Source organism: Centroberyx affinis, unplaced genomic scaffold, assembly GCF_046629955.1.
Source record: "Centroberyx affinis isolate AG114_WGS23_722 - 3 ecotype Tasmania unplaced genomic scaffold, CSIRO-AGI_Caff_v1 ptg004123l_1, whole genome shotgun sequence".
In the NCBI taxonomy this organism is placed as follows: domain Eukaryota; kingdom Metazoa; phylum Chordata; class Actinopteri; order Beryciformes; family Berycidae; genus Centroberyx; species Centroberyx affinis.
Window position 1 is genome coordinate 47,038 of NW_027281897.1, and position 101,157 is coordinate 148,194.

The following is a 101,157-nucleotide window of genomic DNA, read 5'->3' on the forward strand; positions in this document are numbered from 1 at the left end:
CCCCCACTGACTCCTGACACTTTTGCCCTTGTGTTCACTTATTTCTGTTCTATTCTCTAGAATTGCATCAAAAACTCTCTTATTAACTCACATGACGATACTTTTTCAATTAATCAAGCACCAAAGTGGCAATCACAAATAAGATAGTATGCACTGGAAAAAACTCTGAGAAAATAGTAGACAATGGATTTTTTTCCTTTATCTTTGAAAGTGGTGTGTGAAACCCGAATTGGGTCAAATTCTGATTCAAATCCTGCTGCGTAAGCCCACCTTAAGTGAGTTGTTATATATTTATTTATTTATTTATCAAGTTTATTTGAATTTTCATTTGAGTTTTTTGCTTACTACTGTACAATTGTAACTGTTTTTACTTCTTGGTTCAGTACTTGCATCGATCCCTTATGAACAGGGCTGAACAAATATAATCACAGATCAAGTTTGGACTGCCAACTTTCTTTCATCACAAATACATTTAGGAAAATGTAAAACAAATGTTTGGGATTGCAGGAATGCTGACATCAGGGGATGTATATAGTGTATTAATGCTATTTCAGGCATAAAAAAAAATCTTCATATTACCACTGCAAAATAATAAATTTTTTGAAAGCACAAGTATGTCTCTGTAAGTATATTATTTCTCCATATAGAAAATGCTGTATCAGTCTCATAAATCTGTCTTATATTACTGTGCATCTCTAATAGTGTATTTGCTGACATGCTCACATTGCTTTGAACACCTAGAGGTATTTCAGCCTGCAGAACACATCACCACTAGCTTATATGTAAAGCCAACATCTATCAAATATTAACGGCACTAAATTTGCAAGCGTGTTTCTTTTTTTTTGAAACAGTATGAAGTTTGAGAGAGAGAGTACAGAGAAAGGGAAACTCAGGAGAGAAGCCTCTGCTGAGTTTCAACCCCGGTCTATAGTTCCAGTGGTGGGGGTCTTCACCACTCCACCAGCTCAAGACCTCCTCGCTAAGCATCCTTGAAATCAAAGCCCTTAACTTTCACCTCAGGCTGTGGGGGCGTGGGCTAATTATTTTCGTTATCTTGAGGCTGACATAAATCACGACAGTGTTTACCACGCTGCTCGATGGCACTTAGTCCATTTGTCTTGATTGTGTCTATCGAGATGGAAGTACTCTGGAGTATTGCCTGGAGTGAGGAGGGCTATTTTCCAGCCATTACACATCTGAGGATGTCCAGGCCAGATTAGTCATTCTTCAAAGAATAAGATAAAACAGAAATATGATTATGTAACTCGTTGACAGTAAAAATGACCTCTGCTCTGCTTAAAATTAACTTAAGTGGATGATGGGGTGAAGAAGAAACCAGAGGCCATGCTTCATACAGACATAATACAGTATGATGATGGATTCAACTGAAAAAGAAAGCGTTTTGTTACTTTCTCTATCATTAAATTGTGCAAATGGATTAGTTTTATTTTCAGGTCAGTGGCTCTTCCATGGTGGGATGCAGGTTCTTACATCCATAAGACAGATCGAAAAAAAAAAATGCTCTGTTTGGCAAACATGGACAAATGTTATATCTGAATCAGGCTCTTTAGCTCTCCTGAGATGGATGTGATGCATCTAAATAAAGCCACAAAGCCTTAAAAATGACTCAAATGTAAATGTTTACATGACAAATTGGACAATGGTGCAATATCTGGACATCTTTATGTATTTATTTCATCATAAGGAAGATAGCCACCCTAAAGGACTAATCCAGAGCTGATAAAGGAGAAATGGTCAATAAATAATCTTCTAATAAAAATTACAAGATAGAGGAGCATAGAACATGTTAACTGTAACCAGAATGGTCAGTATACATCAACTGGACAAAGCTCAAACAACACAGATGCACAGTGCCACAAACAAAATAGAAATAAACAAAGCCAATGGTGATACCGTTGACTTTCGGTGACTTTTCCCTTGTTAAAATTGGGCCAATTAGGCTGCAATTATGTTAACAGTTGTGTTTATATCTCTCAAGACAAGCCATGTGCGTCTTGGGATATCCAAACACTAAAAATTAAATGTTTGTAAAGTGATGTTTACTTACTTTAAAAGAGGGCTAAAGCAAAAATCTTAGACAGTTCAATCAATATTCCTGAAAATGAACAACTGGCTCAGAGCTACAAGAGAACCAATTTTTTATGTAATCAAGATACAAAACCCACAGCTGCTCCATTTACAGTGATTTGTGAACCATTTTTATTGACTCCTTGAGACTTTCGATCCAAATTAGCTTTATTTCATTGTAGTGCTAACTTTTATGAAGTGCAATCAGTACCTGTATCCATCTAAAATCTGCCGGGGTTGCTATCAAAATGTACACAAAGTCCATCCCATACATCAGCATCACGATTGGTCTCTTGGTGATGTCAAAAGAATACAGATTCATTTGTTTCTATTATTCACTAAACCATCCAAGATCATAAGAATAACGTTTTTTGAATTCTGTTTTATGATTAAACATCCCCTTTACTAGGCTAGGCTGCCTTATTTGTTTAGGAGCTTCCAGCTGAATCAAAGTCAAGCCATTGTCCCGTATAGGTAAAAGTTGCATCCCGACCATAGAAGAAGCTGTGGGTGCAGCGCGTGACTCTGTGGGCTCTGTGTGTCTGCATGTTTGTTTTTCTGCAAAGGGAAACACACTGTGATGCTCTCAGGAGGAGCGCAGCGATCAGATCACACACCCACATTGACCAGATGCTCATCCATAGTCAATGAGCGCAAAAAATTGTTCACTCCTCTAACCCGCAGCCCCATTAGTCTTGTGAGCCAGACGATCTTGTGAATTGAGAGATCATCTGGCGTGTGAGGCTTCGGCCCCATTGCATTTGGCCGCTTGACATACATGCAGTCGTCTGCAAGCAAGCTGCAGCTATGAATAAATTGGTATCCAAGAGCTTATGTCGCTTAAAAACTGTGAAGGGAGGTTGCTCTCCGAGGACTGATGAAGAGATGATCAAACTACTGAAGAAGGTGAAGTGGGAGTTTCCCTCCCTCGCTGGACACCACTTCTTTTCTACACATGCATCCCCAAAATTCAGTTCAGAAACATGGCAGAGTGAAAGGTTTAATGCATCTCTTTTAACTGGGAAAGTATGGGCAATTTAAATGCTAAAACTTCCAAGAGGACATTTTCCAGAGCTGTTTGCAGTACCACATGACATTTTACTGAACTAGAAAATGCCCAAATGGTCAAAAGGTTATATAGAGAATCTACCGGATCTGTTCCTAAATATCCTTTTGATCACCATGAGGGATTGCAGCAGGCATCTTTTCCTTGTGGTGTGTGCTGTGTTGTGCCCAGAGGCTCGCTCTGGGCAGGCTAGGTAAATAGTGCTTAGCGCTACCCTGCAGAATCTCAATTGCTTTTCCTGCGTGTCTTCTCCGTGAGTCACCATGTATCAATTCAAGTGCTCTTTATTCTTGCAGAGAAACACTTTGGATTCATCGACTTGCTGTGTTGTCCTGTGCATTCAGAGTCACAAGAATTAGTTTTGCGGTCTCTATAAAGAGAGCCTTCTTTACTTTAAAAACGGTTATTTTCAAAACCAATTATTTTCACCTTCTACTGGAAAATCTACATATAATCGTGCAATCACAGATGTCTTTCACTACCTACCAATTTTTCACTACATACCAAAAGTGGATTGTATGCATTGTCATCCATGTTATGACCCAAAAGTTATTTTTAAATAAAACCTATTCAGTGTTTTAAATGTTTTGATAAACCTGAGAGATAATTAAAAAGTAATTGCACTGTTTCTGTTTCTCTGAGTGGAAAGCTTTGAGTGGAAAGTTTAATGAATTTAGGCTAATGAGTGCAGTTACAAACTCACTTTTCACATCTCGTTCAGAATGAAAGCACAGAGTTACATAATGTCAGTGCTCTCTGCGGATAACTAAAAACTGTGATTGAAGACTCCAGACCTTAAAAAAAACAAAACATCCATTTTAACAATTAATTTAATCTTCTATTGAGTGATAAAATCTTGATTTTAGTGTGAAAAGAAGTCAAAATATCTGCTAATGGGTTGAGATAAATTCAGCTTTTTTCAACAATGCTGTAGAAACAACTTGCAACTTCTTAAATAAGGCAAATGACCTGAAAGTTTAGATGACACCATAAATTTAATGTTGATAAAGTACTTAAACCCTATAAGAACAGCTTTGATTGGTTGTTGCCCTCACCAGTTGTAGCCCCAACCTAAAGAAGATGTTTCACATAGAGTCCTATAGTAAAAATAGCGTTAATTTTTTCGAATGATCAATATCTAATGAAATGAGCCTCCTCTACAACTATTTTTTTGTACATTTACTGTGCATTGTGGAGCCTGTACGATGCGTTAAGTCTGAAGAAGGTAGAGCGTCTTCTTGTCCAATCCTCAGTACAGTAGGCAGCTCCAGGAAAGGGTTATGTAGTCCCTGTTAATGAAAAGTGATAGTTCCCAGGATGATCCTGATTGGAACCTGTTCAGTGTGAGAGCTAGACATGTGCCAGCCTCATTACCAGCCCTGTCACTCCATTACAGAGCGACAGAATCTTATTACACCGACCCTTTTTTGGCGTCCTAATTGGGTTCTCCCAGCAAGACTTTTTCAAACCCGCGAATTACAATCTTGCCACTGTGAATACAAAATCAGTCACTGCACATTAGCAGATAATGCACCACGGGAATGGATGCCACTCCTCTGAATCAGTAATTGTCTTCACGGGCCTTTCTTTGTTTTAAATGGGACGGATCCTGAATTGTTTAAGACTGTTGGCTGAAGAGTTAGTGAGGCAGGCGGAAGCAAGTGGATCCATCATTTATGGTTTAAGCCAAACTGCTAAGGCATACATGACTGAAAATCTATGAGCATGTTCCTCTGTCTTGTGAAAGGCATGCTTGTGCAATAAATATTTGATTGATTGTTTAATAAGTGAAAAGCACTGCTTGGGGAAGACATTCCCGCCTAAACGTGTGTCTCTATCTTTGTACAAAGAACACTAGACAAAATGGATGACCTGAATATTTTGTTCTACAGGTTAAATGGATCTGGTCCCTGCCCAAGAGCCAGTTTATCACAGGCAACAATGGTGCAAAGACTGAAGAATGCAAGTTTAGGGGTGGAAAATGTTTTAGGGTGGAAAATGTCATGATTTAGCTACACAAAAGACGTATCCTTTGCTTTTTTTCCTCTGCAAAGCTGCAGAAGCAAATTCTTTTCAAGTCCTTACTCATTCAAATAAAACGGCGTTCTGCTCTGTCCTTCTCCCACACACACTCTTTTGCATGGAGTCTTGATTTGGGTGACGCCTTCACTGAGTAACAAAGACATCATTCATGTCTTTGATATGTGGAATAAACAAAAAATGCAACTTCAGCATGTGTCAACCTTGACCAGCTGAAACAGAGTGTGCATCACACCTTTAATCTTCCAAAAGCCTCTGTATCACTCACACAATTCACAGCCTTCATATTAATTCAATCCCCCTCTGGATTACCTGCAAGAAACACCTTCCAAAAACTGTATGGGATCATTTTGTAATCTTCAAAGAGAGACTCAAGAGTGGAGACGTCTTCATGTCCCTGAAACTTTACACATTCAAATTCTGTGTGACTGTAATGTTAGATGGCAGACAAATCTCTTTTCACACAGACGGGCAACATTAATGGACTGAAGTTGATCAAACTGTCTAAAGCAGATGCATCCCTTTGTCAAAGCCAGCTGTCTGCCTTATGTTGGTATCATGCCAGGTCAAGTGTCATCTCTCTGGCACTGACGAAAATATGTTTTTAAAGAAAAGTCTAGTCTAGGCAATTTGTTAGAGTATCAGGCTCCTGACAAGACCTACAGCATGATTTGATTTGGACTTTTCTTGTGATGGGAGGTGTTTTGTCTGGATTACGGCATCAGGGACGCAGCCTACTGGGTTTTTTCAGTCAAAAGGACGAAAGAGGTAATGTTCTTCTGCAGCACAGGGGAAAGTGCCTGAGCTACAAGGCATGCGCACTAAATATCTGCAGAGTGCTCAGAAGTAATTACGAGAAGCACCCACATACTGTAATTAGGTAAGTTCCCTTTAACGCTGTCGGTGGCTTCTAGAAGTTCTGACTCCAACTTCCAATCTCCCCTGACTTTATCAATCCACAGCATGTTGGATCTGAATTCATTTGGCTTTAATCAACGGCAAGTCAATATTTCCAAGCTTTGTTGAGGTGTATCCTATCAAATTAGATTGGTTCCAATACAAGCAGATCTGATTTGCTGTGCAAAGAGACCCATTCTGCCCAGTGTTATGACAGTTGATTGAGCGGTGGCTGTGTCATGCAGGCCAAATTAGATAAATAATTCAAACTTTTATTATACCCAGATGCTTGGAGACAATCCCCAGATGAGCTGACATGAGACAACAGGAGCTGCAGTGAGTCTCAGAAATGAGGAGCCTGCAAGTGCTTCTTCAGCAATGAAGGGAAGTGTGACAAATGGCATGCCTTAGCAGCTCAATTCTGTTTGAGGACAAAACATTTTCATTCAAAATGCATATAACCTACAAAAATGCAAACAATTCAACAAATGTGCGGCACACTTTCTGGTTCATATTTGAAGATATATGAAAATGAAGTGAATTTGTCATTAGGTTAAAAAGCATTGGTTACCGTTAGCTCTGGACGATTGTGAACACAAACTTGTCACGATTGCAAGGGTTTGGCTGCCAAACACTGAACACATTCCCTGTTAGCACAGCAGAATAACGACCAATAAAATGCCAGTCTAGCGCATTCATCAGTTTCAAGAAAAACAGCAGATGAACAAACAAGCTCTCCAATCTGGCAAACACACAAGCGCTGAGTCCACATGTGCTAGACCGGCCACAATGCCAGTCTGCCTGCTTGGAAAGTCATGCGGTGCTAGCCAGATTGTTAGCTGAGCAGAAGCTGCATCTGTCTGAGGTTAATCACTGCGTACTGGGGACAAATTGATAAAGCAGCGCAGTGAGACGTATATCCCGGATACTGACCTCTTTCCTTTCGCTGCAACAGCACCTTTCCTCCTCGATTCTGCTTGCCACCGACAAAGCAGATTGTTGCTGATCACAGAGTAATAGTTGGTTGTGCAACAGAACCAGTGGAAACAAATGGGAGTATAATTGAAACGTGCAAGACTGATGACTGCTGGAATGAGTATGAGTTTCCCTCTATTGTGAGCCCCTCCATATGGGCTTTGTACACTTGATTGTATGTGTGTGTACATGATTGCAAGAGAGTGTGCAGTCTCTCTCTCTCTCTCTCTCTCTCTCTCTCTCTCTCTCTCTCTCTCTCATACACACACACACACACTTCTTTAGCTCATTGCACTGGCTCCAGTACCCTAATCAATTGGGAGTATTTCCAATCAATTAGCTCTGCATTATTTACCCAGCAAGTCTTTGCGGGATTTATTCACAACAGCAATTATCTCTAGTCCATTCCCTAGCAGTCAGGCAGGAAAACTGATTGTGGCTTTATATTATGACATATGCTTCCAGCTGGGTACATGCAATTTATTATCCCTCCTCCTTAATGCTATGTCTGGCCAGTTGAAGGATTTAATTTCAAAACGGTATATATTTATATTTTTTTTCATAAAAAAAGGTACTGAAAAATAAAAGGCCTTTGTTTGCCATTGTAAACATTTTTGAAAATTGTCAAAAATGTTGCCACTGCTCAATATTCCAAAATCCTCAATTTATTATATATTTCAAAAGTTAAACAAATGTTTTAGTTAGCTAATAGCATAATCCAATCAATAGTGAATTTTACCTTTATGACAGCAGTCATTTTATTCATGTAACTCACGGTGTAAAGGTACAATTTGGAATGAAGCTTCCTCCTCATAGCCCTGTACAGATAATCCTCCTGTACACACACTCATATTGACCATCTGTGGTTTAGATTGTCAGCAGAACTGCGAACATGCTAACGCAGTGACAAGACTTGAACTTGTGGGAAAACGATCACTCCCGAGTTAGTGAGGGAGATGGCCATCTGTGATAACAAAGCCAATTTGGACGAGTCCTCAGAAAATCAAGGAACATTTGTGACAAAATGACTTGTGGGCACAATTTCCAGGCACCTTTTCAGCCTTCGGTTTAATTGTGCTTTTTGCGTATTATCTTGATCGCATATTATCTTTACGAAAACAAAAGGGGTGTGAGGTGGATGTTTGGATAATAAATCACATTCTGCCCAGTGACTCTTGACCCGCTTTAATAAAGTTAACTAATGGAGCTATTGGTAAATACGTTCCTTAAAACATTAGCGATCCTCCATCAATCACATAGCCCTGCAGCAAATAGAAACTATAAAATACAGCGATAAAAACAGGCACAGGGTGGGGCAACTACAATGTATGCCCTTCTGTTTTCCAGAGGTCAAGCCAAGTCCATTACAGGAGACTTAATAAACCTTTAAAGGAGTATTAAGAGTGTGTCCTCGGGGAGATTCGGTGACCCTCCTCCACTGTGTCCGCTACCTTGTGGTAGGAAAGCGGGTCAAGTGATCCAGTCCCCACCAGGATCTGATGAAAGTCTTTTTCATTCCCCAGTCTTGTGTCAATGCTATTACAGCACAGCATGTCATGATAATTATCTACTGAAGGGTATATGTGCAGTGCCCTTGAGACAAGAGCTGTGTGTTTGTGCTTCTGCTTGTGTGTGTGTGTGTGTGTGTGTGTGTGTGTGTGCGCATGTGTGCGTGCACGTACATGCAGAGTTTATTAGTTTAAGACAATATGGCAGCTGAGATGTTGTTAGGATAATAAAGGTATTCGTATACGTTTCAGGCTAAATGCTTTTCCAGAGAGAGGTTCATTGCCATCTGTTTCTATTGAACTGTAAGGTCATTGCTGGGGGAAGCCAGGTTTGCATAATTAGGATAAGTAGAAAGTGTTTTGCATAACATAAATTGTGCAAGCCTAACATACAGCACATGTTCCAGGTGCAACGTATAAAGCACAATGTAATTGTATGGACAGCTATGGTTTCTGTAGTTCCATCAGCCTGGTTGTGTGCCAGTAAAAGGAACTTAAACTTAAGCTTACAGAGTCACATAATGCCTTCCTTAAAATATGTTTCATCCGACAGGAGACATCACTGCACTGATTTAGATTGAAATTCCACTTAATGACAGTTTTCAAACATGTTTTGAGTAGTATGCTAATACAGAGTTCCTATTGGCTAGAAAGAATTCTCTCTATGTTGACTTCTGACTGATTTACACATGTTTGCAATTTATTAATTTGTAACTATACAGTCCAGTGTGAGAACATATATGCAGAGTGAGCAAATGTGTATTGCTGGCTATTCAAATTATTTACAGATGAAAATATCATACAGCATGTACAGAAATGTGACCAGAAGGACCAAATGTGCATCTTTATCTATTCTCTATCAAATTTGGATGGAAGATAGAAGTAACATAAGCATAGAAATGGGTCCAGAAATATGTACTGGCTCCTGTGCAGTGATACAAACAGAAATATGTACAGGTTGTGTGCATAAACACAGACCAGATTATGCAAGCAAGGCAGGTGTTACGAGTCATCCTGAGCAGAGTGTAGGAACAGGATTGGTCCAAGTCGTCCGGAGCACTGAATAGCTTCAACACCCTACTCTGCTCTGTAGCTCGGTAGCTGAGTTGAGTCTAGATTTGGTTCTCGTAAATTTAGGTTTGTGAGAAAGTTGTTCATGTTTACAATGGAGCGCCTGTGGCTAGACTGTCAGCAGTAGGAACATGCAACCGCAATTTTTATATGCAAAGGGAGACAGCCATCTGGGATAATAAAGCCAGTTTGAAAGTGTTGTCAGAAGTCAAGGAACATTTTGTGAGGAAACAACGTGTGCAAATTCTCAGAATTCAGTTTAAATTCAGGATTGAGCTGTCAAAGATTGACATATATGATTTCTTTAATTGAGTGATATTAACCTTTAACTGACTCAGCTTCACATTTTGCTACCATACAGCTCCCCCTTGCTCATCAGTATTCACAATGAGTCTTGTGTCCTGAAATGCTCTTGATAAGACTTGCCACGCTCTAATTTACCATAAAGGGGGAACAGGCAGATGAAATTGCTCCTCAGAATATCATTCCCATGACAAATCAATATCCCACTAAAAAGTTGGTCGTTTGATTTTTTTTCCTTGCGTATTGCCAGCAAAGAGCTGTGATGATTAAACCAATTAGATTTAAAGTGTCACACAACTTAATACCAGGAAGAGAGGTCGGCACAGAATGCAGGAAGACAGCATGTGCTAATTAGATCGGCCATAGAGACAGACATCCAGCTTTCATAATCTTTACTTGATATTGAATCTAGGAAACGCTGTGTAACACTATGCAGTGAATAAGAACTGGAGGTCTTATGTTTTAGCATGTGTTCCATGGCCATCTGCTGCCAGTGATTTAACTTAAGTATGAAACTCGCGCTCAAAGGCACCAATTGATCACACAGTATTTGAGGAGGTGGCAATGAAAAATCAAACAGTGTTGAAATGTGACCTACTGGGTTCATTGCATCCTTATTGAAAATCGTTAGCATGATAAACTCTGGTAAAGACCAACTAACAGAACTGTGTTTACATGTTGCTTGAACAGCATCTTGAGCAGGCTAGTAAATTAAAATGTTGCACCACTGAGTGCAGGTTGCATAAGCGGCTGTTTACAGAGGGATACAGGAAGAATAATGCGGTGCTGCAGTTTTGATTGTGAATTTCAAGTGATTTTTCATTAATGTCATTCATTTTTTTGAATTTATTGGCCTGTGTTTTCTCCATGGACTACGTTATGGTTAGGAACATCATTTAACAACTCCATTATTTAACAAGAAAAGTAATGTTTCACTTCATGAAGAATTTAAGAGCTTGAAGTATGTCAGCAATTTCTGTGACAATAGTGCCAGCAGTCTTTTTCTTGTGGTGTCATTAGTGCTACTTGTGATTGGCAAGCGTGACATCACCAATATGACAAATATGTCAGACACTGTCACAAGCCGCTGACACACACACACACACACACACACATACACACGCACACACATCAGATCTCCACTGACCCCTGCTGAATGTGAATTCGCGTCACCTTTTTGGATCGTTCTCATTACAGCGCTTGTCACATCGATGACTTTGATGCCGATGACAGACGTGTCATTGAGTCCGGCTCAGATGTCAAAGCCGTGACGGTGTTTTATTCAGGGAAACTGGGTGGCCTGGTGGTCAGAGAGACCATGCTGGAACTGAAAGGTAACATGTTCTGTCCCAACAACAACTAATGTTTATCATTTACTCAAGGTCAACAGCTACATGACCGTGAGCAAGACACTGAACTGCTGCCGCCTCTCTCATTGTTAGCTGCTCTGGATGAGATTGTCAATGCTACAAAAGAAAAGTGGAAATAAGGGAATATTGACCCTTTTGTGTATGAGTAGTATTATATTGACTGTCTCTCATAGTGACACTTATACATTGCATTCACAGCCAGCTTTGTGTTCGCTTTGAAGTAAACATGCAATTTGTCTAAGTATGCTGCTTTGAATCCTTTCCAGCATGCTCTTGAAACAACAGTGTGCAGAAGCAGGTTGCATTCATTTTCATTAACACTGGACAAATTGTGTTTGGGAAATGCTTAATCAGATTGTGTGTGCTGTGGAGGTCTGTGGTTTCTTATGCAACCTTGTGCTCAATCAACCAGGGGGAATTTTAGATTTGATTACTTTATTGATTTGATTACTCAATGATTTAATCTACAGAGTAACTGCTAAGAAACTGGTAGAGATGCTCAGTAGCCAGAAGAATGCTATTGTTGTGGGCAGCTCAGAGGTGTAAATATGTGGAACTATATGGATAAGAAGCTGGAAAACAACTTGTGCTCAGCAAACCTACTCTGTATAAATAAAGTTGTAAAGCCTGCATATTTGTTGATTTATTTTTAAATATTTTATTTTCAAGTTTTTAAATCTTTACAGCAAGAACACAGCACAACAATCAATAAATCAGTTATATAAAAATAAAGATTGCCAGATAATCTGAAATAAAATTATATTATTATTATTATTATTATTATTATTTAAAGAAAATGACAACATGGATTATCAGTCAAGTCAATTCTTGTATAAATATTTAAGAAAATAGCCCCAGGTCCTCTCACATCTAAATTTACTGGGCTTATTGAATCTTTGCATTTATGACGGATACCATTTCATTTAGCCCATTTTGAAAAGCGAACCCGCATATTTACTTTTTTCTTTTATAATATTCATAATCATTATGCAAATTATTTTATAATTCCTAGTGAGTCATTTGCTAGCCCAGACATTGAGGTTAATATTTGATTATAAGTAAGCATCATTAAATATACATCAGAAGAACTTTAGTAAGATACTCTGACAATGAAATGCCCATGAACACTGAAGAGCAGCAGTGCCTTGAGAACGCACTGATGACCAGGATAATCTGATTGTCGTTGATTTCTTTGTCCTCAAGGGACTTCCTTGTGTCTCACCATAAAAATATGTATGGACATCACACACACACACACACACACACGCACACAGATATTATACTTGTGAGGACATTCCTGTGACTTGCATTGACTCCCTGGCCTCCAACACTGACCCCGACTATTAAATACCTAATCTGAACCATAAACTATAATTCTAACCATTACCTAACCGACCTAGGTGTATGTGTGTGTGTATGCAGCATGTGCTTGGTGTGAGGAAGGTCAGCTCGCTCATTAGTGGTGTGTTTATCGCATAGATAGGTGAACTTACAGATGGTCATATAGCTGGTTCACGACCCTTCCTCTTCAACAGCGTAATAGGTGTGTATGGTAGGTGTAAATAGGCTGAGCATGGAACACGATGGCCACTGTGTATGTTGTATGACAGTAAATAAGTAAACAACTCCACAGAAACGATGCACTGCCCGAAAAGAAGTGACAAACACTCTTATTTCTCTGATGAACCACTTCTTTCTTGAGTGTAAATAAATAAGACTCTGAGGTCAGCCTTGAGTTTGTAATCCATTTCAATTCTGCAACATCATATATTTAATAATATAAAGTGTTTTAACCTGGGTATCCTCCTTTTGTATTTCCATTATGTAAAGACACTGACTTACTTGAGGAGTATCTTCATATTCTGTTCCCTAATTTCCTCAGGTGTCCTTGCGGTATAATTTCAAAAAGAGTCTTTTCCAAATAAAAACAAAACAACATGTAGATTGTCTGGGGAAAAATTCAGAATTTCGCCTGCAGCAAATCGTGCCTAAATTGACCTTCTAGATGTGCTCTCATAGGCATATCTTTGTTATTGTTTCGAGGTAAAATCCCTTGGCTCAGCTAAACGAATGAAAGGTCACGATCCTTCCCCCAAGGCCCAAAGACAGTGTGTGATTTCTGTCCACTATTCATTTCCCAAGCCTTATCCCAATATGTCGCAGCATGCTAATATCCTAATCGTTACACTGGTGAGCACACAGACCTTCTTCTGACATCCTTGAGAAAAACTGCTTGGACAGGACAGGAGGAAGGATGGGCTGAGGAAGACAGAGAGACACTCATGGAGAAAGAGGGAGAGTGATTTTAAAGGACTATATTGACTTTTTTGGGAGTTTGGCCCATCGGTCACCTTACTCAATATGTGACGAGGATTGGCACCGAAAACATCTTGTGAGTCCGGTTGATAGCTCTGTATGTCTAAGGCTGGATGGTTAGTTAATTTTAATGACCCGTCTAAACCTGTCAGGCTTGTTTAGGGGATTGGTAAAATAGGCAAAAAAGAAAGCAGTACTTTGGAACTACTTCCAATGGTAAGACTTCAAGTGTAACTTGTTTTGGTTACAATGGACTTCACTAATGATGAAGACTGAGATTTTGCTCTCAGAAGATATGATTCTACAGGCTATAGAATGAAACCCAATACCAACTTTGGATCACTAAAAGGTCTATCTTTATACTATGTTGTAAATGACCTACAATGTAGTGATTTGAAGTGTTTGAATGTTTCCATGACTTCAGGCAGAGTCACCGGGAACATTGAAAATTAAAGAAGTGGGAAGAGCCTCTAGAATTCTAGATGACTGAGATTGCACAACAGAACAACACACTCAAAACACATGAGCACATTTAACACATGAAAACACACAAACATATTCGGGCACACACGCACACACGCACACACACACACACACACACACACACACACACACACACACACACACACACACACACACACTTTACATAATGCTCCCTCCTCACTTAATTGCCAAGTGTAAACATTGCCCTCCCTCCTTCCCTCCCTTTGGGTCTGAAATTTCGGAGCTGGACTGCAGGACACAGATGAGACCGGAGATATGAAAACACAAATACATTCTGAGACTTGGGCACTCTGTACAAGAGATGCTGTTTAAAAATGCATAAGCCATTAAAGTAAAACATGTTCTTTTTGTACCAGCGGCACCGAGAAGGAAAATGTGTTTTGCTGGGAGGTTACAGCCGGCAGCGTTGCTCTTGCCCTGTATAAGATAACGGAGGATTTCTCAAGCGTATCAAGGGCAACAGCAGAATTTCAGCTGACACTGGTTTTGTCTCTTTCTGTCAAGAAAATCTATTTGGAAACCTTGTCTGCTTTCTGCAAGGTAGCAAAGTGAAACAGAGGATAGATGTGTGAGTGTTGTTGGGCCCACTACCAGCGAGGGGGGTGCAAACCTTTTAAGTGATAATGCAACTGGAATTGAAAAGAGTTGTGTGGATTGGTTGGTCAAGCATGGAACTCGCTTGCAATTGCCATGATTATTTCTCTGCCCATCACATGTACACGCTAACATATACCAAAAATATATATAGGCTAAACATATACTAAAAAACTCTTTGACTGCAGTAAAGTTAAAATGTCGCAGAAATGCTCTGAAAAAAGTCAGAACTTTTAATTAAGTGCTGGAGGGTGACATGCAATTTCCCCTTAGTAATTGTATCAGCAGTGAAGTGGAACTGTTTGGAAGTTAGATGAACTCCATACTGAAGTTACCGCAGGTGATGATGGCTGATGTTCACACTGAGCAGGTGTGTTACGTAACAACCGCTCCGTCTGTTGTGTTATGTCACCTTCCTGCTGTTAAGTGGACACATGATAAGCTGTGGATGCGCACAGGAAGATTTTACTTTTAAAGAATTACTTCTGCTTTGTTAGATGGCATGCAGTGGAGAGTGAGAGGAGAGATGGGAGAGACAGAGAGAGGAGATGACGTACAAGCTGCATTTGAACCCACACATAATGAAGAAATAGTATGTTATCTTAGCTCACTGAGGCTCCAGGATGTCCCACACTGCAGGATGTCAGTTGTGGATACAGACAGCAGCCTGAGGGCATGTTCACACCAAGCATGTTTATTCAAACTCCTGAAGTTCAGTACTCTTTCAAGCGAACTGCAGTGTGGTTCATTAGGAGTGAGAATGTAATCTGAAAACTACAGGAAACAACCTCAAAACGCAAGGTTTCATGAGTAGAGGGAGATGAATGTTGACATCTGATGTCTAGCTGTTATTCATGCTGGGAAAGTGTAGCATAAGAAAATGAATCAAGTGCAAACCGCAGGCTGGACTGATGCTCATATTCATCTATTTCCTCATGTGTTATTAAATGGTATGAACACCAAATAGGGAAATTATGACAAAGAGTGCAGACAAGCCCATCATGCTTAGTTAAAGTTACAGGGACTGGAATAAAATTTGTTCTAATTTCCCCTGCTGCCAACATCTGTAACGCCGCCGTTGGAATGGAAGGATGCCAAAACCCTGTCCAATAAACAAGCTACTAGTGTGAGTCCATGTGACTTTTGCATACAAGCCCTTGTTCACTTGTAATTGGGCCTAAATGGACCTAAATGAACCAAATACAAAAATGCAACAAAGTAAACTTTCCCACTATGGCTCGGACCAAAGAAAACAAAATGTAGATGTGATCGTACCCTGGATGTTAAACAAAGGCCAGAAGGTCTGCAATTTGATTCCAGATGAGAAAATCAGGGCAGCGAGGGTGAAGGAGCAACACTCTCCCCTCCCTCAACAACTACCACTGAAGTGCGCTTGAGCAAGGCACCTAACCTCTCATTACATGAGCGGAGCTGCTCATTAGCGAGCAGTAGAAGAGTGGGAAGATCCCAGGTGTGAATCAGATTGTAAGAATGTAAAGCAGGGAGGTGCTCACAACGAGCACATGAGCTCAGAAAAACCCGTCCCTGGATAAATCAAGGTTGAAAAGAACCCTGAAAGGATTTAGCCCCGATCAGGCCATCCCTCACATATGTGGGTAAATTGGGGTTTAAATGCCATGTCGTAGTTATTCTCAGAAGATTTTTTGCAGCATCCCAACTCGGAGATTTTGTCCCAGATGCCTATTTCAGTGGTTAATTAAACAAAGGAATCAAGGAGTGTTTGTCTACCCTGAAATGTTGGCTGGCCTACTGAATGATCTGAGGGGTTAGCAGTGCTCTTCACAGACCGAGAGCCTTAAGACCACAAGCATACATGTCTGTTCTTATGTACAACCGAGGTAACAACAAGACACGCATTTGCCTCAGGCGTGTTAGTATGCATATCTACACACACACACACACACATACAAGCACACACACACACAACCATGCACAAACCCATGCATCCTGTACACACAAGCCTTCTTCTTAGGGGGCTGTAGCTCTTGTCCACACGTGTTTATTCATGCGCAAATAAAACGTACATTATTTCCCAGAGGCATAGTACATATGGACCAACTGTATCTCCAAACACATGCATGTGCACGTACACATAGACACACATGCACACCTGATCTCATGCTGTAAACTCTGGTCCTATTTGCCTCTGCGATGAATGAAACATGAATGCCACGGCATCTCGGCTTCTAAACCCAGCTCATCGTTCATTTCTCTAAACTAGTGCGGTGCCCTTGCTTTGAGCCCCGCTGCTGCACGGAGCGCTGTTCGCTTGTTTATTCATATTGAACGTGTCGCTTGTCCAATCTGACACTGCACGTCCTTGGGTCCCCAGCAATACACCCGCCAAGTGTGAAGTAGATCGGACGAACGGTTCTCGAGATATGCGAAGGACACACATACAGACAGAGATTCCTTGCTTTATAGTATGGTGATGAAACATTCACAGTTGCTTCTCCTGTTTGTCCTTATTCGGGGGGTGTTGAAATCCCTCTCAATCTGTATCATACATTATTGAGAAACCTGCTAGGTCTGAAAGACAAAGGGATGAGGGTGTGTGTAGGGTGTGTGTGTACGGTGGGTGTAGGGTGGGCTGGGTGGGGGTTGAAGAGTAGGACTCAAGCTGACCTTTGCCCCTGAATTCTTCATCACTGAAGTTTGGAAGAGAAAGGAAGGAAGTGAAGAAGTAGGGAAATGTAAGCGCTTCAACTTCTTCCTTTTACCTTCCTCATACGCTACGCACTCCTGGATGTGTGCACACATATGCACACTGCTCATTAATAATGTAGCAGGTGCGCTGTGTGCCATACATACTGATCACAGCGGAGGACTTAGAAATAACACAGAAGGCATTGTTAATGTGGTACCTGAGGGCCTGAGGGGAACCCCCCCCCCCCCCCCCACACACACACACGTATACATTCTTTCATGTCAGTCAGTAATTCCTACATCTGCACTCGTCACGCCTGTCACAACTGTTTAGAATTATTCTCCCAGGATGTTAAACCCTTAATCCAAGATTCAGTAGTTGTATAATTGTATTTACACCTCACTGCTTATATTCTATATGTTCTTGATGACTTAACTGACAGATTTATAATTCAGTTGTAACTTTACCTGCAGGTGTATGTGGCTCCGAGATTAACAACCAAAAAAAGGAAAGGGAAACTCTTTGAAGTGACTTAAAATACATTTGTAACCCATGTTTAGCTTCCAAATTCTCTCAGTCCATTTGAGATATTTTCCATTAACAGCATGACTTTAAAATGGGCCATCCCTTGGGTTATGTTTGGATTAAGGATTGGGTCAGTAAAGTAGCATTTAAACTCTCTGGAAATTGTGATTTTAAAGTAGCACTTTGATAGTCCAAGTCTTTATTTCTTTTTTCATTCAAAGACACCTTTCCACACAGAGACATGCTCACAACTTATTATTTGACAGTATGTTTGCCATTGAGAAAACACCCGTTCCAAGCAGCTTTGCTGTCTAAACATTATTGTGTCAGTAGATCATAGTACATATGAGACAAACCCTGGTTTTTATTGCTTCATCTTCTGCAGCATGGAGCCTCATGTTACAGGGCCTTTTTTTTAAATTGGTGAAGGACCTTAATAATAAAGAAACACCAATAATAGTAACGTTTTTTTTCTGCAATAGTAGTCCTTCAGGCCTGCAGAGAGTGGCAGGTAATATGCTGTGGGAGGAGAGGGGGAGAAGGGGGGGGGGGTTATTGTTCAGCAGTGAGAGAGCAAAGCAATGTCTTTCCAACACCATTTATTACCCGCGTCAGCACTTTGGCGGCGCTGACCTGGGATCCTCCACCAGGGGAGCTGTTCTGTTGACTCCTAGTACCCACACTGCAATTACCCAGGCCCGGGAAACAGTCACTGTAGTTATTGTTGGCGAGAGGGAGTGCATCCACATAAAAGCATGAGCGTGAACAGATATCAGCTCAAGCAAATGCACTTACAGGGAGGAAATCAAACACACTCACACACAGAGCCAATGTAACTACATGAATGAATAGCCTAATTACGACCTCAAAGCAAGTGACAATAAGAAGAAGCACACAGGCGTGGCATTAACTGCTGCCGCTGCAACCCTCAAAACGCACAGGCAATAATATGGATTTCATACGATGAGATTACGATAGGCATGGGATGAACGCACACATACACACGCAAAGATAATTTTCTCTTACCTCCCCCCCCAACCCCACTCGTCGACACGCAATTAGATAAGTGAACGCTCGGTGAGGCACTTGGCACCCACACACTTCCATTTCAGGGCTGCTTTCATAACTGTACCGACCCACTTTGACCAAATTCTATCAAACTGAACCCCTCATCACATCCCACCCACCTACACCCAACAACACTCATTTCCCCCCGCTCACACACGCTGCCTAACCCTAATGGAAACGGCCCTCCCCTCCCCCCCTCTCGCCATTAAAAACGATTCGCTCACACTCAGCTAAACCACGTTCTGTTAGGGTACAGTAATAAATTGCTTTAAAAATCCAATCCACATTTTTCCTACTATGGGTGTAACAAGTCGATTTCAGTTGAGTAGAGTATACATGCAACACAGTGATGACTTTGATTAAATTCTCATTCCCAAAGGTCAGCACGGGAGACATGCTGTTTGATAATGTTTTGGAAATGAAAATCTATTTAGTTGAGCATTCCAGGAGAATGTTTACAACGAATATTGAATAAATAATGAATAATTGAATATGACAACTTGCTAACTTTGTTTAACTTTCAAACATGCATGTGGATCTTTAAGGAAAATAGATTTTTCGCAAACAGAGAAGGCTGTGTTTGCATTGTAGATTCAAAATTGACACCAACATTGAAGCACCAGCTTGATTTTATTTACCCTTTTGTTAACAGCCCTCTCCTCAACAAATGCACAATACTCTGAAATCATTGGATGCAAATTCAATATATGAAGCATTTTCCTAACTCTAGCAGTAAAAATCCATTCAGAAACAATTGCGGACATGATGAAAATGCCAACAATGTCTTATAACAAATAATTTATATGAATTTTTATAATGACTTGTCTTTGAGCAAAACAGTAAGTCACTCTGGATAAGAGTGTCAGCTTCATGCCTGAATGATTCGGACTTGCATAGCTCAGTGAGTAGAGCATGGCACTAACACCGCCAGCTCTAGGGGTTCGATTCCCATTGAAGCCACTCCTGCTTCACCACATGGAATATATTTACTGTGCTCCCCAGAGGCATCAGGTGCATGTTTGTCCAGCAAGTTCAGCAAGTTCATAGTGCTTGTGGTTTTGATCCTTTGCTGCTGTTGAATGTGCAGAAGGGCACCTTGAGGGTCGGTGGAGGGCTGCGGCCCTCCCAGAGGCTGACAGAGTCATTTGTCAAACAGGAATGGCCATGAATTTACTGCATCCGCTGTCTTATCCGCATGTTTAACCCCCTGCGTTCCTAACACACACGCACACACACACACACACACACACACACACCACCTGCCCCTGCAATGTACGCAAGGAGATGCGGATCTGATGGAATTAAGGAGAGACAGAGAGAGAGAGAGAGAGAGAGGAAGAGAGAGAGAGAGAGAGAGAGAGACAGAAAGGGAGAGAGAGAGAGCGTTTATTTAATTAGGGGGAGACAGGAAGAGATGGAGAACTGAGTGACATCAGTTCAATGTCGCCTCCTCTCCCCCTCAACCATTTCACTGTCAAGAGCTCCATCTGGTAGACACAAGACACACACAAACACACACACGGACACACACATGCAGACCAACACACACACATGCATGCACTCTCACCCAGTCAGTTACTCAGACAAAAATGCGCCTCTCTATTTCACACATCCGAGCGATTAATCAGCTCCTTCATTGCTACCATATGGTGCTGACATGATGCCCACGTCACTGTGCATGTAGGGGTCCATCAACCAGCATCTTCAAGTCAGATGCCATGTGAGCCTGGTGGGCGGCTGGATCAACTTAAAGGAATACACCAAGTTTTTGGGAGACTTATCCGTTGGTCCACTTACCTGTTAAACCTGCAATAAGCAATGTTGGACCTTATAACCAATCCTGAAACTAATGTGTGCTATGTGGAGATGTAATGGGTCTGGAACAAAGCTCCTCCCAGTCCATTCAGAAGCTTTTATTCTTTTTTAAACAAGCTTGGCTCCTCACTTGCTGTTTAAAAGTGGCTCTCATATGTGTATCTTGAAAGCCAAACGGCTTATTGCTCTTTATTGGGACAAAACAAATAGACCAAGTATTAAAGAATGGATTAACGAAATGGCATCATGTATGATTTTAGAAAAGATAACTTACATATTGAGGAATAGACAAAATGTGTTTGAGGAAATCTGGAAACCTTTTATTATGTTCCTTAGAAATGCAAGTGTTAGAGACATAGAGACCTAACATAAGGCAATAATCTTATAATTTCTTAAAATAATATATATAAGTATCACCTTTGAGACAAGAATGGCATTGAGAGTACTACCTAGACTGTTGGCATAATTTTTATGTATTCCTTTTTTAAATTTATTTTTGTTTGTATATTTATTTTGGTACTGCTGTTTTTTTCTGTGTGGGTTTATGCCACCCATTCGTCTTTTGTTAGTGACACGTCATTGTGTAATTTCATAGTGTAATGTTTTGTTGTTTGGAAGGGTCTGGGGAGGTGGGGTGGGGGGAGGGGGAACATTGTTTGTTTGTTCCTGTCATTTGTACTTAAAGTTAAAATTTGTACATAAAGAAAACTAATAAACATTGTTTACAAAAAAAAAAAAAAGTGTCCCTCATCCCCTCCCATTCCTGAAAATTGTCTCATAATGGGTTAGGGTTAGGGTTGATGAAGCGATGAAGCGAGGGAGTACATTTAGTAAACCTTCAGTGGAAGAAAGATCTATGAATATGTTCCATTACAGCAATAGAACCAAATACAGTTCCAAACAGAGTTAATATTTCATTTTAAATGTAGAAATCTACGTCATACAATAAAAAACACTAACCTTTATTTCTAAAAGATCAGTCTTTTACGATAATGCTAGTTGTCGCCTACTGCCACTCAACATAGTGAATGCTAAATGATTTACATTAAGCACCGGAGGTAATGAGCTACCAGGAGACACATGGTGTCTCTTTTCTCATCACTTAAAAACTGTGTATTACTTTAACCGCCCCACCGAGTGTTCAGAGCTACTGTAGTGTACCTGCATGAAGCCCAGTAGCATAAAGAAAACATGCATACATTTTTAAAGAGTATATGTGTGTTTGTGTGTGTCTAAGTCTGTGTGTGTGTAAGTGTGTTATATGTATGTGTGTGAGTGCGAGCAATGTGCATATGTATTTGTGGGTCTACATAAGTCTGTATGTTATGTTTATGTATGTGTATGTATGTGTGTGTGTGTGTGTGTGTGTGTGTGTGTGTGTGTGTGTGTGTGTGTGTGTGTGTGTATGTGTTCATCCCAGCATGGAGGGAATAGTTGGAGCTTCAGTGGAGAACCACGTGGGAGGAGAGGTGTTCAGTGATGCGTATGTGTTATGTGTGTGTTGTGCGTTATTTGTGAGTGTGTGTGTATATGTGTTTGTATGTGTGTGTTATGTGTATGCTCATCCTAGCATGGTGGGGGGGGGGATTGAGCCTCTCATGGCTGGATCAGTGGCTAACTACGGGGGGTGAGGTGTCCATGAGAGCTCTCAGTGAAATCCTGCATGACCGCGTTTTACACATGAACAGGTGACATTTAATCGATCGGCTCTATTTACACAAGCTAAACACATGTCTTTTCACATTTGTCTCAAAGACAGCGCTTGTTAAAGAGAGATATTTTTGTTGTGTAAATAGGCAGAATCTCCCTTTATGCCAGGTTTGATCCACTACTTGTGGATTCAAAGCCAGTTTTCCTGGACAGAGCAAGATTGAATGTTCCTTTGCTAAAATAAATATTTTAGCAAGGGGTCTGTTTGAAGCTAGAAGTTGGAGGACCAGCTAGGACCATATTTCATAAAGCTTACATGTTAAAATGAATGTAGAAACTTTAAACTTTACATTATGTAACTTTTTCATCATAAAATATTGCCAATGTTTAATGTATTGGGGCTCAACAAGAGAAAATCCACCCATCAGCGCTGCATGAGACCTTCAGCCTGGTTAATAAACTTTCAAACTTAAAATAAGCCAAGTTATTGGTTGCAATTGAAGGGGGAAGTTTCACATCCAATCACAGTAAAAAATAAATAAATCAGACAAGGCACCGGCAGGCAATGATGTTACTGCAGTTGTGGCCTCGCCTGGTCTTGAAATAAAATTACGAGTTCTCATCGTCCGAGACCGAGTCAAGACAAAATGCAAAAAATGCAGTCGATTCAGAGACAAGACCAAGACCTTCAAGAGAAGACCTTCTTAAGACCAGTCTCGAGACCAAGACCGATCTCGAGTACTACAAAACTACATCTATTATCTATTGTAAATTGGGCAGTCTGAAGAAAAGAAAACCTAGACACACTTTTATGTGGAGAAGCCTTCATTCCCCTGCTTACCCAACATGTTTCTACAAAGCTGCCCTCATAGTTACTGGAGCATATACTACAGTAGGGCTCTATGTAGTTTTAGAGCTGAAAAGAAGAAAATAATAATGATCAGAAAAAATTACATAAGGTACAGCTTGGGCTTATTGGAAATTGAATAATCAAGGTCTTGTGTAGTTTTATAAAAGGATGGCATGCATACATACATACATAACATTCATAGCCAGTTAACATTCTCCACAACAACTAGCACATCAAAGCTCTTCTTTCAGTGCCCAATTTGTTTTACACAAAGTTTATCTTGCAAAATCATTCATGGTTTAGCTTGGGAGGCAGACTCTTATTCTGCTAACTGTAAACCTTAAGAGTTACACAAAACACCACAAGAGCACTGAACCAGAGAAATATGCAATATATAATAGCATTGCATCATACATTTCTTAAAAAATAGAATGGAGATGTTGTTCTCCCTCAAAATACAACCAATATTCCTGTCTTATGTCAGACCAGAGTGAATCAAGCGCACCTCAGGCAACTAACAAACTCATTTATTCATGGTCTTTACCTGCTTTTTCCTATCCAGGATCATGGGGGGCTGGAGCCTATCCCAACATGCATTGGGCGGATGAGAAAAGTAGGTAGAGGAATATAAATGTTCAAAATTATTAGCTAATTGATACATTACCATTACAGTAGTAGTAGTAGGCATATGTGTGTTCAAATGTGTGTGTGTGTGCGCGTGTGTGTGCATGCAATATAATGTCTGCAAATAATGTACTTTTGCCATTTTCCAATCATCCATCAGAATAACTCCCATTGATCTCAACAAACATACGGATTAGGCCACCTTTCAGCGCATGAAAACGCTGCCATGGCATTTCAGCCTGACCTTGGGGTCATGCTGAGACGGAGCTAGGGACTCGAAACAAATGCACCCACCAGCAGGAGCAGAAACCATCAGGGAGGCTGTAAAACAGCAGGAAAAAGGTTCTGTTCATAACCCCTTGTCAGGGGGTCACAGGACGGATGATTTTACAAACATGTCAAAGCGTACAGGTGCCATTATGGGAAACACACCCACGTTGCTGGTGGGTGGAAATGGAGGGATCATGGTGTTTTTTGCCTGTAATGAACTCCCTTGCTAGCAGATGCTAGTAATGGACTGTGGTGAGGTGAGACGTAAAATGAAATTGCAGCTATAGCTAGCACCTGAGAGAATCCCGTCTGCTCTTGCTGAAATTGAGTTTCTCATGGAATATTGCTGATGCTGAGTCACATTTATTACACCACTATATATATATATAAAGGGACAGAGGATTCTGCCAAAGAAGCAAATTTCCCTGAATGTTTTTAGATATTAGGGAGGTAGGAAATAATGAAAAATCTAAATCTTTTTCTGAACATTTTATCTCTACAGCTTGTAGATAAACAGAGATCTCAGCATTATTAGCACAGATGTGAAAGGCAAGGCGCCGTGCCTACAGATAAACTTGGCTCTTTAACTGAGGGAAATTAAGATTTTCAGTGGGGAAACACAGAAGTTTAGGGAGTGAGGACAAGAGATGGCTCTTTGAAGTTGTGATGTTGTCGGTACCCAAAAAACTATTCATTTTCTTGAGGGAAACTGAATAGATATGTGAAGAAACTTTTTGATGTTTTGAAAATGCGCATGAGTGTCTATGTGTGTATGTGTGCATGTCATGGGTATTTGTGTGTATACTTTGTGTGTGCACACGAGGGAGTGTATGAGCGTTCATGTGCATGCATGTGTACGTGTGCACTGACGCATGCATGCTAGTGGGCATAGTGGGAGCAGCTAATTGAGTCAACTGCTCGAGTTCATTACTTCCTCCTCCTCAGGGCTCAGTAAGGGTTAGTTAGTAAGTTTGCACTGAGAACGGCTAGTGCTTCCATCTGTACCACATGCTGACACAACACATTCATCACCATTACACAATCACCATCATTCTTAATGGCAATAAAATCCTGTCATTCAGAATCACTTTAACTGCGACACAAGCCTGCGATTAAATTGTGATATTTTTCATGTTTATAGCCTGTGACATTGCAAATGCATTTACAAATGGGAAAAGTCTGATAATGGAAACCATTTGAGAAAATTAGGGTGTAGTTTTCAACTCCAAACCAGATTCATCAACCTTGGCAACGAAGTACAACACATCCACCAATCGACAAAAGTCCGGCGTCCTCGAGGGATGATGTCAAAGATCGTATAAATTAACATACAGTAAGAAACCCAATACGCTCTTTGATGCACAATAGCGCTAAGCTGTAAGGTGCAAAGCCAGTATATACATCAATGCCAACATTTCAGAGCCAATTTGTTCCGCAAATCACAAAGAGCCGCAGTGATCTGACACTTGATTGACTTGCTGATTTGCTAACAAACCCCTTTGGTAAATACAGGGGGGATAGCCTGCTAGGAATCAACGCCCCTCCAAGACTGCATTACTCACATTTCTTTTCTCCCACTATTGCTTTAAGGTATATACAGCAGCACCCATGACCTTAAATTGAAGATGCCGGTGTTGGCACACAGGGGGAAAATAGCCTTTCCACTGGTGCTGATTGCTGGGGATTTAAAAAGATGGAGAGGGGGAGCGGGATGGAGGGGAGGGGAAGAATGGAAGCTGACAGATTGGGAGAGAGAGAGAGAGAGAGAGAGAGGAGATTTCAGGAGAAAAAGGTAGACAGGGAGAAGAAATGGAGGGAGAACAAGTAGAGGAAAAATGAGAGTGAGAAAAAGGAAAACAGATAGAGAGAAAAACAGTTTTGAGAATGATACAGGACTGTTGCACTAACTAGAATTACTTCAATACAGCTGCAATCACACGGAAGGCCAACACTACTGAGAGTAGTGTGTATTGATTGATTATATATTTTGAGTTTTTGATTGTGTGTAGTGCATGTATTTGTACGTGTGTGTGTGTGTGTGTACGCATGCATGTGTATGTGAGTGTGAGTGTACACGTGGGCTTGTGTTGTGTGCATGTCCGTGTGTGTGTATGTGTTTGTGTGTGTGTGTGTGCAGTGGGAGTTAGGTGAAAAGGTAAACACAACTATAAAAGCAATTTCACAGGATCTGCCTGGGACAATGAGTTTGCATAAACCCATTGGAGGCACAGATAAAAATAAATCATTTTGAAAACTGTAGTAATAATAACAATATTAAAAAAATATATAACCTCATCAAAATCTGTTGAGGAAACGGCTAATATAGGAAAATATTAAGGGGGTTAGGAGTACAAAATGGTACAGTGTGAAGCAAAGGGTGACACATGATGACTAAAGCCTTTCTCCCAGATGAAACATTGAGAGGAGTCAAAGCACTGAGGAGTCACTGAGTAGCAGCCAAGTGCAGCCACTGAATCCACACACACACACACACACAGACACACACACACAAAACACACGCAGACACACACACACACAAAACACACGCAGACACAGTGACAACTTCATTACATACAACACTCGATATCCTTTTTCTCACTCCAAGTTAGGCCTCTTTTCTCGGGTGAACTGATCCAGGAGTGTCCTTGATGCAACCTAGAGAGGGAATCAACCCCTAATCAAACCTTTCACTGCAGTCCAATTACAGATACAATAGGAAGAGCGCTGGCAAATCATTGGCCATTGGCCGGGGGAGATAGCTGGGGTGCTATTGAGTCTGTCTTAGGGATCTATGAAGTGTAGATTGCCTTTTAGAGAGGGTCGGAGAAATTGTATTTGAAGAGTTTCAATCCAAAATTACCACCATTTGATTTTTGGTATGAAAATAAAAAGTGTTGAATATCAATGAGGTTGGTAGCTGTTCTTTGTTTACAAAGTAATAATATTAGGGGCTGTAATTACATTTTCAAATGACTGAACCATGCACACACATCAAATTTCTTTAATCCAAAATGAATAAATATCATTCTTTGACATTACCCTTGATTGTAAAGTAGTTCAAATGATCCTATGTTATTCATTTCACCGATCATTTGTCACTCATTTCAGTGAACATCCTGAAAAAAAATATAATTACAAGCCTGATACCCCCAGCCGTCGCAGCCCTAAACAGGGTGACTCGCTGAGGGAACTATGAGTCTTGTTTTCTTATGTTGTTTTTGCCCGCCACTATTATGTGCTGCTGTGTTATACTTTATGTATTGTTACTGGTATTGTTGTGTGATGATATGTGGAAGGTGTATTGTTGGTTCTCCTTGTGATGCACAGTTACTGTCTGCTATTGTTGTGTGATGATGTGTGTGAAGTGTATTGTTGGTTGTCCTTGTGATGTACAGTTTTGTGGAAAAGAATTTCTCCCCGGGGACAATAAACTAACTAACTAACTAACTAACTAACTAACTAACTAACAAACTAACTAACTAACATGGCCTTTGCGCATTGAATACATTGAATCCACTGATGTTGGCAACAATGCGTGCAGAGAGATGAAAGATGGACTGAGAGGGAGAGGAGAAAAGAGAATCGAGTGCTGAAGGATGTAAAGAGAAAAAGAAATCAGCAGAGGGTGAGAGACGGGAAAGTGAATGCCAGTAAAAGGAAGGCCAAATGGGAAGAAAATGAAGAGAGTCTATAGAAAAACATATTAAATTGCTGTCATTTTGTCAACCTTGGACATGAAATATCCTCTACGCTTCTACCATAATTTGCTCAAATTTTGTACTCAGTCACTGGAAGAGTGGGTGACACTTTTTTTTAAAATGGTGGATATCTCATTTTGGAGCAAATCTCTTCAAATGAAAAAGCAAGAATGGAGGTGAGATATGTGGAGAGAGGGAGAGAAACTGAGGGAAAATGGGCAGAGGGAGAATGGTGGGAGAAAACCACGGCAGGATGGAGAACTGACCGAGGCCACGGTCTCACTGCCCCCTCACGGAAGTAATTCAGTTTCCTCTGCCACATAGAAGGTCACTCCATATCAAACAGTGGACAAGCCCATTTAGCTGTGCCACAGAACCCGATGGGTTTAGCTGGGATTAGAGAGCGGGCACAAGGAAGCTCGCTGGCTGTAATAACTCCAGACAGACAGAACCGGGGTAGCTGAGGCCCGCCAACTTACAGAAATTATTGTTCAATTTCAAAGCTATCTTTTCTTGCCAAAATCCCTGAGACACATTCTGGGAAATGAAAGACTTCTTTTTCTCTTTTTTATAAAGCAATGATATTATGAGCAAGTTTCAGTCTGGTTTCAGGAATTAGCATTGCACTCTGAATGTCACTAACAACAACACCAAACTGAAGCACTTGACTTCTGATCCTAGTAAAGTTGACGAGGTTGTCAGATAATGGAATCTAAGCGAAGGTTGTTGGATAATGGAGTGACTCAATCCGTTAGTTAAAGTCACACTGAAATGAAAACATGATTTTTCCACCTTTTTAGTAAGTAAGTAGTTTATTTATATAGCACAGCAACTATCATACCATATACCTATTTGCCAATTTATGCAGACTTTTTTTTTTTTTTTTTTACATTAAAAGATGATGATACTATGATGTACAGTATACTATGACTTTACTTCATGAAGATTTATGTCAACCTAAGATGGCAGGTCAGCTGAGTTTAGGTTTATTCTCCACTAAATCCCTACATGATTTCTCTATTCCATCTATAAATGAGGCCCTATTCAAAACACAGATGGCTTTTAAGATTGCTGAAGACAATACTGAGTCATTGTTGTTTTCCAAAACTAAAACCAAACACTCTGCTCTACCCCGCATATCAAATAAATAGAAGACTAGAGGTGGTCTTACAAGTACCTGAGATTTTACGTCAATCAAACCACACTGAACAGCCTCCTAAAATGATTGGCTTTAGAAATGCAACAAGCAAAAAAGCTTTGGATTACATTTGGATTACAGTGATATTTTGTATATGCACATTTTGTATATGTGACCCAGGGTCCAACCCACTGGATATGCTTCACCACGTTTCTCTGAAGTTTGCTATCACATTGATATGGATTCCTTACAAACCGCTGCACTTTGATGTTTAAAAACCTTTCTGCAGTATTTTTTTCTCCCTTGATTTTCTCTCACGATATTGCTCCAAGGACTCAGGAATATTTTGTTAAAATCAGGGCACGCTAGCTTTGCCGCTGACACGCTGACAATTTCTATTATGTGCTTGTAATATTGGTGACCCAGAAATCGTAGCTTATTGTACTCTTGCATTCATTGTAAGTTGCTCTGGATGAGAGTGTCTGCTAAATACCTAAAATGTGCATGTTTCAGCTCACTGGATGGCCATCATTGGCTTTTTGTGTCACTTTGAACACCTCAGTCAATAGAGAGAGCTCTGTGTATTTAACCTAACTATACAGTATAGTGAACTCAATTTCAAGTAGTTTTGGCAGCAGGTTGCAGGTCCATGTTTTGCCCCAAAACTCTTATCACCCTTTGACACACTGAAATAGCAGGACCATGTATAAAAAGTGCTGTAGTTCTGTTGCTCTTCTACTGATGTGGCTGAAAATACCTTCAAATTAAAGCTGGCGGTCTGTACTTTAACCTTATTGTGTCATTTCACATCCAAAGTAATAAGTATATAGGGCTTACACGTCAGATTATGTGTTGCTGCGTGTGTTATTATGGAGCTCACTGTCTTAAGTTCCCAGTCCAAGAGCTGAATGTACCAAGCTTGTATTTAGCTCCACGTTTTTCAGTTATTACTCATAGGATGCCTACTGCTGTGTGCATGTTTCACTCCTCTCATCATTTCAGCGTTTTGATCTGTGTGTTCTTCTGTGCCGTTGTTGCTTATTATGCCATTGCTAATGGCAATTTGGGGTTTTTTAATTTGCACTGCACTGAGACAAATGCCATTCAACTCTGTTAACATTGCATTAAGGATGGAAGCTTAAACCTTCTTGTCTTCTTGGCCAGGGTTCACTTGAGAAACAGACATTCAAAAAGACTGAAGAAATAATGAATGTGTCTAACTAACAAGGCCAGTGACTTATCGTACAACAAAAGGAAGTCGGAACAAAAGAACATTATCATTTATCATTTAGCAGTAATTATCCTCGCAGCAAGGGAGGAAATGTACAACTTACTCCGATTAACAAAGACATAATAGAGGTTAGGACTAAATTAGCATAATGGATATTCATGTGCAGTTATAATTGAGTTTTACGGCAGGTATAAACCTGAAGGATTAACTGCAAGCCTCACAATAACTTTGTGTTGTATTGCGACTTTACTTTCTGCTTATTTTTCAGTTGTAATTGCAACACACAATATTGGAAAACTGAAAGGATCCAAACCCCATTTTCCCACCACATCAACCTAGACATCTCTTTACGGAGCTTAGACAAATCCCTCCATGTTCTGGGATGAAATTTTGGGCTTTTCTTGTCACATACAGGGCAAAGCTTTGAACCCTCCCCGGCTGCTAAATCTTATCAAGCAGTTGAACCGCCACAGGGCTAATAACCTTCAGTCTACAGCAACGTCCACTGACATCACACCGCACAGGAGGAGCTGTTTTACTGCTGCTGGATGTTCACAAAGACAAGGTCAAACAAATGGCACGTTGCGTTAATTCATGCCAAATCAATCTTACAGTCTTCTGCTCTCTCTCAGGTGGCAGAGCCCCGGCCCCGCGTTGCCTAAAATCCCTCAGGGTGACATGATGTGGTCAAGGCTGGCCTAAATGGCTTTCTCTCTCTCTCTCTCCAGCGGATGGAGGGAATAAGTAGGGGATGATAAACAGGCCGAAGCGACAGATGAGAGAGGGAGAAAGGTCTTTCAATCAATCTGTCAGCCTCAGTTCCCCTCTCATCCCCGGGAAAGGGGACTGATGTCATGGTCGATGCAGACAGGCTTTTGTCACTAGGAGGTGTGTGTGTGTGTGTGTGTGTGTGTGTGGAGGGAGGGGAGGGGAGGGGTGTTTATGTATGCAAGTGGTGTACTTGCTTTTGTTAGAGGGTGATGTGGGCATGGTAAAGGTGTGAGCGTGTGTTTGTTTCTCTCTCTCTCTCTGTGTTGGTTGTGGTGAAGTTTGGGTAGCTGAGATGTGTGTCTATGTGTGTGTGAATGTGTGTGTGTGTGTGTGCTTGAATGTGTTGTGTTGTATTTAAATGGGCAAATTGTCACCATCTGTTGCCTGGAAATACTCACTGACATCAGTGATCAGACAATATAAATGTTCACTCTAGCAGTTGGCTCAGTGGAAGTGGCCTCACTAATCCAAAACATGTATCAAATACAAGTGTTGCTTGCTGGTTGTTTTAAATTCAGAGTAATTCATTACCAGATACCCAGACCTGCAGGTTTATAATATTCTATACCACACAATTTAAAGATTTTTCTCCAGAATTTACATCTTGATGCATCAGGATCAATAGATATGAGAGAGAGTCATTCATGTTCACAACTGCTGGACTGTCCTAAACCATGGGAATAAAGGCTTTGCAGTTGTGCCACAAATCTCCTAGCAACCACATCTGGCAGCGTCATGGAGAACTGACTGTGCGCAAATAATGGCTAAATATATAACAACCAGACATAAAAAAGAGAGATAGAGATCTGAAAGAAGATGTTGTGGTGTGGTCAATTCAGTAATGTTATAAGTAACTGAATTGTTGTCTGATAAGCAATCATTATCTTAACACAAAATCGATCAGATCAGTGGCAAAATGATCAGTTCAGTCAACAGAAATTAACCAGGTCTATGCAATTCTGACCAAGTTGTATGTACCTGAAATCTCTCTATAATGTGGGAATTCTCAGATTAAGTGGAATTCACCTTTAAGGTAAACATAATTAGATAGGAGCGTTCTATCAGGCTCGTCATAAACTGCCAGAAAGTAAGCCTAGACAGCTTTATCTATCCCAGATATGAATCATAACAAAGGGAGCCATTAATACTGATTATACTCCAACATTAAAAGTAATATACAGCTAACCCAGAGTACTAATCCTTGCTCTCAAGCAGACTGGAAGCACAATTGTACTTGGCGAGCTAAACTGAGCAGCAGGAATCCTGAGCCAAGTTTGACCAGAGACGCAGCCTGCAAATCTTCTGCCAGAACCCTGCTGGGAGGGAAGCCAGAGAGCAACGCTGATTAGCAACATTATCACCTTTATTCCTACTGATTCTCCTCAGTGCACACACACACACACACACACACACACACACACACACACACACACACACACACACACACACACACACACACACACACACACACACTTCTGCTGATTCTAAATGCACACAGATGTACACAAGCATGTACATACACACACACAGGCATTCAGGCAAATGCAGGTTTGTTTCGGGCCAATTTTGCCTGCTGCAAACTCACAGTGAACAATGAATTTTTCAAGGCCTTGGATTCCCCAGTACACAAAAACAAGAGGGTTTCTTTCTTACTGAGTGAGCCAGGCTGCTGCTTTGTGAATTATGAGAATTTCAGGGACTGACTTGTCCTCCCTAACGGGCTTGTCTCTGCTGCTCCGGCTAATAGACGTCTTATCTTACAGTGAAAGAAGGCTATTAAAAAAAGAAGGGGGAACACATACATTGCAGATGAGAATTGATTGCCTCAGAGAGAGGCAATCAATTCTCTCTCCAGAGAGCATTTGGAAGTAGTTATTAAATGTGTTTCTTTTGTTATCCTGCTGCTGTGTTGATGTTTTCTGCCTCTGATGAGCTCTTCATCACATCTTTTGGATTTAAAGTTAAACATGCATCAAAAAACATTGCTTGGTTGTTTGGCTGTCTTTTTCAAGTTGTGCAATCAACACAAACGAGAGCACCGGGGAAGGTGTCCCCAGTGAATAGGTTGGACTTCTGCAAGCTTTGATAAGTCTGGCAAAGTAGAAGAAATTCTGAGGTAAAATGCAGGCAATAGTTGAAATAGGGTTTTGTCTACCTTGAAGTGATTCAATGAACCGTGAAAATCCCGGGGTAGCTGTTGGTTACAGGCGTGTGTGTGGTGGAGGGGAGGTTTCGTGTCGTGATGGCAACACTCTGTATATTACAACCTCTTTGATTAAGTAATTGTACTGGACACATTGTGTTGGACACATTCTGACTAGTTGCATTCATCAATAGAGAAACTACATGCTGATCAAGTTTGTTTTTCCATTGGCTGTTGCTTCTTGCCACTTCTGTAGAATGGGCATTGGGAATAAATATTGGTTTATAATTGGGTTCAGGTTGGACTTCTTCAGGCTCCTGCTGGGTCAGACTTCATATTTTGGGGCTTGATCAAAGCTGGAGACTCCACACACACACTCATACACACACTTTGCATCCAATTCCATCACCTCAGAGCCAGCGTGTTATTACTCAAGCTAATCTGCCTTGTATTAGCGGCTCCACTGTTCGGCTGCGTGTCGTCGGTGTTGCGGGCCGCTATGACACCTGAGCCAGAAGGCAGAGCGATGCAGGTGATTAATGCTCACAGGACAACGTTGATAATAAATAAAGGAACCAGGCAGCCCAGCCGCTGTTCTAGGAAGCAACGGCTGCCTCCTGCCATCTGTTGTGGAAATGACTTCGCCGCCGCATGTGTGTCGGCATCGTGTGACATGAGGCCTTATCAGTGGGGAAGAAAAGTAAGTGCAGCCTATGTTTGCATGTGTGTGTTAACTGGCTTGAGTGCATCTGTGTGTGTGTGTGTGTGTGTGTGTGTCACAGGATTTGTAGGTATCTATGTTTGTGTTACGGGGATTGGGTGCATCTGTTTACGTGTGTTGCAAGGCTCAAGTGTATGTGTGTGTGTGTTTGTTTGTTGCAGAGTTTGAGTGTGTGTGTGTGAGTCTGTCTGTGTTTGTATTTGTATTAAGGCTTGAGTGCATCTGTGTGTGTTTGGATTATGTGTGTGTATGTATGTGTTACAGGGTTTGAATCTGTCTCTGTGTTTGTATTTGTATCAGGGATTGAGTGTGTGTGTGTGTGTGTGTGTGAGTGTGTTGGTGGCGTTGGTGTTGATGGTAACATTAACATCATTGACCCTGGGTGTGTGATGGACAGATGTGCTGTGTCCCAGCCAAGCAGGTGTTATTTAAAACAGCTATTACAATGCATGAGTTGGGTAGAACATGTTGGATATTCATGAGTGTTTTCACACAATGTTCTAGAAATTTACAAGACCTCCACCCACTTAAAACGGATAAAACAAAAACAAAAACAAAAACATGTTGCTATGCAGCGCCATCATAGGTTGTTGTTTTTTTTTGTGGGTGTTTCTCTTTCTACTCATCACTCATCGATTATGTATGGGCCAAAAGATTGAACAGATTTGAAGGGAAATGCTGTATGAGATATCAAAGTTGGACAGACAATACCCCCTGGTGGTTAAGTATTAATATGACTTTAACACCGTTAACATTCACCTAATGCGGTGGTTTCCAAAGTGGGGTCCAGGGACTACCAAGGGTCCTTGAGAAGGTTCCAGGAGGTCCCCAGCAAAATGAAGAATAGTTTAATTTCATTATTTCTTCACTCACTAGACATTATCACAATAACAGAATGCAGAAGAATGACTATTTTGATCAGAGGTTCCCTTTTCCTCGCTGTTATCACAACTATAATGTAAAAAACAGTTATGTAATTGTTAATAAGCCATATCTAACAACATAAATCAGATAGGGATCCTTGAGACACAATCTTATCAAATGGGGATTTGTGGTTCAGAGTGTATCTAACATGAAAAAGTTTGGGAATCCTTGACCTAACAGAGGGAATGGTCAGAATCAAGGCAAGTCCAGCAATAAAGATGTTAATCAAAGATGGCGTCTCTGTAATGGTATGGGGGTTTGATCCACTCATCTCCTACAGTGCAAAGCCCTGTGTAGGATTTGGGTGTGTCTGCGCTCTCCATCTTTATAATGGCTGTGGTAACACCATGTAAATGCTAATTTGGCACCATGTCCAGTTAATGTATGCAGGGGTTGAAGAAAACAAAAATCACATGACTGAAACAAGCAATCATGTGTTGGTGTTTCCTTATATTAATTTGGATTATTGCAGGATGTATATCATCTGAGCCTTTATTTGTCAAACATCTGGGCAGGAAGACTCGCTACAAGGAAGGTCCTTTGTCCATCTGATTCATCTCATCCTGAAGGGCAAAACAGAACACACACCAATAGGATTTGTCAGATACCTGATGGGAAGGAGATGTTTTACTCCAATGCAGAAGTATGATGTTGTACATGTATTGCATCCACTACCAGCACCCTTTGGTTGTTTGTTGGAGTACTGATCAGAGTAAGTCCCATTTGTGAAGCAGAGGAATGTTATGATTAGAACCAAATGTTTTTTTTACATTTTTGATTTTATTCAAAATGAGGAAATCCTGAGCATTAGCATCTTGTTCCCCCACCACCAACAACGTTTTGACCAATTTTTATGTTGAGAAAGAAAAGCTGGCAGAGTAGCTGTGTCCACATCTATTGCAAACCACATGTATCACAATGTGTTGCGATGCATATTACAACAAATTGTGACTGTTCTGCAAGAACATTTTTGGCAATATTGTGCAGAGAATTTCATAATTCAGACATCACAGGCAGTCATATTGACAATATGTTTTATATTGTAACATACCATTGTCCAAAAGAAGGAGCACAGATTTTGCACTATACATTTGTGCTTTCAACTATGCTTATAAAGGCAGTTCATACTGCAGTCTCTCGCTCTCTCTCTCTCTCACACACACGCTTAACACATATACAGTTGAGTATTTACACAAACATACTGTCACAGATTCACAAAAACACATGTAACACAACAAAGAGGTTAGTTTTGGTCCCAAACAACCAGTTGCCCAGAGAGTTGCCATCACTGGCACACAGGCAGTCATTCATGAGATCCAGGGAGGATTCAGTACCAAACTCATAAGTCAAAACTATAATGGGTAACTAATAAACTAGCTTTTAATGTGACATGCCAATTTTTATGTGTTCTTTTTTATTTGTTCTAGCATATATTACTTGAATTCAAACTGGTTACTCGGACTCAAGTACTGAGGACTTGAGACTCGACTCGGACATGACCATGGTGACTCGTATTTGAACACTGAGGACTTGAGACTCGACTTGGCCTCGAGGTTTGGTGACTCTACAACACTGCAAAGCACTAAGGAGATCACTGGGACTTTGAGCTTTACTTTGCCCTATCTGCCTTTGCACACCAACCAATCAGCACAAAAAAGAAAAGAAAAAAAGTTGCCACTGCAAAACTGAATGAGTTGGTTGCAATTATCAAAGAAAAAGAACTTGCCAAAAGAAAAGTCCTTGGAGAACTGTCAGAGGTCTAGAATTAAGTCTAGAACATGAAGTCTTTCAAATTTGTTTTGCTACATTGACATAATATTGTTTTTTGCTTTTCAGACTCAAAGTGTAGTCACTTCTGAGCTGACTTGTATGAAATGATGGTTAAATCTATCAATAACTCCCCTAAAGTTTTAGTTGATCATTTAAACCACAGGCAATTTTTACATTCTCCCACAAAATTGACAATGTCTGGAGTAAACATACAAGGAAATTCATTTATAGTATATTACATATTTATAATGTGGGGGGTAAATATAATTACTATATTAGGAAAACACCTCGCCACCAAAGGTTAACAATTGCACATAATTGTTGGCTATGATATTTCATTAACACAGGAAAACTTTAAAAATGGCATTGTTAAAAATAACAGATAAACATTTGAACACATGTACATTTGCTTTTTCTTTTTGCTTTACAAGATGAGGACATGATTTTCCTTGGAGTACAAAAATGTAAGAAAAGGTGCCATGAACATAAAAAAACAAAGGTTCTCTTATTTGGTTTGTGTACAAAAAGATGTCTTTTAAAACAGGCCCTTGCTCTTCTTCAGGTTCTTTTGCTTCCAGCTTGGCAGGGCGTTGAACTCCACTCGAGTCATCTCCAGAAGCCTCTGCAACACATTAATATAAGAAGACAGTAAGTGTCACAGGAGGCCCATTATTATGTGCAACATTTTCGGTCCTGGCGGAAAAATTGCTTTTTTCAGGAAAAAAATAAATAAAAGTAACTCCTTTTCACTGACAACCCTTGGGCTTTCGTGAGTCACAGACTGTAATCAATATCTATGGAACTTGGCACTTTTTAAATCTGTGTGTGAGTGTGTGTATATGGTAAGATGCCACTATGTATGCACTATAATCTGTATGTGTGTGCATGACTAATTGACTTGACAATCTTTTTCTATGTAAGGCAGGTTTCTATATCTTCAACAATGATAAAAATGTGATATCAAAAACCTACAGCACCTTGCCAAAGTATTCAGACCCTTGACTTTTTGTTCTGTTGTTTTGTTTTGTTGTGCTATTGAGTTATTTCAAAATGCATTTATTCAGGATTTTAGTCTGAGTTCTTTATGAGAAAGTATAAAATTAAAATATCAGAGAAATCTTGTTTACATAATTCAACCTATTTGCTTTGTTTGGGCTAATCTGCTGCACTAGGAAAAAATTGCTCAATGTTTCTCATTATCTGTTACTCTGATGTCGACATCTATTTAGTGGTTGTGAACAACGTTTTCCTATCAACCTTTCTTTTTTTAAATGTATCTTTCATGCTAACAAAGCTGAACCCTTCACTAGATCTTAATGGGACTGAAGGGATTTTAGGGTGTAGGCTAGACTCTCCATTAGAATACTTAACCACAGTATGGGACACATGGTTCATTCAAGGGTGACATTCAAGTCCAGTTTCTGAGGTTTGAAAATACAGAAAATATAAATTATCCCTTTCCAATCACTATAATTGAAAATACCAAAGGTGCAGCTTCTGTGTTCTGGTTGAATACTACTTGATTTCTCTGTTATTTTAATTGTATAAATTCACATACATTTCTTCAGTTTTGTTTTCTCTTTGATAGAACAGAGTGCTTTGCATAGAACTCAGACTAACAATCCTGGATGAATGCATTTTAAAATAACTTCATAGCACAACAAAATGTGCAAAAAGTCAAGAGGTATGAATACTTCTGCAAGGCACTATATATATTTAATTACACATTTTTGTGTCAAGCGTCATTAAATTTCACTTCATCTTGCTCTATTGTTTCTTCTTAGCTTTTTCCCTCAGTATTTTCTCTGACTATGCATGTGTAACCATTTTGTTTGGATATTAATTTGAACTGTTCTTGCTTTGTGTCATTGTGTTACCTTCCATTGTGCGAAGAAGCTCCCACACACTGCTGCCAGTCTAGTCTAGTCTAGTCTAGTCTAGTCTTGTTTATTTGTGTAGCCCCTTATCACAAGCATGTCTCAAAGGGCTTTAGCATCATATACAGTATATGTCACATACATACTACATCATATATATCTACACACATCATATAGGTTACATACTTAAAATACGTACTACACATCATTTTACTAGATTATATACATTACATACAATACTACACAAACACAGCATGTCTTTGGACTGTGGGAGGAAACCAGAGAACCCGGAGGAAACCCACGCAAACACGGGGAGAACATGCAAACTCTACACAGAAAGAACCGGGGTAGAGATTCAAACCCATGACCTTCTTGCTGTGAGGCAACAGTACTAACCACTGAGCCACCGTGCTGCCAGTTACTTGCAAATAATTTTAATGGGGACAAATACCTTGAAGTCCTGGTCAGAGAGGTAGTCCTCCAGGCGCAGAGGGTCCACTCCCTCTGGCAGCGGCTTCCTGGTCAGCTCCTCGATGGAGTACTGCTCCTTACTGAGCCTAGACAGCGCCTCCTTCACTAATGTCACCTTGTTCTTGGGGCCCTCCACCTGTACACACACACACACACACACAGACAGCTGAGGTCAACAAATGCTAAACCGCACAAAAGCTTGATTCGCATGAACATACATTATACAGTATGTGTGAGCATGAATTGAAAAAACAAAACAAAACATAGAAATAAGCTTAAGTGCAGCAACCAGGCCCAAACATAATTACTATGTAAACATACACAGAAAACACATGCATGTTAAAACTTTCACTGATGATGTCTGAACTACTGTATTTTCTGTTCATCTGTTTCTTTGAGATAAAACTTTCTGTTCCTTTTACTTTATATCTTAATCCATTTAAATATCATGTAAATATGTGCAAATACATTAATGCCTGTAGAGCATATTAAAGTGTGCATGACTCTAGGGAGGCTGACAGGTCACTGGTTCAGCCCCTGACAGTGACTGTGTCCCTCCTTGCTCAAAATGCCCCCAAGCTAGACATTTAACCTGAACTGGTCATTAAAAACCCAGCTCTGCTGCATTGGTGTCTGTCTGTTTCGAGCATGAGAGGTCATAGAAACGACTCGTTATTCTCTCCACTGCTCATGAACATGTGACTCTGCTTGGCACTCAGCACCAAAGTGAGAGATTTGGAGAACGGCACTGTGACAAGCTAACAGCCTTTTCCAGACCTATTCATCAGCCTGCATCATGCCACGCTGAGCCATTATGAGGGTGTTTACATGCATATTATTATTCTGTTTATATTCGGGATATTCAGATATTCTGTTGGCGCATTGAATTGGCGCATGTAAACGCCACATCCTGTTTACAATAACTGGGATAAGCCCATATCCCAAATATGAAAAATATGAATATGCTAGCTGGGACATGCTGACATTCACTGGTATATTCTGGCATGTAAACACCATATCCCCTATATTGTTGGGTTTGGTGAAAAGTGCAAGTGCTGGTTCCCTGGAGTCACACGCGTTTCCATGGAGTCACAAGCAACACAATAAGGTGCCACTAATGAACACAGCAGTAAAACTATAGACTATCTCCATGTATACAGGTATATGAAAAACACTGCCGAAACACTGTCATTCCATGTAAATGCCACATCCCAACTAAGACCACAAACGTATTTGACATATTAATGTGCATATAAAGACACTCTATATTGTCTGCACACTAATATCCCTGAAAAAAATGATCTGTACAGTTATTGTACCTCTCAAAACATTCTGATTCTGATTTTTTCCAAAGGCCACAGTGTAGCCAGCAGTCTCTATCTGTGCTGTGATGCTGCGGCCGCTCTCCCAGAGTCAATACAGTCTTTTATATTAACAATATGGAAAGGTCATAGTGGACAACAGAAAAGTCTCCTACCTGTGCAGTGATGCTGGGGTCTTTCTCCCAGTACGGGAAGATGTTGGTGAAGGTGAGGGGTTCGCAGCCTGCTAGGATCAGGTAGGCCTGAGGGGGGCGGCGAGGGTTCTTCTCTGTAAGTCATACCACAGACCGGGTATGGAGAGGAAACAACAAACAACAAACAACAAAAAACAAATTGGTGTTGATTGAGTTTGGTCCCAAACTGATATATCTACAGTACCATATGAGACCTACACCTACTTTTACAAAATTATGGCAGAAAAATACAACAAATTACAGTCTAGTAAGTGTTTTGTTGGGTGGTATTATGTGATGATTTATGTGTATGCAATGTATGTAATTGTTAGGTGATTTGTTTTGTTTTTACACCCTATTTGTAAAACAGGATATAAAGAACTGAATTGTTGGTCAAGTTCAATGATGGAAAAAAGAATCTTGTCCCCTTGATGTTAAAGTGGAATATTTCTCAACTTAAGAATTCATTATGTTAATATGATGGCTTTGGAAAGCCCAAGAAATATTTCTTTACATGAAAAGCTGCAAAACTCATTATCAAGACACAAAATCTGGAATTTTGAACCACGATACATTTTGAAAAGATGGTAAAGGAGAGCTCCTTAACCTGTCCTCTCCTAAACCACTGCAGAAATATTTATGTATCCTTAAATTGTATAGTGTTAATTTCAAACTGCTCACAGGCTAATTAGCCACTTCTGCTATGGTTGGTTGTGACCTCTGACCTTTACAGTAGTGCAGCACAGTCTCCATGGCACACTTCCTCTGGTTGTCCCAGCGCATCTTCGCCGAGCCGGTGCACTGGGTGTCGTCAGGCTCCTGGCCCTGCCACAGGTACACCTCCATACGGTTATCCAACAGGAACAGAGCTGGTAAAGTAGTGGCAAGGGAATTAACTCAAATAGTAGAGCGCTCACATAACACGCATGTGACCAATGGTGGCCTAATTGTTGGAAAGACCGTCCTGTACCTGGAAGGTGTACCGTTCACTCTCGATAATAGCCAATATATCTATCAATAGACATGTGTCCTGTGAAAGTGTCTTTCAGCACTACCTATTTATACTGTTCATACCAGACATGTATAACATTCCTTGTTTTTTCTCGATTACTGACTTCCATAGCTTCCTGTCAGAGCAATCAGTCAGGTTTCAGAAAACCATGTGCATCCTATACAGAAAATTTCTGTTATTATTTTTTTTTATATACTACTTTCTTTTATGTACCACTCCTAAAAGAGAACTATTCCCTAAATTTCTACTTTATACTAAATTTCTACTAATTTTTTTATACTTTCTACATTTCTTGTGTTATGTTTAATGTGACCTATGTACATGAGCATTTCACCAAGTTGAATTCCTTGGCCAATAAAACGTATTCTGATTCAGGTTGACTCTGAAACCTGACCAGCTCAGATACAGATACATTTAAGTAACAACTGTGATGAATAGTTTGAAATGGGGGCAAGGCTTCAGCAGATGGGATAGTAGCAGTTACAGCAAGTAACTGAGATTTCACCTGACAAGGAGGATGTGATTTCTGGGTGATAAATTAGGTGATAAAGGTTATATTGCTGGTAAAGTTTGGCTGTGGAAAGTAAATTTGTCTACTTTGTCAGGTTCTGCAACTGCCCAACGTTTGGAAGTCCTATTCCTATTCCAATACTGACAGGTAGTTTGACAACAGTAAATACAACTTAGGACATGCTAGCAGCAGTTCTAGTTTCAACTATATCTCAAAAAGGAAAGGGATTCATTTCATAGACAACTTCACACATAAAAGAAAAAAAACATGAAAGCCTTGCGGTTCATCCCAACACAACATTGCGTGCGTAATAAAGAACAGTACAGGTGTCTGTTACCTGGCTGTTGTGCGGAGTAGAGGTTCTCCTGGAGGAAGGGCATCGCCATGACTCCCTCTGTCACCCTGGCCGGACTCAGCTGCTCCTCCCCTTCAAACACCCCAGAGCTGGCACTCAGCCGGAACAGCCGGGGCGTGTAGTTGTACTTCCCTGGGTCTTGAAGCAACACACACATGAACACATCAGCTGACATATAGTAGTAGCCATTAAAAATGCTCTTTCTAACTGATCGCCGATTGTTTGTCAGTCCTGGTCCTGATGGTTTTCTATCCTACCAGGTAGTTAATTGCATTCAAATGGTAGTATCTGTCTACATCAGTCCCTATTAGACGGATACAATGAAAACCAGTAGGGCTCTGGGTCCTGAGGACTGGGATTGAGAACCATTGTCCTATGGGAATGTGAAGCTGTACCTTGAAGCATGCAGTCATAGGCCTTCCTGTCCTGCTGGCCCAGAGCCTTTAAAAACTCTGCAGGCTCTGCCCCTTCCTCCACCTCCTCCACTTTCACACTGCTGGTACTGCTCAGATCCAACTCTGGAGGACACCTGGTAAACACACACACACACACACACACACACACACACACGTATAGATATAACACAATATTGATATTGTGATATGAGACTAGATATTGGCTGTAATATTGTGAAATAACTGAAATATTACAGTAAAGCGATACAATTTTCTGAACGTATTATGAGTAAAATGAACAATGATTGGCTTTACCTGCTCATCATATCCATATTACTTATTATTGATTACACATTACTGATTACTAATGATCGTTGCTCATTTTCAAAATTTTCTTGTGTAAATATCTTCTGAAAGAGAAAAAATACTCATCCCCAAAATATCATCACATCACACCCCCATTACCCAACTACCCATCTATTTATGCCCATGCCTTACCGCTGGGTGAGTTTTTCCACAGCCCTGGTGGCCACCTGCCTGGCACCGACCTGGGCCTTACAGCCATGCCACAGGTAGAGGCAGCCTTTCTGAGCGTTCAGCAGGACCAGGCTGGCCCGGGAGCGCAGGCTGGCACAGCAGCAGTCCACCTCCACCAGGGAGGCCTCAACCATCGCCTCGCCACGCACGCAGAAGAGCCGCCAGTCGCCTGGAGAGGGGATGTAGGCGTGGTTAGAGGCATTTGTGCCAGAATATTACCATATAGATGTAGTTGAAGCAAAAAGAATTAGCCGATTAAGAGAGCAAGATAGATTCTGACTCTCGTCTTGCACCAATTCTTATTTTTTTCACCTGTGTTGTTGGCACTGTCCTCTCTACTGCCCTTGTGGATGACCAGACCTCCCTGGAACAGCTGGAGGAAGCATGGAGGTTCCTTCCCCTGGCTCACCAACACCTGGACAGCAGCAAAACAGACACATGAAGACGGAAAAAACACTTGGATCAACTTCTACCTGGACAGGCAGCCATTAAGGCCTTTTTATGACATTCTAACGTGTTTGTGTTTATATTGAATGAATGACTGAATAAATGGATGAATTAATGTTTTTATCTAGTTGTTTAAGAAACATTACAATGTGATAGCTAAACAGGAATATGCGTCCATTAAAAAGATAATTTTATTGATTAGTAAAAGAAAAATCAAGCAATTTCATTAGTTGCTGTGCTACCCACCTGTGACCCCCTGTGGCTGCCCAGCTCCACCGTCATGAGAGCCGAGGTTCCCTTCTCACTGATGCTGGAGTGGCGGCCCTGCCAGAAGAAACAGGCGCTCCGCTCTCTGCCAGCAGTGCCAACACTCAGCTCCCCGGGCTTCTGCCGCTTCCCCACTGACAGAACAGAACACAAACACACCACACCAAACCCCGTGGATGAAAACAGGGATTCTGCTTCCACTTCTGGACAATTCAAGAATATTTTGATCATGACAGAACTGGAGTAAAATGTAATATAAAAGCCAGATTTTTTGGAACCATATCAATTATAGTCAAATCACCTCTTTCCTTCTTGGTGGTGGTTCCCTTTCCTGCCTGTGCTTTCCTAACTGCTGTTTTGCTAAGCGCAGATGCTGTTTTTCAGCACTGCCCTTGTTCATGTTGATACAATTATATTCCATCACAGCTGGAAACTGCCAAGTACAAAAATAGTCTTTAACTGTTGGCAAATGAGCAGCTCAACTGGAGCTTGCTCAAGGGCACCTGGATGGGAATTGTTGAGGGAGGTGAGACAGGTACTCATTCCCCTTACTAGTTACTTCTCCCTCCCAGGTTTTCCTAGTTGCTCATGGGATTTGAACCTGCAACCAGTCACAAGCCTACTGGTCTAACCTTTAAGCTACTGCTGCACCAACCATATGACTCACCGACAGTGGTGACTGAGTACTTCCAGCGGATGATGTAGGCGTCACCCTCATGTAGTTGGCCCAGGCTCTCCTTAGGCAGTTCTTCTTCACCGTGCTCTTTGATGTGCCAGGCCTCTACAGCCACCGTGGCCAGCTCCGCCTGCCTACCGTCCTCCGTCCGCACCAGGCCGTGGCCCCGCTGGACGTCCACCCCCTCCAGGACGCTCTTCACCGGCTTTGGCTCGTTGTCCAGCAGGGCCCTGGCGTCACATGGCTGGAGCTCCAAGTCAAGCGGGGAGCGTGGGCTGGAGTGGACCGGGCTCTGAGCGGACAAAGAGAAAGAGTGGCTTTTCAGTCGGGGTATCACTTTATTGTCCACTGTTGACTCTCAACAATGTATCAGTAGCTTTTCAACAATGTATCAGCTGACTGGATGCAAGAATTGTTTCAAAAGATTATCAGCTAGTTTGTTTTGGTTGATGCTCAATAACTGTTAAACAAGCTGTAATTTATGTCAACTAACTGTAAGTTAATGGTCATATACACCTTCTCAAATTACTATCAAAAGACTATTGGTAGACTGTCAACAACTTTGGTTAAGGTTAAAGTTAAGGTTAAGGTTTAGGATAAGGCTAAGTTTAGGCACATAAAATAACTTGGTAAAGCTTAGTGTTAGGGTTAGGCAATTGACTCACAAAACAGTTCTGAGAGTAGGAATGATACTCAAGAGATACTCAGTTGATGAAGTCTGTTGATGAGCATTTGAGATTAGCACTTGCCCCTTATAGTCTACTAGCAGCTGGTTGAATACATGATGAGACTTTTCTCTACCTTGATTTCCTCAGCTAGGGCTGCCTCCTCCTTCTTCCTCTCAGCCCAGTCCAAGAACTTCTCTCTGAACAGGGACGTCTCATTGTGCTCCGACAGCCTGCCAAACAGAGCCCAGCTTGGACGGCTCTCCCCCTGCCTGGGTATCACACACACACACACACACACACACACAAACGGAGAGTGTGTTAAAAAAAAAAAAACATAACTTCTGAGCGGCTACTGATGTGATCTGTAATGGCAAGCTACAACCACTAGAGGTCAGCATAATACAAACAATAACCCAGCACACCCTGCTCAATTCATGCCACTTTTAATTGGATTATCAAGTAGAAGTTAACAAATGCACATCTATTCTCTCAGAACTGAGCTAATAAAAGTGTACACTTCAAAAAGATGGGGCCCACACACTAGAAAGATGCTCCCATAATGTTTTAACAATTTTGTTCATGTTTGAGGAAAATGTAGTCGCCTGATATCACTATGGAAGCGTACTAAACTCTATCTTTTTCCACTTTTACAATTGGATTAACCGCTATAAAATGGGTAGGGATTGGCATGTCAGACTCACTGTGGGACATCCTTATTGGTGGCGGAGGAATCTAAGGGGTTGACTCTGCAGTTGCTATAGTCGTAGCTGCCGCTGTAGAGCTGCTTGCCCAATTTGACGGCCACCTTCCGGTCGCCCAAGGGCACGTCTTTCCCGTGCCATACGTACACTTCACCACCAAAGTCAAACACCAAGACCTGTGTGTGTGTGTGTGGGGGGTGGGGGTGGAAACGAAGGTAGTGGCAGGAGGAAGGGGGAGAAGGGATGGAGAAAGTTAGGAAGGAGGGAAATGTGGGAGGGAGAGATAGTGAGTAGATAGGGGTTCAAGGGAGATGGATGAGGAGAGAGAGGCCAAAAGAGAAAGACGGAGAAAGGGAGAAGGAGAGAGAGTGAAGGAAAAATCACCTCCAGGAAGCAGTTCACCAAAAAAGTACTGCATGTAATTCAAGTGAATCATTGTTGGTTAACTGGAATTGGAATTGGAAACAATTGAAATTCCATCCTATTTTCTAGACATCAGTTTCCTGACTGAATTTGTTGGTTTTCATCAGTGTTCAATATAACGTGTATTGATATTATCTGGGCAATATGACTAGGTCTTACTTCTCTATAGCTCAAGAAAGTCCAGATTCTTCACAACAATCATAACAATATACAAAATGACAGTCAACATAAATGTATAGCCAAATGTCTGTCTGGACTGAACAATAATATTTTTTCATACCATGCTTTTCCAGACTTGTTGTGAAATTCCTAAACCAAAAAGGATCAAAAAGGACCTGAAAAGGATCGAATTTGTTTTCCATACTTTTCAAGACTTTTCAGACCTACATAGGAGCCCTTTATCTAGATTCTAGTAGACCTGTTACCTCTTTAGAGTTGAGCAGGGAGACACTAGGGATGGACGCCCAGGCATCCTCGTGAGGCACCAGTTTGTCTCCCTGGAGCCTGTACACCCCGTTGGAGTCCACCACCCCACTCTCGTACAGCTCATCCTCCTCTGGCTCCCCTGCCCCTACACCACACACACACACACACACACACACACACACACATAGAAACACACAGCATAAACAAGGTAAGCATATGTATAGGGTGGCAGGAGGGGCCTAGTAGACCATCCTTCAACTGGAGAACTTGGATTCAAGCCTCTGTCTTGGCAAGCATCTGTCCTACTTAAGAGTCACTGAATAATTATCAATTCCTGGGGAGCTGTTCTATAACTGAACCTGAGCCCAGACCTCCCTGGAGGAGTCAAGCAAAAGTGGAATTTATCTAATTTATCTAATCTATCCATCAAATATGACCCCTGAAAATATGCATTAAAAGGCTAACAGGCTGTTTTACAGTTAGTGAAGAAAAGTAAAAGGCTACAGTTCTCCTTCAGTATATGGTGTGTGTGTGTGTGTGTGTGTGTGTGTGTGTGTACCTCTGTACTGGGTCTTTCCTCCCAGCAGGCTCCAGAACTCCTTGGCCCATCTGCTGTCAGCGTTGACTCCCTCCTCCAGGACAGTCACCTGGGGGGCCTTACAGCCGAGGTCCCGCTTCGCCTGCACGAACGCCGCCATCTCCGATGCCTGACCACACACACAGCATACATGTCAAGACTGGATATAGTTTTCAATTTTATGATGCTGTACCAATACCTCTGTTCTAAGGCTTCAAATTCAAGATGACTCATAAATTTAATACAAACCCATAATAGGCTTTAATTTCATGCCATCAATTATATCGAAAGAGTCGCCGTTAAGTTTTTCAAGTGGTGGAACGAAACTCTTTGTATGTTGAACTGGAATTACAATATTTTTTTATGTGGAATCTGCTGTGCTAAATAGAATCAGACCATACTCGACTGATTTCCTTCATAAACATGCAAACTTGAAAACTTGAGTTGTCGTAGGAATCAAAAACTTTGATACTATTCAATACCTTTTGATGCCTCAAAATCAATATGAAGCATTTGTATCACAATTTGGTATTTGGAGCTTTGCACCATCTACAGAACAATTAACATCTTGGTACCATTTTTCTTGCATCTCTTGTATCAAGTCATTAAATTCAGACACTTACATCTCTAACCCAAGAGTTAGTGAGAGGCATGTCTGATGATCTGTTTTATTCACCATGTTTCAACCAACTCTGATCTTCCTCTGGCATATAGGGGGATACCCACATGCCTGATGAAGATGGCAGATTTAGTCAAAACCTTGATGAAGAAACCGCAAAAGGAGCATCAACTTAGTTCTGCGGGTATCTTTTTTCTTTGAATTGTTGGGTGTGTCATTTCGTTCAGTAAGGTTTGGTACCTTAGCTTTCTCAATGACGTTGGCGAACTCTCCACTCCACATGTAGCAGTGCTTGGGCGTGATGAGAAGGAAGCAGTCGCCACTGTTGAGAGAGCTAGCCGTGGGCTCCACCAGCCGCACCTGGATGTGCCTCCGACCTGCAGACAGCACAGACACAGATACAGACATGCACCTCTGGGAGTAGGTGCTCCCACTGAGGGTGCAGGAACACCCCCCCCCCCCCTCCCGAGAGCAAAGCTGCTTCGAATTTGTTGCATGGAACCAAACTTTAACCATCTTAATAAAGTAAGTCAGAGATATAGACCTGCCAATAAATATTCTTGGGAAATAGAAACACAACAAAAGCTTTTGGGGTGATGCAGACATCTGGGGTTCTCCCAAGAGAGCAATCACTTAAAACTATTTGCTCTTTGGCATATGGACAGCTACAGCTCTTAGTATACAGCACATCTGTGTTTTTTATGACAATTCACAGAGAAGAAACACATGAAACACGCCCTTTGTCTCTCTGACCTTTGATGCGAATAAGCATAAGCTTGTTGAAGGGCAGCGCACTGTTGTTGGTCACAACATCGGTGGACTTCACACTGCGCAGGCTGACCTTGCGGAAGTTCTCCTTGCTGGCGAGGCCCGCCAAGGCCACGTCGGCCAAGTTGGAGTGCTTCGCCACTGGGTGGGACAGAAGACAATGACAAGATGGATGGCTAGTGACATCATTACCAAGTAACAGAGGGTAAATACAGGATTGACACAATTTGTTTGCCATTTTATTTGCCCCTATCTAATACGCTATCTCACTGACTCAGTATAAAAAAATAAAGACTAAGAGTCAGACTATAATATAGATAAGGAGAGACAGGGAAGTGGTTTCCAATTTCTACTTTCATGTGAGCTATACTAGACAGCCATACGTAGCTGTGGTGATCATTTCCTCTTGTGTAACCAATTTGTAAAAAGGTCACTGTGCTCAGACTAGTCAGTGCGGTATCCTTGTGCAGAGCATCCATTTAAAGGAATCAATTATAGAAAATATACAGGGGGGTGGACAACGTAACAGAAATCTAGCAATATATGAATATGAAGTACCTACAGTATATGAAGTACCTAACACGGAGTAGTGGGATATTTGACTATTCCTGAAGAAGGAAAGCCTCTAGTTCATTGAGGGATGGGAGTGGAAATCTACTTCACACTGTGCTTCAGAACTTCCCATAAAGATTTAATAATGTTTAGATCTGGTGGCTTGGGAGGCCATTGAAGGCATTTGACACTCTTGAATTTGTTTAACAGTGTGGATTATCATCTTAAAATATGGGAACATGATGAGGGAACAGTGTTTGCATCATAGGGTGCACCAGGACCTTGACCAACGTGGCATATTCTTTATTCTATTCTATTCTCATATTCTTTGGCCATAATATACCCATGCAGAGTAATCACCAGACCTAATGACTCCCACTAGATGGCTGTCCATACTATTACAGATCCACTACCATGTTGAACAGCTGGTAGACATTGTGTCCTGAGGGAATCCTTTGACAAATGTAAACCCATCCAGATGTAGGAAAAAGGGTGGAAGGGTTTCTGAAAGTCAGTGCTGCCATAAATGAGGCTGTAGTTTTGTGGTTTTTAGACACTATCCTGTTTAGCGTCTGTTTATCCCTGCCGGTGAGCTTTGACTTTGAGCAACCGCTGTTGGTCTTTGTCAATGCAATTTGTCCATGTTTAGCATACGTTATGATTTTTGTGACAGAGTAACACGTTTAGCAGAGCTAGGTGAGTTTGAGCAATCTTACTCCTCTCCACTTGGATCCTCTTGGTCTCCACGGTGGCCACGTTGAGCCTCTGTTCGGTGTAGACCTGCCGGATGTCGTTGCGGGCAGCGAGGGCCCGCAGAGGGTTCCTGGAGCCCTGGTTCCTTCTGACCGGTCGCACGGACCGCTTGTGTTCTGCTACGGCTGAGGTGAGCCTGAATACACACACACACACACACACACACACACACACACACACACACACACACACACACACACACACACAGACCATCAGAACAGTGGCATTTATGACAACCAGCAAACAATGCATGATGTGGTAATGGAGAATCACAGCTTATATCTGCACCATATGCTTAAGTTATAGAACATGTCTATGTATTCAGTACATACGGTAACATTGCATAATATTAATCACTAATAAATAGTGAAATAAACATTACTTTACAGAATGTAATCTATTTAATGGTTAACTAACAACTAATTGATGATTAGTTAATTTCCTATATTGTTTGCTAATTATCATGTACATTATTTAATCACTGATTAATGACAAGTTAATGCATTAACTAATAATTTTTAAGTTGCACTATAACTGGTAATCAATGATTGTTGATTGCCTTAGCTAACAATTTGTTAGTCATTTGTTATTATCCAAGTAAAAATAATTATGTGGGCTGCTATAATTAAGTTGCAACTGATGTTTATAATGGTTAGTAGATGATTCATAGGAAATGGTCAAAGTGCTACACAATACACTTTATATTTAACAACAAGCAACAGGCAAATAAAAAATTTGTCTTGAAGCTCATCAGTGAATGGCCATAAACCTAACTCTAAAAATGCAGAAAAAGCAATTATTACACTAATCTAACCTTATACAACCTATACATTATAAAGCAATTATTATAAACCTACTTGGGTGTATCGGCCTGAAGCTCGCTGAGGTCATCCTCAGTCAGCACCACACTGGAGCTGAGAGTCGAGGGCGAGACAGCTTTGTAGAAGCTGCCGAACGTCTCGTCATCATCCAGGGTCATCACTTCTTTCTCCGTCTCCGCCGTCACCTCGATGGTGGACGTCCTGCTCTTGCCCACGCCTGACCCCGCCGACACAGCAGGAAACAGGAGGCATGGAACAGGAAGTGTTACAAAGAACATCTCTGAGGTCTGTGGACTCAATATGTTTGTTGAACTTGTGAAAATAATAGAGGACAAGGTCAAAGTATGGTGATTTGACAGTATACTCCGGATACTCCACAAAATGTGATGGATATCCTGCCCTGTGATCATTATGTATTATGTTTATGGTATTTTTGCACTTTCTGATGCTTATCTGTTGTGTTTATATTCACTGCTGCACTGAGGTTTGTTAGGCGTTTTTAGAATTTGTACTGAAACCAATTCCACCAGCGTGGCTATGTGGCAATGAGAGGAACCTGAGCTTTAAATGACATTCGAAAAAAAAAATGTGGAAAAACAATATCTCATATATTTGACATAATCTCTAAAAGAAACTTTAAAGCAAAAAAAGGTTAAACAACACATAGGGGGACTGTACCTTTATTGTGGAGCTTGTCTAGGAAGGATTCCAGCTTGTCAAGCCGCTTATCTCCTTCCACCTTGACATCAGTTCTACTGGAGATCTCTGTCCAGCAGAAACAAACAGCAGTCTACTTATTAGTGGGGCTGGGTATCGAAAAACAATACCTTTCAGTGCCATATCGATTTTTGGCATCAATACTTTAAGGTATCAAAAGGTATTGAAAAGTACTAAAAAAAAATCAACCTAGTGTGGTTGGATTCTATTTAGAAAAGCAGATGGCATATATAGATTTTACACAGAAACACAATGAAATGTGCTTGCATTCATCAAAGAAAGGTATCAAAAAAGTATAATTTTAGTACTCATATGGAATTTGAAGTATCAGAACTGGTATCTGCATCCAAAAAGATTTCCAACAATACCCAGTCTAGTTTCAAATTTGACATTTATTTCAATGTCTTTTCCTGGGAAGAGCCTTTATTTCAAGCATAATAGAATAACAGAAATGTAGAAACTGTGAAATTAATAGAAGTAAATGACTGATTGATCGGTTGATTGACTCATTGAATGACTCACTGACTGACTGACTGGGGTTAAAGGGGAATATCTAGTACCTTCATGTGGCTTGACAGGTGTGGCAGAAGACTTCTTGAGGTGGGTGAGAGGAGACTCCTCCCTCCCTGCGTCTGAGACAAGACCTGGTGGAACAGAGCAGCAGGGTCATGAGGTCACATCGTCAAGGGTCCCATATTTACCAACACTGTAGATCTGATGTAACTATTATTATTTAACTAGGGTGAGTGAATGGAGAACCAAATGTGAAATAACAAAATAAATAGATGTGCCTTAATTAGGGCTGCACAAATACTTGCCATTATTGACAATGTCGACAAAAAAAAAAAGATTGATTAGTAGTTGATTAGTTGTACATTTTTTGTCAGATCGTCAAGCCAACTTCTTCTCTCACTTTTCTTTTGTATTTTGAAAATGGTTTAAGCACGCAGACTTTCTGAGTATGATGAGCCTTCAAGCAAGCCATCAAAACAAAGACAATATTACAGAAAAGTGAAGGAAAACTCGAAGGAATGCAATAGCGATGAAGTATCATGCATACTGAGCAAGATCAACTTATTACAGCAGTACAATGAGCTTTGACCTCTGTCAAGCCCGAAAAGAATAAACATAGGACTTAATAAAAAATAAAACCCATATTGACAAACGTATGAGAGAGAGAGAGAAAGAAAGAGAAACCAAGAGAGAGAGGAAGAGTGTTAGGAGATTTACCTCTCTTGGCCATGCGTCCAGCGACAGTGAACTGGCTGGAGTCGTTGGCTGCTCCTTTCCCCCTGCTCTTCCACTGCTCCTCCTTCTCCTGCAGGATCTTCATCCTCTCTGCCAAGGACATCTTGGTCTCCACGTCTGCACTGGACTTCTGTTGGCACATTTATTCAAAAACAATTCAACTTCATGATAATAATAATAATATATTGTCTTAAGGAGTGTAGGTATTCCACTCCACTGTGCATTTGATTTCACTGTAAGACAGTAGGAAGGATGAGTGGGACACAGAGTTGGGAAGACACAGTAGAGAAATCTTGATTAATCTTGGGATCTTAATCCCAGGCCAGAAGGGTTGCATCAGGGCCAGAGAGGCTATGAGAAATGGGGGAGAAAGAGTGGGAGGCAAAGACACAGGAAAAAATTAAACGATTAACGATGAAGATTCCATGACATTCTCATAATTTCTGGAAGAGCGTGGATATACTTCTCGTCCTAAAAAAACTTCCACAGCAGCTTCTACTATGCCATTCAAAACTCATTCTTAAGACCAAAAACATGATCTATGTTCAGTCCCTATAGAAAAACACAAAAAACCCTGAATGTATACTGAGGCCATCCATCAACCACCCTTCTGTAGAGCTTTTCCTTCGTGATTTACTCCAGCTGCTGTTTCTGCACCTGAACGCTGCCATTAAAAATGAATTAACACAGCTTTACTGGGCCCCCAGGTCCCACCGGACCCCAGGAGCTGTTTCATAGTAATTAATGATATTCCACTCCTAAATATCTGTGATGCATTTTATGGCTCTGGCTGGGATTTTTAATGGCTGCCACCCCTTATTCCTTCACTAATAATGAGCAATTCATCTGGTGTAATGTAGCATGAGTGGTGACTTCCTTTCATCAGTGTGTTTCACACAGCTTGGATGCAAAAAAACAAACTCCAAGAAGAAAAACAGCATGAAGCAGACATTTTTCAGTTGATTACTGAACAAAATAAGTCATAGAGAAAATGTGGAAAACTGCAAATGATTGGAAGTGTGTAAAAGATGGAGCGTCACTACAGCCAAGTCAAGTCAAATTTATTTAACTTTAAACAAACAAGTCTGTCACAAAGGGCTCTAAAGGACAGAAAAAAACAAGAAAGGAGCAGCATATAACAAACTCTGAAATATGGGGCCGGTGCTGTGTGTGTGTGTGTGTGTGTTTATACATACTCAGTAAATGCTTGCGTGTGTGGGTGTGCTGGCACATATGAATGGATATAAGAGCAATACCAGGGCAGTCTGCAGGAGATGAAAGTAAATGACAGGCATATGATCATGCTCTCCCCAGAACCGCCTGGCTTGGTATGGAGGATTTTTTCAGGTTTTTTTTCTCCCCAAACTGGATATACTCGGAAAATTAGAATAGATTTGACATAATTGTGTATGAAAAAACAAACTGCTTTACAGCTGAACTTAGTTGCTTGTAATTTTAGTGATCTAGGTTTTTACAACAGAGCTGAAGAAATTAAATTACTGATGACTTGGCTATAACAAAAAAGTTTATAAGTTTGATCTTAACAACAGCCAGCGTTGAAGTGTCCTTGAGCAAGACACTCAACCCCTACCTATCCTAAAGGATACACACATACATATAGCACACATACATACATATACTGTATGTACAGTATGTCTCCAATGCTACAGTCACACAGTACAAGGGAAGAAGCTGGAAATTCCACTGCTGTATGATAACTGGCTTCCTTTGAAGAGCTAAAATGTTAATAACAGGCCTGAGGAATCCAAAGTGCTGCTTGTCCCATATGAACGTAAAAACATGCTGCAATATGCAAACAGCCGTGCATGTTTCTACTCACACGGAAAAACACTGTAGCTTTCCCTCAAGCACACACCAAAGCACACACCAATACATGCACACACAAACAAACACATCCATGCACACACAAGCACACACCCTCATACATACACACACAAAGGCATAAGGCATACACAGGCAAAGGTACAAGTGGTAATAAATTATTTGTACTCTATTGTCAACCACATTGTATTGTGCGGTCAAATATTAGCCTGTGAACAGACAAAAGCTCAGAGAAATACTGGCATACACACACTAACACACTTGCACACTCGGGCTGAGCAATATAGTGAACTCATGTTGATATCACAATATGAAAGGATGCAATATATTCTGAAATACAGAGACGTTTCAACACATACAGTACATGTCTTCAAACTCCAATGCGTGGGGAACTTTTGTTCGGTAGGTGCAGGAAAGTGAGTTTTGAAAGCAAGAAATCTCACCTGGCTAAATGATAGTTGAGTCATTGGTATTGATCAATAACCCCATAAGCCCCCGACAGATAAATAATGATCACTTTGTGCAATGGGACAGTATTTATTTATTTTACAGTACTTATTGCACCTTTAAATCCTACCAAAAGATGATGAATACTTAAAAATCGCACTGGAAAATATTCATTTTGAGTCATACTGTAACTGCAATATCTGTCAAAATAATCACAATTTGTGCATATAACAATAAAGCATGCTTGCACAGATGCACACGGCCAAGCCCTTGTTGCCAGCAGCCCATCTCTGGAGTCAATCAGAGAGGGGAAATACCTTGGCCTGACAGGACCCCAGAGAGAGGGGAGGGAAGGAAAGGGCCTGGGCCTCAAACCCCCACAGGAAACCATTTCTCTCTGCCCTGCCTTACTGTACTGAGCAGGCAGCACCTCAGCCAAACCACAGACACAGATATCTACCAAGTGAGGGCCAAGAAACCACATTCGTGTAGCACGAGCAAGTGTGTTGACAGCTCCGACTCCTCAGCGGTAATCTTGAGTGTGAGAGTGCGAGAGATTGTCCAGAACACAGGTAAAGAAAAAGGACAAAAAACCAGTAAATTAACTTGATCTACAGTATGTCCATGCAAACAGCCGCATACATATGCACACACACTCACCTGAAGAGACTGGGAAAGGCTGACAGGCAGGTGTCAAAGTCAAAGAGAGGGGTAGAGTCTGGAGGTGAAGACAGAGGAAACTGGAGAGAAGGGTGAACGGAGGAGGGAGAGGAGGAAGAGGAGAAGAGGAAAGGAAAATTAACAGAGGAAAACAGAGGAAGGAGAGCAGAGGGGCAGCCTAGACATCCATCTCAGACTGCCACAGCTGGAACGAGGGGGGGTTTCAGCATGGGAGATCAAAGAAGCGACGGGGGTCATTTGAAGCCTAGGACAGAGCTTGGAAGGATGGGAGTAAAGGAGGGAAAGGGAAGAAGGCAGAAAAAGGGAAACAGATTGTCTATAACACTATGAGGAGATAGCAAACACGGTAAATAGAATGCATTGCAGGTATGAATCATTCAAATTTATTAGCATATGAAACTAGCTTCACAATTTCATTGGAAACAAGTGAAAATATCTCACTCCAGTGGTAGATTTTAAGACTCAAGAATAGACTTTATCATTTGTTAGGATGGATTTTCTTTTGCAATGTGCCACGGAATAAAACGTGCTTGAACTTTTCACCAAATCATGCCACGATTTGTCCTTTTAAAATGCCAAGAGGCTATTTAAACAGTGTCATTGCTGCTATGGCCACCACTGCTCTTCCGGGCTTGGCCCTTATTGCTCAGTCCCTAAGTTCATTATCTCCAGACATTTCCTGGGAATCAATACTCCAGGGATGACATTTCCAACCAAGCATTAGCCTTGATGGGTAGGAGTCTCTGTGGGGGGAGTTGTAGTGTCTGTGTTTTGACTCTTTGGCCCTGTGGAGAGATGTCAGGCAGATCTCCAATGAGTCAGGGCAGGGAAATGTTGAAGGAGGTGAAAGCAAATTGTTCTTAATGACTAGGGGGATTTTGTAAAGAGAGTACACTCCTAAAATTCCCACTGTAATGTCACTTAGTCAAAACTGGATTTAGACTAGCAAAGCAGCAGGATTTCTCTACTGCTATAATTTAGTTACAAGTTAGCATTAGCTAGTGATATTTTGCTATAAGTTTGCTATAACTGAACTGACTGACAAATGCTCTATCTCGGCCTGTAAACAAAGTGATTGCTCATTTATAAGACAATGACAAACACATTTCCAACAAGGCCTCACTTCAATGAAACACAAGAGTTGCGTAAAGAAAAGCTTAGGAGGCCTAACAGGAAACATCTGGGGCTGGTGGGAGAGGCTGACCGTGGCGTGTACCATGCATGCTACATTCCCTGTTCTCCCAGACATCAACCGAAGAGCAACAACATCTGCTCCGGCTTGGCATTGTATGAGACCAAATGACAAATTCCTGTTCCTGTTGCTTAACATGAAAACCAATTGACTTTCCTCAAGTGGGAAATGGAGATGTGACAACAATAGTTATGTGCAAGTAAATGCCCCATAGCTGATGCCAACATGGCATTCACTCAAACAGTTTTGCCAGACCATGTCCTATCTACAGCTCTGATCTGACATGGCTTCCCACAGCGCTACAGTAGCAGCTACAGTGGGTTCCAGACCAATTCACTGGCAATAACCTTAGATGGATTAGGGAAGAAATCCACAGACTTTTTGGATGCCAGTTTGGCCTTCCTTCATGTGTGTGAGTGCCTAAGATGCAGTTTCTGTGCTGCAAGTGGAACTACACTACATTTATGCATTTAGTGTGGATTTATCATAATGGAGACAGACCACACAAATATAATGACATCACTTTTCAGTATTCAACTGACTTGGGATTTCTTTGAATTATTTTGGCTGTCTGCACTTGCTTAGCCTTTTTCCAGACTAAAGAGTGGATTTGTTCCAAGGTTAGCTCATCTTTGGACTGAGGATGAGCCCAAACCAGAAAACCCTCAAGGGGATCACTGATCTACATGTACATCAAGCCAAGAGATGGTCTGTATAAATAAACATGACATCACTTCAAACTAAGTGTCCAATTTAATATTATGGGGCTTTTGTTAGGGTTCCATGCACCACACATTTCTAGGGCTTTTCCACTGCACCAGTACCATTCTGTACCTGTACTGGCCATATTACAGTTATGGTACAGTATGAGCACCCTTTGTTTTTCCACTGGAATACTTAGCATGGGTAGTCCTGTTTGTATAGCAGATGAGCATGTAGAAACCAGCATGCAACCATATCACCACAAAGTCAGCCACTACAAAATATGTTTGGCTGTCTTACTTAGCACGCTTCTATCATAACCATAGTGAGTTGAACTGTGCAAAACTGTGCAATGGGGATGTTTACATTTAGATATACATGTGTGACAAGAAAATCTAAAGATAATATGATTTGCTTGTGGAAGAAGAAAAAGAGTTTGGGCATAGATTGGAGAGGAGAGGAGAGGAGAGGAGAGGAGAGGAGAATGCAAAGACCAACTAAGGGAGCGGGCATAAGCACAGAAAACAGTTTGGAGGTGGTGGTCGTGGTGTAGGGTTTTATTTTTACAAGGGGCAGAGGCATGTCTCCCTCTCTCTCTGGGAGGCTAGCTAAGCCCTGGATCTCTGGATTTGGCAGGGCCACTCCCAAATCTGCTCCACCCCTGGCCCTAACCTCCCACCCCCTCCCTGCCCCCTCCATCTCCTCTTGGCAGGGACTCAGGGAAACAAGCTGATTCAGCACAGGAAGAAGAGTGTCCACAGCCAAATCTCTCCACTGCCAGCCCTCATCCACAACCAGGAATTACTCATTCGTTTGCCCATGCACAAAGCTGAAGGGAAGCCTCAACTTATTTCAGCATTTATTTGCTCAACAGTGCCAGTTTCCCAAAAACAAAAAGTGATACCCCTTTACCCAACTATCATAGAGAAAACAATGTGACCCAACCAAATGATGGCCTTTATTTTGGTCTTGCAAACCTCTGTTATTCCTCCCAACTAAGTAACTAACAGTAGTAGGGTTAACTTCCCACAACTGTTCCCCAAAGGACATTTGATGAGCTACCTTCTTTCTCCAGCTTTCTCCAGCATCTTGCAGCTGGTTAAAGCGATCGGCCAGGGACTTCTGGACCAGCTCGGTGGTCTTGGGCTTCTTCAGCTTGCTCGTCCGCTTCTCTTCTCTGCTGGTCAACTCTGCCAGTCTAGGGAAGGAAAGCAGGGAATAGACACGTTACTTGTTTCCAAGAAGTACTCCTTTTCAAGGCAGCCTGCTTAAGTTTATTTTTAATATTTAATATGTAATTTACAATTTTAAACACTTTTGGAGAGGGTTCATTAGGGCCACAATAGAGCAAAAAAAAAAATGTCAGTTTTCAGTTGCTACTAATTGTCAAAGTGTTAATATGAATGCAAAACTCAGTGAGTAAGAATTACAATATTCTAACACTATATGTAGTCTAGTGTGAGGAGACCTAAGAGCATACATATGCAGTATATGCACTCAATAAGTAAGCAGTATTGTGATGATTGTTTAAAATGTTTGTGTGAGAGTGTGTGCATCATCTTCAAAGCAGAAAGGGTGGTCTGTACCAAAAAAAGCAACATGTAGGCTTATTTCTTTGAAATTTTGAATTCCTTTTTGAATGCAGAGGAAAAACATGCCCATGCTCAGTATCTAGACCTTTATCAGTATGCAAGCTGTATGCATGGATGCGTCTACTGACTTCTGTTTGGTTGAGGAGTCCAGGCTTCCTTCCAGGCTGCTCTCCAGCTCCTCCCCATCCTCAGACACTGTGGGGGTTTTCTCCAGCGAGTGGGACTCCTCCAAACTCTCGTCAGGTGAGGAGCTCCGCATCTCCTCCAAACTCCCTCTGCTGCCGCCGCTGCTGCTGCTGCCTCCCCTCTGCTGTCTATGGGTGCTGAAGCCCCCTCCGTCGGTGCTATCCTCAATTAGCATTTCATCATCTTCCTCTTTCTCCTCGCCGACATCCTCCTGCTCTTCCTCTTCCTCCTCCTCCTCCTCATACTGCTCTTCCTCCTCCACCTCCTCCTCCTCCTCCTCGCTCTCAGGGTGGCTGAGGGTGACGCTGCTTTGTCGAGCCGGTGCGAACTCAGGTGCCGAGCCCTCGCTGTGGTCCGACTCCACACTGGTGGAGCGGCTTTTCTTCAGGATCCCCTTGATGCCGCGAGGCCCCGAGTCTTGGCGCTGCAGCGAGGCGGGCTGGCAGGGAGCAGAGGGAGGGGGAGAGGAGTCTCTGTTCTTGCTGAGGGGGAGAGTTCGGTCGAAGAGGCGACTGGTGGGCTATAGTGTAGACAAAGAGAGAGAGAGAGAGAGAGAGAGAGATAGATAGAGAGAGAGAGAGAGAGAGAGAGAGAGAGAGAGAGAGAGAGAGAGAGAGAGAGAGTTTTTAACCACTGGCCATCACACTTACTTTATTTTACATGTCTAACATTTGGCAAAAAAGGTGAAAATTGCAACACCACTTTATAATCTATATTCCCCTGCTTCCTAGTTTATGACATTAGTGTATAGACTATAAACAACGATTACCCTCACATTGATGAGACCTTTTTCCAGTGCAACGCTCTGCAGTTTCCACATAAACCCTGAAACCCCCTTTTCCCATTGTTCGTCTCAGAGCTATAGGGGCTATATATATATAATATACAGCCTCCTTTTTCTATTCCCCTTGCCCCGGGGCTAAACAGTCCCTGTGCAGTGCTTCCAGAAGGCTCATTACACACTACAGGACTGGAGCCCCGACACACACACACTTACTCACACACACTTACTCACACACACACACACACACACAAAGAAATATGCACAAACACACACACACTTCTATTCCTACTACCACTGCTACTGTTGAGTGACTGAATGCATTCCAAAATGGTGACCCACTGCCATTATCTATATTGAGGGGAGACTGGGGCTTAGTGGGTCAGATGAAGGGGGGTAGGAAGAACATAAAAGCAGAGATAAATAAAAAAAGAAATAGAACACTGAAGGCCTGAGAATGGGGGGACAAAGGTGACTAGAAAAAAAGGGGTCAAGTGAAAACCAAGGAGCGCAAATAAATAAATAAAGAGTAAACAAGTGAAACGATGAGAAGCAAACTAGAAAGTGAAAGGAAGAGAGAGTGAGCAGATACAGGTGGACAGAGCAGAGCTGTGCAGATCTATATTCTCATCAAGGGTTTGTCCCTGGTCAACGTATCTGTCTACACATTTGTGGTACTTTTCAGCAAAACATGTTAATAAAAATATGCGTTCCTATAAACTTGTTATTGAAAAACATTTAAGGTTTAATTAGTTGTCTTAACAAAATGCTCATGTATGGGTGATGAATTTCATGTAATATTGGTTTCCTCAAAATGGATATATATGCAGTCTAGCATTAAAATGAAAATTAAATGAAACCCTTCATATGTTGTGTTTGAAAAGTAACACCAACGTGTATTTGACCCAACTCAGGCACACCCCTTTGGTGTGAGTGTTGAGTGTGCTATCACTTAGATGAGTTGGGCCAACAGCAGAGGCCCTACTGAGAGGTCAAAGGTTAGAGGGGAGAGTTGATGGAGGGGCAGATGAAGGGATGAGTGGATAGGGTCGGGGTCAGCTGGCAGTGAAAGTGTAGTACCAGTGGTCTGCTTAAATGAAAAACACACCAGAGCGCTGCCGAGAATGTGTGTGTTAGTGTGTTAGTGTGTGTGTGTGGTATATGCGTACAAACTTGCATTACTTGTGAGGATCAGTTTTAGTTCTGGGTGTAAGAAGTGAGCGCTGTTTGGGGGGGTAAGGATGTTTTGCCCAGACAAGGGATTACTGTCAGGTTCAGGGTTAGAATGAGGGTTCGAATAAGGTTAAGCATGTTGTGATGGGCGTTAACGTTGCAGTTGCATGAATTGCATGAATTTGGTCAATGAGCTCCTCCCTCCCCATACATCAAATTACCATCTACACATCAACTTACAACAACTAAAAACGAAACCAAGAACAGAACAACAGAACAAGTTAAGTTAAGATGAGTATCAGTTGGAGAATTTGCCTGCATGCTGTGGTAAAACGTTTTAAAAATGCAAGACGGGCAGTGGTCAAGTATGTGATCTTTCCAAAGACAAACCCATGAGACCAAGATAGAGACGGGTTAAGATTTCAAAGGCAATAGAACTAGTAAAATACCATTTACATTAGTCTCCGTCTCGCTCTCTCTGACTCATATTTCCAGTTGAAAAGTTTTATCCTAAAATGGGATATCTACTGTTCAATATCTACCTTAAAATTCACTATATAGAATATTATTGATTAGCAATCTTTAAATCGCAACAGAAACATTTTCTCAGGAGGCACTTAATTGTATTTTGGACATATTGAGTAATGAATATCGGGACAATTTTATTTTTCAATATGGTTTTATAGCCCTTTGATATGAAACCTTTAGAATACATTGCCCTTTATTTTTTCCAAACCACACATAGAAAAACTAACCTTCTCCTCTTCCTCCACAGCGGCAGCATGCTCACGCTGCTCCTTCCATGAAGGCTCATCTCTGGTCTCCTTCTCTTCCATCTTCTCCCATATAGAACTCTTAGGAAGGCTGGGGTATCAGCAAAAACGGGACAGAAAAGGGTGGAGAGAGAGAGGTAAAGGGGAAAAGACAATAAAATTTGGATGTTAGATGCAATACAGCTGGTACAAAATGGAGTTACGGGATTATTTTAAAAGATTATTTTAATTTATCATGTCCACTAAATGTCCCAAGGTATAGGAGTAGATAGCCACCCTGAATTCACTGATATATTATGGAAAAGCTAAGTGGCAGTGTTCAGCTGCAAATAGCCGAAGATACGGATATCACTATCGCGTCTGCCTTTTGACTCAGGATAAAACCAGGAATAGTCTGTGGGGCCAGTTCAAATTCCACATAGACAGAAGGGGGTGGGAGTGGGTTGAATTATTTGTTTAGTATATCTAGGAAGTGCACACACACACACACACACACACACACACACACGTGTGGGGGACATGACTCATTGATAGATAGATAGATACAGCCAGACACAAGTACAGCTGATAACCCAGTGACAAACACTGTGAGTGCACGCACACACACACACACACACACACACACACACACACACACAACAGTCTCCAACTCAGTCCAGATTTTTTTTCTCTAGCGGTTAGAGTGCTAAGTACAGTCTGGCTCTCATTGCTGCAACTATTAGCTTCAATCTGGTTTGCATCACCATGGCTACCACATAGCCCTGAGCATGTGTGTGTGTGTGTGTGTGCGTGTGTGTGTGTGTGGTATTAGAGGCAAGCTCTGCAGGTTTATCTGGTTCTTCTTTGCATTGTTTACATCATTAGACCGCTTTCAATTGGCCTTTAATTACTTGTTTTGCTCCATTCATCCACAAGCCTTCTCAGTCTGTGTGTGTGTGTGTGTGTGTGTGTGAGAGAGAGTTGGTTAAAGGTCTAATCGATTCAATCTCTGTGCTTGTATTGTACCATATGTAGTGTACCGTAGTCCACAAAATTCACAGCACGACTGGAGCAACATAAGACTGCAGATACCTAACTATGTTATACACTCAATTAGGAGTCAAACATCAATTACCCATCCTGGAGTTTCCTGCAAATGCAATGCAATTTGCATAATTGGGTAATATGGCAATTCTGCTATCCTGTCAAATTCAGTTAGAAGTGAACTCAGTTGTAATTGAACATCTCTTTGAGCCCGCCCACTGGTAGAGGCTCCGTCCTCCTCACTGGTGATTGGCTTTACTCTGTCATTGGCATGGCGACCGCTGCTTTCCTCCTCCGTCTTCTCCTGTTCCTAGAGGCAGAGAGAGGGGCGGCCGTAGCCCAAAGGTTAGAGAACCGGGTTTGTGAAACAAAACGCTGCTGAAGTCCCAGGGCAACTGTAAAAAAATACCTTAGGGGAAGGAGAACAGAATGTATAACGCTCTCCCCTTGCTAATCTAAAAGTACCAATCAGGTACACAAGGCAGTTCACTCCCCAAAACACTCCAGTGGAGTTCCTCAGTGGTCAACAGAGGAAGACTGTGGTTGCACTGGGCTTGAGGGTGTGCAAGATTTTAAAGCAGGGTGTTGCAGGAAAAGAGCAAGTATGCGAAGTCAACCAACCCCGAGTACATACAGTAAAGACTAAAATAAGAGAGACAGGAGCACTGTGGGTATTTTCCACATTAAAGCAAAGTCCTCTCAAGGGAGTTCCTATTAAGTTTTTTTTTTTACCGTCCCTGATGTACTGTCCATTTTAAGACCTGATGGGTAGACAGTGATGTCAATGGAGGGTAACAGACATTTAGGCTATTTTACAATTCAAACTAAGAGCGATGATTGCTAAAGAAAACAATATAGTGATCTGTTGTTCACTCCAAAGTGGGAAAAGTCCAGAGAGAGAGAGGGAGAGGGAGAGAGAGAGAATTGATCTATTCACCAATTCCAGTTCTTCTCAGTCAGCCAATTGCAGACTTTCTACCCATTTTCCATTTCAAAATTCCATACTTCTTGAAGATTTCTTGTCAATGTTCAATCTGATATATGCTGACAGTAGTTGCACAACACTACTCTAAACTAAAACACTACACTCTGCAGTTTAAGATTATTCTTTACAGCAAGTACGTGTGAAATTAATTACAATTACAAATAGTCATTTGTGTATTGGGATTAATCAACTATATGTTGCAATACGTTTGTTTTATTTTTACTTTCCAATTGTTTGTGCAATTCCTAAACTTTTTTTCTTTAGTTTTCCAGACTTTTCAGATCTGCATAGGAACCATGCAGCTGTGAGAGGTTGTCTGTAAACAAACAGTCCACCAAGGCCCAGGGGAGAGGAGTGGACCTCCAACAGAGAGGCTAGCAAAGGAAATCAAATTAAGAGTTTTTTTTATAAAAAAAAACAAAATAAAAAATAAACACCAACTCAACTGATGCTAACTCTTAGAAAATGATTGACACCAACAAATTAAAGCAAATAATTTTTTATATTTTTTTTTTGTATATAATTATCCTTGGTTAAGTCCTTGGTTGACAATATGACAACACTTTGACAGAATGGATCATTTGTATTCAAGAAGTAACAGAATAATAAACTCTAGGACTTTATTTTCCCTTAAAATGGTTTTAAAGTCATTTGGAATATGACAAGTAGAGGCCACAAGTGCTCAACTCAATAACCAGTCTAGTCAGGACTTTTGAAATATCAATGAGTTGTGTCTTTAGTCAGAGGTCACCATGAACACATTTCGTCTGCACAGCCTTCATCAGCTTTGAAAAGCAGACACGCTGCCCTGATCTCACTCATACTTAGTCTCTCCTGCTGGAGACGCTGACTCACTAGCTTTCAACAGGGACTCCAGAAAGAAGAAATTAGTGATTGGGGAGAAGTGGAGACAGGGAAGGACGATTTCTCATTGTTGTTTTTAAATCTCACTCACAAGAGGGACACCTTGAAATAACAGAGAGCTAAGTCAGAGTGGGGGGAGGGAGCGAGGGAGGGAGAGGGGGAGGAAAGAAGGAGAGAAAGAAAGAAAGAAAGAAAGAAAGAAAGAAAGAAAGAAAGAAAAGGACACAGTGTGTGACAGAGTGATAGGCCCTTTGTGGGAGCCTGTTTTCCCAGCAGGTTTTGGTTGGAGCGGCTTGCTGCCATCTGGGTTCACTTGGCCAAGCCTTGGCACTGCTCCTGGTCTGCGAAGGCCAAGTTAGAACAGCTACACACAGCCATTTACATCTGCTATAATGAAAACTAACCACTTCTGGAGCCTAAATGGCCTGAGAAAGGCAGATACTCGACTCATTTCAAAGTATGTACAAAAGTATATGCATGTATACATTTGAGTGGGGAAAGTTATTGCAGTAATATTTTCAATTGAATGTCCATGAGTGTGTCTTCTAGCTTTCTAGACTTTTCTTCCCACCACTGCCTATAGGACCTCCAAGGACAATGTGTGTGTGAAGCCACGACTTTGGCCAAGTGTGTATCCAGGTGCAGCTCAGGGCTCTATGCAACAGCTCAATTTGTTATTAATGGAGAAAGGGGGGTGGATGGGTACACCAGATGGATTGGAAAGGGCTATGAGGAAATCAACAAGGGAAAGGAAAAGATTTGACATGCATTACACACACATTTGCATTTGCAAAGCATTCATGGCAGATTGATTGCCAATGAGTTTAAATACACTGTTGACAACTGATTAATTTGATATTTGTGTTCAAATTGTGTCCACACTACAACATGTCAACGTTTTCTCAATGTGTGACAAATACACACTCACACTAACGTACTCAAGCCTACAATATAAAATGTGTGGATAAGGGGGAGGCAAACCTAAAATACCCTACCTTAAAAAGAGACGTCTTGGAAGCCACACTCCCCTTGGCTGGGTCGGCAGGCTTCCTGTCAACTGGAGAACACATACACAAACACACACAGGGTTGACCGGGGTTACATTGGTGAGAAGTCACTGGGTTTTTCTTTCAATAGTGTAGAGCGTTGCTTTCTGTCAGTGGAGCCACGTATGATCAGCCAGGGTGTCACCTTAGAATGAGGGTTTAGGATAATAGACAGTGTGTGTTTGGCTTCCACAACAAAACGCACTGTTTATGGTTTGGGAGATGGTGAGGTCAGACACAGTCAACCACAGACTTATAGCTTTATATAAATAGAGAACACAATTGCACACAAACACAGAGGTGAACGCATACATGCACAGAAGTATATATAATAGACACTGCATGCACGCGCAAACACATTCACACACAGACCCACACACACCAATCTCTCCATCAGCCAAGATATGCTGTATTCGGAGGGGGAATGAGCTGTACTCACACAGACCTCAGAGTCTTTTCCCACATAAACTGCACTTTTCCCACGTGGGAACAACAGCGTCAAAAAAAATACAGACTGGGAAACTCACAGGATATAATCTCACTGGCTTTTTCTTAAACCCTTTGGATCAGAAAAGGAAATTAATGGAGCAAGAGGAACATTGAGAAACACAGGTGTTTAGGCCTCAGGATGGGTTTGAAATGTCATCAGGCTCCGCTGGGACATATGGACATATGGGGATGGTAAAAAAAAATCTGCTTGAGTCCATCAGTGAGTGGAGAGTTTGATGGTGAGATAATGGATTTTTTAAGAGGGATACTGTTACATTGTGTGTGCATGTGTAAGAGAAAGAGAGAAAGAGAAGAGAGAGAGAGAGAGAGAGAGAGAGAGAGAGAGAGAGAGAGAGAGAGAGAGAGAGAGAGCGAGAGAGCATTATTTCTTATATGCTGTCTATTTAAGCAGAAACAGCCGCGAGAATGTCATCTTCTAATCTGAACATACGGAAATCATTAAAATTTATTGTAATCCACAACAACACAAAAGAGTTAAGTCAACACGCTCAATTCCATTCTCCCACTGTAAATCTAGTTTTACTGCCATGACAATGTGATGCCAAAATGGTCTTCCTCAGACATAAAAATAAATCCAAATCCAAAACAATGGCACATCTCAAAGAAAACCCCCTTTTTTCCAGTGAAGATTTTCGCTGAAGCCTAACAGCCTGCTTTTGCGTCATCTTTCCAAGATCCCCTGCTGTCCAAAACTCAGCATGATTTAGTTCAGATGATGAAACATTAAGCATTGCAGACTGGTGATTCTACTCATAGTGTACTCTTTTGGTTTTGACTTCAGTCCAAGCCCTTTCACATCATCCACTATCCAACGTCTGTGAGAGGTAAAAAAAAGAAAAAGAAAAGAAAAACTCAAGGGATAGAAAAACCTCCTTATTCTTCCATAAGTATTCTCATCCATCTCACGGGACTTCTCAGTTCCAGCCCTGGAGAGCTAATCGGATACGCCCCAAGTCCTGGCAGTGACCAATGGAGTAAGGGCTAATGTGAATATTACCCAGCAGGCTCTGGGGAACGGTGCAGAGTGGATCAAAATTCACACATAAAACGCTTTTCAGCAGGATTTTCTTCTCGCTTTTTATTCCTGCCACAGGGATAGCCTAATAGTTTTTTTCCATTGAACAAGTACTGTGGCCTGCAATGGGTATGGCACAGTGAAAAACAAGCATGATGCTTCAGGCTTCTCCAAAAAAACTCTTGCTGGGTGCTCTGCCATAAACTAAACTATTAACCTCAGAAACAAAGACAGAAGTGGCACCCCAATAGTACAAAAAGAATAGTCAGAAGAGTCAGTCACCTCAGTTGTTCATTTTGCTGGTTTCTTTCATTTCTTTTTTGTTGTTTTTTGGACAGCATACCTTTTCTTAACCAAAGTGTGCAGAAAATACACTGGAAAAACATTCTGTACTGAGGCAGGTATGAGTATGGCAAGGTGCACTTGGAAACATCATCTACACCAAGTGAAGGTGTACAGTATATGTGCCATTATTTTGACCGCTTAGATGTTAGTATGCACTGCTGGTGAGTGGAACAGCTGAGGGGTCGGGGAAACAATGTGACCATGAGGGGCGTTCTGGCTCAGAGAACCAAGTCAGCTTGGAGCCAGCCAGCTTGGAGAGGAAGCACTAACAGCCAAGTGAATGCATTGCCAACGCTCAGGTAACAATCGTCTATGTGGAAAATGCATTTTTTTGGGTCAAATCATGAAAACATCTGAGGAACTTTGGAATCCGCCAGTAAGTTAATTTCCTGTCCTGTCCAACCTTTGCTTTCTTCATAACTTAACATACCTCTTGAATTGTGGCATTGAAGTTGGGCAAGACTGAATATTTGGGTCTTCTGTGCTAACTGTGTTAACTAGGGGTGCACCAATTGATCAGCCACTGAAAAAAAAAAGTTTCAATTCAAGAAAGCGTTGCACGTATGCCGTAAAAAGTATGAAACAATTTGTGGCAGTCGGCAGAACGTTAGCAGCGTAGGCATGTCATCCATCTGGCATTGCCGGTTCATTTCTGACGTTGTGTTTTGAATTTCACAGCCTATGATCATAGATTAGAACCAGCTTAATACATTGGGCACAGCATGCAGAGCCTATGCTGCTGCAATGAAAAACTTTTCATGCATCACCAGTGGCAAGAGGTGAGTAAGCACCTCAGTTGTCAAGCATTTTATTTCATAAAGCCATAAGAAAAATCTGCATCATTTCAATTAACGATGATGTTGATCCTATCAAACTGTTAAAAAGACTCAAATAAGACTCATTCAAAGCTAATAGGCTTTGTTGAAAATAAAGACACACAACATCATGGGTTCCAATCTGCCTCACAACCTACGTCTCTCTCCTGTGTTACCTCTCCCGTCTCTGTGCATAATATCAAATAGGGCAGAAATGCTGGAAAAAGTCTCAAGAAAGAAATGCTTATTGTCTTCAAGCTATTATTCAGAAAACAGTGTTCCTTTGAAAATCATTAGGACTTGTTGTTCCAGACTTCCTGGTTTAAATGGAGGTAAAAAAAAATAAATAACCTGTTGTGCAAATGAGACCTGTCCCAATATGCTGCAGGTTCCTTGCTGTCCTGCTCTTGTGACCTTCCCATCTGTCAGACACAACTCTCTCTCACACACACACACACACACACACACACCTGCTAGTGTGATGTAGAGGTGGTTGACAGGCAGCTGGACAGGCAGACAGAGACACAGACAGGCAAGTAGACAGAAAAGCAGAAAACCAGAACAGGCAGGCAGGTAGACAGAGAGAAAGGCAGACAAGTAGGCATGGAGGCAGACAGACCGGCAAGCAGACAATCAGAAAGACTGACAGATGGAAAAAAAAAAATACAGATAGGCAGATAGACCAGCAAACAAGCAGACAGGCAGGCAGCCATAGAGACAGACAGGCAGGTTAGCAGAGACGCATGCAGGCAGACAGAGAGACTCTCAGGCTGTGGGCTCAGGTGGTCAGGAGGGCAGCCAGCGGTCCATTTATAAATTCAACTTTTTAATGGTCGTTGGCTGAACACTGACTCACTGTCTTTCAAACAAACACTCTGCAGACACGTGCCCAGCGCCATCTCCCCTCTTTTGACACAGAAAACCATCCCCTGAGGCAAAACATTCACTTTAAATCACACACACCGAACAAAATACAGCCAATGACATCGGAACATTTGTCATTCCCTTTCATTCCACCTCAGTGGCACGGTATTAAAAAGCCCTCTTTATCCCACATCTATAAGCCAGCTAGGTGATCTGACATCAGTAATAAGCTCTTTATTCCTTGAACACTGAGCGATAGGGAGCACTACAAAGAGCTGGGAAATAAAGGAGTGTCTGCAGCACAAAAGAGGATTTGAGTGCAGTGAAAGAGGAGAGTTCTTACCCTTTGGCTCCTCCGAGTCGTCAGTTTCCAGCAGCCTAGGAGTGAGAGAGAGAGAGAGAGAGACAAATGAGGTCACACTCTGAGATACTGAAGTGATGACAAAAATGACATGACTGTTACAACGCTTGCAAAATAGACAGAAACATGAGTATGTGCAGTCAGACATACAGCACTGTAATCCATACATGTACACTCAACAACAGCAGATAGAAACTGTTTGCATGCAACATGTTTGCATGCAACACACACACACACACACACACACACACACACACACACACACACACACACACACACACACACACACACACACACACACACACACACACACACACACACACACACACACACACACACACACACACACACACACACACACACACACACACACACAACCACGCACACATTTTCTCAGATCAAGCAAAATACAGCATGTAGACTATGCTTACTGCAGTAACAACAGCGCTGCAGAACGCCACTTACCGTGCCTCACATGACGAGCATCCTACAACATCTACTCATGCTTTTATGCTGCTCTCCCAACCCCATACTGAAAATGATATAACAGCAGTGCCTGTGTAGCATAGCATTTGAAGATGGCCATTCATCTCTAAGTAATAGGCGTTAAATATGGATGGGGAGAGCAGCTGCCTGGGAGGCAGCAGCGATGATGTAACAGGAGCAGAGGAGAGGGCTGCTTTAAACACAATGGTGAGTCGCGGTGGACAGCTGGGAGGGGTCAAAGGTGAACTGAAGAGGGGGAGCCTAGACAGGGCTGTAGAGCCTGGTATTTAGGCCATATTTAGGCTCTGACTAAACCCGGTGGGCCTGGATTGGGTTAGGCTGAATTTCCTGTAAGTTGGGGTCAAGTTTGCTTTCCAAAACATTGTTGAAAAGTAATGTTAAGACCAAATGTCCTATTGGGAAATTCTGAGTAATTGTGGGCTTTAGTCAGGGTTAAGACATGCCTTGGGCTCGATTTCTGGGGAGACATTTGTCAGCGTTGGCCTGACAGGCCCGAGTCAAGCTGTATGATGTAGGGGGAAATCTGAAAATGCAAGGAGAAGGTCAATGTGGACATTTTGGATGGGGTGTTGTGGGAGAGGTGGGGAGATGGGATGGAAGATCACAATGTTCTGTAGGTACAGTGGAGAGGATAGTGTAACAGAGAGGCACAAACCTGTGTACACAGACACAAACTTCAAACTGATCATACAGTATCACATAACCTACTTCACTTGAGCCACACAGGTAAAAGCACTATACTATGCCACGCTATGCCGCTACAGTATACTTCCTCACTACAAGCTTCTTAGAAAGTCTGTCTGCAGGCGTACCCCTGGCTCTGGGCGATCTCCACGGCTGACACCGCCTGTGTCTCAAAACGCCTGTAAGCCAGGCAGCCTCCCTCCGACACCCCCCTTAGCAACCGCAGGGCTCGGCGACGCTTGGTCGACCCCGCCCCCTCTTTGACTGGCGGCTGGAGGGGAGGAGCCACGCGCATCGGCTCCACACTACCATCAAAACTAACCAGGGAAGAAAAGATTACAAAAAAAAACAAGGGAAAAAAAGAGAGAAGAGAGCAGGCGAGAATAAAGGAGAAAAGAACAGGCATTGGAAAGAGAGGAAGAGAAGAAAAGCAGCAATATAGAGAGAGTAATGAAGAGTTAACGATAGGGGAAGTGGAAGGAGAGAGAAAAGCTAAACAGACAGCCAAATCCAAGCAGTCAAGTCATTAATCATACACTTAGACACACAGTAAACTCCTTCTCTCACTTGCTCTATTTGAAATTATGTCACTCACACACACACACACACACACACACACACAGAGCAAGAGAGGGAGACACTAGGGAAGAAAGGAGCAATATTACTGTGCAGTGCAATGGGAAAGAATAGAATAATGGAGGAATATTAAAATAGTTCTGCTGGTGTAAAATAAGACTCCCTGGTGGTTTTGTTTTTTTGCCATCATGTGGTGACGATTTGTTTCCAATTTGCTTGCTAAACTCTAAGAAAGCTCGGGCCTTCATGCCGCAGGCAGCTCTGATTTAGCAACATACAGTAATGGTTCAGCCGTGTAAACAATAATTAGCCTAAAATCCCTGTGTTCTTGTTCAGAACTGGAGGCTTTTGACTCATCCTCGCACCCCAGCATCACAATTACTGGTGTTTATTACAAGCGCTAAATAACAGCAGACTGAACACATGCACACACACACGCACACACACACACACACACACACACACACAAGGAGAGAAGCACGGGCCTACAGTATGACAGAGGTATTAATGCACATTAGGCCACTCACCAGCTGCAATATGCACATGTGAACATGCACATTTGGCCACAAAAATAGAGGAAAACTAATCAAAAACTGTGTTCCAGATATCTATCATCTGACACATACTCAAACAGAATCATTGCTCACATTTAAGTAAAACTCCTTTAAGAAAATCATTGAAGTTATTAGCTATGTTAAGGCTTATCCCTACCAAATACTAACTTTGTTGGGGAGAGAGAATGTAATTAGCCTAATAGAAGGAAGTAAAAGTTGTTAAAAGTTCACATCTCAACTTGTTTCTCACACACCTCTTGTATGCAAATGGATTCAGATGATGCCACATGATAAGAGACATACTTCTGCGTTTGATCAGTTTGCATGGACTGCTGCGCAACAGTGATGTGTGGTAACAGCCATTAGCTATAGCTATTATTTTTTACAAGAATAAGACAACACAACTCTGGAGAATGCTTCTATATAGGCTATGTATTCTCCATAGAAGAGATTAAGGCAGTTGATCAACTAGGGAGCCAGAGAGATGAGATTACATCCAAATTAACTAATACTTAATTAGGTTGTGGGACAATACAGGATCTGTACTTATACAATTATAGAGCATGAATTCCAAGTAATAATTTATTCTAAGAATGAAATACAGCGTCTTGGAATGTAACCATTCAACTGTAAATTTAGCGAGGGCAGGATGCCTGTCAGTGGCAGATAAACCTGTTGACAGACTTGTTTTCATTATCACTAGGAGAGATGGGCTCCAGTTTCCTTATTGCTATTCCTGTTCCAGACACACAAACATGTCGCCTGAGAAGGTTCAGTGAATGTGGGTGAAATGACCTGACCTTGACAACTAGGTCTGGTTTCAAATCCAATAGCTACTGGTTTTAAAACAATACTTTTTTTTCTCCATACATTTCTATATTGAATGAAGGTACATTTCAATACATAAAATAGGAAATTATTTCCTGTTTTACATCTGTACGTGACAGCTGCTAAATAGAATCAACCACACTCAACTGATTTCCTCATTTAAATGGAAGAAAGATGCTTAATGCTCATGGAAACACTGTGATGGTGAAAATGCTTCCAAGACCAATAACGTCTGAGGAGCTGCTGATAAAAAACAGACAATTATTGCCTAATAATATTGGTGTCCAGACAGCCTTCCCTGTATAGTCCTACATGATGCCTCTGTGTGCCTGCATACAAGGCTGTACAGTTGGAGTGCGACACAGCGAATGTCACAACAGGACTGACTAGATTAGTAGCCGAAGTGACAGGCATGCAAGACAAACACATCATCCTGTCAACCCGCCTTCCTGCTCTCTGTAATTGACAGTGTAGGCTAGTCTATAACTTTTGTGCGACTATCCTCCAGTGTTTTGCCAAATAGGCCTAGTCATTCAGCAGTAGTGGGACTACACAGCAAGAAAATTACCATCACTGCAAGAAGAAATATTAAATACTGTGTAAAAAAAAAAACCTAATTTAGCCAGATTTCCTCCATATCCACCATTAAGCATAAGACTGATGCTTAGAATTGGCTCTTTCATAAAAATAAGGTATAAACAGGATCAATTTCAATACTAAACCCTGCACTCAAACTAAAACTGTGACAAAGGTTGGTGCAGACATGGAACCAAAACCAAAACAAATCCCAACCTCCACTGTTGTTAAAGATTATCAGGAAAGCAATATAGCACACTATATCTGAGATCTGCTGCAACCTGTCAAACACCACGCACTTCTTTTGCAAGAGTATTGCAACACAAGACATGTCTTTTCCAATCTAATAAAATAATTGGTTGATAACATCTAACAGGCTGTCAATCACATTTCTTGGTTCAATAAGCACAGGGCATGAACACTTGACAGATGTTGTGTCAAGACACATTCAAAGACCCCTCCTTCCCCAGAACCACCAAACTCTTACTTGTTCTCTACAGTCTGTTCATCTCTATTCTCCCCTCCCCTCATCCCCTCGGGCTGCTTGTCAGGATCAGACAAGCCTGGCTATGTGCACTCAGCAGAATCCCCATCTTGATTACAGCAAAAACAACCCCAAAACCAGGACAGGACATGTTTTGCTGTATCTATGCACAGTGCTCAGGACATTCCTGGCACCTAATGAGAAAACTCAAAAAATCTCCCAAATCACTCCCTAGACCAATGAGTCCTGTTTGTCATTCCCAGACATGTTAAACATTCAGATTCCTCCATATGACTGTAAATTGAACCAAAACAAGCAGCTTGCGTGTCACAGGAGCAAAACACGCCATGGCAAAAAAACATATGGCAGTCCGCCGCTTCCCAGACATGGCCAATTTTGGAAATGTTAGAAGTGGTGTTTACTTCAAAGAGGAGATAGCACTAAGTGTTCACTATGTGCCGGCTAGCTGCCTCCTATTCACTCACTTGGAGCCAGCTACTTTTGCTCAGTAGTTTCATAATCCTAATACTGTACTTGCTGAACTACAGATGCTCTCTAAAATCAAGGCATCCTCCAGATAGAAGCTACTTGGCTGTCATGCCACTACTAGGGAGGGATCTGAGGTTTGTGCCGCCTCCAGACAAGATATTCAAAGCAGACTTGTAAATGTAAAATTATGCCCGTATTATCATGCCCGGAATTTCCCCTAGGGGATCAATGAAGTACAATCTTATCTTTATCTTATGATATCTATTAGGCTAAATAGCTAATCCACAGCACTCTGCCTGTGCTGTAATTGGAGTCAATATTGAAATACCTACATGAACATTTAAAATGACTGATGATGATCATATAAAAGCCTCTTCCTTAGAAGTTATCCTTGGCTCAACTAGTATTAATGTGTCGCTATCCCTGATCGGCTTAGTCTTTGACCCCGGAGTACTGTGACTGACCTTGCATAAACCATTGGGGATAAAGGTGGGTATTTATTTTAAACCAAAGACAATGTGAATAAACTTACCTGAAATGAGAAGAGGCAGGTTCTGATTTCAAGGATAATATTGTGTCTGTTTTAACTTGAATGCCCGCTGTGTCCTGGGAGGACTCACTATCAGCGTGCTCCACAGGTTCTGCTACTTTATTTCGGAGGCCCCTCCTGGTATAAGTCTGCTCTGATCCATTATCCTCATGTTTGTCCTTCTCCTTGGTCACTGAAGAGACCGTTTCTGATGAGTCGCCAATTTTCCTGTCCCTACGGACATATTTTGAGGTGAATTCCTCCGTGTTGCCATAGCGTTCGGCGAGCTCCCTCCTCCTTTCGGCCTTGTAGCGGGCGATCCGCTCGGCCTTGGTCTCCAGGGAAGAGCTCTGCAAGGTATCTATTCCATCCATTTTGTTGACCCCTCGATTCAAATGCAGTCAGAGTTCAGGGGTTCGAGGACCCACCTTTTCTTCACTGAATGCAACCAACTGAGTGGCTTCTTCAAACGTCCTAATCCAAATTTGCTGATTAGCTTTGTTGTGGATCTCTCTCTGGAGAGAAATGTCTCACTCCATCAACATCATCCCAGTGCTGCAAAAAAGACAGGCCAACATCATTAATAAGTCATCATTGTATGGTATAATTCCCTATGACAGGCTCTCAGAAATCTGCAAAGTTGAGTGGACCACAAAGATTTATAGTTCTTCAGCTTTCATAGGAAACTAGCTATAACTGCCTCAGCTGCGGAGCTCCAAGCCAAGCCCAGCCCTGTCTCAGCTAACAACCCCCCCGTGAGAATGATGTCAGCCAGCTCTGCTCAAAGACAAGTCATCCCCCAAGTTGGCTGGCAAAGCACCGCACTGAGACTCTCATATAACCTCTATTCAGTCTACTCACATGGAGCGAGCTGGAAAGGGAAGGAGGGAGGCAGGGAGAGCAAGAGGGAGAGAATGAGAGAAACATCAAATAATATATTCTTCTTCATCTTATTTTATTTCTTGCTTAATTGAAGGGTTGGTGCCTTGGCCTAATCGCCACTTGAGCATCGTCCAACCCCGTAATGATTCTGTATTTACAACGACAAGCACAGTGCATGAGCTCACAGGGCAGAAAACCACACGGCTGGCGATGGAGGGGTTCTACAATTGCAAACTCACTTAAACGCATCCACAGCTGACACCGGCAATAAAAGTTATGTGTGCGCAGTTTCTGCTTGCTCCACACAAAACACAAGGGCTTTTCCACAGACGTAGCCGATCTCACAGCGCAAGTATGCTAACGATGCTTTGGGGCTTCGGCCCCTACACACCCCAGGAGCTGGAGAAGAGGGTGATTGGTGGATGGAGGTATGTTTATATAAGAGGGGGGGGGGGGCAGGGGTGTGGGCAGGGGAACTTAAAGCAGCCCTCTGGGATCCCTACAGTAAGAGGGCAAGGGTTAATTCATCACATAGGATCTCACATTTAATAGCTCATAGTCAGGAACAGCAGTATGGGAGAAAGTATTAGAGTTATGTTAGTGATGAGAGAGTTGAGGAGAGACAGAGGGAAAAGGGAAAGAGTGGGAGGAAAAGGAGGTGGGAGGAAAAGGAGAGGTGGGTCATAAGGTAGAATAAATGACCTCACTCCAAGAATGTTTCTGTAATGATGACAGGCTTGCACAAATCTCCAAAGGCGCCCCTTCACCCCCAAAACCACCTGCTGGGCTGTAAAAGCCAAAACAAAATCATGACTCTTGGTCCCCTTAAAAATATGTCTTTGAAATATTACACAGGAAATGTGTCAGTGTGTGTGTGTGTGTATGTGTGCCTTCACCTTGACCTGACCCAGCCCTCCTCCACCTAACATAACAGCGCTTGGCTAAACAATGAGGGACCACAGTGCCTCCCTTGTGAAAGTTTGGACATTGTATAACCACAAACTGTAACTTTACAATTACACGGTGTCTGGTCCTTGTTATAAGCCTCTGTGATGTTGAAGACACCGACACTCCTGGGAAATGTCCACCCTATACCCACCCACAGAAAAATGCACTAACAATAACAATTCTTCATCTGTCCTTACTACTAAACTAAATTTACAAATGAGCATAGATTATTTACAGTCCAGTTAGTCCAACTACCAGGATATACTGTAAGTATCCAAGCCATATAAAATTCAAATGTTTGAATGTGTGAAAAAATTCAAACAACTACATGCAACCCACATGCAAGAAAAGATTTGTATTTAGATTTATATTTAATTTCTGAATGTTTGAGTGCGGCCTCGTTTGTGGTTGCGCAGCTGCTCATGTGAGAAGGCGAAACAAGCGCACACAAAACTCAATTGCATAGTGAGATGGCTGGTTTGAGTTTTGACCCTCTTTTGTCACAGCATTCAATCAACCAGTGGAGATCTAGTTGTCTAAATTTTTTCACATATTCAAACATTTGAATTTTGTTTGCTCAAATATTTATATACGTTCACACAGGCATTTATTAATGAAAATTCATTTTACACATCAAGAACAGGATGGAAGTAGAGCTGAGGAGGCTAAACCTTAAAAGGGATTTTACTACATACAGTAAAGGGAGGAGCAAATAGCCTATTAAATATGTAGGCCTAATCAATTAGTAGCGGTGCATCCATAACTTTCCAGCCTGGAGCCTTTAAGTAGCTGCATGGTTCAAAAAGAACAGGATATCCTGACTGGGAGTCATTTCACATTGCTGGTCTAGGTTTAAAAAGATGAACATTTCAAGATAAAGTGTGGTTTGTTTAGGTCGTGAACTCAATCCAAAGAATATTACAGTGAAAGTATCTTTGATAGAGCGGCACACTGTGATGCTCTGACCCGTGTTAGGCGAGTAGCCATGTTCCTAGGCAAGAACTAATGTCGTCATCATTAACTTGAGTGAACTTGAATTAACCTTCCAACCCAAAGCAAAGCATGTGAATCTCCTTATGAAGGCAAAAGGTTCCTGAGGTTCGATGTTGATTTCAGGACTATGCACACCCTTACATAATGCACCTAGGTCACTACCTATAAAAGGACTGCTAAACAGTACGCTAAAAGCTGGACCATGGAGATCCAAAACAAAGAGGCTGCTTTGTTTGGAAGCCACATCTGTTATTTTAAGCAACAAGGGGGACGAAGTTGTGAGTCACACATGAGAAATCATCGCCCCTATCAGCGAATGGTGAACTCACCCAAAGATATTTGTTTTGGGAGGTGTGTTTTTTTTTTTCCTCTTTACCTATTTATGGTTATTTCTTCAGAAAGACAGATAGATGGAACGAGCAGGAACATGCAGAGCTAAAAGACATTCAGAGAGCTCTCAATAAGGTCCGATGTCCTAAAATGTTCCAAAAAAAGCAGACGTTAAAGGTGATTTTTTTTTTTTTCTTTACAATTTTTACCTCATCCATTTTCATCAGCGTTAGGTGGAGCTTGTTGTTTCTGACAGATCTGACGGCACTCAATGCCACATATATCTCAATTTGAGGTTTTGTTGATGGACAGAACATGAAAAACACGTCTGGGCACATACAGCTTGACACAAATATGTCTTTTTCACTGATGATTTCCGCATATCTGTCTTCTTCCATATCTTTTAATGCCAGTTTGCCAGTTAGAGCAGCTAACTCAGATGAGTGATATTAATTCTGCTCTTCGCGTGCATGTAAACAATCCGAGCCCTGTTTCCAATCGCTGTTATGATCTCTGACCTATTGTTGCCCCTTGGGAGTTGTTACAGACTATGAGAGGAAGCTCTGTCTCAACAACGGCCAAGTGTGTCACTTCCTGAGCACGCCCCATATCCTTCTTCATAAAAGCTCAATTAATCCGAGAATTGTACTCATAAACTGGGCAAATGTCCAACGCTGCCTTGAGGGAAGGGATAGGCAAGGACAGCGCACCGATTTTTAAAGGGTTCAACAGCCATATTTCCCCCTCACTCTCAAATGAGTATCAGAGGCAGTATCATCATTTCCTCTTGGAAATCTGAGAGCTCTAAACCAGTCATGCTTTTTATATTGATTTTGTTTACCTGCAAATATGTACTAAAAGATTTAATATACCACCAAGGGAGATGTTGCAACATCCCAGAGGGTTCTAAAAGGATTTGAAATGTGTAGGGAGAGTTTTCACCCTTTTATCTATGTCCATATGAGCGAGTCCTGCAGTTTACCTGTATCTAAAGTCCCCTTATCTTTTTGCCCGGTTACAAATTTAACTCAACAACACTGAGGTCAGAACTTCATAACTCGACCTTTAGGGAGAGGAGGTATTTAAGTAGAAAGCTCATAAAATACACTTTTTGAGAAATCTCTCATTATGTTAGCAAAAAGTTTCAGAATCAACATCCCTCCCTGCACCCGGCAGAAAGTTAACGAAGTATAGACAGAATTTGCTGCAATTTGATAGGGACTAGTGAGTTGATTATAACTTATTTGAGAGAGATATGATGTGAATGCTTAAAAGGTGGGAATAGGCCAAATTGAACTTGTCTTAGTCCTTCCACAGTTCAGTCTAGCATTGTGATAAAAGACAAGAAAGTGAAACTCAGAGCTGGGAGCACCTGACAACTTCTGCATAAATTCACACTAAAAGACAGGAGGGCAGCAGGGAAGTCATAACACTACAGGTTCCAAACTCACCTATAGACCCCATCCTCATTACTCATAGCCCACTGGTGTCACTATCTGCACGTGTGAAGCACTGGGAGTCCTTATGGGAAAACACCTGTATATAGAGAGTATATACCTTAAACATCAGTTCAAGGGTTCATTCTACTCATAGCAAGACAAGGGCCAGGCAGAAAACTGCCTGGGGGGGGGGGGGGGGGGGGGGCAAATGCTGACCTGTAGTCCATTAGTTGGTGGATTCCTTCAGAATTCACGTGTCCACACAAGAGTATGGAGCAGGAATGCAGGCAACACCCTAAGCTTATACACAGTGGATTTGCATGGAATACTGACTGTATAAAAAAATAAAAAAATCTGGGGATTTCTCATATAATGAGTCAACAGGAGTGCCAAAACTGAAGCTTGAAGACACAGAGTGATAGCCTGGGGTTTAGTCATGGCCCAGGGCCAAGCACCATTGCATGCAAGCTCTGTTTAGCAAACTATTAATGTCTTATGAGAGACACTCTTTCTTTCAGTTTGACCATAGTGCCCACAGCTCCCTATAAGTCATCCGTCTAATGATAGGGGTCACAGCACTAATGGAACAAAGACAGCTACCAGCCAACCACCGATAGCAATTGTGGTATCAGTGTGTCCAGTCACTCCTTCGTCATGCAATAATCATGTCAAGAAAATGATTCAGCATCATTTCACTTCAGCTTTTACTCAATCTCCCCACAGGGATCACTGGTTTTATCTCATCTTTTTTTTATCTTGAAACTCTTGCTCATCATCAAAGTCTTACACTTGATCCCATTTGACAGATGTTTGATTTAAAATTTGCAAGTTTGGAAGTTTACTCACGCTTGAAGAAGGCTGTGCCTCTGAATGCCAGCAATTATTTTATTGTGACAACGCTTTGCCACCATAAAAATCCAGGAATCCAAATAAAGTTGCCGCGAGAGTCAAATACAGAGGCTTTAAGACACAGAGACATCAACCCTCCTTCACCATGGACAGAGAGAGGAGGCAGTTAAAGATAGAGCCAGCTTCTGACACACATTCTTCCTAAGGGAAGAGGGTGGAGAGTGGAAACTTTGCTCCACTGAGAAAACCAGGTGCCAATGCACGGATCGCAGGGGCAGCAGGCAAAAACAGCGAGATTTCCAGTCCTTTTTCATAAAAGTTCATCAGCGGTTGCAGTTTTTAGGGATTCTGGACTAGGTTCAAGGACCCTTAAGGAGGACAGCATAAAGATGGACTATTAAGTATATTCTGAAGTGCAGAACCGTCAAGCAGTAATTTCCTTGCGGACATTTGAAGGACTTCCAAAAGTGATATTTCCTTGCTTTAAGCCTCTGAACGGACTCCAGTGGCTTACGTTTGCTCCCTCGTCTCCCAAGTCTTTGCACCTTTATTGCAGTGTAAAAAAAAAGTCATAAAAAGTCCTGTCAGGGATTCAAGGAAAACACAATCTTACCTTTTTATGTTCACTATGCATTCAAAAGTGACATAACAGAGAGGCTAAGTCTGGCATATCACTGGGCAGCGGGAAAAGTGTGTGCCCTCTCTCAATTCCTGCAGTGTGTACAGTATGTATGTCGTATGTGTGTGTGTGACTGCTGCCAGGTCATGTGACTAGCGAGTAAGAGCAGATAGGCTTGAGCGTGGGTCATTAGTCCCTAATCCAATAACCCTACCTTTTACATGTGCTAAGCAGTGGCTTACACCCAATCCATTCAACCCAACAAATGCATCTGAAAACACTGTAGAAGGGGGCGGGTCTATTGTGTGTCACGTGTTTTTTTAACCACCCTCTTACAATAATCGACCACATATTGAGTAGCCAATGTGTTTCTCATTATAAAGCCATCTTTTTGCACTTATTCTGGTTTAAGGGCCCTGCCTGCAACCATAGGCAGAATGAAGATTTAATTGCAATTGCAGAGCTTTTCAACACCATCCTGCTAAAGTGGGCCTCCACTAATAGAGTGCTTGAGAGGAGGACGCTGACAGAAGGGGTGTGTTGTTCTAACGTGGAAGAAGCCCTCCACTGACATGACTCAACTCTTCCTTGGGATTGAGCTGGTAAGGAAAGGGGAGAAAAAGAGGGTGAAGGGGAGGTGAGGAGACAAAAAGAAGCGGGGAGAGTAGCGGAAGGAGGACGAAGCGTATGAGGGGGTTGAGTAGCATGCGGAAAAGGGGAACAGGGAGAGTAGAGCGCAGAAGAGAAGAAGGGGGGTAGAATAGGAGAACGGAGAGAACTAGAGAGGTTAGAGGAGGGGGAGAGAGGCGAGAGAAGATGGAAAGGAGGGTGGAGAGAAGGGGCTTTTGTGGGGGTGGATGTGATGGCTTTGTGGGGCATGTGTCTCCAGGGTGCCAAGAGGCCCCAGTCTGCTGGTACGGGGGGTGGAGGGAGGATGGGGTCTGCTGCAGGAGGAGGAGGAGGAGGATGGGGCAAAAACAGGGCCTGAGACTAATCCATCTCTCTCTCTCTCTCTCTCTCTCCCTCTTACACACACACAAACTCCCCCAAATCCCCTTTACCAGAAGTCCTGCTGACTGTAGCCAGCCACCCATAAGGCAGTTGACATAACAACCTCCCGGCTACTCATGCCTGCAGTCTGCTTTGCCTTTGTAACTGACACTGTAACAACTGTATGAACTGACCTGCTTGAGATTTAGTGGCATTGTGGCGGAACCAACAATGCTTGTCACCGGGCAAAGAAAGCGTGCTGCTTCCTCTGCTGTGCCTTGAAGTCTTTGTTAAGAGAGACAACAGCTTATGTATTCCAAATGCTCAATGAAGCTATGAGGTTTAACACAGAAGAACAAGTGTGTGTGTATAAATATTTTCCTCGGTTTGTTTTGGAGTGGGTTTTTTTTTTTTTGGCTAGTCCTTTGTCCCAGCCTTCCGGCTTTCTGTTTGCTGCATTCAAAGGAGCCATTAAATGTGACGTACGGGAAAGCAACACACACACACACAGAACACACATAGAACACACACACACACACACACACACTGGCATGCAATCTTAGAACACAAAACAGGCTTCCACAAATACACACATTCGCTTTCCTACTAGGCTGTGATCACAGAGGCTGGAGTGAGGAGTAGGCAGGGTGGGGTTTATGGGGCTTTATCTAGCTAGCAGATCACACGCACGCATACGCACGTGCACACACCACACACAATGTACTAAGTTGGATTCCCTTCAGAGAGTTAATGTAGGCCAGACCCAAACACCCACACAGGCTGTTTATAGGACAGATGTAGTAGCTACAGCGAAAGCACCTACCTTTACCCCAATCACCTCCCTTTGGTACACATGTTTGCCACTGATTTACGGAAAGCATTGCCTCGCTCCAACAACACTAGTGCACTAAACTTGCCAAACTTGGTGGGAAGAGTGAAAAATATGCAATTTGTCCAGGACCTTATCAGTGCACTCAATGCAAGGCTGTGGCCAATGTGTGTAAGCTAATCTGGGTCAATCACTGTGAGTAGAACAAGCTGAAGATGTTTTGATTAATTTTTTACTACTTCCTTGTGTACTTCCAGTATTTATTCTACTAATTCCTGGCCCCACTTTCTTCCTAGTGTGCTCAAAGGTAGAGATGCACCGATCGATCGGCCGGTGACCGGAATCGGCCGGTTTTCAGCTGATCGGCCATGACCGGTGACCGGCCGATCAGTCTCATATATCCGATTCTGTGCCGGTCAAATTTAAGACAACGGTAAAAACTCCGCTGTAATTAAGCAATATTACACTCGAGGGTGTGCGTTACCGTGATGCTTACGGACCTCGGCGCAAGCGCCTCGGTCCTGACCGCATCACTGTGGTGCCAATAATGACGGTAACGCACACCCTCGAGTGTAATATTGCGATTATACAACAGTTACCAACAAAATAAAAGATACAAACAAAATGTATTCATATTGTGGGGCAATTCACTCTCAAAATAAAAAACGTTTTGCTAGTGTTATCTCCGTTTCCCTGGAAATACTTGGGGTCTGACTAATAACTGGAAACAATCAGTCACGTCAGTAGACTCCTATGTAATGGAACCTAGTTTACTACTCCAGCAAGTAGGCGGAGCCTTAGTTACGACCTAGCAACAGAGACGATTTCTAGTCCCTGTTGAGTCAGCCAGCCAACTGGAGCTAATGCTTTCTAGAGATCGCGGGATTTCCCAAACTGAATAAATACGACACATATAAACACAAAACTGCCTTGCTAGCTCAATCTTGTTGTAACTAAGATATCTGCTGAAAAAAATATTTTTTCCATGGACAGACTTAGCTACTACGTCCGCGAACTTCACATGTATTTTTAAGCTAGTAGCGCCGTGCACAGCTGATGGGTGGCAGAGCGTCTGTAACATCAAGGCTGAACAGAGTTAGCGTAGCGTTATATTTAAATATATTGTATGATAATATGGCGGAGTAATATTTAGTGATGAGCACGGCTAGGTGTGCTGTCATGCTGATTTGATCACGTTCTAAATGTCTAGTTGACCAATCAGATTGCTTGGTCGGAACTACCTGTTGTATAATAGTCCATAATAGTAATAGTCCGTGTGTTGTTATATAGATCTGTTGCACCTGTTTTCTTTCGGGAAAGTATAAAGTGGGATATACTGCAATTCATTTTCATTTGGATTTTATTTGTTCAAAAAAGCTCTGTCCAGTAACCTGGAGCACTTTTTTATTTTGAGATTTGTTTGAGTGAGAGTGAGAGAAGGTCCTGTAACCTGGTGCAGTTTTGGAGAAAATGTAAGTTATTAATAGTCAATGTTTTATTATGAACATACAATTGAATTTTAATTTTCCATTAAAGAAAAGTTACAAAAATGTTTGTGTGTGCTGTCAATTATAGTTCTTAGAAAGGAAATCGGAATCGGCCAAAATCGGAATCGGCAGGTCAGACTTTTAAAAAATCGGAAATCGGAATCGGCCAAGAAAATTGCAATCGGTGCATCTCTACTCAAAGGACATTGTTGTCCAATAAAAATTTTAAAACGGCCACGGTGGAAGAATTTGCCAAACAAATGACTTTGGACACTTCAAACTACTGTGTTCGAGAGAAGAAGCTAGAAAATGTAAACAGTAATGAAAATGCATGACCTCACCTTATTGTTTACTCCAAACAAATATATGACAACTGGAGAACAATTAGTCCATTCATGATACTCTATGATAAACTATGATACATGATAAACTATGTCTGCATGTATCCCAATTCATGACATAATTGAGATATGATTTTTTTGCTTCATTACCATGCAAGCCTACTTCTTGAAAAATCCTAGGCTAAACACTGAAATGTGGGGGAGTAATCTCTAATATCACTCTTGCTCTATGAACTACGGAGCTGCGTCTCCCCCTGGAAACCGTCTAATTCGACTTTTCCACTTGTCAACAACTTATCAGCATGGACTTTAAAACTTGTTCATCTCCAGAGAGGCGCCCTGCAAGAAAGAGGCAAGACTGAACAGAGAGAGAAAGAGAGAGAGGGTTAGAGAGGAGGGGGGAGAAATCAGTGGGGTGGAACGACTCATCTGGCATATCCCGGTCATGGGGTCTCTCTCTGAGCTCTGGCGTCCACTGTGCAGAGCAGACACCATCTGGACAGCTGGAATGCTACTGAGTAGGGGGCGAAGGGGTTAAGGGGCTCCCAACTTGCGGGGGGATGGGTTATGGCTGACAGATACAGTATTAACAGTAGTGCTATTAACCATTTAATGCCAGACCAATAACAGAGACATAAACTAATCTGATGGTTTCAGTTGCATACTGAAATGGTAGCACATTCTGCAAATGGTTATTAAGATCAACCTATAACCAAAAAATGTGCCCTTGAGCAAGTCACTGAACCCCTCACTGCTCACTCAGTAAAAGTCACTCTGGGAGTGATGCGTAAAGTAAAATGTAAAAAGTAAAATGCCTTAAATATGAAGAGCAAATAACCTGAGGCTGACTGAGGTACACAGAGATCGAGTGCAAAGTCAAAACGTGTTTCTCCCTCTTTAGGTGACATTTCCTGAATGGAAAAACTAATTTGCATGGCCACTAGGTCTGCGTCAGGTGTGGATGTTCATTATGTAAAGCTTGCCAAGAATGACGTGTTTGTGGTTGATGATATTTCAACTTCCCTTATTGGTTTTTCAGGTTCTCTTGTGAATTGAGTTCCGAAAACACACGGTTGTCATCTGAAAACGAGAATACTTTCTTAATTCCTGTGAAGTTTACTTTTTGGAGCTATAGCAAGCAGCAGAAACCTAATGACAGTTGCAGAACACAAGTCTACTGTACACCCAATTTCCTTTACTGGCAAGACAATTGTGGGAATGAGCTTAATGGGAGCAGCATTGTAACATTTGGATACACTGTGAGTATTTGTCAAATGAGGATCAATGCAAGGCAACCCTGACATCCTACTATTGCTGTTTTGTCCAAACATAAGGCTTTAACAATATCCCTACATATGGTCACAACCAAGACCTGTTATTTGTTTGTGCTAGTCTCATTCAATGGATGTTTCATGGAGGGACAGCTATTTCTGGCAGGCAGCCAACTCTGATTGTCTCCTTCTTGGTCCTTGTATCTCGACCAACTGCCTTCTGTGACTCACATGTGTGCAAAGACAATAAAACCCTAGCTGACATACTCACAAGATGTTGCCCATCAACTCGCTAGTTTTGAACACAACCCTGGATTGTGATTGGTTTAAGAACTACAAAAGCTCTCTGGGATTTTTTTTCTCTGCCTTTAATTTCACTTGACGATGGCGTCAGGCAGACTTCTCCTGCTCTGGCACAGCGCTAAAACAAAGTGAAATGTAGTGAGGAGAAAGGTCTCGTGCTGTCCCCTCGCATGGAAACTATTATGTGCGCGCACCTCAAATGAAAGTCAGAAGTATAACCATATGTTGTATGCTATGCGAATATTGTACTTGTTAAAGACGTCATCTGTATGGGCCTTGGCTGTACAGTTGCTGACCAAATACAGTTATCATCTTAAGAGTCAACGCTGGAAACCAGCCACTCTAACTGCTAGCTGGGTTTATAAATATGTCTTAGTGGAGATTAGCCTCCGGGTAACCCCTAGCACTCTTCCCTGGGGAGTTCCTATTGCTCACGTTGTCACATCCCTTCTGCTTAATCTAAATATTTGTACTGTACAACCGCTTGGCGAGGCGGCCGACATCGGACCCTGCTGAGTGCTGAGGAGAGAGGATGGGTCAGATCAAGAGAGAGGAGGGATGAGGGGGGTGAGTGGGTGGATTTTTTTAGCCTAACTTTTTGCAGCCAAATTTGCAGCCCATTTGGAGCAAGTTTCTTAAGTAACACTGACAGGTGAAGCTAGAGACTGAAAAATTATCTCTTGCTGGCCAATAACTACAGTAATAGATATCATTCTGTAAATGCTGCTTTACTCCGTGCATAAACTTCATTACAGGTCTGCACTCACAGTTTCTTTTTTATGTGAATCTTTTATGTACTTTCAACTGATTCTTAAGTCTTCTTAATATGATCACAAATACACTGGAGGCCAAAAATGTAAACATTTTGCCAAAGAACCCAGAGTGAACATATTTCAATCAGATGCAGGTGCAGGTAAAATAAGAGAAGCTTCATTGAAAACTGACAAAAGCTTGACTTGATTTGGAAAGATCCATGCTGACCCAGGCAAAAACTTTCTTCAAAGTTGCACACTGCTGATCCAAAATAAACATAAAAGTGGTTCATGGCTAATTTTGAGCTAAACAGAGGGTATCCATTCCGGGTACACAGTTATTTCAGGCCTTTTCCTCTCAGCGGCTTGTTAAAAACCTTAATTACACATATAAATCTAAATTACGATCCTAATTTAACAAGAGGGAGTTTTTATATCCCCTCATTTACTATTCAGCTGAGCAACACTTCGTGTGAGGTAGATTAACTCAGTGCACTTAACAAAATCCTCACCTTTATCGCAGCATGCTGGCAAAACGGCAACACTGACCGATTAAATATGAGTTTAAATAAACTGAATCGGTGCAAACAAAGGTGAGGCAACAGAACGAAGGCCTTATGAGAGGCCTCCAAGTGAGAGGGGAAGTCCTCCCATGGCAGCCAAAAATCAGCTCAAACACACAGCTGCCAAACAACAAAATGCAATGCTCTCCGTTGTTGGTGAGGGTCAAGTAAATCCGTTCTCACTTTAACTCAACTGAGACAGTATTTTGGCACGCTTTATTAAAAAGCATAAAAAATCATTCTGATTTTCTGGCTTAGCTCTTAAACTAGCACTTCTCTATCATTCTAGAGACACTGAGATATTTGTACATCTATTGTCAAAGCACTGTGCCTCTGACCCTTGCACTCTTTACTATTGTTTGCTTGTAATGCTGGCGATGCAGGAATTGAAGCTTGATCTACTGTTGCACACACTGTAAGCCACTCTGGATAAAAGCATCAGCAAAATGACTAACATACAGATGCAAATGTTACCACCCCATCCGCTCCGATGCAGTAAACCATGCCCCATATAGGACAAGTCTCTACAGCAGGAGCCCTCATCCACAGCACGCCCCTCCTCCCTGCAAAAGCCCTCTCTCCACAGAGTTGAGTAACAAGATCCCTGCAGGGGCAACCCAACACCGCCCCTAGACTGACATGAGGCGTTCAGGTGAATGATAACACTTACCACTACCTCATAACACTCGCTTAACTACCCAACAACAATGGACCCTCTGTCTCTTTGTTTGGGATCTTTACATGGTCCAAAGAAAAGGCAGGTAAAGAGCAGCAGAATTATGTGTGTGAAAGAGAAAAAAAACAAAAAAAAACTTAACAGCCACTCCCTGTTTGGACACGTTCTGTTCGAGCTGCCCTGCACAGGTTAGCGTTTGCTCAGTGGAGACAGGGATTTGTCCAACAAAGTCATCTTTTGTGTTACTTTCCAACACAACAATGTTAACGGCAACACATACTGTATTGAAGAAACATGCTTTGTTATCTGTTATGTGACACAAATGCATGTTGTCCCAAAAAAATGTGATAGACAAACAGTGTGCCCTATCACGGCATCTTTCAGCATTCTTCTCCTATCTTGCTTGACACCAGCTGATGGTTGAGGAAGATCATGGGAAGCCCGTTGTGACACAAGCCGCTGTCAGAGATGCTTTACTATGGGAAAATTACAGTCTGGCAAACCTCAAATAACAGAACCTTCTGAAGTGAAGCTGCACATCATGAGTTTCATTCCAAACTGTGATATCCACCATTCGAAGAAAAGTAACAGCTACTCTTACAAAATGATTGATAGCACAAAATTAAAAAAAATTATAGTACTTTTTGAAGGATAGTAGGCAACTGATTCCTCCCTGGTTGACTAAATGATACCACTTTTACAGACTGGATCTTGTATTTTTAGAGATGTATGACAAATTTCAAGTGATGAATTTTCACTAAAATATATACAATTTTGGACAAAAACATGTATTTATACAGCCAGGTGGTGACTAGTGATTAGAGCTAATCCCAGTTGCATAAAAAAATGACTGCTGAAAGCAATGCAGATCCATATCACGCTGGACACACATAGGCTATACCTCGCAAAGAATTTGCACACTTTTATAAAATACACACACCCACCATATTTAAACACAGGGATCAAACAGACCTCATACATCTCCCTGTGCTCTTGTCATCCCAGCGGTTTGCATGTATTTGCATAAGGCTTCCATGCCAGTTTGACACAGAAAAACATGACTTTGATTCCAAACTATCTCATGCTAACTCACATAATCTAGTCTGTTGTTATACTCTGACCCTTTTCACTCCAGCAGAAATGGAAAAAAACAAAATGACTGACCCAGAGTGTACAGTGAGTGACACAGTCAGTCCTGAAACCATTTCAGCATATGTCGTTTTGGGCTTTGGCTTTCTCTCACTTTCTTATCCCTTTGTTTTCACAGGTGTTTTGCAGAACACTTCCCCAAATGCTCACTCCTCTCTGTCATTGTTTGCAGAGGGACTACTCAGGGGCTCGGTCTCACTTGGAGGGAGAGGAGAGGGGAGGCCAGCTCTTGTCAACTATAGTCTCCCTCAACCACTACATTTCTGGGCAGTGAGCCAAGTCCAAAGACAGTGGGTTAAAGGATCAAGCTAGCTGGTATGACTTGGAGCTCATTCAGTGTGGTATGGTCCCTCCATTCAAGCAGACTATGTGAATGGCAGGCATGTTCATTGGAGTTGGCACACCAGCTGGCTTGGAAGGGCTGTCACTTGATAGGACGCACTGAGACTCCCACAAAAGAGACCTGCCTTAACAAAATGGTGCAGGATAGGTACTGTATGAAAGAATATACAATGTTCTGTAAATGGGCTTAGGCTAAACTAGATGGGATGGACCGAAACTTGCACAAAGACATCCGCCTCAATAAAATAGTTGCAGCTTGTAGAGTACTGTTCTACTGTTCTTAGGAATATACGATGATATCAGAATTGTGCAACATCTATGTCTCCTGTAATTATTCTGTAGTAATGTTACCCTGAGAACTAGGCTAATGTTGAAGGAAGGAAACTGCACTGACTAATGCAATGACAACAGGAGTATGTGTAACAGCGTTTCGACATACGCACTGAGCACATCCTTGTCTGTTACAGTACTGTATGTGTCACAAAACATCATTGTTATTGATGGGGATTTTCTAAAACAGCTCTGTCAAATACATTCAATTCTAAGGAAACACTTGTTCTAATATCTCACTCAATGGGACTGATAGCATCAGTTTGTTACTAGTTTGTTACACCGCAGCAATACACACATGATACAGACGCATTGTATACATCACTTGCCATTTTATGTCAACATACCTGCAATGTTTTGAAGTTCTGCAAACAAGTCAGGAAACAACATTCCCCAAAGCAATATTATAGGAACCTTTTCAGGCGGATGGTTATTTTTTTCGCAGATCTGTTCACGCAGCTTTAAAAGTTATTTCAAAAAGCACACAGTTGTTTTTAGCTAGGTTCACGAGAATGCTAGTTACGGACGTCGTTAGGAGTCGTCCACAACGACGAGGAGCAGAGTCCTCGACGACAGATCAAACAAGAGGAAATAGAAATAAAACGACGCCTTTCTTCTTCGATAACAGTTTGGCTTTCCTAAACCTATCGTTGAGGTCGTGGGAGGTTCAGAGGAAACCCGGTGTCTCGGAGCTGCACCACTCTCTCCTGTCCTGACAGGGTTCACAAGCGGCAGTGCTGCTGGGTCTCACTCGCTTCAAAACTTGAAATGCCTTCTTGCTGCTGATTGGCCCGAGCTGAAAATGGGAAGCGTTAGTGCTGCCTTCACGTGCTTCCCGTAAGCGCCTACTTTTGAGTACCAAGTTGTAAGCACGACTTTTTGGTGCATTTAAGTGCGGGGATAACAAAATAAACCATGCAACAGTGTCGGTAGCTGTTGGCTTATTTGAATAATAAACCAGGCGGCACAGAGCTACTTTAGTGTTGCAGCTGCGGAATGAAGATGAGGAAAGGGGCATCAGGCCTGTAACTGATAATGACAAAAAAATACATAGGCTACATTTTGACTGTAGACACGGCTTCTATGCTCTCCGCCCCTTAAATTTCACACCTAGCAAATCAGGTATCATAAGAAATAACACTTCCATGGGAAATTCCTGTTTTCTCGCCTTCAAGTGCGACCAAGCAGTACCAGCGAAATTCCGACAGCACTTGAAGGCAGCATAAGGCCAACATTAAAACTGAAGAAATGTTCTCACTTACAGAGAGGTGTGAGAGACAGCGTAGGCCTGGTGACAGTGGACATAGTCACTTTTATGTTTCAGTGTATGCTAACCCCCACCCCCCAACTCTCTCTCTCTCTCTCTCTCTCTCTCTCTCTCTCTCTCTCTCTCGCCCTCTGTCTCACACATACACAAACACTTGGTTTGTAGTGGCTTTTAGTGTAAATTCAAATATTCAGTTCCTAAATCATAAACTGCACACCCACATTAAAGTTGTCTATGTAACCACACCTGCAGTGCCTGTACGTGCAGTAGTTCACATGAAAATGCATCATAGTCACAGCCAGGGTTGTAGCGCCTCCTGCTGTTCATTTTGTGAAGGTGTAAGTACAGTATACAGGCTTACGCTATCTTCCTCCCATATAAGGTAATTAATGGCTGTAGCAGGGCCGTTATGCACCTTCATTGTATCACTCAGTCTTCAAACAGGGTGACTTGATCTTGACTTTCTGTGGGTCCAAAACATAAGAAAGTGCAATCAGTGATAAGCAAATAACTCTCAAATGACTCATCATGTGGCCAAGTTGCTTATCACAACATTCCCCTTCTTCTCAGGCCAGTGTAAGAGGTAATATGAGGACAGAATGTGTTCGGGCTTGTTGTTTTCCTGAACCTTATGGTTTCAATTTCAGCTGTTGTGAGAACTACTATATAGCATTTATTCCTTCCAAGGTTGAATTTCTGTTGGCTATTTAGAACACATTTTTATTGCAGCTTTGGTGATGCAGTGAAAAAACTAAATTTCTGATCTTTTCACAAACATTCATCTCGTATCTGAATTGTGTCTATGTGATTTAAGTGGATTGCATTTCCACCTGATATTAAAATGCATCTCCAGTTTTCTCTTTTGTGTGAATTGTGTGAATGTACTGTATATCAGAGTATATGTTTGCATGTGTGTGTGTTTATTTGTGTGTGTGTGAGAGAGAAAGACAGAAGGAATGAAAAAGAGGCTATTCTTGTGTATGTGCGAGTGTGTATCAGGGAGTGTATGTGTGTGTGTGTGTGAGAGAGAGAGAGGACGAAAGAGAGAGAGAGAGAGAGAGAAAGAGAGAGAATTATGATCATGTCCTCTAATCAAATTCATTTATTGCTTGCACTAACGGTAAGTGTCACCAGAGGTTATGTGAATTGCCTGTTGAAGTACCCAGAGACTCTCTCAGACACACATTCACACACACACACACACACACACACACACACACACACACACACACACACACACACACACACACACACACACACACACAAGCACTTGTATTACTATACATGTGAGGACCTTCCACTGAGTATTGCCTAAACCCCAACATTGGAATACAAATACATAACATCAACCTTTACCCTTAAAAGTGATAATCTGCAAAATCCCTGTTTTATTATTTTGTCGTCATCTTTGGTGCTCTTCACAGAGATCCCCTGTCAATCAAACAGTGTGGCCAGCATGTCTGCTCTTTTCTTTGTCTGTTCAGCAATGGTGGCTTATTAAAAAAAAACTTTTGCTGCTGCCAGAAGTGTATAACGCATCATTATGTGCGCCAAAAGATTTTACCCAGGAAAGACCTACCAGACACTAGATCTAACTGATCAGCAACCAATCGTAGAACAGAATGATGTAAGACAAACACAAGGAAGCAGAGCAAAGCACAAGACACACAATAACATGTTTTAGCAAGACATAGCATACCTATTTTACCTAACCTCCCCGGCACCACCAACCTTATCTGTTATAGGCTGAATCACTACTGTGTTATATCACTCAGCAATAGAGAGCAGCAAAAAGGACATTTATTGATATGAAATGTCACAGAATATTCCTTTAACCCGTAATATATTGTTTTCAAAATGAGGATCGACCTTAATGCCCTCTATCCTCAAAAGACCAAATGTCATTAAACCAGACCAAACCAGACAGAAACCAATATACACAAGTAATAATCATGGCAATATAATTACGCGCACACACACAGACACATACACACACACACACACACACACACACACACACACACACACACACACACACACACACACACACACACACACACTTACACGATGTTATGAAGAAGTACAGGATGCTGTTTTCTGAACTTTATGGATCTATTTAATAAATTCTCCATCCTGTCAGAAACAGTCTGTTCTCTTCCCACAGACACTGAAACTGGATTACAACTGACATCAATAAATTTACAAATTTAATGTTTTATTGATTTCCTGTGGCCCATTTATTTGTGTATGTGTGTGTGTGTGTGTGCCTCTGTCTGTGTGTGTGTGTGTGTGTGTGTGTGTGAGGCAGAGAGAGAGAGATGCATGTGTGAGTGTTTTGTAATCCCCCAAGTCTATGTTAATTTAAATTTGAAACCCAAATGCATGTTTGTTGATGCAGCTTGATGTCCTCCGTCCTGCCAATCACTTTGTTCCTGTCATCCTCAGCACCCGTCTGCCTGTTAGTTGGGTAACACCAAGCCCAGCTGTAACAGAAACACACAGCCCGTTATGATGAATTACTGTTGGCCGGCAGCTATCAAACACAACAAAGAATCACCAGTGAACCAACAAAGTATATGTGTTTCTGTCAGCTTCAATGCTCAAATTAATAGCATTTTATATTATACAGTATAGCTCTGTTGCACTTTGTATTGCTGTATCTGCTGTGTTTATGTTTTACTCACTATTTGCTGCTAGTATCAGAATGATTTTTCACCTGTAATGAAATACATTCTACCAACTATCCTGTGTGGCACTAAAAGGAACTTGAATTTGAAGCAAGCGGTACCATGAATCATCGATTAGACTATAATAACATTTCTTTATCTATACTTCTCCCACTTGAATTTTGCACATTTCATTGATCTAAAAATATTTTCAAAAAGCAGTTATCTAGGATGTTGTGTGTGCTTTGTCTATGCAACATACTCTAGCTGGAAAGGTAATTCTAGAAATGTATTTGAAGGTCCACATTTAAAGTCACAGTAGAAATCTAGTATTTACTCCCTTGTTTCACTTTGACAAAACTGGTTCAATGGCCAATGACTCTAAATGCATGTTTGATGGTTTCTCATCTACACCACAATAATGGAAAGTGTCAGGAGAGATTAGAAGCATTTGAAACAAAGAGTTTCACACCACAATCAGATATCTAAGTCCTGGGTTGACAACATTATAACGTTTTAACAGATCAGAGAGTCTATATTTCAGCGATATTGCATGATGAATTTAAGGTATAGTGATATCTTCTCCCAAAACGGATCCATAGCAATTTGGAGCTGAACTCTTCAGAGATACACATCTGCCAGCAGATAGAAAGCATGTGGGGAGGTTTTGTCTTTGAATACTCTGTGTAACTGTGAAGCATTTTGACAGGTGCTGATATTGCAGCACTGAGTACCTTGTCTGGGCTTATGTTGGGGCACATCCAGTTGTACAGGTAATAGTGAAGGTTCTTGTCACTGATGCTGAATTTGAGCTTCTCCAGAAAGCACTTGTTCTCCATCACATCGAGAGCAGTGAAGACGTCAAAACCTTTCTGTCAGAGAGAGAGGAGAAGGAGAGAGAGAGAGAGAGAGAGAGAGAGAGAGAGAGGCAGGAAAAGAGAGAGAAAGTGAGATTTCACTTTTTACACAAAGACCTATTGAAATAATTGTTGATAATGGTTGTAGATAATGATAATAACACTATTCAAATTACAGCCTCTAACATAGAATACATTGTTCATTTAACTGCACTTTCTTTCTAGTTTGGAGGCACAGTAATCCAAAACTACCTGAAATTATTCAGGTTACATTACTGGAATGTTATGAATTGTGGTGGATCATGTTACCGATTACATTTTTGAGCAAGGGTGTCAGTAATCTGTGACGGATGACTAACTTCTGTGTATCCATACAAACTCACATATGCACATGCTGAATGTATTTGCATTTATAGTGTGTTCATGTTTAGTCTACTGTCATTCAGTCCGTCTTTCCTGGTAAATTACTTGGTAAATGATAGCGACTCTGACTCTGACACACTCACAGCTTTAGCCAGGACCAGTGCGTCCTCCATGAGGTCGGCCAGGTCCGCGGCAGTGGAGACGAGGTAAAGGAGATGAGCTGCTTTCAGGCCGGTGTGGACTGGATGGTTCAACACCCTGTTTGAGACGCTGTAGAAACTCACCGCAGCTGTCAGCGTGCCATCAGCAGCCTGTGTGTGGGCAGGGGAGGGGAATTAAAAACGATCAATTAACTTGTGCAGAGAAGTTATTTAATCAGTCTTAAAATGTTAATTTTCTTACTTTAAGTGAAAAAATCTCCCAGTAGGGTGAGAAAATTTTGCTTGCTTCCAAAGCAGCTTGTTTAAAGATATTGTCTTAAAACAAGTGGAATGTTCTGTCTTACTTCAAGATATTGGCAGTTGTTTCAAGAAAATTAGTTACACAAGTGAAACTGCAATGGAAACAAGCAAAATTGCCACTGAGACTGAATGCAAAATCAAATGACTTGTGAGGATTGTCTGAAACTATTATGCATTTGAAATGATGCGTGGCAGTCTTGGCATTGTAAGCCCATGATTATTTGGCTTTTAACATTTTAATATCAATTTAAAAGGAGTTGCTAAGTAACACAGGCAGTCAAACCTGGGGTATTTGCAGGATTATCCATGCCTATTCAACTTTTACACAGCCTATTTAAGTGTTTTTGCTCATCAAACAAAAATGGGAAATATACAAAGCCCTACAAGGAAAATGTCTTTTATCTGCTTCTGAATGCATTGCCTTCATGTTTTTCCCTTGCTTAGTGCTCCAACAGCCTTGTGATTGCTCCTGTAAATCGTTTGCCCTTAGACATTCTTCAAATCCTGGTTCCCACTCACACAAAAACCAACCACTCTAGCAATGTTACAACCTAAGCCTCTTTATAAGTCAGAGACACCCCTGTATTTGAGCAACTGGAAGGTCTGACCTCCACCACATAGGTGTCAATCACATTCTCCCTTGGCAACAGCCAGTGTTGTGCGTCCTGCAGAGACAGGACGGGGCTGAGGTGGAACTTGTGGAGGTTTGCCTGGAGTAGGGAGTGTATCCCCACAGCATCCTCTCTGGTCGCAGGACGCAGACCTGCTGTCTTCGTCACCTTAGTAGATGAAGTAGATGGAAAGAAAAAAAGTAGAGGGACTGATAAATTTATGCTGAGATATTTCAATAAAACACTTCAGTAACAAGAAAGATGATATTAAAGTGACATTAAGGAGGTGCGTTATTAGGAGTTCATGACACTTCAAAACAATATCTTTAAATAATTTGAATGCTGCGTAGGGTGACAAGTGGTCAAAGAGACATCCCATAAGTGAAAGCTCACAGGTTTGAGCTTTGTCCTTGAGCAAGACATTGAACTTTCATTGTCACCCTGGATAGGAGTGTCAGCTGAATGCCTAAAATGTCTTTTCTTACATATTTAAATGGGAATTTGGCTTATAGATTAATCTACTTTGATTACACGTAAAAATGGGTAAGTATTAAGTATACTTCTTATACCTGCTTCAATCAACACATTTATGCTGTGAGCTCTTGGTGGGCTGGTCTATAGTGGCACTAACAGGTATCTGCCTCAGGGGGGCAGCACATACTAACCTCAGGCAGACGGTTGAGCTTTAGAGCTCTCTGCAGGCTCATGTTCTGTCTCAGACCGGGATAGCTCACATCCATCAGCTTACGGGGGTTCAGAGACCGATGCCAGTAGCTGATACAACGAACACACACAGATGTGCGCATGCACACACACAAATAACAGAATACAGAATGTAAAGCTCTTACCAAAGACTCTAAAACACACTTTATATGTCAAGGACCCCTATAAAGACACATATGAGGCCCTACTTTAAAAGACTTTGCTATTTCCAGACCTGATTTAGTAGCAAACTGTAACACCCATGACCAGAATAGTGAGAATACATGTCACTTTCTTATTACATTTGAATCAAATGTTGATCAACCCAAATACTGGAGCATACAGACGAGTACCTGCAGGTGCCTAGTGGTGTGGGCAGCACTATGCCAGCTGTGTAGACGGCCTGGTAGAGGCCCTGCTGGTTGACCCGTCTGGTCAGCTCTCGGATCAGAACTGGACTCATCCGCTTGTGGCGCAGCTTCTTGTGGACACACAGGAGTTTGACGTGTGCCATCCGCTTCTCCCTGGAGAACACATTCTGTCATGAAGCCTGTTTTGGGGGTTTGTTTTGAGACATTTGCAAAAAATATTGTATGCCTACACTGCTTTGAATACTATGCATGAACCAGCTTGGTACAATATGCCACCAAAGAAAGGCATCAGGAAAGCCTTGGCCAGACATATAAAGCATCTTAAACTATGTCACTACTACTACTACTATGGCATGCTAATATATTACTTATCTGATACAATATACTGTATCATGTGGAAAAGTAGTTGTAGAGAAATAGAAGAACTTATAGACTACTTCCTTGAGTAGAGTAGAGTTCCACAATGCATATAAACAACAAGCAAATCTATCTATCTATCTATCTATCTATCTATGAGCTACTCACGTGTCATATATGCGGAAATCAGCAGGAACAGCAGCAATGAAGCCGACTAGCTTCTTATTGGTGTTTACTCTCACACCACAGTGCCACTGGGCCAGCCAGTTAGGAGGCTGCAGAACCCTTGAGAGGAAGTGAGTGACAACAGTCTGCAAAATGACTGTGAACAAATGCAAGTAAGGGCGGTTTAACAAAGTCTGATTATTAGGCATACAATTTCCCAGTGAAAGAAATGAGAATGAAATGACTGAGCTTAATACATACACTAGCGTTTCTCAACCTCAGGGGTAGGGATCTGTGCCAGCTCCTTGGATGCTTGTGCTAATTATTTTTTCAAAGTAAATGTTATTATGTTTTGATGTAAGTGGTCTCTGAAGGCAGAGATACCATTTTTTTTGCAAATCACAGAGAAAAAAAGGCAGTAGCCAAGAAATTAGAGGAGCGGGCTTGTGACTGATATGTCGCTGGTGCGAGCTGGGACATTTGGGTAGGGGGAATGAAAGACAACATGCTGCCCCCTTAAGACACTAAACCCCCAATTCCTTCAGTGCAGTGACTCAGTGGCTGACAAAAGTATAGACTGCGGTTGTACTGGGCCGCTTCAAGGTGTGCAGGTATGAAACTGTATGAATGTGAAGCAGGCTGGTGCTGAATTACAGCTTCCCCTGGATAAATAAAAGGTCAAAAAGAAAAAAAAAAAGAAAGCTATGAATCAAAAGGAGAAATTGCCCATGCTTCAAACTTACCATTGCAGGTATTCTGGAGAGAAGTCAGATCTGATAGTGTTGTCATCTTCTTCCATGTAGTTCTCATTTAGTAGAGTGCATAGCTCTGTTAGCTGAATGACAGAGGGAAAACACATTGAAATGCCTTGTAGGATCAGAGAATCTATGCTACTGAGTCCATCTCCCACTAAATGTTTTGTGACCCTGGGATCAATGGGAAATAAACCAGTCTTTCTTAATTCCTTAAAAGCTGGCATTTAACAGATATGACTTTTCCGACGATATAGTACATAAGTAACCCACCGCAGCAGGACTGGTCAGGTCCAGAGTGTCCCAGGAGAAACCTTGGGGTAGAGAGTAGGGCTCTTCACGCACTCTGGCCTCACCCTCCACTATTGGGCCATGGGTCGTAATACTGTCACCTGAGGAAACAAAGAGTTCTGCACCACAATTTGTTCCTCAATATTTTACTGATATTGACTGATAACATTTTGTCAGGTAGTGATTTTTTAATGTATACTGTAGAATGTTTTTGGTGTTGACAATAGATTACGACACAATAGTCATCCTGTGATGTCCACTCCAAAAAAAAAAAATCTTAGAAAAACATGTCAAAGTTGAATTGCAGAGAAAAAAATGTAAATCTACTTTAAAATATAGAAATTAGTATGTACTGTGATACAGAGGCTACAGTTTTACAGGCTACAGTCTTTGAGTTAGGAGACTTTTACTCTGCTGCATCTGAAAGCAAATGTGATTCTTTTTATTGCACTATATTTTATGAAAAAAAACAAAGCAGTAACTAGTCGTTTCTAAGAAAAAGGGCTTTGTATTTAAAAAACGCAATTGTTTCATCAAAAAATATATCATGCATTGTTTTACCCTGAAGCAGCCAATATGTTTCTGTACATTCAGTAACACATACTTTGATATTTGAGTGGATTTCTGAGCCAAGGACGTCTTATTCTTTTATTATTCCAGCACAACATTTCTGCTTTTACTCAAGTAAAGACTCAAAGTATTCATTCCACCAGTGGTTGTCATTACAGGGTGTGTGCTCCTTACCCAGTTTGGGGACAGGTTGTGTGTCCCAGAAGTGGTAGGTGTGTCCCTTGGCCTGCTGCAGGGTCTTGGGCAGAGTCTGGCCCAGGGAGAAGAGGTGGAGGGCTCTCTGGATCTCCTGCTGCTTCTCCTCTGGCAGAGCATCCAGCTGGGACGGGATGGGACGGGACAGATAATTTATTAATCCCCAAGAGGAAGTTTGGCTGTCACACAGCAGCTAGTAATCACATGGACAGACGAAACAAATGGAAGTCCAACCCATAAAAAGGCTTGACTATCCATACCCACAGTGAAAACAGAGAATTACAGACAGTAGAGAAAACAGGCAAGCTTAATTAAAATATACAACTTTGGTGGACCCTACAGTGTTGTCAGCATGGGTTGCCTCAATAGGAATAGCATGTGGCTGTGTATTGCCATATTGTACCATTCTTGGGGGAAAAGCATAATGTGTAGCATTGGATTGGAAACATGTGAAAGACCACAAAGAAACCTTCTTTTCCTAAGCTGACCAAAAAGAGAAAAGGAGGTACTCAGTGAAGCAAACTAGTTGTGTGACATTATTCCTCATTAAATTTCACTAAATTCCTTGTGAGATATTTTTTTTTGTTTACTTTGTTTGCTCACAGCCCTATTTTATATTCCCACAGTTATACAAAAAGCAGTTATACAAAGTACGATGTGTGACTTAGTGTATACAGTAGATATAAGCACGAGTTTATGAGCATGCACTTAGAGACTAACAAGCACACACACACACACACACACACACACACACACACACACACACACACACACACACATAAAGACACAAACCATGGCAAATGGGTCTCTGGGTCCCTCTGGCCTCCAGGCATCTTCCTTCTTTTGCTTTTTTTTGCTCTTTTTCAGACTTCCACTGTCCTCTTCCACTGTCAGCTTCTCATCACTAAAAGACATTTCCATGCATTGACATTTCTGCATATTCAATCTCACCAACAACTTATTTTAACCAATATTGCAACGAGTCATAACATCAAGATTTCTACAACCTTTTTTCTTATTAATTTTCTTTCATACAGTAACTTATGGAAAGGATAGTTACTTACGGCACGTTGGAATCATTCATTGTACAGAAGTGAG

At 41.6% G+C, this 101,157-nt stretch overlaps 2 protein-coding genes across 4 annotated transcripts; both read right to left on the reverse strand.

The window, feature by feature from the left end:
• Positions 1 to 35,465: 35,465 nt before the first annotated feature.
• On the reverse strand, positions 35,466 to 91,148 carry LOC139663803 (supervillin-like). 2 transcript variants are annotated; one of them, XM_071542547.1, is made up of 29 exons: positions 90,779 to 91,148; positions 75,342 to 75,893; positions 70,094 to 70,128; positions 66,151 to 66,212; positions 63,525 to 63,616; positions 62,266 to 62,374; positions 59,499 to 60,076; positions 58,841 to 58,976; positions 52,897 to 53,044; positions 52,227 to 52,310; positions 51,628 to 51,714; positions 50,986 to 51,166; positions 50,092 to 50,264; positions 48,809 to 48,964; positions 48,296 to 48,432; positions 47,419 to 47,566; positions 46,859 to 47,004; positions 46,011 to 46,186; positions 45,443 to 45,578; positions 44,633 to 44,933; positions 43,945 to 44,099; positions 43,564 to 43,666; positions 43,213 to 43,420; positions 42,715 to 42,848; positions 42,302 to 42,457; positions 41,167 to 41,310; positions 40,424 to 40,536; positions 38,927 to 39,082; positions 35,466 to 37,220 (listed from the first exon to the last, which is right to left on the reverse strand). In XM_071542547.1, the coding sequence occupies exons 2-29, from the start codon at positions 75,710 to 75,712 to the stop codon at positions 37,134 to 37,136; spliced, it is 4,512 nt and encodes a 1,503-aa protein (XP_071398648.1). In that variant the 5' UTR covers positions 75,713 to 75,893; positions 90,779 to 91,148; the 3' UTR covers positions 35,466 to 37,133. The 2 variants fall into 2 exon arrangements, with proteins under 2 accessions (XP_071398648.1, XP_071398649.1); XM_071542548.1 differs by lacking the exon at positions 90,779 to 91,148 and adding an exon at positions 80,777 to 80,835.
• Positions 91,149 to 93,829: 2,681 nt separating this feature from the next.
• LOC139663804 (glycylpeptide N-tetradecanoyltransferase 1-like) lies at positions 93,830 to 101,151 on the reverse strand. Of its 2 annotated transcripts, none has more exons than XM_071542551.1 (12): positions 101,124 to 101,151; positions 100,852 to 100,963; positions 100,039 to 100,183; positions 99,277 to 99,395; positions 98,995 to 99,086; positions 98,255 to 98,371; positions 97,712 to 97,882; positions 97,322 to 97,430; positions 96,654 to 96,824; positions 95,728 to 95,895; positions 95,099 to 95,236; positions 93,830 to 94,181 (listed from the first exon to the last, which is right to left on the reverse strand). In XM_071542551.1, the coding sequence occupies exons 1-12, from the start codon at positions 101,141 to 101,143 to the stop codon at positions 94,158 to 94,160; spliced, it is 1,386 nt and encodes a 461-aa protein (XP_071398652.1). In that variant the 5' UTR covers positions 101,144 to 101,151; the 3' UTR covers positions 93,830 to 94,157. The 2 variants fall into 2 exon arrangements, with proteins under 2 accessions (XP_071398652.1, XP_071398650.1); XM_071542549.1 differs by having other exon boundaries at positions 99,277 to 99,413.
• Between the last annotated feature and the right edge of the window lie 6 nt (positions 101,152 to 101,157).

Excerpts from the sequence above, each read along its gene's own strand:
- LOC139663804 (XM_071542549.1), bottom strand. The coding sequence starts at position 101,143 with ATGAATGATTCCAACGTGCC. Across the intron at positions 97,431-97,711 it reads ACACCACTAGGCACCTGCAG|CTACTGGCATCGGTCTCTGA; the intron begins GTACTCGTCTGT and ends TCGTTGTATCAG. Across the intron at positions 95,237-95,727 it reads CACTGGTCCTGGCTAAAGCT|AAAGGTTTTGACGTCTTCAC; the intron begins GTGAGTGTGTCA and ends TCTCTCTGACAG.
- LOC139663803 (XM_071542547.1), bottom strand. The coding sequence starts at position 75,712 with ATGGATGGAATAGATACCTTGCAGAGCTCTTCCCTGGAGACCAAGGCC. Across the intron at positions 51,715-52,226 it reads ACCTGTCAAGCCACATGAAG|AGATCTCCAGTAGAACTGAT; the intron begins GTACTAGATATT and ends TCTGCTGGACAG. Across the intron at positions 43,667-43,944 it reads GCAGCCACAGGGGGTCACAG|GTGTTGGTGAGCCAGGGGAA; the intron begins GTGGGTAGCACA and ends GCTGCTGTCCAG.